The sequence below is a fragment of the Hemicordylus capensis genome, chromosome 4 (assembly GCF_027244095.1).
Source record: "Hemicordylus capensis ecotype Gifberg chromosome 4, rHemCap1.1.pri, whole genome shotgun sequence".
Taxonomy (NCBI): domain Eukaryota; kingdom Metazoa; phylum Chordata; class Lepidosauria; order Squamata; family Cordylidae; genus Hemicordylus; species Hemicordylus capensis.
Window position 1 is genome coordinate 97,643,307 of NC_069660.1, and position 144,179 is coordinate 97,787,485.

General features: G+C 43.0%; 1 long non-coding RNA gene across 1 annotated transcript; it reads right to left on the reverse strand.

Moving 5' to 3' along the window:
- Window positions 1-55,664: 55,664 nt before the first annotated feature.
- LOC128324830 (uncharacterized) lies at window positions 55,665-118,862 on the reverse strand. The gene is made up of 3 exons (XR_008307117.1): window positions 118,706-118,862; window positions 56,779-56,858; window positions 55,665-55,771 (listed from the first exon to the last, which is right to left on the reverse strand). It is a non-coding gene; the product is annotated as an uncharacterized LOC128324830 (long non-coding RNA).
- Window positions 118,863-144,179: the final 25,317 nt, after the last annotated feature.

Sequence of the window (144,179 nt, forward strand, 5' to 3'; positions counted from 1 at the left end):
CATGTTTTCCCTTCCAGACAAACAGCACCCGAACATCCCCTTCCTTCCTGCTTTCTGAGCTGTAAGCTTGCGTGAGGCTTTGCGCAATAATATCTGAAGAGGGCTTTATTCACATGTTCAACATGCATACACTTCCTATCACTATCATGCATTTAAGGGGCCTGTACCCAGGTTCACTTTTTAAATGAACACATGTACAGAACCTTCAGACAAAAACATGTACATGTGTCTGTATACCTGTAAACAATGACAATATTTCATGTCTAAATAGGGCTGAATTTTGCTCAAATTAGGGAATGGCACTGTCCAGTAATATATACCTTGTCCATGGACATCCTTACTTTGTTTCCTGTTAGACAACTTTATGGACCTCACAGCCTGGCTGTTCCTTCTATACTTTTCATTCATAATATAGGGAATTAGGGTAGTAATGCAGCCTAAAGTCTCTCCGTGCATCTGGGCTGCAAAACTGGGTACGAATTGGATGCCCTACATCTAACCCTTGCTTCATGGATATGCCCTTAAGGTCATCAGGTCAAGTTTTAGTGTATTATTTGGACATGCTCTCATCATCCTTGAATGCATCATTAGTTTCCATCAGCAGTACAAGGAAGTTCCATCTGTGTACTAGGAAAAGTTGCATTTGTGATGGCAGATGTCAACGAAGTGGGCAAACTGTAATGTCAATGGCACTTTCCGTTCTAGAAAACACTTTAGTTTCTCATTGCACTTCATAATAAGAGGAAAAATTAGCTTTTAAAAACTTGTTTAATTTTATTATTATTTTTACTTTATACTGTATTGTATCTATTTTATTAATGTAGTGAGCTGCCAGCAGTGATGTACTGGAGGGGTGGGGTATAAATATTTTGAATGAATGAATGAATACATTTTAAAAATCGGAAGAGTTCCTGGTCACAAAAAGTTAGGTTAGGCTGCCATTACATAGCTGGACCAATGTTCTGTGATGTCATTGATGGGCTTGGGCCCACAATTGCAACAGAGGAAAGTTCTTGCCGAAGGTAGAACAGGGGTGTGCAAACTGGCTCGACGTTCAACAGGTTTGATGTTGAGCTGTTTCGGTTCAACGGTCCGGGGTTGAACCAAACCACACCCAGACTGAACTGGAAAAAAAATCCACAACCCCACCCTGGACTGGACTGAACCGGGGGTGGGGGTCAAGGGGGTGCCAGACCAAACTGGTCCAGTCAGGTCCGGACTCGAACCGGGGGTGGGGGTTCGAGGCAGTGCCAGACTGAACTGGTCCAGTCAAGTCCGGACTCGAACTGAAACCAGGCCAGCCAGTTCTGTGCACATCCCTTAAGTAGAATAAATAAGTTGACCATTTGATATTTACATGACAAGAAAAAGATTGTGCTTTGTCCACACATTTCATAATATGGTAGTGCAGCTCTGGTGGCAGTTCACTGCCAGATTGTCAAATACAGCTGGTATGAGAGAACATTTCAAATAAAGTAAAATAAATTTGCACCAGGCAGAGACTGCCTTAAAAATTATGACCTGTTTTGTTGCAAGCAGCCAGCTACTCAAAGAAGCCTGCTTTTATGATGCTGCCCAAAGAGTACTTTCAGGTGGATCTGCCTTGGTGTGGTAACATGAAACCTCTTCATGTGGTTGATCACTCCAGATGAATCGTTTGTTATGTGAAGGTGGCTACCACGTGGGGCAATTTTAAGTAGTGATACACCAAATGTTTCATCCTTGAATACAGTGAGCTTTTGAGGGATGTGAAAGGTTCCTCTTTTTGCAGCTGTCACAGCTTTGGCACAATCTTTCCTTCTTTTTGTTACGAATTCACTCTCAGCCACCACAGGAACCCAGCCAAATCAGGGATCATGTAGTGAATGTGATTTGGCTATTATGGTGGCATCAGAAGGGCAAATGAAGAACTAGTGTTGTAGACCCTCAGCACGGGGCTGGAGAGGGAATGCATTTCCACATTGCTGAGGCAACCAGCGTGACACTTACTGTCTTGGCTCACACAGTGGTTCCACTGCCCACCTCCATAGCACAGAAAAAGAGGGAGCATCAGCCTGGTTGCTCTGACAACATGTAGAAATATTCCCTCCCTTGACATGCTGCACAGTACGAGCAGGCAATAAAACTGCCACCACCCAGTAAGCCAAGATGGGGAACGTTAGACCGGTTGTCTTAGCAATGAAGATGCCCCCCACAAACATCCTTGCATCTTTTCAAGACTATGGAAGGGGGACGGATTTCAGGGGGTGCAAAAACATTTGCAAAAATCAACCGTCCCCATTTCAGTTCAGCTCCACTTTAGAATGAATCCCACAAGGGATTGGTATTCAAGGTTAGGGTGGAGCTGGAGATCACATTTGGAAACCACTTGTGCTTTAATCTTGCACAGATCAGGATTTGTCTCTTTGTGAATAATGATCATGTAATTTTTGAGTTTAACCATTCAAATTCTGAGTTGAAGCATTCAAATCAAGACTAAGCAATTTCCACTTGAACACATGGCTGCAAACAAAGAGCTGGAAAGATAAGAGCTTTTGGCCCCCATGTAAGGCCAAGTTGACTTTGCTTAACATAAATACTGACACTTGCATTAATAAATTAAACACAAACACTGTTAGAAACAGGAATTTTTTTTTTTTTAAGAAAAGGATCGATTTCTAAAGGTTTGCATTACCGAACTTGGCAGAAACTCATATTCAAAGTAGAATGATGTCATCTGGTTGGACTTTTCCCACTGCAAACAGTAAATCTTGAAATCTGGAGAGATCTTTTATTTGGTTATTCATATTGTACTGCAGTAAGGGTTTACAACACATGTGCCTGGATTTATTAACATCATCTGGAAGAGAAGAGTATATTGTTTAAAAGGCAAGGACTTGAGGCTGGGGGAAGGGAGGGTTGTGCCCTGAAATTTACATCATCTATTTTTCTCCCATTACTTGCCTTGACAGTAACATGTCTATGCTGTGATTTTGGTATGGAAGCGTTTTCAGACAGCTGTTGGATTCTCTCTCCCTCTGTTTGTGGTATGACGCTTGCCGTTTTGGCTTGGGGGATGGAAGTGTAAACTCAGGCTCATGGGAATAAAGCTACAGTCCATTATAAACATCTTATTTGGGGCCAACAAAATCTATTGCACAATAGCATGCCAACCCCTTAAGACTATCTTCAGTTACAAACAGCAAGAGGATTTACTATCATGCAATTGGTAAATAGCGGACTGTTTACAGCTGTTTACATCTGGCGGACCCTTAAACTGTTGTGTTTTTATGTTTTCCCAGTTCCCAAAGGTTTCTTTTCCAATACCTAACTCATATTTACATTGCTGAGGTTTATGTTGTTTGCGGTTTGGCTTCGTTTGGTCCATGGCCGGCATCACTTGTCCAATATCCCCAGTAGGCTATTCCTTGGATTTCTTCATTGCCAAGACGCTGGCATTTCTACAGAAGACTTTCTAGAACAAGCTAACTGTCTGCTTTTAGAGAGGCAGTTTTCTTCTCATGCTTCAGTATGCTTCCCTTAGCCATTAGGAAATAAACATTTTCTCCTTGGTGAAGGTCAGACTCATGAGTCTCATTCAGTTTTATGCTGTACGAGTGTAAAGATGTCTGTACATGTGTTCATGCAAATGACTGTTCCTGAGTTCATTCTAAAAGTGAACCTGGATAAAGGCCCTTTAAATGCATGGTACAGATAGGAAGTGTACTTCTCTGCCTGTGTTCTGCATAACATGTGAATGACTGTACCTGTGTACAGATCTGTACCTGTGTACACTGTACACTCATTGACAAGCGTTGAATATAATGTGTGAATGGGTCTATGCTATCTTACATGTCTGTGCAAATTTCCAGTGTTCTAGGTTGGCTTGTTCATACAGCCCACCAATGCTTTTTAATTAATTCACAAATTATCTAGAAGTAGGGGTAAGCAGCAAGGTGGCCATATTTGCAGATGATACCAAACTCTTTTGAGTAGTGAAATCCAAAACAGATTGTGAGGAACTCTAAAAGGATCTCACCAAACTGGGTGAGTGGGTGAAAAAGTGGCAAATGTGGTTCAATGTTGGCAAGTGTAAAGTGATGCACACTGGGACAAAAAACCCCAACTTCAAGTATACGTTGATGGGATCTGAGCTGTCAGTGACTGAACAGGAGAGGGATCTTGGGGTCGTGGTGGACAGCTCGTTGAAAGTGTCGACTCAGTGTGTGGCAGCTGTGAAAAAGGCCAATTCCATGCTAGCGATCATTAGGAAGGGGGTTGAAAATAAAACTGCTAATATTATAATGCCCTTATACAAAACTATGGTGTGGCCACACCTGGAGTATTGCGTACAGTTCTGGTCACCACATCTAAAAAAAGGACACTGTAGAACTGGAAAAGGTGCAGAAGAGGGCAACCAAGATGATCAGAGGCCTAGAGCACCTTCCTTATGAGGCAAGGCTACAACACCTGCGGCTATTTAGTTTAGAAAAAAAGATGACTGCGGGGAGACATGATAGAGGTCTATAAAATCATGCATGTAGTGGAGAAAGTAGACAGAGAGAAATTTGTCTCCCTCTCACATAACACTAGAGCCAGGGGTCATCCCATGAAATTGATTGCCAGGAAATTTAGGACCAACAAACAGAGGTACAAACATCAGCTCTGAGGTCACAGAAATTCATATTGAAAAACAACTATTTGCTGCAGTTGTCCCAGTATGAAGGAGGGAAGGAGCATAAAATAACCCATCCGCCTCCTACTCCTTACCCTCAAACTTACCTCACTGTTACTAATGCACATTTCTTCTCCATGGGAAAGTAATAAGTAGGTGTGACACACTATGCTTTTATAAGCTGAGCCATGATTAATTCTTATTTCTGAGCTCCATCTTGTTTGTGCCATGGCAGCAGGTGTTATGCCAGCTGTCTGAAGCCCGAAAAGGGAGGGAAAGCATTCTGCCAGCTCAGAAGAAAGCACAGGGCCTCTTCAACAGTTACATGACATGAAAAGCACTTCAGGGAAGGATGAAGCATGAACCATGCATATAGTTTTGACACCACAACTATATGTACTTTTCATGCTTTGATGCTGTCCAAATTGACTGGCTCACACGCCAACTAGTATGTGACAATTGGTGGTATTTAATTTCTCACCATTGTAAAAAATCAGCAATCCTTTTTGCTGCAGGATCGATTAATGTCTGCAATTTAATGGATAATTATTAGTCAGATGTTATATTTAAAGTTGCCTTTTATTCAAATCAAAGATCCTTGTACTGTACTGTCCTTGGCAATGCTCATGTCCTTACACTACATAGGTGTGTTGTGGACTGCCTCTTTAAAAGCCATGCTTAACAGGTCTTGGTATGAGAAAGGCCACGTGAGAGAACTGGAGAAAGAGTTTTAGTTTTTGCAACATAGACCCACCCTGTTTATGGTAGTTAGAGATGTGCATGGAACCACAGCGGGGCGGTTCAAAGGTGGTGGGGATCTCCCTTTAAGAGTCATATCCAGAAGACCAGGGCAAAGGGGTGGCAGGGAGGTACACTGGTGCCCGATGGGCTTTTAAAAAAACTGACGCTGGTGGGGAGAAAGCGGCGGGAGGGGTAAGTGCACCCTCCCCCCGCTCTTAAAGGGAGACCCCTGCCACCTTCGAACCGGTGGAACCGGTTCTGTGCTCATCCCTAGTGGTAGTTGGCCCCTTTATGACTTTACTTAGGAGCTGAACAGTCCTAGGCCCAGATGGACTAGAAACTGGAGAAAGATTTCAGTTTTTAAAATCCAATTTATCTTTCTGCACTGGACCTTTCCAGTGAGTTTCTAGCAATAAATATTTGAGTTATTGGAAGGGATCTGTGAGCAGCTTTTCTATATCTGATAGGTGAGATACAAGCTGATTGCATCCTAATTGAAGCTGTTTAGACTGAGACTATTGATCTGTCTAGTCCAGTACAGTCTACTCTAGGGGCTCTCCATGTTCTCAAGCAAATGTCTCTCCTGATCTACTACCCAAAATCCACTAACTGGAGATTCCTGGGATTGAAGCTGGAACCTTCTACATGCAAAGTGTCTTCTCTGCCACTGAACTTTGCCCCCCTCCCCACCCATGGAATAGCTTTCTGTATTGGAATGTTGTAATTTTGAAGCAGATCTTAGTTCCTAAATTACTTTTTCTCCACTAACAAATGGTGTTCTTACTACCTGGCATCTTTAGCATTAAATTGATCATTTCCATACCTGCACTGTCTGCAACTTACAAAAAAAAGATCACCATTAAATTCAAGATCAGCAACTGCCAGCAAATAACTTCCAAAATATTGTACCTGCTTTGCCAAGAAGAACATGCTTCCAATTCACATCAGCCTTGCACTCAGATCTAAATGTGTAAGTCATTATCAGCTGGTATTTCAGGCTTTGAATTTAAATATATCCCAAAGGAAGTGTATAACAAATATTTCATATCAGCCACATAAATCAGGAGACAGGTACTCTATCGTTCCTTGCCCTTTGTTATGAGTATATATGCAGTTCTATGAGTATATATGCAGTTCTCTGACAATACTTTTATTACTTCCACAAAACTCTGTTACTGGAATTTTCAGCTTGCTGTTTACCAAGTTTACAGCTTCAACAGTAATCAGAGATAAACAATTGCAAAACGGTCCTGAAGGAAGCAGATTGGTAATTCCTGGGATTCAAGCTGGAACCTTCTGCATGCCAAGCATCTTCTCTGCCACTGAGCTCTGCTCCCCCATGTGGAACTGCATTCCATATAGGAATTTTGTAATTTTGAAACAGCTCTGAGTTCCTAAATTATTTGTTCTCCTCAAGCAATACCGCACAACTTTATGTGCGCATTGCAACAGCACTGTTGCACTAAACACAAGAATTGTGCAAACACTTGCACGATTCTTTCATTTAGCCCCCGCTTCTCTCCTCCTTGAAATTCATCTTTTTAAGCCTCTGGCTTAACTCCTCTATCTTCATCCCCAACTGCAGCTAAATCTGACCTGCATATATGCCTGCATTTGCTCACGCTCGTCCTTTGCTAGCCTTTCCTCTCTCTGTCACCCCTTTCTCTAGTGCCTTCTCCACTGCCAAAAGTTAGATGTTAAGTTTGTTGAGGGCAACAAATGTTTGCATAATTAAAGTGCCATGTATGTCTCTAAGAAGCCACACTGATCTTTATGTTGTTTTTCCTTCAAGAGTAGTTACTATACAAGGCCTCTCCCCCTGTTCCTGCACCAGTGTAGGGCATATAGCCCTTGCAAGGTTACTGGCCAACATCCTGACCAATGCTACATATGTACAGCCATATGAAGCTGTTACGTCCCTTCCCGGACCCAAGGAATTCCACGTGCCAAGGAACTTCTATGGACCACCAAGAGCCTCAGAGATTGCCCAGGGCTAGGGCTCCATCCGTTTGCCATAGCTTGTTATCTTCACAAGCATCTGCTAGATGTTCCTGCCCCAGCTCCAGCCTTTGTTTGTTTTACTTATATATATATATATATATATATATATATATATATATATATATATATATATACACACCGCCCTTCCAAAAATGGCTCAAGGCGGTTTACATCAAAATAAAAATAATTAAAATCAATTAAAAATTGAAGTCAAAACTAAATCAATTAAACAATTAAAATCATTTAAACATTAACATCATTAACATTAAAATCATTTAAAACCAACATTAAAAATTAAAAACCATAAATCTAATTAAAAGCCTGGGTGAATAAACGTGTCTTCAGTGACTTTTTAAAAATTGCCAGAGATGAGGAGGCTCTTATTTCAACAGGGAGCACATTTCAAAGTCCAGGGGCAGCAACAGAGAAGGACCTTTCCTGAGTAGCCGCCAAACCTCTCCAGACGATCTTAACAGGCGGTGGGGCTCATGGTGAAGAAGACGTTCTCTTAAATACCCAGGTTCTAAGCTGTTGAAGGCTTTATATCACAGGGCTCTTGCTCTACGGAGCCCTCTTTTCGGTCTGGCCCTTCATCACTGGCCAGCTGGTCCCTATATAGCCCCTGGCACTCAAGACAGTTTTTGCGAGCAGCCAAGGTCTCAGACTGAAATCTTGCAGGAATTCGCCAGGCCCTTGCGAGACCATCGCTGAGTCTTTCGAGATCTCAGCGACAGCTGGGCCGATCTCCCCATCTCCCTGCAGGGGTCAGTTACAGAGGGCTCGGGCAGGTGTCTTGCCGGCGCCATACTGCATTGAGACAAGCTGGGTAGTTGGGGATTCCCCCGCCCAGGTGTCAGCACCCCAGCCCTCCATTTCCAGGTAGTGGGTTCCCCCACAGAAGCCCATGTGCAACAGTTACATTTCTATTTTTTCATCATGGGCACTTGCACATGGGGTGGGAGTGGCGGGGTCAGATCTCCTTTTCCTCCTGGAAAGGCTCTGTGCAACCAGAAAATATGTTTCTGTGGATGGTGCAACCATATATTTCTGAAGGGAACATAGGAAGCTTCCTTATACTGAGTCAGACCATTAGTCCATCTAGCTCAGTATTGTCTACACAGATTGGCAGCAGCTTCACCAAGGTTGCAGGCAGGAGTCTCTCGCCAACCTCTCTGGAGTTGCCAGGGAAGGAATCTGGGACCTTCTGCATGCAAGCATGCAGGTGATCTTCCCAGAGCAGCCCATCCCCTAAGGGAAATCTCTTACAGTGCTCATACATGTAGACTCCCATTCAAATGCAAACCAGGATAGACTCAGTTTAGCAAAGGGAACAATTCATGCTTTCTACCACAAGACCAGCTCTCCTTGATTCGTATAACAAGCCAACCAAGAAGCAAGGAGATTGCAAGCCAATTGAAAGCCAGTGCCAAAACCAGTAAGCAAGGAAAAAAGCACACCTCTAAAATGGTGCTCAGAACACTCAAAGCGTTTTGACTCGGAATGAGGTTGTTCCATTCTGAGCTAAAAACAGCCTTCATTTGAAGGGTGTTCTGTTTTGAGCTTGAAATTCCCAAAACGGCCCATTTTAAGTTGGAATGTTTTGAGCTCGAAAAGTTCTGAACATCCCTGCTGTCAATGGCTACTAATATTTATTTGTTTGTTTACCACCCCCAACTTTCATCTCTGGCAAAAATCTTGATGGTGATATGCTGCCTCCATGTTCAAGAGCAGTATGTCTCAGTCTGAATACTACTGGCAGGGGAGCAATGGCATTAGAGGACACATGCTTTTATCTGCTGCTTGTGGACTTCAGAGAGGTATCGTGTTGGCCACTGTGGAAAACAGGATACTGGACTACAGTTTGCAGAGGTGCTATTTCCAAGGTGGTTCCAGTCAGGCAGTTGTCTTTGCTGGAAAGCTGGTTTTTCTTTCAATAAACAACAGCAGTGACTCCCTTGCTTTCACAGCAGGGAGTCATTAGTGCAGTCCGTTATCTAAGAGTGAGTTGATCATTTCTTTGAACTGAATCATGGCTGCACCTTTAATTTGATTTTGCATTGCAAATTGCAGTTTTACAGTTAGAGAGCTAGGTGTTGTTCCTGGCAAGGGTTAGTTTGAATAATTTGTAGTGTTTATAAATGCACATGGACAATAAGCAACAAACCCTTTATTAAGACCAACCACAGCAACCAGTGTTCAAAATGTTTTGAGGCAGGTATTATTTTACTGTTGGTGTGAATTTTGTGTTAATGGCAGAACCCAACTACCTATTTTTTAAATCTATGTTGGTGTGTGTTTACATAAAATTCCTGTTCTGAGCCTCTTCTGACTCTAAGGAAATTATACATTATATTTCTATACCAATAAATCAAATTTATTTTAGCTTTTCCCTCCCAACAAGATTGATATTTGAGCCATTGGAAATCACGGTCCTTGTGCCTGTTTTCATAATGTCTGAAGTAAAAAAAAGAAGAAGAAGGATGTTTTATAACTGCTTCCCTCATACAAACAAACAAAACTTAAGTATGTTTAACATAAGATTTATTCAGCAAGAACTCCATTTTTCTCCTAATCCTTTCCCTCCCTTTTTCTTTCCGACTCCAGCCCCCACACTCTCTACAGGATCTCCACTGGGACAAACTTCTCAACAACACAACATAAAAGATTATTAGATCGAATGCAACAGAGTGCCATTGAGCATGTGCTGTGTCTTTCCCCTCACTATTACTGCTTTCAGACGTCATGCCAAACCACAGGTCCAATAGATGCGTGGTTCTACCCCACAATCCCCACTCTCCCTTCTGTATTCAGACGAAATAGAGAGCTCCCTCTCTGCAGTCATGTTGACTGCAGAGTGGGGAGGAACTGACTGCTGGGGCTTCCTTCTTTAATGAAGGACAGCCCTGGCAGCCAATGGCATCTGGAGTGAGGGAGGAACTTCCCCCCTCAGCTCCAGTTCCATGAGGGCAAAACTGCAGTTCCAGTATTCAGATGTAATGCTGGCAATGCAGAAATGGAGTTTACTATGGCGAAACTCCACTCTGAACCAAAGGTTCAGATTGAAGTTCAGAGAGGGAAATTGTGGGTCCTTTCCCACCATAAATTCTAGTTCCCTGCATTTGGGCATATGGCTGAGGAAACCAGAGGTGAAAGGACCTCCAGTTTCCTGTCACGTCAGAATTCAGCACATTAATAGGAACCAGCCCCCATACGGCTTGGATTTCCCATCCATTAATATATTGCTGACTGCAAATGGAGCATGAGTTTGGCACAGAGCCCCCACAAGCTTCTGTAAATGGTGGGGGGCATTTGGGGGTGTTGCAAGAGGGGGGCACCTCTACCAGACAGGGCTGTAGAGAGGGGAGAGTGGGGTAGTGTTCAATACACTGGCGGCCTCCCGTCTCCCCACATCACACTCTCCCAGTAGTGGCACACATGCTCATGCACGCGTACCACACTCATACAGCTCCATACATCTTCCCTCTATCAGTTGGGCTCCTGGTCAATTGAAAGAGAAGGCGCAGAGCCCAGCCGGACACTGAAGCTGATGGCTGGTAGTGAGTGGGCCATGTACGTGCCCATGAATTGCTGACCACACAAATGGCCTGCATGCATGTGCAGAGGCTAGGTGAGTGATAAAGCTGTGAGTGCCAAACAACTGCCACACAGGATGCCAGGTGGGGCACTGCTGCTCATGGCGGCTTGCATGTGCCGGTTGTATAACAAGTAATGACTTTATTAAAGTACCTCTCACTGCCTGCCACCACCAGTGCCACCCTCGCCAGCCACCTCTGCATGGAGCCATTTGCTAATAACATTTTAAAAAGTCTAGTAATATTCTTCCGCACGAAGGATTTTTGGTTTTTTCCACATAAATAGAGATTCCAGAGATTGTTGACTCAGGATCTGTTTACACAATCTGTTATCCTAAGTCTTATTCCATGTAGTCACTGAATAAATGAATAACTGGCCACTCAGGACACAGTTCTACATGTTATTAACAATTAATGGCTGTTCCATTCCTATATTTTCCCCAAGGCCACTTTCTATCTTTGCATTCCCATGGCCTTTGAAATTTCCTGAGCTCTCTCATTAGAACTTTCCTTTTTCCTTATAGATGCATCATGCCTCAAAACATTTCAACCAGCTTTGTCCTCCTCATGGAAAAGAAATGCTGCCCTGACTTATTTTTAATCCATTATGCCAGTAAATAACAAGATGTGGACAAATCTGGTGAATAAAATCTTCCGTAACGGACTGCGAATGAAGCGTTGACATGCACATCTTGGCAGCTTCTACCCTTCTGCTGAAAAAGACGTTCAACACGATTGAAGGCTATACTCTCTCTCGTTTACACTGGCATGGCATCTTGGGCTCAAAATCTCAGAAGATATGGTATTTGACAGTGTGGAAAACTGTTGGCTATTTTGCAATATAGAGAGAGCTAAATCTTTGGCAGAGTTATAAGCAGCAAAACAAGAAAAGAACAAAAAAACATTCTCCGAGAAGCTCTGTTGTTTTTCTACATTTGGTTTTGTAGAAGTATGCTAAAAAAAAAAAATAGAAGAAGGATGCTACAAAGGCATTTTGTTTTTGTACAGTTTTTGTATGCTTGGTTAAGATTCGGGTATGTGTGCTTGTTTACATGGAGGAGTCTTTTGCTGGCTGCTAAATCCTTAGAAATGTCTTTTTAAAAAATTAACCTTGATTCCTGCATAGCAGAATGCTAAAGGGAGGAGAACTATTATAATATTATTATAAATTTATGATTATAAGAGCATCAGGGATGAGGCTATAGCTCAGTGTCAGAGCATCTGCTTTGCCTGCAGCAGGGGCGTAGCAAGGTTGGAGTGGGCCCAGAGACAATATTTTAAAATGCGCCCTCCCCATCAATGAAGCTCAGCTCACGAAGTAAAGAAATCTTAAATGAGGCTGAATAGTGGTAACAAAAAGCATATATATACACACACACACACACACACACACACACACACACACACCCATGTGCCACAATAGAACATCATCCTACATTATTTTTTTTAAGGTTTGGTAAATTGTGGACGATGCAAGTCATTGAATGGTACTAGAGAAAGAATTGCTGTTCTGGTAGCTCCAGGTCTTAACAGTCACATCAATTTCGGAGGATGAATACAACTGAAAGAAGCCTGGATGGGTATGCGGCTGGGGGAGTCAGTCATGGGATGACTGTTAATGTGGCCAAATTTTGTTTTACTCTATGTAAGCTCCGTAAAGCCTGCATTACTTAATCAAATATTTTGTAAAATGTAAAGATTAACTGGTCTATGACCATAATAAACTTTATCTATCTATCATGAGTCACAACTTGAACGTGATCCAATCCCCTAAGAGGAATTACTGGACACTTCCCTAGTAGACTCTGCAATAAACGTGGAATCCAGTTTGGCCCAAATACAAGAGATTTCTAGGGGGGGTGTCATTAAAAATGTCACAGAGAATGATCAAAGCTTCCAAATTCAAGTTCAAGGGGGAGGGTGAATGTACTAGCCCTCTCACAACCCTAGAAAATTCTGCTGGACGTGAACTTGTGGAAGTTGTAATCTGTCGCATTCATGTCGAGTCTTCCTCTACTTGCGCTCCAGTCATCTACCTTGCCTCTTAAGCTCCCATAATTCTTTCGAATACCACGGTACTAATTTTGAAGGAGGTCTAAGAGGACACTTAGGAACTATCATGTCTACCATTTTCACCAGAGGATCGAAAGAATCATTGGCAGAGCCAGCTCGAAACCCTTCCAAGGCTTCTTGGAATCCTATTGGATCCAATAACCTTTCAGAGGTAGGTTCTGGCTGCAAGTCCTACCAGATGGTGATCTGTCCATGACAATGGGGAAATAATTGGAGTCCCCATCCATGGAACACTAACCTGATCAGAGCAAAAGATCAAATCGAATATGTGGCTAGCATCATGCATCGGTCTAGAAACCACTTGGTATAGGCCTATAGTTGTCATGGCCACCATGAACTCCTGAGCCTCTCTGGACAACAGTCCCAAAGTGAATACTGAAGTCCCCCACTACCAGCAGTCTGGGTGACTCTAGCACCAACTGCGCAACCAAGTCTGTCAGCTCAGTTAGGGACTCTGTTGGGCAGTGGGGTGACCAACAGTCTATCTATGGTCTCTAGGCTTAGGTACACACGTTCAGTATAGGCCAGTTCCCTGACAGGGATCTTGGTAAGGGAGATGGTATTCTTATAGACCACAGCCTGCACACTACCTCCCTGCCCACATCATCTCACCTGCTCCACCACAGAGTATCCCACCAAGAGCTGGGACCAGACTAGAACACTATCTTCTCCCAACCAGGTCTCTGTAATGCATAACAGTTCTGTAACATTTCTGTTACTTTGGGTGATTTTTTTTTTTTAAGCAAACACAATTGTACTTAAGTAAAAAAAATTAACTGGAGAAGTCCTTGGATGTCTTATGGATGACTTGAGAACAAAGTAACACTTTTAATTCTGACAGTATGCTAAACATGAAATTTTAAGTTCTCAATTTCCCATTAATATTGCACCACTGGCCCATAACTAACATTTCTGCTGTCAGCAGCTTTCAATTCATACTTAGTCAAAATACAGCTTTATTTAATGAAAAGACTGTGCCCTTGAAGATGAACATGGTAGCAATATTGTTATTGACTACTAGTGACCTGTGCTTTCAATTGATAATCTTAGCCACACACCACAAACTTATCTTAGTAGTGGCTCCTGTTTTAGCTATGGCAGCCATATAACTAGTCAAAACTTTTCTGGCAACCTTCTATTTCATTCTTATTTTATTCTCCATGGCATACATCTATTTCCACCAGATGGAATTAGGTAATTGCACCACAATATCACTCCAGTCCCCTGAAAAACCTGTGAGACAGTCTGAGACCAACGTAACTTATTTTGCAAGGTCGAACCTGTTCTGCAGAAGCTGTAGGTACAAGAGGTGGACATTTTTCACATTCAGAGAGGGAAGACACAGCAGATTTTAAAATGACAAAAAGTACAAGAAATGCAGGGTGGGTTACTTTTGTTGTAAGCCAAATGTAATAGATGCTGTATCTACTTAATGATGTAACAAACATATGTTGATTGCCTCCATGTTAACATATTGAGTCAATGCAAACATCCATGTGTCAACATACCTACCTAGGAGATATTTAAACGGTCTCTCTTTAACTTTCAGTACATCATTGCTGACAAGTGTGACATTTACTATCCCCTTGTGAAAACAACTTTGTTAAACCATTGGTTCACAAGATAAAGTGCTGTGATGCATCCTGTTCTTTCTTCTAAGTGCTGAAGATCTAGAAAGAACTGTTTGAGTAGCAATGGGCAATCAGACCACTGGAGAGAGCAGTGCCTTTGATACACATCAACAATGAGCCGGTTCAGACAATTCTGATTGACTGGCTCCACTTCCACATGAGTAAGGATGTGAGTGCAACATGAATGTCCACATCCCTCTTCCATCCCATCATCTAAGTGTGTGTGTGGAGTTCATCTGAGATTAATAGGCCCCATTTGGACACACCGCCACTTTGGTCATAGCGCCAAAGTGCAATTAGACAGAACTGTGGTTCATCTCTGAACCTTAGAATCATGCCACAGATGATTGAACAGCTGCAGTTTTGTTATCTCCAGCTGTTGGCCTCTTCCTAGTCCAACTGGGCTCCATTCCAGCAATCCCTGTTCCACTCACATCACCAGACTGTAGTCATGGCATCAGTGCATCAGTCACCCAGCAACTATTGGCTACGATGTGAGAGGGAGCATGCTCAGCGTGATCGTGATCCTGTCTTCTTAACATTGATTGCCTGCCCTTGGCAGGGAAAAGACATATTAACTCTTTCCTGCCACCCCTTTACGAGTGACTTTCCAGAATTCCTAAGCTACACAGCCATGCATATGCACGATTAGTGATACCCCGGGATGGCAAGGGGCTTTTCTAGATGGGAAGGGGGTCTTGGGGGATTAAATGTAAAAGACTGACTGAGAAATGAGAAGGAGGGGGTAGTGGGTGGGTGAGTGGAAGAAGGAATGGTTCAGTAGAGTTTACGCTGTGACACAGCCGTGCAGCAGTTTCCGGAGTTTAAGGAGGATCTTATGCAAAGTAATTGTAGCGGATGATTCTGGGACCTGTTACCTGGCTGGGAAAGCAGTGCCTGGTGAAGCTAGGTGAGCTCTTTGGTCAGGAGGATTAATCTGAATTCTGCACACCCTAGTTTAAGGAGCAGGAGGGCTCGATGGAATTAGTGCATACTTCCTGGATTTGAAATCCTCAGCAGGGATTGCAGTGGAAACCCATACCCAACCATTGGCAAGGAGCCTACAACCAGCAAGTGGAATCTCCCTAGGTGGGATCCACTTGCAACATTACTGCACATAGGTTCCAATCTGGATGGTTCGACAGACTCAAGTTAAATATCCAGAAAAATGGTTTTTCACAAGGATGCCTGTGTACCCCTTGTGGGGGTCCTCTTTTAATCTCCCTGGGGAAAGACAAACTGTCATTCCCAGTTGGGGAGGAAGGGACTTGGGGGGCCCTCCCTCCCCCGGGAAGAGAGGATTGGGCCCATTTCTTCCCAGCTATACTGGTGAATGGTAGACTTGACCTGGGGATCCTGCCCCTGCCTGTTGGGGACTCCTTTTCGAACATCTATTCATTGTTGGAATAATGGCGGCGGCGGGGTGTGTGTGTGTCCTCAATTCCCAGAAGGGAAGAGGATTAAGGGAATGGAGCACCTTCCCAGGGTGATGGGATTGCAAAAAAGGTCTCATATTTTGAATCTTGGGAGCCTAAGTAAAGTGCAGCGGTCCTGAGAATCTTGAGGATGACTTCAGAAGATTGCAGCCCAGTTCAAAGGTGGAGTTATCTTCTTTATGGAAAGGTTATCTTGGCAGTAATGGATTCTACTGCATTATTCTGGATTATTTAATAAAAACAGGGGTAGGCTGTACCTTGAGAAAGATACGACAAAGATTGCCATTTACAATGGATACCAGACAAAGCAGTAATTTGTTACCTGTGCATGTGCACTTTCAACATGCATATCACGTTCAACCATGCTAGACACCTCATGTACTGATGTCCAGTCAGACCATACATGCCATTCCTTCCATAGAATGGGTTCACAAACAGCTGCCCCAGATCAGGTGTGAGGTCCATGAAAGGGTTCCTGGCAGGTGTGCTTCTTCATCTTCTTTCTGTAGAAGCTTTCACATTTGTTTTGATAGGAATTCTAAACAGAGGTCTTCCATGCAAGGCACCTGACCAAGGGGTGCGTTGGAGGGTGCCCAAGCAGACCAAGCATCAGTCACTTGAAGCACCAGCAATCCCCAAAACCAACCCGCCTTGTGAATAGATTGGGACAAGGCAATATCAACCTCTTTGCATGGGCAACAGATGCATTCCTTTTTTCTTTGATGCTCACTTCTATGAAAACATTTTTGCAGCCTTTTGCAAAGAAATATATATAATCACAGAAAAGGGGGAGCATGTTTTGCAAGGACAAAAATATTCATCCAGTGAGTTGCTCCAAAATTATCACACCAGTATTATTTTTTTTAAAAAACTACACCAAAAAATACCTTTAACTCCTGTAATGGAAACTATGATTTAGGGATATGCTGAAATGCTATTTGGCTGTCCTATGTGTGGAAGCTCACTTTAAAACCGAGGACTTTCACAGCCCCTTTAAAGCAAAGAAGAGTAGGTCCGTATCTGCTCCTCCTCTGCTCGCTATTGCCGCCATCCTGGTGCTCCCCACCCCACAGCTATACCCGTGCACCAGCAGGGCGCCTCCCAGCTACCCCTACATGGTGCCGGCATGCACATGGCTACCGTACATGCACAGAGGGAGAGAGGGAGCGGCCCCGCCAGTGCGCGGGCATAGCTGGGGAAAGCACCAAGATGGCGGCAATGGTGACAAGTGGAGGAGGAGCAGGTACAGACCTGCTCTCCTCCATTTTAAAGGGGTTGTATAAGCCCTCCATTTTAAAGGGAGGTGCCCGCTATTTGGACAGCCAAATTGCATTTTGGCACATCCCTACTATGATTCTTCAAGTTTTGGGGAAATGTTGGCCTTCTGCAGTGTACACTTTTGTTCTCAGTGATGATATTTGCTGTGATTTACATCATTTCTGAGTATTATCTTCATGATTATTTTGTCATTACTCAATGGTTGCATGAGTCATTACTCAATGGTTGCATGTGGAAGCCACATGTCTTTCTTTAAAGATAGCATGGGAGCCATTCAGTTGCCTTGGGAATCCTGACATTTGTACCCTCAACTTCTGTTACAGAGAATCAAGTTTTCTCTGCACCCAACCTGAAAAATGCTGGGGAAATGCAATCTCCCCTCTTGCCCACCCTAATGCTAGCAATTCCATTGCAAAACATGAACTGTGTTTACCTCTGTCATGCGTGGCTATTGAAGTTAATGGGATTTAAACAGCTGTTTGTACCATCACCAAAATAAACTCCCTGTGATGGTTGAAGCCTGAAGGATGTGACCCCCTTCAGATGAAAATGGCCAGGGACAGACAGGCATAGTGTACTGACAAAAGCAATTTGCAATGCTGGAAAAACTTTTCACACGCTTTTTTAATGCTAAGGTTAGAGTACCAGTATGATGTATCAGGGAGTTCCAGAAAAAAGATGTCATCCACTTTTATAACTGGACTCCTTTCTACCAAGAGAAAAAAACAACTAGAAGAAGAAAGTTGTCATCCTTAGAGCCATATTGTGCATTTAGGACAAACCATGGTGGGGAATCTGAATAAGATCCTGCTACAATTCCATTAGAAACACATGGCAAATCTGTTTTGAAATCTGTACCCAACAACCTTTGAACACAAGAAGAGAGTAAATGCAGTGCATGGATACAGTAAATGGATGAGCTCAGAATGAGAAATAGCGGCCTATGGTTTCTCATTTGGAACCCTGCCATGGGAAGTCAGGAAAGGAAATAAATCAGTGATTAGTAACTTTGCTCCGGATCACTTGCCTGGACTTTTTGCATAATAGTCATTTGAGTGATTGTCAAGGTTTAGGGAATCACTGTATCAGTGGTAACAGTGGAAGCAGGGAGCCAGAACCCTACAATGGAGACTATTGAGAAGCTTAAGTGCATAGCCTCAAAGGAGAGACTGTGTGCAGCACAGGGAATCCTCAGTGTGCTGCAGCTGCAAATATATTGTCTCATTCCAAAAACCTGGGGAGAATTATAGAGAAGTTAAGTCCCCTTTTAAATGAAGCCACTTCCTGTAGGAAACACCCTTAGCTCCATGACTTTGCAGGACCCCATCAATGATATAATCAGAGGATAATGTTATTTTTGTTTTCCTTTTCCACAGCCGTTACTTTCTATATCCATTGCCAAGCTCATCCTTTTGCTGTAGCTTCTCTGTTTTGCCTTTAGGTAGCACCAAGAGTTAACTTTTAGAACAGAATATCTCGGGGCTGAAGCTTGCCTTTTAAACTTTAATATATGGTCTGGAAATGTATGCCCTAATCTTGGATTTGCTGAAGATGTAGGATTGATTGATTGATTGATTAAGCGCTGTCACATTGGTGTCGACTCTAAGCGACCACATAGATAGAGTCTCCAGGATGATCTATCTTCAACTTGGCCTTTAAGGTCTCTCAAGAGTACATTCATTGCTGTCGTAATAGAGTCCATCCACCTTGCTGCTGGTCGTCCTCTTCTCTTCCCTTCAACTTTTCCCAGCATTATGGACTTCTCAAGGGAGATGGGTCTTTGCATAATGTGTCCAAAGTGTGATACTTTGAGCCTGGTCATTTGTGCCTCGAGTGAAAATTCTGGATAGATTTGTTCTATGATCCATTTGTTTGTTTTTCTAGCTGTCCATGGTATCTTCAAAAGTATTCTCCAGCACCAAAGTTCAAAAGCGTCAATGCTTTTTCTATCTTGCTTCTTCGAAGTCCAGCTTTCACATCCATAGAGTGTCACAGGAAAAACCATTGTCCAAACGATTCTAATCTTTGTAGGGGTAGAAATTTCATGGCATCTAAATATCCTTTCCAAGGCCTTCATTGCAACCCTACCAAGTGCTAGTCTGTGGCGTATTTCTTGACTGCTGGATCTTTTACTGTTGATGGTCGATCCTAAAAGGCAGAAACTATTCACCACTTCAATGTCTTCATTGTCAATTCTGAGACTGGTTGCTGTACCCATTGCCATTAGTTTAGTCTTCTTTACATTTAGTTGTAGTCCCATTTTTTCACTGTGCTCCTTGACTTTTATTACTAGAGCTTTCAGGTCATCTGCATTCTCAGCTATTAGAGTGGTGTCATCAGTGTAGCGCAGGTTATTGATGTTGCTTCTAGGGATGTGCGAACCGGTTCGAATTCGAACCGGAGTGGTTTGGAGGTTCGGATTCGAACCGAAGCAGCCATCAGGTTCGAGCTGCAGGTTCGAATTTGAACCGAACCAGGGGGTGGTTCAATTCAAACTGGTTTGGAAACCCAAAAATTGGTAGGATGGTCGCTGGCACACAGGGTACCTGTCACCCAAACCCTAAAGCAATCGGACACTCGTACGATTTTTTAATGAATTTTTGGAAATTATTTTTATTTTTTTCTCATAGGGTATAAGGGGACTTGAACCACTCCATTATACCTTATTGTGGAGCACCCATGGATGCCAACAACCACCCAAACTCTGAAGCAATAGGACAGTCCTACGATTTTTAATGAATATTTGAAATATTTTTAATTATTTTTCTCATAGAGTATAATGGGACCCAAACCAGTCCATATCCCCTATTGTGGAGCACCTAGGGGCACAAAAGCAGGTTGGGTGGTAGACAGACAGGGATGCCTACCACCCCCAAAACCCCAAGGCAATTGGACACTCCTCTGATTATTGGTAAATTGTTAAAGTATTTTTGAATTCCTCATAGAGAATAATTAGGATTGCAGCAAATGTATAGCTCTACATCGGGGGGGAAAGGGGTGTCGTAGAGTGGAGTGTGGTGGGTGGTAGTTCCTAGGGTGGGCAAGGAAGCTATCAGAATTATTTGAAAGGAATTGGGCAAAGGGATTATTTTTAAGTGATTTTTGAAGTTTACGCGTCTTTAAGGTTTTTCTCCATAAAGAAGCATGGAGGTGCCAGCAAATGTATAGCTTCACGTTGGGGGCAAAGGGGTGGCCTAGAGCAGTGTGGGGTTGTTGGTAGTGCCAGGTAGGGGCAAGGAAGCTACCTGAATTTTTTCAAAGGATTTGGGCAGAGGGCTGATTTTTGGTGAATTGTTGAAGTTTACGCGTCTTTAAGGTTTTTTCTCATAAGCTATAATGGAGCTTTCAGCAGCCCCATAAGTGCACTTGGGGGGTGCTGGGGTGGCCCAGAGCAAGTGGTGGTGAATGGCACATAGGGTGCCAACCACCCCCATGGGTTGCTAACCCATGGCGTAAAGGGTTCTGTTGTTTCTGAGGTGTTCTGAGTGTGGATTCTTTGATAGCAAATGAGATTGAGTGGATTCATGGTGTCTCATTGAAAATCTCATTTGCTATCATAGAATCCACACTCATAATGCCTCAGAAACAACAGAACCCTGTACGCCATGGGTTAGCAACCCATGCGGGTGGGTGGTTGGCACCCTATGTGCCATACACCACCACTCGCTCTGGGCCACCCCAGCACCCCCCAAGTGCACTTATGGGGCTGCTGAAAGCTCCATTATAGCTTATGAGGAAAAACCTTAAAGACACGTAAACTTCAACAATTCACCAAAAATCATCCCTTTGCCCAATTCCTTTCAAATAATTCTGATAGCTTCCTTGCCCACCCTAGGAACTACCACCCACCACACTCCGCTCTATGACACCCCTTTCCCCCCTGACGTGAAGCTATACATTTGCTGCAATCCTCATTATTCTCTATGAGGAATTCAAAAATACTTTAACAATTCACCAATAATCAGAGGAGTGTCCAATTGCCTTGGGGGTTTTTGGGTGGTAGGCACCCATGTCTGTCTACTATCCACCCCGCTTTTGTGCCCCTAGGTGCTCCACAATAGGGGATATGGACTGGTTTGGGTCCCATTATACTCTATGAGAAAAATAATTAAAAATATTTCAAATATTCATTAAAAATCGTAGGACTGTCCTATTGCTTCAGGGTTTGGGTGGTTGTTGGCACCCATGGGTGCTCCACAATAAGGTATAATGGCCTGGTTCAAGTCCCATTATACCCTATGAGAAAAAAATAAAAATAATTTCCAAAAATTCATAAAAAAAATCGTACGAGTGTCCGATTGCTTTGGGGTTTGGGTGACAGGTACCCCTGGGTGCCAGCTACCATCCTACCAATTTTGGGGTGTCTGAACCGGTCCCAACTGGTTTTAACTGGTTCAAACTCGAACCGAACCAGGGGGTGGTTCGAACAAAACCAAAACTGAACCACCCCCTCCTGGTTCGAACCCAGTTCGAATCTGAACCGGTGAACCTGTTTTGTGCACATCCCTTGTTGCTTCCTCCAACTTTAAGGATGGCCATATGGAAAAGAGAACAGGTCTCCTGTGCCCTTAAGATATGCATTGAAGAGAGAATTTGACAAGGTGTGGCTTGCCATGCAGGGGGAAGAAAAGCTACTCCTACTGAAATTCCCTCTTCTGTGCATCTCTTAAAGGTACAGGAGACCTCTCATACAGTAACTCAAGACAGCCTCCTTGTAGCCCCAGCTCAGTCTTCCATCTTCTCTTGTTTTGCTCATCAATAAGGAAAGTAGAAGAAAGGTATTACAAACCAAGCCCTTTGAAAGCATGGGCATACAAGGGTAAAAGACACATACTTGGGTTAACCCCAGTAGCCCTTACAAATTTAGAAGGCTTTCTGAGTCAGAAACCTCACCACAAGAATTGCCATGGGTGGGCTGCTGGAATTGTGGGCTGCTGGAAGAAGTGTGAAATTATGGATGTGGCCCCTGGACAGAATTGGAGAAACCACAAGGGATGTCACATATGCTTGTTCCAGGCTGAGAATAGCCAGGAGGAAATAAGAGAAGGGGAGTGGGTAAGAGAAGGGAGGGCCTACCCTTGAGCCATATTCCTCAGAAGTGCTCACCCAGAGCCAGCTCATGCTGTTGAATTTCTCTATACAGATATGTGTACAGTCATGCAGAGAAGTGTTCATGTGAACCAGAAGTCACAAATGGTAAGCCAGCAGCCAACTCTGTGATAACAGCAGGGTTTCCCCCAGCAGTTAGTAACCATAGCGACAGCTGCTGACTCATTACATGTACTGTGCAGGCACTGCTTTTGTATGTGTCCGAATCTCTGATTTGCTGCATGAACTCCAACATCTACACCACTGTGCAGCTCTCCAATGAATAATTCAAATACGACAATATGGCAGATATTTATATACCGCTTTTCAACAAAAGTTCCCAAAGCAGTCTACGTAGATATAAACAAACAAACTAATAAACAAACAAAGGCTCCTTGTCCCCAAAGGGCTCACAATCTAAAAAAGAAAAGTTGGACAGACACAGCAACAGCCACTGGAGGGATGCTGTGCTGGGGATGGAGAGGGCCAGTTGCTCTCCCCCTGATTAATAAGGAAAATCACCACTTTTAAAAGGTGCCTCTTTTAAAAGGTGTCTCTCTCAACATGCCACACTGAGATCTCCTACAATGTGCAACTAAGTTTGTTTGCCTCTACAATGTGTGGCTAGGTTTGTTTTCTCAGCTGCTCTGTAGCTTTTTGGTTTGCAGGCACATGTGCTTGCTGCATATGGGACAATCCATTGTGATCTGTGTAGGGTAATCTATGGGAGGCTGGTGTAGGGACTGTCTTAGGGCCTCACAGCAGAGAGTTGGATAGAAAGAGGCCTGCTGACTTAGGAGAGGCTGGCCAAATGACTTGTTTACCATCCATTTGCTATGCCTATAAAAATAAAGTTGCCACTTTCTTTGCATTCTAAGGGTTCTCCTGTGCTAGGGATCTTGTAGACACATTTTTGGCATGGACCATGTCTTGTACTTCCTGTGCTTGTAAATTGCTTTGGCACAGGCAAAGTTGCAGAGTGGAGCTTCCATTTTGCTACTAATTTCTTCTATCAAGTCTTAAGTAAAGCACTTCAAGCCTGTTTCCAAAGGATTGCCAGTTTCTGCCAGTTTCGGAGTCCAGGGGTTGCAACAAAAGTGATATGGGCCACAGGGAAGGTGTTTACCCATGTAACCACTCCACACATGTTCTATTTCATTTAAAGGTGTGTACCATATATATGTCCATTTTCATATTTTGTAAAGACACCAATGGTGCACCCACCTTGGTGGCCAATTGCTGGCATGCTAATGCTGCATATGGATGGTCTGACAGACATGGTATGAGCATTTAAGCAGGACAGGATGAGGTGATGTGGGCCATAAGTGGATACATGGACACTTATGGCCCACAACACCTCTGCCTTGCCCCTCAAACACATACTACAGTAAGGAAAAGTTTCTTGTAAAATACCAACATTTTGTGGGTTAGTTGACTGAGGACATAGAACATTTCTGTAAACAGCTGCTTTTAATCCCACCCCCGCATCTATTTGAATGTTTCTAAAATGCATCATGGTCTCTGTAGTCTCTAGAGTGTCCAGTTTTTAAGACTTGAGATTGTTAGTGGGGGCGTGGGGAATCTAATGTCAAGCAAGGGAATGCTGGTTCCATGCCAGAACAGAAGCAGCAGCAGTTTCATTGGGAGGTGAGTGGCTCCACCAAAAGCTCTTCTTTCCATAGCTCGCAGGAAGTTTCTCTTCTTTTCATTCCCAGATGAACCCCAGAATAGGTAGCCTCTTTCCGTAGAATGTTGTCTATCAATAATTCAAGACAACACTCTTGTGTCCTGAACTTGTTCCCTTGCCATGATAGAAGGGTTGCCAAAAATAAATAACAGAAATGCTTATCTTTCACAAAGTCCTCATATTCCCTCCAAATTATTAAAGAGGGTGATAGTAAAGTCTGAAAGTCTTTACCTGCGGCCAGGTTGGTCTCTGGGACATCTAGGAGAGACCATATTACTCCTGTGTTGAAAGAACTACACTCCTTGACGATAAGTTTCCGGGCAAAATACAAGGTGCTGGTTATTACCTATAAAGCCCTAAACAGTTTAAGCCCAGGGTATTTAAGAGAACGCCTTCTTTGCCATGAGCCCCATCGCCCATTAAGATCATCTGGAGAGGTTCGTCTGCAGTTGCCACCTGCTTGTCTGGTGGCTACTCAGGGATGGGCCTTCTCCATTGCTGCCCCTGGGCTTTGGAATGCATTCCCTGCTGAAATAACAGCCTCCCCATCTCTGGCAATTTTTAAAAAGGCACTGAAGACATATTTATTTACCCTGGCTCTTAATTAGATTTATAGTTTTAATACTTTTAATGTTGGGTTTTAACTGATTTTAATGTTAAGGATTTTAATGTTGAAATGATTTTAATTGTAAACCACTCAGAGACACGGGTTTTGGGCGGAATAGAAATATGTTCAATAAAAAAAATTAAATAAATAAAGTCATTTCATTAGACTGGCAGCATCTATAGTTAGGAGTATCCAAGAGAAACTATGGGCGGTGGGGTGGGGGGGGATAGCCCTGCACTACATCTTATGTTTTTAATTGGTTCTGTGTCTTTAAGAACTTCACAACAGGCAGAAATCAAAGTTGTTTTCCCAGTCACTTTGGTTTGTCATGCTGGGCAAACCAAATGGTATCTTATACTGCTCTTCAAAGCACAGAGCCCTGTCCATAAAAATGGTGGCAATCCAGGCCAAACAAGTACCTCATTCTTTGCATGCCTGTCCTATAACATAGATTGATTGACTGATTTCTGAGTCTTACCCAGTTAGTAAGTGCTACTGCTGCTGCACACAAGTTAATAGAAGAGACAGGCTGATTTTGCAGAACCAGCTGGAAACTGGATGAAGTGTAGTCCTTGGGAGATATTTTAATGTTTGGGGATTTTATGTGGTATATTCTTAACTGTAGCATCTATTTGCAGTGTTTATTCTTATCCTCATCTCCAAATATTTGTACCAGTAACAAAGGAATAGATTGAGTATTAAGAAGAAATTCACTCTCAGCCTGGACACAGGACTATGGCATTGTGAGCGAGACTCCTGGCTGCTTCATTTTGCATGCAGTGTGTTTGCACATTTTCATCTCTGAAGCAGTTATAGGTCTGTTCCACTGTGTGTATACATGGCAGAGTATGCAACTGGCAACAATATAGGGATTTGCTAAATAAACATACACACACACAATTTGTTTCGGTTTTGGTTTCATTGCTTTGTTTGGTGGCGTCATTTGTTTTGTTGACTCATTTCAACAATTTGCTTCATTTCGTGCCCAGTTTGGGTGGTTGCTTCATTTCAGCTTTGATTCGTGTTTGAATGGTTTCCCATTTGAAGGGCAAATTTCAATTCACTCTAAGTTTCTTTCAGAATCAGATGGAATTTGCCTGTTACGTTTTCATCAAAACCGGCGATGGAGTTTTTGTTCCAGGGGCAATTGGTAATTTTACAAAATTTTGTGGTCAGTTTGTATGAAATTCACTGGAACATAAAGATACTCCTAGGTAGCATTCCTGAAAAAAGGCTGGGGGGAAATGAACAGACATTCAAGAGTTATTTTTTTAAACAAAGGCTGAGTTTATTATTGGTTTGCCTCCTCTGCTTAGTTTGCACCAAAGTTCCAGGAAATACAGAACTGTCTCTAGAAATGTCCTCTGCAAAAATTCAAAAGAATGGTGCAGGGGTTCCCAACAGAATCCTTATTGAATGTGAATGTGTGATGCTTCTGCTAACTTAACCCTTTGTTCCCTGAGCAAAGAAGCACCTATTAAAATGATGACTCACTTGTAGTGATGTGCCAAAATGTGATTTGGTGTCTGAATCACCAGCACCTCCCTTCAAGAGCTTGCACAGTCCCTTTAAAGAAGAGGAGAGCAGTCTGTACCTGCTCCTCTTCTGCTCACCACCATTGCCACCATCCCGGTGCTATGCCTGTACACCAGCATGGTGTCTCGGCATGCTCAGAGACCATGTGCATGCCAGCACCATGCAGGGGCAGCAGGGAGATGCCTCACTGGTGCACAGGCATATCTGGCGGACAGTGTGGGGGTGGCAGCAATGGCGGCGAGTGGAGGAGGAGTATATAACTATTATATATAACTATTATTTGTAGTAGTTCTGGATACTGAATTTTAAATGTTGAGTCAATCACATGGTCCCTCACCTATCGTCCCCCTAACTTCTTGAAAGCCACCTTTCATAAGGAAAGGTAGCTGTTTTCACGATGATGAATAGGGTAGGAGATGTCTCCTACTTTTCTTTGGGAGCTATGCATGCTTTCATTTTCTACTCATCTGTGAGTTAAAAGCAAGGTTGGGGGGTGGGCAAGGAAGTGCCTGTCTGTGAGGTTTGCGTTTGGTCAGAGGACTCTGTCCTACACATTAGCTTTACCCAACTTTTGAATGAGGAAGGAGGAAAAGCCCTCCAACCAAACATGAGCCTTGCAGATCACCACTTTATCCTCCTCTGACCTCCTTGCTTTTAACTCACACAGGAGCAGAAAATGGGAGCATGCACAATTCCTGAACTAGAGTAGGAGGTATTTCCTACTCTATTCATCATCGTGAGAACAGCCCTTCTGTGTAGTTAGAGACAGACTGATTGACAGACAGACAACTAAAAAGGGGGTGAAGCCAAATAAATCAGCCAGACAGCTCAGAACCACCTTGGATGGCTTTTCTCATTTCAGAATGCTTCAGAGGGCACCTGCTTCATTTAGTGGTCCTTCTGAAGCATGTAAGTGGCTCTGATATGGAGTGATGAGTTTTGGAGTGTGATTTATTCAACAAATGCATACCCCTACTATTGCATGTGCATACAATGAAATAGATACAGGTTGCCACTTTAGAAAGATTCTTAGTCTGTCATATGTGAAGCGGACTTCATGTGCTCGTAATCAGTTTTAACAAAAATGGTTTCCTAGGGTCAACTACTGGAACACTATCATAGTGATACTTGACAATTGACAGAAGGGTCAAAGACGGGAACTGTGTAATAAGGAAATCACCAACAAAAAGCATGGATTTGGGCACATACTCTACAATGTAAGAGGGGAACTCTCCATTACATGTAGTTCTGGAGACTTTCTCCTTTTATACGACATAACCACCAAGGCTGCAGGTTGAATGGAAAACCAGCAGAGGAGAAGAGGGGCTTGTTAACCCTTTTACGTACTGCAAATTGCTTTCCTTGAGAGGTTTGTAGTCTCAGAAAGATATGGATAGGACACCCATGGCGAGTTTGGTCCCTACATAAGTGCTGTTGATATCTGTCTTTTTTGGTACAACTCACAATTTTGTTGATGATTGACGATGCTGAATCTGTTCCCAGTTACATTACCATGGCTTCAATATTGCTATTTCCTTTCTTTATCTTGCCTTAGGCACTGTCTAAACAAGCCCAGATATCAAGATGTCCTAGACTGAAACTCAACACAATAATAAAAGAGCAACATTATATTATTTGCACAGCGGCTGTTAAGGTTGTTGTATCCTCGCCCTCTCCATGCTGCAGGCATGTATTGCATGATGGGGAAAGGCAAATGAAGAGTGGAGGCTATTAGAACACATTTCTAGCATGCTACAAAGTTTATTAAAGGAAAGAAAAATTCAGCATTGGTAAAAGCAGCTCAAAAACACAGAACAAAAGGTGTGGATACTTTTAAAGTGTGGTTGATAAACACCAATTTTAACTTATTTCCTTCAGATGGTAAACTCATTTACATCATTACAATTATTAAGGACATTACATTAAATAATAATTGTGCAAAGAGCTTGATCCCCCCCCCCCTTTAGGGTGCCCTTATTGTTCCAGCGGACATTAAATTCTTTATCACTAAGGTATACCCTCAGATTCTCTATGGTGCACACCTTGGGCTTTATGGCAACTTTACTCCTTTGGAAATAATCCAGACAAAGTTTCTAAGAGTTATTCTCCATGCTGTTACTAATGCTGCTCTCCGGAGAGAGGCTGGGGTTACCACGTCAAAGCTGAAGATTTGGCTGTGTATAATCAAATTTTGGTTAAACCTGGTATTTTTTCCTACTGGCCTTGCCCCCTAGTATTAGCTGATAGCTTTACATCCAAATCGAAAACAGCATTAAAAACAAAGTTGCATCATCTTGGTACATCCCAGGAAGAACTTATAGGGCAGGGATTCAATCAGGCTATTCAATTTATTAAACAACGAGCTCTAGATATAGAGCTGCAAGAGGAATCTGCACGCATGACAAGAGGGTTATATATAGACCCTCAAGGTTTTAATCTTAAACCCGCCGATTATTTAGATAACATTCTAGTATCTAAATTTAGGAGAGCATTAACCCTGGCCCACCTCAATGTACTTCCTACCGCGGTCTTGGAGGGAAAATACAAGTGGGTACCTTATGTGGTGCACCTTTGTCCCTGTCTTGCAGGTGAAATAGAGACCACTGCTCATGTAATCCTTTATTGTGAATTTTATAGGGATAGTCGTTCTAAGTTTATTTTACCTTTACTAAAGAATTGTCCGGGCCACACCGATCTTTTTTACTTGGAGTATCTGCTGTCCAATTTTAAACTTGGGATGACTGTTAATGTGGCCAAATTTTGTTTTACTGTATGTAAGCTTCGTAAAGCCTGCATTACCTAATCAAATATTTTGTAAAATGTAAAGATTAACTGGTCTATGACCGTAATAAACTTTATCTGTCTTTCCCCCTTTATCAATTCTAAGGATGAAAGAATTAGTAGCCATTAAACATTAAAGGTGGAATATCCACCTGATGCAGGATGGGTTGTGGTAAGCTGTCACGATATATACATGTTAAAATATTGCAGATTGGCATTTGCAGTACCTAAGAGTGAGGCTAAGCTATAGAAGAGAACCTCCATGAAGTAGTACAAGCCATTTAATTAATTAATTCATTAAACCATTCTGCCAGGCAACTTCATATGCTTCTTATAAGGCTCACTGTTAATGTTTCATTCAGCTCTAATTGGAACCTGATTCTGCCACCTCTAGTCCTGCAGTCCATCAGCTAATATTGCTGTGCTGTCTTTTTCTGACCCTAAAGCCACAATCTAGTAATATACTTTTATTAGGACAACCAACACTATACCAAGTTGTGAGCCACAAGATTTCAAGTTCTCTGAAACTGTTCATCAGGCTGGACTTTAAGCAATGAAAGAAGCTGGGGGTGGGTGGGTCTTACTCCATGCTCAGCCTTTTCCCTTCCCCTCCCATTTTTTGTGTCTTTATCACATGGGATGGACCACTTAAACAAAGTAGCATCTGGACTTTGTTTCGAACAAACCAAGTAGCATCTGAACTGTGGGCCAGTTCAAATGATACTCCCCTGCCCCAGAGTGATTAAAAGGGGGACACACCAAATGTGAGCCCACTGTGTTGTCTTTCACACAGACATCCTGATGCCCTCCAAGTTTGTGCCTTTATTGCATGGCGGCTGTTTGTCCAAACACCATTCTACACACACGCCAAATACTAGTTTAAACTAGTATTTAAACTAGTATTTGGAGTTTATGTAGAGTTGTCATTCGGAAAAACACCCCCCCCCCCCAAAGTGATAAAGGGATGTACTGGAAGGGCATCAGGATATCAGAAAAGATGTTGCAGTGGACATGGTAGAAGACTTCCTAAGTGTGTAACAGGATCTTCACAAATGGGTGCTCTGGGGCATTTTGGGCATCTCACCAACAGCTCACACCTCCGACAATGTGCAAGACTTTGATTACTTGGAAGAGAGAGAGAAAAAACAAATTCAATCAGGAACTCGAGGAGAGCTTCCCTAGTCAGCCTCCTCCTGCCCCCCAGCCAGGCATCATTTCTTTTCTAATCAAAAAGCAATCTTATCTCCAGATGTCGGCAGGTATGCCTCTACTATTTTATAGATGAAAATCTATACGTGCATTAATGACAAGCCATACATAGATACAGCTATTACATTTGCCAAAAGACTGACCTGTTTAAGTGGAATCTTCAAAACAAAAAACAAAAATAAAAATCTCAAATTACGACGCTGTAAAAAATGCACATTTTTATCTGGAAAGCAAATTCTCCTATTTAGATGCTGTTCAGTGTGTGTGTGTACTTCATTGCAATATCTGACCTGAAAATGTTATAATGTTCAGTCTTTCAGCCATGTGATAGTTAGCATAGTTGTGACTAGATCTAGTTCCTAAGGGGAAAACATAGGCACGATTGTGCCAGCCAGATCGCTAAAGCTGGCAGATAGGCTCTAATACTAGGTCCAAATTCAGTGCATGCCAACAGCCTTTGCTCATGGAGGGAAATGGTTGTTACCATTTTATATGTGAACTGGTAGAATATTTCTTGGCAATAAAAAAGATGCTTGTGATACAATCTAGCAATCAGCAATCAGCCCTAGCAGTGCCTTAAATGAAATCTTTGCTTTGCATTTTAGAGCCCGGCCACTTACATCACTAAACACCATGTTAATCGGCTACTGTCACAGCAACAGTCCTGTGGCATCTTAAAAAGTAATACATCTATCATGGAATACAGTAAGTTCTTTGTGGACCAGATCCTAATCTGTCAGATGCATGAAGTTATACAGTATAAATAATATTATAATAATAATTAATAATGATGTTATTTGTTGGCCACCCCATAACAATTGTTCTCTGGGCAACTCACAAAACAATTGGATAAAACATATAATTGAAATAAAAGCATGTTCAAAACAGTAAGAAAAGCCTGCAGTAAAATACAAGTCGTAAATGAAGGTGATGTGGCAATATATATGTGTGTTGTGCATGTATGTATAAGATGCTTCCTTTCTGGTGTGTGTATGTGTGTATATCAAAATATCACAATCGTGATTATTTATTTTTGCAGAAATATTTTCCTCTAAATGAAACTGACCTGAAGAGTATGCCTTCATCTAGCTTTCTAGTGAGTGAAAATTAGTTATTGTCAATGTTGCTGTTGCTTTAGAAATCCTTAAGGAGTCTTCTGTGTCTGTCTCCCAGTGCCTCTGTGCTGCCATTGGGATCTCATTCTCAAATAACAAGGTAAATGAGCTCTTCAAAGTCCTGACTTCCCACATTTTATTTCAGCAATCTGTCATTAGGGAAAGTCAAATTTCTAAACAGACCGTCAAGCCTCACATGTGTTCCTGAAGTTTATTGGCAGTTCACAGGCCTGGACAGAAGCCGCTTGACTTAACCAGCTGCTAGGAGGAGGGGGAGGCCACTGGTTCAGGCCAATAAACAAACCTCTTTGGGATGTCAGCCTCTTCTCAGCATCCTGAGGGTTTCTTTTTTCTTTTTCTTTCCTTTCTTTCCCTTTTTTTCTTTTTTCTTTCTTTCTTTTTTTGAAGTGGGGTTTGTCCAAGTTAGCTCCGTATCAGTTTCAGATCTGGCTGAGGACAAAGCCTCTATTGTGTACATGGGTCTTTTCCCCAGTCAGGAACCCAACAGTATATATTTAGATTTGTTCTGTATGAATGTCTCATCTGTAATCATTGATTAGTTTGTTTTCCAATCATCCCTGTTTAACAAAAGCTATTTTCTCATATGTTTCCCAGCTGCTGATACACAGCAAATTTATATCTATTATTGGCACAGATCCTATAGTTATATCTATCTGGCAAGCAGGGGAGGCCATTCCATGAGGCAGGGTGAGGCAGTTGCCTCTGGCACACGTGTGGGGGTGCTACAGGGAGCAGTAAGTGCCAGACCCCACCACCAGGGGTACAATTCCACTGTCCACTACCACCATTCTTCCTTGCCTCGTTTGAATATGCTCTTCATTTTTGCTTCCTTGGTCTGGTGGGGTGTACCTCTTCTTCCCCACCCAATCTTGAACTAGGAACACCCCTGCCTGGCTTGATGGCATAGTCTGAGATGATTTGTGTGTTGCCGCCGCCTCCTCGGTATCATGGCCTGAGAATGCTGAGCACCCACCTGCAAATGGGGAGGGTCATCATATTGTCCTTCACCTCCGGGCCACCCCTGTGGGCAATTACAATAATAGCTTAGTGGGTCTAATAATACTGAGTCGGGAAACAAATTCTGATTCAATGGTGTGATTGATTCAAGCAGGTTGCTAGTGGGCTCTGTGCTGGTCCTGCAGTGCAGAGACCGGGACCAATTCTCCTGCCTTGATCACTGTTGGACAGTGCGAACTAGTCAGTGTGGATGTGTCCAGTTATAACTAGCTAGTCGTAGCTAGCAGCTCAGCACACATCCCATTCAACTGCAATAGAGTTCTCCAGATAATATGACTAGTTTTAAAATTGATTGTGCGTGCTGATTTTGGGAAGGGGGCCACAGCTCAGCAGTAGAGCAAATGCTTTGTATACATAAGGCATCACATTCTCTAGCATTTTCAGTTAATAACAAGGCTGGGGAAGATACCCCAGCCAGAGAGGACGATGGACCAATGGTCAACAGAAGATAGCTACACTTGTTTAGTAACACAGTTATCCTGTTCAGAAGACATAGTCATGTTCAGTGAACATATGGAAGAGCGGGAGGAGGATTGTGCTTGCTGGCTCTGCCATTGGCCTCAATGTGAAGAAATATGATAAATAAATAAATAATGTGTTCAGCTGAACCTCAGCACAGAGCATATGAATCTCACCATATAAATCTGTCTCTGAGGACATCAAGTGAAGTCTTTTTGTATGTTCCACCACCATCAGAAGTGCAAGGACACACTGGAGGATTTTCTCTGCCGTGGCACCCAGCTTGTAGACCTCCCTGCCAGGAGATGTTCAGTCAGCTCCTACACTGCCAGTTTTCTACAAACAAGTGGGGGGGGGGGAATTGTCTGTTCTGGCAAGCATTTATTTAGTTTGGTTTAGTTTGGCAGATACTTTCTTGTTGCTTTTGTTGTTTTGCAGCTGTTCCAGCTTTTTTCTCCACGTTGGTGTCCAACTCTATTCTCATCCCTGGGAGACTATTTCTATACTGAAGCAGATAGTCCAGGTAACATCCAATTCAATGGTGTATGCACTGGGCAAGGTGTGAGGAGAAGCTTGCCCAAAAGTTACTTTTGGTCTCCTTTTTGGTCTCCTTTTGTTCAACTCCTGCAGAACATTTGCATTTAGATTCTTTACCAGAATCAACTAATTCAGGCTTTCTCAGACTTGGGTCTCCAGATGTTGTTGGAGCTGTAGGCCAACAAGATCTGGGGTCTCAAGAATGAAAACTCCTGAACTGATGCCAACTATGAGTCCTTTCATATTCTTCACATGGGCTCATTTCAGCCTGGCAGTGTTGTGCCCTGAGAAATCTAACAATTAGCCCAATGACATCACCAAGTCCTTTGACTTCTATGAGTAGGAACTAGATCGTTTTGAAAAAATGTGGACTTGGCAATCGCCTTACAGTTATCAATCATTTTGTAGCTATCATGTCAAGGTATTGTGAAGAGGAAGGAGATTAAATATTAGAGCCAGGTATGTTAAAAGGCTTATTCTCTAAACCTTTCACAGTTTCCCTGTATTATTCCCTGTGTGCCTGATAGATTTGACAGGTTTTAAATAGTGAGTGGAGTGGGTATTTTCTCTCATTCACCACAGCGAGTGTCAGTTTCCTAGAAAATCCCAAAGAGTGAGATAAGGTGTAAGATATGCTTTGTTTCAGCCATGATTTAGTTTAGTTTAGGCCCATGTCATACTTAGGTAAGAATTTGGTGGTATCGTTTTTTGTTTTTTAATGGTGGGGGAAAGTTTCCTGAGCTACTCTTTGAAAAACCTTGACCATTTTGGGAGCAAAACTATAGACTATTTTAGTGATTCAAAAAAGATTAATATTAAAAGGACCTATTATAAACATCACCTGGAAAGTGGAGAACTTTGAGATCCTCCTGAAATATTCACATAGAATTTAATATATTTTGTTAAAGACCATTTGAGAATTGCAGGGTGGTTACTAAAAGGAATTCTACTTCGTTGCTTACATAGCTTCATATTTCTTTGGATCTCTTTAGAGATTTTGAACCCAGTAAGCAAGACTGATAGGATCTGCAATTGCTCTGAGTGAATTTTGCTGCACTGAGGGTTGTTTCTTTTAAAAAAGGAATGTGATATGTGATTTATTTTCTTTGACCCAAATATTAAGAATGGTCTATTAACAAATGCAAAAAGTTATAGAATAATTGTTAGCAACTGTATATTGCACAATGTGAAATGGAAGCACTGTTCTGTGGAAACAGCTCAGCTCCATTATGAATTTTGTTAATAACTATTAAAGTTTTTGTGGTTGATTGATTTGTTAATATTACCTATAGGATTTACAGCTTTAAAACATATAATCATGCAATAGAAAACCACATGCATACAACATAATTGTTATGTTTGCTGAGACATGTGAAAGTTAGTGCAAAAGAAACTGCAGTTATTCAAATCAAAGTCACTTAAGGCAATCTTTCCAATAGATTTTTCTGACGACACTAAGTGACACTGAAGGAATTGCAGGATGGGATACATTGACCAGTCTTTGGAATCTTGCCTCTATTCCTGTTCTTCTGAAAATGACAAAAATTTCAAGGTGAATGGTGTTCAGGCACGGGTTTCTGATGGATATGTCAAGGAATGTTCCCAGGCAAACATTCTGAAAAGGTATCTTCCTTTAACAATTATTGGAGAAAAGAAATTCATTTGATACATCCTTAAGGCTGCAATGCCATGTAAGCTTGATAGGGAGCAAATCCCACTGAATTCAGTCAGACTTTCTTCTAAGAAATCATGTTTAGGGCTGTGTGGCGCATGTTTTATAAATATATTTGATAAGTGGGTAAATGTGATTTTCATTCCAGTGCCTCAGTCTTAAGGCATTGAAAACATTTTCCCCTCCCACATAGCTTAATTGGTTTCCCCCCTTTCCATATAGGTTAATTGGCTCCCCCCTCCCCTGCATTGCTCTGAAGTATCTAACAACCAAATTGAACAAGTCACCAGAGATGCATAATAATTTCATTCTGTTTGAAGTTTTGAAAATAGCAGTGGGGGCAAGGGGAAGAGAGGACCACCGCAGGGAGAAGGGGCTTTAACCCTTGCCACTGCACCATTTTCCCCACCAACTGCTGCTTGCTTCATTAGGAAAATATGTGTGCATGTATGTTTCTCCTAATGGGGCACATCACAGCTTTGAGGGATGATCTTCACTGGAAAAAATTGTGTAAGGAAAAGGGTTAAACCTCTCCTCCCTGACACCAGTCTCAAGACAGATTGGGACCCCATGGCTATTAGTTACAAGGGTTTAAAGGGACAGATGTGAATTTATGCACCTATAGTCATATCTAGTTTGGCCTGAGATCTTCAGAGTTAGAGCCACAATGGTGGCCATAGTGAAGTTGTGCCCAATAATATTCTCTTGCAAGTAAGTCAATGAATTTTGCTCATTCTTGGAGCCTGACGGATCACCAGACTTGAGAACGGGGGGTGGGATTCTCCTAAGATAAGACTAGTTACTTACTGGCTTGGGTTTTAGGTTTTGTTGTTGTCTTCCCGTGCAACATATGACTTATCTCAGTTGACTTGCATGGAGCCATTAGGAACTTCTGCCACCTCTCAGTAGTACACTTGATTTCTGCCCCTAGGACATTGTGGTCTGGGACTGAGTAGGATGATCTTTGCAGGATTGATGATGGATGGACCTAACTTTGGAAGGATGGGAGAGCAGGGTAGCCTTTTGGTCTTTTCAAAATATATAACAACTTTTTGTGCTTTTTCAAACATACTCCTACATATTCCTATGTTTCTGTGGTCAGTTAGGTCCTTAACATTTCAATTGCCAAGAGGAATGTCAGGGCTGATTCATGTGTTCATGTTTAGTGTGATGAAGTTATCACCATTCTCCAAATTTTGATTAAGTGGTCTTGTGAAAACTCCAGCATGTGCTAAAATAATAACTTACAACTTTCTGGAAAATGTTGAGAATTTGGTTGAGCCAGGAGGACATTTTTAGAACACCCTCAAGACAATGCCATCTCAAATCTGCAGGGAAAGCTCAACATGGTGCTACTTCACAATGCCTATGTTAATCACAAAGACTATAGGTAATTATCCCATTTGAGGCTGAGCTGGGGTCTCCATTTAGATAAGGTTCCAGGAGCACACCAATCTCAGACAGCTTCAAGGGCCAGGACTCAGAACCTTGGTTAGTGCTGAACAAGATAATAGGAGCTGGATATGGCAACATTAACAGAAAGTTGCTTCAGTGGCTTCTTAAAACAGATCGTCAGCTTTCAAAGCTGCTGCTCAGGCAGAGTGACTTGTCCTCACCCTTCCCTAGGGAAGGATCTGTTTCTTAAAAGGGGCCTGCCAAGTCTGGGGAAGAGACCTGGACTTGTGGTAGCAAGCCTGAATCTCTCCCCTTGCTAAGCACCATCTGCCTTGGTTTGTATTTGGATGTGTGGCTACATGTGAGCACTATAAGATATTCCCTTTAGGACACAAGGCCATAGCTCAGTGGAAGAGCATCTGCAAACCTGCATGCAGAAGACCCCAGGTTCACTCCCTGGTATTGCCAGCTAGGGCTGGGAGAGACTCCTGCCTGAAACCTCGGAGAGCCACTACCATTCAGCACCGACAATACTGAGCTAGATGGAGCAATGGTCTGACTCAGTATAAGGCAGATTTCTATGTTCCTGTATTCCTATGTCTCATAAGTCCTGACTCCAGTGACCCTGGGGAGCCTCTGCTAATACTGGTAGGTCCTCCATGTCAGAGGATCAAGGCAGTGCTAAGGTCATGATGGAAGTACTGGTCCAGTTCTTCTGTGGGGGGGGGGTCCCAGTGGCATGGGGTCTCCCAGGGTCTGGGATAGGGGTGTGCAGAACATTCCAAGGTCAGAACATTACACCTCAAAATGGGCCATTTCAAGGGTTCCGAGCTCGGAACAGAACACCCTTAAAAGGGGGGACCAGTTCCAAGATCGGAATGGAATGACCCACTCTGAGGCATAGGACCGGGTCTCATGATCAGTGAGACCCGATTTTTCCTGGTGAGCTGGAAGAGCGGGCTAAGCCCGCTCTCCCCGCTCACGAGTGGGCAGGGAGCCCTGCGCAGCCGGATCGGCCGCCCACATGATGGCCGGCTCCATGACGGAGCCGGCGGGGGGTGGGGGGAGCAGGGGCCGTGTGGCCCCCGCAAGCCCCAGGATGCCCTGTGTGACTGTGCAGGGCATACTGGGGAGACCCTTGAGCCGGGAGGTGGCGCTGTGGCAACTCACAATTGCAAAAAGCAGGTTTGCAGGAGCGCTCGCTCCGCAAACCTGCTTTTTAGCAGGGGTTCTCGAGTGGGTTACCTGCTCGAGAACCACTGGGCTTGGCTGCGAGCCCGGTGGTTCTTACGGTCACCAAAAATCGAGCTAGCCTCTGCTAGCCCGATTTTTGCGGATTGTGAAAAATGCCCCATAATGTTCCAACCCCATTCTAAGTACTATTTTGGATTCCAAGGAAGGGAACCGACCAAGGAATGACCCCGGGCCATCCCCAAGCTCGGAATAGAATGCAAAATGCATTTCATGTACACCTTTAGTCTGGGACATAGGTTCTTTCCACCCTGTCCCATCCCCTGGATTGCTTACCTCATCTCCAATGCGGGGAAGGGTCCTGAATCTGGGATCTTGACAGCTGAGAAAGATTTCTGCCTGCAACTTTGGAGAAGTCGCTGCCTGTCTGTGAAGACAATACTGAGCTAGATAGACCAATGGTCTGACTCAGTATATGGCAGCTTCCTATGTTCCTAAAGCATTATAAAGGTTAAATATTCTGATGTTTTCCCATATAACTGATACTTTTAAAACCAAAATGGAATATTTTATCAGTTTCTACAGAAATATTTTTTAACAGATGCTAGTCAGATTTCCCTTTTGCATGCAGGAAACTTCCAAAGTAGGCAGATACTGTAGTTTCATTTTGAATATAAACCAAAGTGAGATATTTCACAGACACTACTTTAAAACTTTCTTGATGACTGTACTAAAGACATGTTTGTAGACTCCAACCGTGTGGTGAACTGAACATTACCATTCACCTTTGCTAGAATGGTTGTGGGATAACACTCCACTCACTGGTTACATGGTTAGAGCTACAAAAATGGAAAGTGGGAGTGGGGGAGAGTGGCAACCATGCAACAAATAGCCATCTGTTCCCACCCTTTATTAACCTGCCTACTAAATGAATGAATTATTACAATATTCTACAGTAGTTGAATCTATTATATGAACACATGATATTAATGTACTTTGTTTCTTGGCTCCTGGCTGATACTGAAGAATTTATTTTTACTCAAATTGTGTTTTATATTTTTATCTATTCTCATTTATGTTTAATATGGTTGGCTGACTCTGCTTGAAAGACAGTTTAAAAGACTGTAAATGAAATTAAAACAACAACAACAACAACAACAACAACAACAACCCTGAAATGCTCTGAAAAATTCAAAGCACAAGGATTCTCTATTTGTGCAGCCAATATATTTAAATTTAGCACATAATCTGGGATGAGACGGCTGTCTTTTGAGAGGATTTGCCAACATTCTATGCACCAATGCTTGATTATCCTGTTAACAGTCACTATGGCTGTAGAAAGCTTGGGACTGCTTTGGATCATATTCAGTCTGAATATCACATTGGATATCTAAATCTGACTTGAATAACTAGACATTCAAATACCTCCAAAGGGCATATGTAAAGTCCTCCCCTATCCCTCCGGAGTTTATCCATGGGAAATATTGTAACTTGTTGAAACTGATAGCAGGGAGGGAATGGGATGATTATATAAAACACTGTAGGGGTGGATTTGAAACTGATAGCTAAAGTTGGCTGATGATTTTACTTTTCGTCTTGAATCTTCTCCCCATTAAAAAATAAAAATCAAAACACTCCAAATTCAGATTTTACTTTGATTGAAGGCCCCAACACCTTTTTGCTTGAATTGTTGTTGGCACAATGCCCTCAGAAAGAACTAAAATTCAGAGGCGCTCTTACCCCTGGACTTCGGGGCTGAAGTCCAGGGCCTCCACAGCCCCTGGGGCCCCCCAAATCCTCTTTAGTCTGTCCTGGATGGTGTGGCCACCTGACTGAGCATGATGATGCTTAATTTGCAGGGGAGGGGGGCCTCCAAAAGCCTTTAGGTCCAGGGTCCTAAATTACCTAGGAGCACCTCTGCTAAAATCCCTGCTATTTTCTTCCAGTTCCACCTGAAAGCACATTTATAACTCATTTAAAACCTTATAACACTTCAAAAAAGGGTTTAAAAGTTTTACTTCAGAGAACACACTACACCTACTTGTTTGAAATGCGGCAAGTCTATTGCCCTCAGAAAGGGCTACCTTCCCTGCTGTTCTGTCCCACTGGTGCATTAAAAAAATTAATTTTAAGGCTTCCCCCCCAAAAAACTTCAGCTTTATTTTTAGGAAACCCCAGTAGCTCTTTCCTTGAGCTCTTTTCCTTGAAACGTTGCTGGTTTTATGCCAGGGCTACCACCCCTGTTTATATCCCATTCTATGAAGGAATGCAGATGTTACAGGCAGTTTAGTGATTCACCCTATTATAGCCTATGAACAAATAGTCAGATGGCCAAATATTCAGATCCAAATAACTGAATACAAACAGAAGGGGGCAATCCAAATGCGAATCAATAGTACATGCTCTGAATACTGAATCCCAAAACCAAATCAAATACTGCCAGTTTGTATACCTAACTTTGATAAAGTTCATTTTTAGAAGTGAAAGAATCCCTACCTTCGACTCTTTCATGCATTTTATTTTATTTTATTTTTATTTTCTATCTTTACATTTATATCCCGCTTTTCCTCCAAGGAACTCAGAGCAGTGAGTCACTCTTCTTTGTAGCCACGGTTTCGTCAGCCTGCTACTACCTCTGCACTATATGTTTTTAATTGAAATGGCTTCTTCACTGCTAAATCCAGGTCAATCAAGAAGCCCATGATGAAATCACAGAACCATATAGCTAAACAAATTTGTCCGTGACAGCCACCTCCGTCATGGGGAAGTGGGACAGAATGCTTCCTTGTTGCCCCAGAATGGGACAGAATGCTTCCTTGTTGTCCAGACTCCCCCAGGCCAAAGCTCCTTACATTTTTATACTGCCTTGGTGCTTTCATTACCCCCAAAAGATTTTTGCCCAGAATTGATCCCGCTTAAGTTGTGCTTAGGTATGTATGACTAATTGGGCCAACATATAGATGGGGATGCATTGTGTGATTAAAAATAAAACAGTGCTGATGGGTGACAATGATGAATGATGGTGTACAACTGAATGTGCATCTCCATCCATATTCTGCCTCAACTAATCAACTCTATGTAACTGGATTGGGGCAACAGAGTGTGGCCTGGTTGCTTCTGCAACATGGACAAATTCCCTTTGCCCTTGTCCTTTTTGAATAGTTTTACACCCTTTCACAAAAGGGTGTAAAAATCACCCAAGAGGGAGCTGTTTTGCAGAGGCAGAAATATTCATGAGATGCGCATATAGCTTGAGTTTAGCAATAAGTTCCTTCTCTATACACTTGTCTAATCAGTAAAAAGTTCCTACAATGGCATATCCTAAAGTGATGAGCACTGGCTGAAGTTATTGAGTCCCACCATGGGAATGTACAGGATTCCCAGCCATGATAGCATGAACATAACTCTAAACATCTTGTTTCAGGTTACCCATTTTCCATCTGTACATTTTTTTTCTCTGGGCCACAAAAAAGCTTGTTTTGAGACGTACATAAAAGAGAGAGCGAGGTTTGTGGGTGTTAGTTACAGCTAATAAATTTTACAGTTTGTTGGAAACCACATTAAATGGAAATGTCACTGTATAGATCAACTCTGCAACTGCTTGGTCAAAGAAGTCGTAGTGGTAGCTTATTGTGTTGTCACCTGGTTAAAAATAGGCAAAGTATTATAGTCTTTGCAAGAAAAAAAATTCCAAATGGAATATTATTTTGTGCTAAAGCCTACACAATATTGCTTTTTATGAATCTATGGACTACAAGATTTTTTTAAAAAGTAGGTCCTCATTTATGGAGAAACTCAAAGTGGTTGAATTTTATCATCACAACACATATACTAATCTGGTCTTGGAAAGTTGGATATCATAGGCAAGTGATGATATCCAACATCCAAGTGATGTCAAATGTCACCTCTTGCACTTGACCTTTCTAAGAATATAAATATAGTAATATAAGAATTCCCATGCCAGTTCAGACTAAGATCAGGCTATTCCACCATTTTTTTTCAACCACCACCAGCAGCAGCAGCCTTTGGAAGCTCACACACAGGGTATGAAGGGGAATTCTTTCCCCATCTCACAGAAGAGGCAATGCTGGCTTCTCTAAGTCTCCTGAGCCCTTGTGCTGCCATGCACTACCCATCAAAAAGGGCAGCCCTTCCATGAGGCAGGGAGAGACGGTCATCTCAGGTGCAGATCCAAGCAGGGGTGCAGAGGGAGGAAAGCATTGTCTCCTTACCACCACAGGCATCACACCAAGGACTTCCCTGCTGCCACCTCCTCACCCTACCGGGGCATGCTGCTCATTTTCCCTTCCTCCACCTGCTGGGACATGTTTCTTCTCCTTCTCCACAGCGTGAACTAGGAATGCCCCTACTGCCACTGCCAGGCTTGGTGACATACTTTGATAATGCTCATGTTCCTCCACTGCTGCCTGATCAACATGGCTTGAGAATGCTGAGCACCCACCTGCAGATGGTTGGCCACTCATAGTGTCCTTCACCTCTGTTGCTAGCACTGCTTTTCTGCCAGCTCCCAGAAGCCTCTCCGCCTATGTCTGTGCCTGCAGGTTTATGGGTCTCACTTTTGACATGCTCAGGAGCCACACAGCACCGTGAGCTCTCCGTTGTTGGCATATTGGGGAACAGTCATTCAGTAGGCAGTGGGGCAGTTACTCCTAGAATTAGCAGCTGCAAAAGAGCCAGATTGAAAGGGAGCTCTCCTCATGCCTTCCCCATGCTGGGATACCTGAGTAGACTCCAGAAGTTAAATCACAATAGTTAACTCTCTGTTCGAAGTCTCGCTGCACGATTGACTCTCCTTTGGTTTACTTCTCCTCCGATGCCTAAAATGAGTTAAAAGTCAATTATTTCAGCAGGGAAATCAGATAAGGCTCTATGAATGTGCATTCCCTCCTTATCAAAAGGCTAGAATGGGTGATAGGAACTCAGAGATATACCCATTAAAATGCTAATTAGTTTACTAGGGTTTTCGGCTGAAAAGAGTTCTCATGTTTACACTTTCAACCCTCAGTTTGTATCATCCTATTTTCCTGCAGCCAACATTTGCTATACCACTTAGTTGTGTTTCACCCTGCAGGCCAGAGTGGCACCCACAGAGCTTTATGGTTTTCTTTGGTAGAATACAGAAGGGGTTTACCATTGCTTCCTCCCGCACAGTATGAGATGATGCCTTTCAGCATCTTCCTATATTGCTTCTGCCCGATATAGGTGTTTCCCATAGTCTGCTTATTAGTCAAGCGTTTCCCTGCTGCGCCGCCACTTAGAAGGATTTGTTTAAAGAAAAGGTTACAAACAAATGTGAAAAAGCCTGCAGCTTAATTTCAGCTGTAGCTCCTGGCTGAAGAGAGAGACAAAATGGAGACTAACACTGGAAGAACCAAGAGGGGAGGAGTTCAGTACTTTTAACCATGACCCTAACCACACACACACACACACACACACACACACACCCGTGGTCACGATGAGACATTGCAGCTGAGAGCCGATGCTCACTACCACAAGACCAGCTCTTCTCCCCAAACACTGTGCATATGGAGGCCACTAACTTCAGGTAAAACTTGTGTGATGTGTAGTGTTGCATGTCTGTAACCCTCTGCCCTGGGACTGCTGTGGATTCCTAAGCAGCCACAATGCAGCTCTAAATGAGGGATTCTCCCAGGGGAGAAACTATGGTAGTGCTGCTTGCACCACCACTCATCTGGAACAGTGTTGGAGCTGCTTAGGAGTCTGCAGCAGCCCTGGGGCCAGTCATTATGGAGATGTAATTCTGTGCTTCATGTAAGCCACTAATTTCAAGAACAATCTACTCTTCCAATTCTAAGCCAGTGTCAGTGCAGGAAAAGGAGCTCTTTAAGTAAGCCTTATAGGTTTTCACCACTAGATAAAAGGATTTCAACATCTCACTAAGAATATACCCCTGAAATGTCTTACAAACAAGTCATTCTTGTCACACTTCATACAATTTATTTTCTGAGTGGTTTTTTTTGTTTGTTTTAAGGCCTTTCAAAGAAAAGGCTGTGACCTGTAGCTTGAAATAATAGTTCATTTCCAGCTCATTATATTTTCTATTCTTTTCTGCTAAGAACAAGCTCTGGAGATAAAATCCGACACGTTCTCACCATTTGTCTCTCAGGCAAAAGGAAGAAAAGGGTCAGCCAGTTTCGGAGGCTGACGCACAGGATAGAGCTCAAGCCGTCATAGTTGATAATGCTGACTTGAACCTGTCTACTACATTATGGAAATGTGGTTGCATATATTGCAACAGGCCGTTTAAGAGATCATATTTTCAATTTCATTTGTTGGTAGGGTGTGCTATCATGTATTAGTGCGGTGGTGTTGGAAGTGTTCTTCCCATGCCACTCTGGTAATGTTTGGCCAATGCCATAGCTCCATCTCATGTGAATGTCACCCTTTGGCCTAGCTGGGCAATATTCATATGGCAGTGGTGGTGGGGAGGAACTATATCATTGGCTCCCACCATGTGGTTAACTTGCATCTAAATGTTGTTGGAGTAGTGTGGGAAGATGCCAAGGAGAAATATCTCACATGCTGCTCCAGCAAAATAAGTATATGCTTAACTTTGTGCTGCGCAGAAGCTATAAATCTGGAGTAGCACATGGAGCTGATTATTTCAAATCAATAGCTGGCTTCCCCATAAGTACCCTTACTCTCCTGGCCTACTGTCTGAGGTTATCAGAGCTGGTGGTCAAGCAGGCAGTTGGGTAAAGAATAGCTCAGCCTATGCCTGAGTAGCAAGCTGTTCCAACTGAGGAGCCAAGCCAGACCTGTTTACTGCTAAAAGTAGATATAATTCCATCAAAGGTGCAACCACTCATTTTTCAACATGGCTTGTCAATGCTGCCCTGTGATGTCATCATGTCAGGCCATATGGAGTCAAATGTTGACAAAAAAAGGAAAGCTCAATTCACTTCTGACCCGAATCCCTTCCCATGTGAATGTGTGCTGATATCCCAGTCCTTCCTCAGTATCTCCATAGTTCAACATACAGGAAAAATTGCTACACTCAAGTAGTAGAATTTGTTCAGCCAGTGAGCTGGTGATGTTTTGAGCACAGACAAAACGGGAAGCATTAAATCAGACTTTTATATAGCCCCATGTATTTGATTCCTCTTCCTGACTTGCTGCTCCTTCATCATCACTGATGAATATCCAGCAAGTAATCAGAATATTGTCCAAATTTCAGTATATGTGTTGCCAAAGTAAGCACCATCAGAATATCACACCACTCTCATAGAAGTTTCATAGCCTCTTTTGTGTGCAAGTTGAATTGTACAGTTGTATCAGTCTTGATTAAAGAGGTGGCAATGAGGGTCAATGAATTGTTCTTCTCATTAGCTATCAATAGTCATTTGCAGGGGGTTGAGGAGAAGAACTGAAGAACTGCATTCCTGGATCAGGCAACAGTACATCTAGTCCAGTAGGCTATGGTAGCTAGCTGGATTCCTCTAGTCCCCTTATATCCTTAAATGTGGGCCCATGAAAACGATAGTTTCCCTCTGTTGTTTGTCCTTGGCATCAAGTATTCACAAGTCTGCTGCCCGTGAAGGAATGTGGAGAAAAAATCTGAGAAAATTCCTAGAAGTTCCTTCTTAGGAGGAGCCCTGAAATTTTCTTCACATTTCAGTTTCTTCTTGGAGGAATCATGAAACTTCTCCTCAAGATTCACTTTGGCGGAAAGTTGGTTCCAAGCAGAAACCGGAGGAGGAGGAGGAGGAACTTTATTTGTTAGCTACCCCATAACAAATTGTTCTCTGGGCGGCTTGAGAGTTCAGAGTGGGGGGTGGGGTATTAATACGCCCAGTTCTTACTTTTTCCTGGAAACAGCTATGCCAAAATGTTTGGATTAAATCTGCTGACCCAAACTTCCTGTTTCATATCAGTTTCTTCAGCACAGCACCCCTATGAACTGGGCTACATCTGTTAAAGATGAGAAACGTGAGAGTGTGCAGCTGAGCGATGGCTTTTTAAACATCTAAACTGGTAGTTTATTGCATTAATAATTAGGCAGGAGGCTCTGGACAACCTGACAAATGGAACCTCTGTTTTTCATATAACTGATGATAGTTTAGTCTTTCTATTGTGTGGTGACTGTGATGGTTAGCAGCCCCAGACCGTTTTGCTGTATTCTGTCACTGGATCTTACTTTATGCTGGCTTGCTGAAGTAAGCTGCCATAGTATCTTGATATCACAACCACATGGTTTATAGGGGGATTATGTTCCAAACAGCAAGACTTAAAAAAAAAAAAAAACTTAATTCCAAACTGAGGCATGGTTCACTGTTTGCAGAGTCTTCCACCCATTCCCACGTTTGAGCACCTTGGAAGCATGTGGGGTGGGTGCTGAGCTCACAGCTAGACTCCACTTATGTGGAATAACTGTTTGTGAGTTGGGGCCAGGCTGCCATGCCACCTGTGCAAATTGCTACAGCCGTGTCCCAGATGGAGGTGCTGGTTCTCACACATGGTGACTCTGCACGAATGCTACCTGGCTGGGAAGTCTAGCAGCCCCCACATGCTCCCAAGACGTTTGCAAGGGAGCTGCCACATGTGAAGCCGGTGTTAGAGTTTCTATTTCAGCTGCTGCTCTTTAGCCAGCTGTTAATGTTGCCTTCGAAGCCAACAATGGGATCTTATTGCATGCAGCCAGGTTAGTTGTGAAACAGGACAGCAGTTCAGTTCCCCAACATTCTGCTTCCTTCCAGACCAACCTGTTAGTTCCAGTTCATGAGGCGGAAACTGAATTGTTAGCTCTTTGTGCCACAGCCTTTATGACCAGAAACCATGCAAACACAAGCTTTAATCCAAAACCATATCCAGTATTTTTTAAAAGGTTAGAATAAATGTCTATATTTATAGTATAATGTTCTATTACAAAGTGTATACCTCATTTAGTAAAAGTGACTTCCAAGTTCCAAAGATTTCAGACAACAGAGTGCACATCATCTTCTGAAAAATGGATATGCATCTTTAAAACTTCAGGCAGCTGTGTCTATAGTTTGTTCCGATGCATATGAACCTCAGTAGCTTTATTTCAAGAGTATGTTGTATTTTCCAAAGCCGGGCAAGCAGACAATACATCACTCTCATGTTCTTTAGATCTAAACATAAAACACATTTATACTCCTCAATATACAAAATTGTTACCTCATGACAATCAACTCACACCCTGCAATGCAGTTGTGGATTCCCTCAGGGTAGGTTTAGCTGGGCCATTTGGATAGAGCAAAAAAAAAAAATCAGTTCCCCATGGCTTTTTAAACATAGGTGTGTGTGTGTGTGTGTGTGTGTGTGTGTGTGTGTGTGTAAATGCTGCAAACATGTAGGCCAGGCTCATCATGTTGGTCTTTTCTACCTAATTAGTATCCCATCAGGAGGGAGGCTGCCAATCAGCCCCACACACCACAGCCACATGGGATAGATAACGTCACAGAAGGAGCTCCCATGCAATTGTGGCTCTCTGTGTGTGTGCCTGTGTCTGTGTGTGTGTTGAGGTGGGGGATCATTTTTATCACCAGCCTTAGGGTAAAAATAATTCTTCTGCATATCGAGGCAATTACTATAAACTGGTTTATTATAAAACAAGTTACTATCTCAGGATTCTTGAAATTGTGAGATAGATAGATAGATAGATTCCAGACCTCAACTTGCAGTGCTTTACAAAGCCAAATGCTGCAGATTTTGCTAGCATGTCTCATTCTCCCTGCTTTGCTGGAACAATATCTGGAGGGTACATGATCAGGGAAAGTAAGGGAGCTCATGAGCTGCTGCCAAAGCAGACCCAAACTGCCAGAGCCTTGTAAGGCCTAACCTTCCAGACATGGGGCCAATTTGGACAATAGGCTTGAACCAGCCTGCCTAGCCTACCACAGAATTAAGGGATGTGCACAAATATATCCTGCTCCCTATTCCAGTGCACCTTCTCCTAATGGCATCCAAGCTACCCTCTCTCACGCCATCACCAAATTCAAATGTAACAGGAAACCAGAGGTCCCTTGACCTCTGGTTTCCTTGGACAAACACCCAAATTTGGGAAACTGGAGTTGAAGGCAAGAAGGAACCCACAATTTCCCTCCCTGAACTCCACTCTGAACCTTTGGTTCAGAGTAGAGTTTGAGCACCTCCAGTTCTGCAATGCCAGCATTACATCCAAACACTGGCACTGCAGTTTCAGCCCCACAAAGCTGGAGTTGAGGGAGGAATCTCCTCTCTCACTCTGGCCCGATTGGCTTTGCAGGCTGTCTGGACTGTATACATTTTAAAACACAGACTGCAGAAAGCTCTCCTACATGTGCGGTTCCATGTTACATTGGAAGGGGACCAATTTAAATACCACTAGATATCTAGATAAATACATGTAATACTTTGATTGCATGTAAGAGGGCAACTCAAATGAACCCCCTTCCATAATTAGGAGAAGGAGGAAGGCATGCCAGGAGTGGGAGCAGTTCATGCTTATTCCTAACTCTAATTATGCAGTAAATGTAGTTATGTAATTATGCAGTTCAGATAAGCAGCCCATGGATTTCCTCTTCCATTTCCGGCTTAGGTATGTTTTGGACTGGTTTTGGGGTATGCATAAAACCAGTTTGCCCAGTTCAGTTCGAGCCAGTTCAGGGGTTCTAAAGTTTGTTAATTAAACACTCGCCACTGAGTCCAGTGGCCTCAGAGGGTGCTGTTGCGGCCACGGGGGTGGGTGGGATCTCAACCGTTTCCCTCTCCCCCTGCCACCTCCCCCCTGGTCTTCTAAGGGCCATTTCAGCACATTTTCAGGTCATTCTGGCTCTTTCTCAAGCCACGCAAATGGCCAGGGCACATACATGATGATCTACAAAATGGCCACCACCACTGGAGAAGGGGCCAGAATGGTCCCAAAATGGCCCGAAATGGGCCAAAATGGCCCTAAGAAGACCAGGCGGAGGCCGGTGGGGGGAGAGGGAAATGGTGGGAAATCTCCTCTCCTGCAGCAATGGAAGCACCCCCAGAGGCCCCCCGCCCCCCTGAGGCCACCAGACTCATAGGAACATAGGAAACTGCCATATACTGAGTCAAACCATTGGTCTATCTAGCTCAGTATTGTCTTCACAGACCGGCAGCGGCTTCTCCAAGGTAGCAGGCAGGAATCTCTCTCAGCCCTATCTTGGAGATGACAGGGAGGGAACTTGAAACCTTCTACTCTTCCCAGAGCGGCTTCATCCCCTGAGGGGAATATCTTGCAGTGCTCACACATCAAGTCTCCCATTCATATGCAACCAGGGCAGACCCTGCTTAGCTATGGGGACAAGTCATGCTTGCTACCACAAGACCAGCTCTCCTCTCCACGCCAGGTGGTGAGTGTTTAAACACGTTCTTTTAAAAAAAAATTACTTTAAAATCCCCAAACCAGCCCCAAGCTGTCTCAAGCAGTTTGGAACCGTTCAATGGTGAACCGGCTTGACCTTGAGCTGGTTGGCACATCCCTAGACTAATTTGTGCAGAGGATGAGCTGAGCAGTCAGAAGATTATAAACAATTTTGCTCTAGACTAATAATTTATTTCAGGGTGTCTATGGCTGCTTGTAGTTTAATTCTGATTATTCAAACTTCTTTCATGAGGCTTAATTTTACCAAAGCTCATAAAACTCAATATTAGAGTTAGAAGGTACCCTAAGTGGATAGGAAACACACATGCATAGTCTAATCAAACTCCCATGTACGATGTCACCAGTAATTTCTGTGTCTAGTATTAATGGACTCAAACTTTTATTCCCTCCGTAAATCTCTGAAGCAGGAATTAAAATGACTTAAAACCATTTTGGCCTCTTCTGTCACTTGTAAATCATATGCTCATGACTGAATGGGCTGTGGCAGATATGCCCTTTCGCCAAACACCTTATATGCATGACACAGTTTGCTGACTTTGAGGAAGGACATATATATCTTTTAGGACCCAAGTCAATGTTGTGTTTTTACACCCATACATGTAATGTTTGACATACAATATAAATTTACTTTTACAGCTTTGGACATACCAACTACTGTATGTTCTGACTCCAAAACATATATACTATAAAAACACAGCGAAAGGTTTGTTTTCAGCAGACATTTTTCATATGGTATAAAATGCTCAAGATTCATAAAATATAAAAGCACATTGTGGCCTAAATATTTCCAGTCAACCTTTCTGTTTTGCATGCTTCACTGAAGGAAAACTTTGGATTGCTATGGGGTATCATTAAACAGGTAACTTTTCTTGACACAGAAGAATATAGATTAATGCTGCAATCTTAAGAGACTAAGTTCCATTAAAGGTAGTGAGCAAGTCCTGGAACGATTTTCAACACATGGGAAGAGAAATGGCCTAATCAGTTTTCACACTGAGTTGCTGCCAGCATCTTACCCCTTATCCATCTCTGAAAGAGGGTTAAAAACAACTAGTTAACTGGAACAAAAGCTGAACAACTGAGACTAGAATTTTATTTCAGAGACATGTTTACACCACTATGTCAGTGTGTTCCCTCTTTTTAGATACAATAAATTAAAATCACTGGCTGACTAATGCTGTGCCAACACATCAGCATTTTCCATGGTGCATTGGGTGTGGGGAGATTTTTTGACACTCTTCCTGTTCCTCTGCAGTTTCCTGTGCCTCCTGAAACTATGTCCCTGAGGGTTGGGTGACCCTCAGAAACCATTAAAAAAAATCCCCCTTCCCTGTTACACAACAGAAAACACTGGTGCATTGGTGTTGTGTTAATCTGTATGGCAATCATTGCATCGAATAAACAGAAATTGTGTAATTGTTTATTTTGTACTTTTATGTTAGGATCCAAGGATCTATTACAGATTTACCCAGAGGTTGCATCTGCATTGTTTTGGACATGACCTATAACAAACTGTTTTTACACTCTCCTCAGGTTTTTTTAATTATTTATTTATTTATTTATTTATTTATTTATTTATTTATTTATTTATTTATTTATTATTAATTCGATTTCTATACCGCTCTTCCAAAAATGGCTCAGGGCGGTTTACACAGAGTAATAATAAATAAATAAGATGGTTCCCTGTCCCCAGAGGGCTCACAATCTAAAAAGAAACATAAGATAGACACCAGCAACAGTCACTGGAAGTACTGTTCTGGGGGTGGATAGGGCCAGTTACTCTCCCCCTGCTAAATAAAGAGAATCACCACATTACAAGGTGTCTCTTTGCCAAGTTAGCAGGGGTTTAACAATTGTTGGATGATTTCTTTAGAGACAGAGAGGTTGTTCTTAAAACCAGGCAGCTGGCAGTGGGGAAGGCTGCAGAAGACTGCCATCCCTGCAGACGATCGCTGTTTGATCACCCAGACAGTCCACCATTACCCCAGTGAGTGTGGAGGTTTGGGGACCAGAACGTGTGGTCCCAGCCCCCACAAATCCCCCAAATCCCACAATGCACCACTCAAGTGAATGGTGCATTGTGGGGATTTTCCCCTACACACACACCGTGACAGGCAGGTGCCTGTCAGTGCTTCATGATCAGGGAAATGTGACTAAGGGAGTACTCATTCCCTTAACTTCATTTACGAGGCAGGCTCCTTAGGCAGGTTTGCCGCTGAGGTGCCCCGTGTCTCCTGGCAGTTCTTACAGCCTCAGAAGTTACTAAGTCATCTCTACACATTTCATCTAATTCATATCCATAGACTTAAAATTGTCAAAATTAACCAATGGCATATTTGAAGTTTTTGTATTTCTTTTGAATACTAAAAATACTAAAATGTTAAAATTGCAAAATGTTATTGTGATACTTTAGCCATCAATTGATGCTACTTAAAAAAAGAAAGAAACAATTAAAAATGAAGTTTTAATCTCTATTGCTTTTTGAGGCAGCCTTTCAGCAAAGTGCAGGTGTAGAGCTTGAGAAATAAACCTGTAGAAATAAATAGCCTTTGGTCTGGCCTCTTCAACCTTGCAAAGCAAATAGTGAGCAATGAGTGGCACTGACTGCCTGCTGAGATGAGTCCGAGAAATGTAATATGAGGCACATATATTTAAGGTGAAATAATTAGAGGTTGTCCCAAGATACATCTTTCAATATTTATACATTCATAAAGTGTGATCAAGATCTTGATTGAAAGTTGATTCTGAACTTGATTTCTCCTTCTCAATTTTCAATATGTTTCTCCTTGGAGGGAAATCGGACACTTTAAGCTCTCTTTTAGAAGAGTGAGAATGGAATTCATATTCCACAGAAGTCAAGTTGCAGTTGGGGCGTCACAAAAGGGGCTTGCCTTGCTATGCTGAACAAGAATGAAAAGACACACATGTGCCAGACTTTCTGATTATGTTAAGAGCATGAGGCTGCTGCTATTGGCTGGGATGCACAGCAGAGGGTGTGGCTTAACTAGCTGTTGTATGCATACACACCCCGTTCTTTGTCAGTGCAGCTTTCCTCCCACCCATCCCAGGCACAGAATGGGTATAGATGGTCATCCTTTTGGAGACTGAGTAGGAATCTTTCTGTTCCCCAACAGATTGGCTGATACTGAGGAATTCTTGCTCCAATCTGTTCCTTGTTAAGTTGTTTTTGGTCACAATTGGCAGATTCAATGTGGCCACGGGATGGGAGTAGGATGGAATGATTAGTGAGCACCCTTGGACTGGTTTGAGCAAAAGGGGGCGGTCAAGCTGGCCTTCGAGCTTGGCAGTGTGAAGACTATAATTGGGACTCCTTTCAGCTTTGGTGGCTTCATCAACCTCAAAGGCTGAATGGCTTGAGGGACTGAGGCGCCAACATGCCCTGACCCCTTCGGGGTTGGCAAAAAGGAGCAGAGATCCATATTGGGCTGATCTGCTGCTCTGAGCCAGGGTGGGTTGCCTTTAAAGTATGGGAGAAGGGCAAAATTCTCTGATCGCCAGCCTGTACTGTAGGCCTGCATTGTGGGGGCAGCGCTTTAGACCTGCTGCCATCATACTGTTTGATCATGTTAATAAAGTTGTGGCCCTTTCTCCCAAAAGCAGTTGTCTGCTTGTGTCCTTGGGTGTGGGGGCAATGAACCCATATTCAGGCCTTTGTTGCTTGTGTATGGCCCAGATTTTGTCTGAGTCTCACTCTGGCTTAGATTTGCTTATCAAATGAGACTTTCCCACCTCTTCTTTCTTGCTGGAGCCCCACCCCCTCCCTCCAAAACTACTCCTTCAGATCAGGGGAATCTCTGAAATGGCACTGAGTGCAGTATGGAAGGCTGCAGCAATGGAAAACAGGATTGTCAGATATTGAGGCTGTTCTCATGCGCACCCCTGGGCTAGAAAAGCCCAGCCTGGGTTAGGCTGTGTGTGAGAACTGCCAGGATTGGGCCCGATCCCAGTAGGGCAGCGCTGTATAGCCCAGCTTTTAAATCTGGCTCTTAACTGTGGTTAAGGGCTCAAGCAATCATCTGTTCTCTGGGACTACGTTCAGCCCCAATGGACACAGAGATGGTTGCCTAGAGTGCCCGTCTCCCAAGGGAATCCCCCAATGCATTGCATATATTGCACAGTGCATTTTGGGATATCTGGAGGCCAAGATGCATTGTCCTGGCCTCCAGATCTCTGCACTGCGCCACACAGCGCAGATAGTCTGGGAGTGTGGTCCGCCCTCCCAGCAAGAGTAAAGCGCTTGTGGGGGGGGGGAGGTGAGTTCAACCAGCCTCCCCCCCGCCACTTGGTTGTGTGAATGACCTCATCAGATCCCAACTCTTGTGTGTGAGGAAATGACTTCTGCTTCCACAAAAGCTCAATGCACCCAGGCTATTCTGTTTATACACATCAGGGAATGTCAGCAAATACCTCAGTGTATAACTTCCATGCATTATATCCAAGCACTGCATCTACAAGGGAGAAAAGAACATACTTTTATACACTTCTTTAAACATGGGGGTGGGATACAAAGTTCAGTTTTATCTTTAACTTCTCAAGGCTGAGCCCTGAAACAATTTTTCAGTGCCTGAGCTCAGCCCTTGAACATCTCAACCCTGAAATGACCACAAATTATTTCCACTAGCTCTTTTTGAAGTGCAAGGCTAAGTTATGAAATATGCCAGTGTGGGTAGAAATATATCTGGTGACTGTCTACTTCTTCCTGAACACTTAATGTAGGGTAAACATTCCTATGAGTATTCCTGCGGTTGAAGGACCAGTTTCATACAGCCATTTTGCAAGTGGCTGAGCATTTCCTCCTTGCCTAGGCTATACAAATATGAATATGCTCACAGCACATGGGTTATCTGAAAATTTGTTATGAGCATACAGTTTTGCATGCAACCACAAATCTTTTTAATATGTGTAGCATGGAAAACTGCAATCTAAACAAATGATAATTCTAATGGCATATTTACCCTAAGCATGAGGGAATCCAAGGAGAAAAAGGTGGCTGATCACCAATGTTCTCTGTAACAGGAATTCCCAGATGTTGTTGAATATCTTCCCATAATCTCCAGCCAAAGGCCGCTGCAGCTGGGAATAATGGGAGTTGTAGTCAACAATGTTCAGGAATCCCTGTTACAGGGAACAATGCTGATCACCCAGTCAGTTGGGTGAATTAACTCACTAGCTCTACCCACAAGATTTTATCAACATATAGTGCAAAGTTCGATGGGCAGTAGTGCTACCACCTGTGCTGTTCATGGGTCATAAACAACATCGATGCAGAGTTGTGCAAGAGCACTCTTGTGCAACTGGTGACAAATTGTGCAAATACAGTTGCACAATGGCTAGCCGTTATTTTTGATGGATGTACTGTCACACAACTCTATCTGTGCCATTTTTAAGCAGTTGTGTATGAGCACTGTGGTGCAACTCTGTTGTTGTTTCTGACCCACACAGCAGCACAGGTGGTAGCACTACCACTTGCCTAACACTGTGCTGAATGTGGGACACTAATTATGTATTGTAAGGTGTATTTGTCAGCTCATGAAGAAAATGTTGATTTTAAGAGGTGTACTTGTGATAAATTCCAGGTAATTTGGGATCTCTTCCTAGAATTTTTATTCACTGTGATAGATAATTTGTAGGAAGTAATATTGGACAATTTTGTGACTGGGTTCTTTTGTTTGTTTTTTTGGTCTTGTGTTTTTGTTTGATTGTGAAAGGGTGGAGTGTTAGGGCAGAAAAATAACCAGCATTTGTATACTATATAAATTAAGGAGAAGGAAAAGTTTTATTGTAATGTGAAATAATGGCATTTATTGTTTATCTGTCATGTTGGGTTTTTTTGCAAGACTTGTTATCCTGTCTGAATCACTGTTAATAAAAGAAAACAATTATATATGTTATTTCAGATAATTGGAAATGAGCACTGAATTTAGCCCAAGAGTTCTTTCTATTGGTAACTAATTTGAGAATCTCCATTCCTTTAGGATCCTTGATTCCTTGTCATTAGTATTTCTGCAGTAAAAATACCAATAAGGAATTCCTGAGCTGTTGACCAAACTCTGTACATACAGAAGGATATGATCATCATTAAGAGCATTTCCTCACAATGTCAAGCACTGAGTATGTCTCCTTTAATGATTTTATTAAAAAGTGTATTAAAGGCCAAAGGTTGCTTTGCTCCTTAATTTCCTGTTTGAGTGCCAAATGCAGTGTATATAAATTGCTTGGAGCACCAGACAAGTAAGCTTGCCTGTAAGATTATCTTCCCAAAGCCAAGGTTACAAATGTTTTAGTTCTGATGTTGTCTTCAGTCAACAGTCTCTAAATATCCAAACTCTCAGCAACAGAATATTATGAATTTGCTACTGATAAGAAGTCCAGCAGTAGTGCTAGAAGGTATAATTTCATTTGGACTTACGAATCTTGTTCTCTCTGAGGCATGGCTGCAGCTTCTTCCTCTGAGATGGAGGAGGGGGAAGAGGGCAAGGGTGCACTCTCAGGACAAAGGGGATGTTCCAGAGGCCCAGGGCACCCCAAGTGGGGTGGGGGGGTGTTCCTCATGTCCTGCTTCTTCAGCCAGGTCTTCAGAATCTATCTCAGGCTTGGGATCTGTTTCGGCTGGAGCAAGGTCAGGCTCGGGGTCTGTGTCAGATGAGAGGTGGTCAGGTTCAAGGTCCATCTCAGATGAGGAGGAGTCAGGCTTGGGGATCATGACATTTGCAAATCAATTACCAGGCAATTACCAGCTTAGTACCAGCAATTAATGTACCTCAGCAGGGGAGGTAGTCTTACCTTCCCTGAAAATGGCGGTTTGTTTTAAGATATGAAAGTAAGGAATATATATATATATATATATATATATATATATATATATATATGGATGAGAAAGGGGATTTCATTCATATATGTGTGTGTATATATATATATATATATATATATATATATATATATATATGAAATCAATTTTATTATTTATTAATCTGAGCCTGGGATTGGCATCAAGTCAGCTAGTTAGCTTAGTGGTTGAGAAGGAGAATTGGATATGGGTACTTTCCCCTCTGCTTTGAAGACCGTGGTATGGCCATGCTCAGATTTACACAAAGAGATTGGTACCTTACAATTCTTAAATTCTATTGTTTCCCTGTGGGTCCCCTTCATTATGAGGAAAGGTTATTAGACATCAAAGAGTATAAACACTTGAATAAATTCCTAAAAAATAAACTGAGGACCCCACTAGCTTGTGGGGGTGAGGGAGGGTAGGGTAGTTGGCACATGGCAGTTGACAGTTGGCACTGTCCAATGACAGTCAAAATGAACAGAAGAAATGAAGGTGCGTAATGATGAATCCTCATAGAGATTCATTATGAGGAAACGTTATTAGATACCAAAGAATCTAAACACTTCAAAAATAGTGACCACACATTTTGTGCCATAACTCCACAGTGTAAAAAGCTGGGATCCATGTTAGGTTTAGGGATAGGGCTGTTTCAAATCCCCATTATTCCCTATGATAGAAATATACACAATCAATAAAAATAATAAGAAAAATCAGCATGACGTCGGCAAGTAAATGAGTTAGTGGCTCTAAGATCAGATGAGCCTTACATTATATTTCACAAAGATAAGGTGGTGTTGCAAACGGATATTACCTTCAGATCCAAGATAACTTCAGAGTTCCATGTCAATGGAGACATTGTTCTTCCATCATTCTTTCAGGATCCAAAAATACCTTTAGGAAAAAAGATGTACATGCTGGATGTCAGAAGAATATTGTCATTCTATCTGTACAGAACAAAAGGGTACCACACTGATGCTCACTTATTCATTTTATATCAGGTACATAACAAAGGCAAACATGTCTCAGTGTTTATCTCACTGGATTATAGATGCCATAAACCTGGCCTATAAAGAGTAGAAATTAAATCCACTGTTAAATGTTAAAGCATATTCCACAAGGGCAATGAGCTTATTAGCTGCTTACTTGGCAGTGGTTCCTATACATGACATATGGAAGGCAGCAATTTGGTCTTGAGAAACAGCTTTTGTCAACTGTGCACTAGACATCAAATCAGCAAAAGAAGCTACGTTTAACCAAGGAGAATTGAAACAAGTTCTCCAATGACATATACACCCAATATCCAGAAAGTAAGCTGACAAGTAAGCTGACTGAGGGTAAGCTGACTAAAAGTAAGCTGACAAGTGTAGATACAACGAGAATAATGGAAAGGATAAATAGGCTGCTTACTTGTAACTGATGATCCTCGAGTGATCCTCATGTATTCACACATCCCACTGGGGGTATTGCAGAAGCTTTTGATGTATTTAATGAATATATGTATATAAGACACTAACCATGAATTATGGTGATTCTGGTTCAATTACTTTACTATTGTGTTTTCTGGAAAGGATTGCAAAGACTGTGGTCTGATGTTCAGAACAAAGATGATAGTCTTCAGGGTGGTTGCCAGGAGACTGAGGAATAATGGCATCCAACGATCGATACTAACAGACACAATGCATGTGGAAAGTGGGGTTGGAATGCTGCTTGGAGCTGCAACCATTGGTTAGAGATAAGCAACCTGTTTTCCCCATTATTAGAAATGCAGCACCCACCCCAGTGTATTCTAGCTTCATGGGGGTCATTCCATGAAATTGATTGCCAGGAAATTTAGGACCAGCAAACCAAGGTACCTTTTCACACAATGCATAATCAACTTGTGGAATTCTCTGCCACAAGATGTGATGACAGCCAGCAACCTGGATGGCTGTAAGAGGGGTTTGGATAACTTCATGGAGGAGAGGTCTATCAACAGCTACTAGTCGGAGGGCTACAGGCCACCTCCAGCCTCAGTGGCAGGATGCCTTTGAGTACCAGTTGTAGGGGAGTAACAGCAGGAGAGAGGGCATGCCCTCAACTCCTGCCTGTGGCTTCCAGCAGCATCTGGTGGGCCACTATATGAAACAGGATGCTGGACTAGATGAGCCTTGAGCTTGATCCAGCAGGGCTGTTCTTATGTTCTTATGTACCTAGGTACAATGCTTGTCTCTTCAGGCAAAGGCTGTACTTGTGACCAGCTGGGAGATGGGACTCTGGATCACATTAGGGAACGAGAAGGCATGCTCCCATCTTCCTCACCCCATGTGTTCAGGCTGGAATAGGATGCTGTATCTGTAATACAGCTATGTATGTATAAAAATGAAAGCAGAACCTAGTGGAAGTAAGCAAACTCCTAAAAATTGACATCACAGCTACTACTCCTGAATTAGACTCCCAGAGAGCTACTATTCCTACTAAAAGCTAAACCCTTGAGTTCACCTCTGAATCCTTCAAACTGCCAACTGCCTTAATTTCTCAGTCTCCCTCTCCCCCTCTCTGGCACACACATATACTATGAAGATTCCCAGACCTAGACTTCACTCCCTCACCCTGCAGGTAAATTTTCCATTTAGGAGAATATCTCCAGTCTTTAGATGGGGCTTCCCAGCCTGCCAGTCATGAAAATGCCCACCACCATGATTGTGGCGTTTGCCTCTTCAAATGCTACAGTAACTGTGAAGAGCTCAGGCAGGCAGATGACTGGTGTGTTGGATGGGACTTCAGGAGCACTTTTGGATAGTTGTACATGCACACAGCTTTTTAAAAATAACTTCTGAATAGGGCTTTGGACCATCAGCTAAGTCACTCAATAGTATTGCTCAGGAGTTACTTGAAAGGACTACTAAATTTTAGTTTAGGTAGAATGTCCGCCAGTTTATTTGTCTTTAGTTTACTATTTGTTTGTTTGTTTGTTTGTTTGTTTGTTTGATTTATATACCGCCCTTCCAAAATGGCTCAGGGCAGTTAACAATTAGAACAAACCACTAAAACAAAGAGCTAAAACAAATTAAAACAATATAACAACAATTAACAATTTAAAACATTTTAAAACAATTTAAAACAATTTAAAACAATTAAACAATTACAGTGATTAAAAGCCCCAAAACCGGGTTAGAATATTAAAACAAATTTAAAAACCCTGGAAAGCCAGGCCAAACAAATACGTTTTAAGGGCTCTCCTGAAGGCTAATAGAGAATTCAAATTGCGGATTTCCGCAGGGAGCGCATTCCACAGCCCCGGAGCAGCTATAGAGAAGGCCCGCCTCTGAGTCGCCACCAGACGAGCTGGTGGTAACTGGAGACGATGACCTTAATGTGCGGTGGGGATCACGCAGAAGAAGGCGCTCTCTAAGGTAACTTGGGCCTAAGCCATTCAGGGCTTTAAAGGTAATAACCAGCATTTTGTATTTTGCCTGGAAACGTATCGGCAGCCAGTGCAATTGTTTCAAAATAGGCGTAATATGGTCTCTCCGGGTTGCCCCAGAGACCAATCTGGCTGCCGCATTCTGAACTAATTGAAGTTTCCGAACTATGTACAAAGCCAGCCCCACGTAGAGCGCATTGCAATAGTCAAGCTGGGAGGTTACCAGCTGGTGCACCACTGTTTTGAGGTCATCCTCCTCAAGGAATGGGCGCAGCTGTTGAATCAGCCGAAGCTGATAGAAAGCACTCCTGGCCATGGCCTCCACCTGAGAAACCAGGGTGTGGCCTGGGTCCAGGAGTACTTCCAAGCTGCACACCTGCTCCTTCTGGGGGAGTGTAACCCCATCCAGCACAGGGAGATCTAACTCACCCCTCAGATTCTGAGCCCCCACAATGAGCACCTCCATCTTGCTTGGATTCAGCTTCAATTTGTTATACCTCATCCAGCCCATTACTGCCTGTAGGCAGGCATTTAGAGAGTGAGTGCCATTTCCTGAAGATGAAAAGGAGAAGTAGATTTGGGTGTCATCAGCATACTGATAACACCCAGCACCAAATCTCCTGATGACCTCACCCAGCGGTTTCATGTAGATATTAAAAAGCATTGGTGACAGAATGGAGCCCTGAGGGACTCCATATAACAACTCCTGCTTTGAGGAGCGACTGTCACCAAGCTCCACCATCTGGGATCTACCCGAGAGATAGGAACGGAACCGCTGCAAAGCAGTGCCCCCTATTCCCAACTCCTCCAGGCGACCCAGAAGGATACCATGGTCGATGGTATCGAACGCCGCCGAGAGATCCAAGAGGACCAACAGAGTCACACTCCCTCTGTCGATCTCCTGGTAAAGGTCATCCATCAGGCCAACCACGGCTGTCTCAACCCCATAGCCCATTCTAAAGCCAGTTTGAAATGGGTCTAGATAATCAGTTTCCTCCAAAACCACCTGGAGCTGGTTAGCCACCACCCTCTCAGCTACCTTGCCCAGCCAGGGGAGATTGGAGATTGGCCTATAACTATCCATCGCTGAGGGATCCAGGGTAGGCTTCTTAAGAAGAGGTCTAACTATTGCCTCCTTCAAACAGGGAGGCACCCTACCCTCCCTCAGCGATGCATTTATGATATTAACTAGGCCATTGCCAACAATCTCTCTGCTAGATCGAAGCAGCCAGGTCGGGCAAGGATCCAGAGAACAAGTGGTAGGCCGTACCGCTCCAAGCAGCTTGTCCACATCATCAGGAGTCACAGACTGAAACTAATCCAACCTAACACTGCAAGAGGGATCGCTGGATACCTCCCTCACAGACCCCGCAGAAATAGTGGAGTCCAAGTCAGCCCGAATACAGGAGATTTTATCCACAAATAACACACTAAAAGCGTCACAGCAGAGTATCTCCGGGAGCTGATTTGAGGCAGAAGGTGCAGAGATTATACTCCTCACCACCCGGGATAACTCTGCTGTACGTGAACCCGCAGACGCAATGCGTGCTGACCAGAAACACTTTTTTGTTGTGCGCACTGCCATCACATAGGTCTTCAAATGGGTTCTATGCTGCATCCTGTCAGATTCGAGCCGAGTTCTCCTCCACTTGCATTCTAGTCGCCTACCAAGCCGCTTCATCCCCCGCAACTCCTCCATGTACCAGGGGGCCATCTTAGAAGCAGGCCTGGAGGGACACTTAGGAGCAATAATATCTACTGCCCTGGTGAGTTCTCTATTCCAGGTTCCCACCAGGGCATCGAAAGAATTACTGGCTGCACCAACATCAAAACCCCCCAAGGCCTTTTGGAAACCTGCTGGATCCAGCAGCCTTTTTGGGCAGACCATTGTAATAGGTCCATCACCCCTGCAGGGGTGGGTTGTGACCATGATACCAACCTTAACCAGGTAGTGGTCTGTCCATGACAATGGGGTAACCATCAGATCCTCCACCCACGGAACACCCCCCTGATCCAAACAGAAGACCAAATCCAGTGTGTGGCCGGCAACATGAGTTGGTTCAAAGATTAATTGGGATAGGCCCATAGTTATCATGGCCACTATGAACTCCTGAGCTGCACCAGACAAGCCAGTCCCAAAGCAGATATTGAAGTCCCCCAGCACCAAAAGCCTGGGAGACTCCAACACCAACTCCGCGACCAGCTCCGTCAGCTCAGTTAGGGAGTCAGTTGGGCAGCAGGGTGAGCAGTACACCAACAGAATCCCCAATCTATCCCTAGTTCCCAGCCTCAGAAATACACACTTAATATAGGTCAACTGTCTCACAGGGGCCCTGGTAAGGGAGATAGTATTTTTATGGACCACAGCCACTCCAAACACACCCCGCCTACTTCCCCTAACCTGCTCCACAACAGAGTAACCTGGAGGGAGAAGCTGAGCCCACACTGGGCCACTCGCTTCCCCCAACCAGGTCTCAGTTATACATGCCAGGTCAGCTCCCTCATCCATGATCAAATCATGAACAATTTTGGTCTTGTTTTGAACTGACCTGGCATTACAAAGGAGCAAGGTAAGGCTCTGTGGGTAGTTGGTGCTGCTCTCCAAGGCCTGAGAGTTGTCAGAACAGTTGGAAGTAGAAATAGTTACTAGATTACTAATTTCTCTTCCCCTATAACGGCCAGCTGTTCTGCCAGCGCCAATTCTTCTATTCCCCACCACTACAGCAATAGCTGCCCCAAGGCTGCCAAGTGCACCCCCTGCATCATCCCCTTCAGGAGAGCCCAAACACATCTCCTCAACTAGGCCTGGCACAACTCAGGGCAATAAAAGCAACAAAAGATTCTAAAGTCTTCAGCATGTTGTTCACAATAGTAAACTAAAGACAAATAAAGATCCATCAATTCTAAAGTCTATCCTGGTCCTGATGGCTGGTTTCAATCCCCCCCCCCCCCCCCGGTCATATCCCTGACCAAGTCAGCTTCTTGTATTACTTCTGTAATCAGATCTCACGTGCCAATTCCACTGTTGTCTAAACTAAAGAAATTTGGCCAAGGTGTTGCAAAAAGGGACTTTTGGACTAACGTATGTCTGTCTTTTGATCCGGTAACATATATCTGCCATTTATCCTTGTGAATAATATATAATTAACCTAACCTACCTCACAGGGTTGTTGTGAGGATAAAAATAAGCATGTACACCGCTCTGAGCTCCTCAGAAGAAGAGCGGGATATAAGTGTAAAAACAAACAAATAATTGATATATTTCTTCTTTTACTTGCAGGTAAATGTTTTTAAAAGTGAGTTTAACATTTTCACAAACTGATGATTTCGAAAACTGATGAAACCCTTCCCATGTAACAAAAAATGCAAAATCCAGGTTCCAAATTTGCTGTTAGATTTTGGATTCAGCCTTGATGTGAATGTGACACTATTTTGTAATGAAATATAGGTTTTCACACCAGATTTCATGGGCCAATAGAGGGGGCAAATGGTCTCCTGATAAAGTAAAAGTAAAGTGTGCCATCAAGTCGGTGTCAACTCCTGGCGACCACAGAGCCCTGTGGGGTTTTTTTTGGTAGAATACGGGAGGGGTTTACCATTGCCTCCTCCCACGCAGTATGATATGATGCCTTTCAGCATCTTCCTTCTGATACTATTGCCCAAATCTGGATTTTAGTGAGGAAATATATCCCAAAATATTCAGCTGAAACACCTTCTGTTAGACAACCTGATCTTCTGAATGTCAACACAGATTTTGAAGGCAAAGTGTGAATGTTCAGTGCTAAATCAAATGGGTGCTACTGTCATCTAGCTTCTTGGGATACCGCCTGAGGAATAAGCAACTGTACACATGAGATCAGACCAGTCTTCTAACAAGGAATCATGAAACGGAATCCACCCCCACTTCTATTTCTGTTCTTGGATCCTCTTTGGTTCCCTCCATGGCTGTTATGTATTATGATCCTCTTAAATAAGCAGCCTGTCGTTAGCTTTTATCCCATTGCTTACTCAGCCGGACTAAAGTTGAGGCTTCTTTGTTTTCAAGACTTACATGGTGTGTAAGTGGCAGATGTTTCCCATCTTTTGACTCTTGGTGAAATAAACAAGAGCTCCGGTACCCTTCACCTTTCAACTGCTACACTACCTATTTCTAAAGTACAAAAAATGGATTCATGTTTACACAGTGCTGCTTTGAAGTGCCTTCCAGGTTTATGTCAAAAGTCCTCCTTTCTGAGCAAAGATAAGCACACGGAAAGAAGCAGCAGTGCTACTACTACTCCGTTCACCTTCCATGTTAAGCAAGAAGCAGATTCTTCCATTTAGAAAGTAAGCTGGGTAACTTGGGGTCATTCACAAAGTCTGTCATTCGTCAGCAGAGAGGGAGTAAGGCAGCAAAGTTGTGACCACTTGTGATAAGAGTTGGAGGGGCTGTTAACTGAAATAGGATGCCTGGGAGGAGGGAAATGCTACATTGGGGGGGGGGGGATGATAAATTGCTGAGGGGTATTTTTTGAGAAGTAATAGTATTCATTCCCCATTTTCCTGAATAGTGAGAAGTCCAGGATCAGAACTGAAGAATTAAGTTCCCTTTGGAGGAAAAAGCACTGAGACATATGGTGTTTGAAATATTTACTTTATTTACAAAGATATAAGCAGAACATATGGAAGCAAACGCAATATGCCATATGGTGGAATTAAGTGATAGAATGGATTATACCATTTCAGGCTGCAGGTGGGGCATACCACTTCTAATGGCCTCCGAGCACTTCTAAAAACTTAACACTTCTAAAAACTGGCCTGAAATTAGAAAAAGAGGTCACCAGGGAGAAAGGTTGGTTCTAGTACAACCCTTTGCCCGCTGTGCTAGTGTTCTGTTTGTAGGGCGTTACTAACATAGAAGAGCATTCAAAAAACGTTATCAGCAACCTGTAGTCTGAAGTGGTTCCATCTGTTCTACCACCTCAGCCTTCAATCACCAAATTCTTTTGCATGTCTAGACCACATCAAATAGGCACTCCTATAGCAGACAACAGATCTGCTGGCTCTGCATTCAATTAACTATGTGGAAACTGCAAAACTGGCTCTAAGCTGACTGCCACTTCCCTTCACTTTGAGGGGTGTTACATTCATATTTCTCCCGAGGAGAGAAATGTCCAAGCACTGCTTAGGCCTAGCTGCACACTTCTTTGTCTACAGCAGGAATTCCCCACCTAGGGTTCCCAGATGTTGCTGGACTACAACTCCCAACATTGCCAGCCACAATGGCCTTTGGGAAGGTTGGGGGCCCTGATCTACAGCCCCTTTTTGAGGCAAGGCATAAGGAGTAGATGAGGGCATGGGTCAAATGCAGGGCTGGCTTTAGGGCACCTGAAGCATAGTGCCCTGTTTGGTCACACCCCACAAAAGCTGGTTCTGGGTGGAAGAAATCCTAAAGATTTCTAGATTATCTCATTTCCTAAAAGACAAACTATACTCTCACAGCTAAGCATGTGATCTCAGACAAAAACAGATTTGGGATATTGTTGCCCCTGTGGCTATATTGTTAATACCCACAGCAATTCGCAGGTAGTAATGTGTTTCTCTTCATGCCATGAAAAGCTCCCACTGTTGATTTCTGTAGATCCGTCTGCTGGGTGAGGCACAGCAGCAGGACAGGCCTCTTTTTTTCTTGGTCTGTTGATAGCAGTGGTGAGGCAATTAGGCAAAATGGCTGGGTGCCACGCATGGCCATCAAGAGGGGAAGATAACGTCTGTCTTTGCCTTTAGGCACTAGGAAGCAGGGGTTGCTGCAGCCAGTACCATACCAAATGCACAGTTGCTGACTGGATAACCGCCTCACCACAGGCTTCTGACATCAGCAGGGGAGACTGCCTAGTAGAAAATTGTGCACTTGCACGGTGCTGGCTGTGGCACCCATTGCTCCCCCTGCTCCCTCATGCCACCTAGAGGTAAGGGTGAGAATTCCCTTTGCTTGCCACACAGCAGCAGCAGTGAAGAAAATGAGAAAATTCTCCAAAACCTTTTCCTGTGAGGAGCCCTTGAAATTCTGAGCAAATTTCAATTTCGTCCTTGGGTGAACCCTGAAAATGTTTAGATTTGGAGAGAATTTCCATTTTGGAAAAATTTCTTCCTAGAGAACTGCCTCATCCTTCACCACTGGCTAGTCATGTGGCACAAGGACTGTAGCCAGGATAGGATCAATGGGTGTACCACTTCATCTGGAGCACTGATTTGCTCTATCTACTTTTCTTTCTTTCTTTCTTTCTTAAGTTTTTACATTTATAATATGACAGCTTCCATGTTAAAAATGAGGGCTTGATTTTAGAAAACCAGCAGTCCTCATTTTTTGCAGGTTGTGGACATTTTTGTAAAGTACAGACCCCCTTCTCAGCTAAGATTCCAGCAGCAATATTTCAAGGACCACCTTTTGACCTGCTGTGACGATATGCAGTGAGTGCCCCTTGAAAGTGCACCAAACTCCACCCCTTGACTAGGGATGTGCATGAACCTGTATGGAGACCCTTTTATAGGCTCCAAACAGGTTCGAACACTGGCCGATTTGAATAGCAGGGGTGGGATAGCTTTAATGGCAGAGTGGCAGCATAGCTCCCTGCCGCCTCGTCCATTCTTTGGACCAGAAGTAGGCAGAAGTAACTCATGTACGTGTGCATGTTGGGCGCATACATGCACATGTCACACATGCGTGCAAGCTACTTTCACCTGCTTCCGGTCAGAAGAGCAGATGGGGCAGCAGGGAGGTACACTGCCATCCTGTTGGACCAGTGTTCTAGCCAGCGCTGGGGGGGGGGAAGTGGAGGGAGGAGTAAGTACACCCTCCCCCACCCTTAAAGTTATCCCAACCCTGCCGCCGAACCGGCCCCTGCTGGTTCCGTGCACATCTCTACCCCTGACTCTTCCAGCTCTGCCTACCAAAGATTTTCCCCAGCTCATTACTGCCTTCATCTTTCTTAAGTAATCTTGAAATGAAAAATCTCTCTCTCTCATTTCTTTGACTGTGAGCATGGCAGGGTGCTTAAAATGTGCGAGGCATAACTGAAGGAAATAATTTATTTCAGTAAAGTGTTCATAAAAGCTTCTGAACTTAGCAATAACTCTTCTTATTGAATGCATAAGCTTCTGATGCTACTGATTTATGGACGATAAAATACGAGACACAGAGGCTTGGCCACAAGGTTATATAGAAGTTTATGTTGGTTGTGAGGAAATCACTGATTTCTAGGCATAGAAAATAGGGACTGTCCCTGCTAAACAGGAACAATTGGAGCCTGTGGTCCCTGCTTCAGACTCTAGTATCTGGGAAAGACCCCTGTCTGAAACTCTGGAGAATTTCTGCCTGCCACTGTGGGCAATACTGAGTTAGATGGATCCATGGTCTGACTCCACATAAGTTTCATTTGTCCAGAAGCAAAATGTGCCTAGTGTCAGATTTATGAACCTGCCATAGAATGTCTGGTGTTCTGGCTTTTTGCTGACATCTATTAAATTTTGATATAAGGAAGCAAGTCTGCCTGGCTGGACACAGGTTTTATTTTCTTCAGCTCTTCTTGTTCTACCCTGTTACTGTTACTAAGCAGGCTGACAGCTGTAACTCTCAGAGACCTTATCAGTACCATTTACATTTTACAAACCCAGACAATGAATCTTCTCAGTCATTTTCAGATGGGTTGTAGGAACAGCTGCTTTGCTTATCTCTCTCTTAAACTTTCAAGCTTTCTGATATCAGTGTGTTACTCAAGTTATTTATGGTATTGCTATTTTCCAGAAAATTTATCCTCGGAAATCTGATTTTGCTGCAGTTCCCAATAAATGATTGAGCAAGTGTGTAGCAGTGGTGAGCAGTTTGCCAGGATGCATCCCAACCCCAATGGGGTTGCTTTCCACTGAACAGTTATCCTATGTAAATCATTGTCACGGGATGTTATGGAGATACTTTACACAAATGGCATTTTGATAGGACTAGTTGCCTGTAGCCAAAGATTTTTCTGGTTATTTAAAATGTGTGAAAGTCAGATTTCCTCACCTCCTAGCCACATAGACTTATCCTCTCTTCCTAGTTTTTCTTTTGCTCTTAGATTTTCTGTTCCCCATACTCTCAGCCATGATCTGCCTTTATCAGCTAGGGTCAAGGAAAGCACACATGGTGGGCCTTACTCCTTCAGGAATCCTGCCCACCTCCTTGGGCTCTACAAATTGAAAATTAGCTGACATACCATGCAACACACACCATCTGTCTTGCAACAGAGTGTTTGTGAGGCTGTGCAAGAGTGCTCTTTCACAAGTCTGCAGAATTGTGCAAATGCAGTACCACAACAGAGAGTCATTGGAAATAATTGCCCTCTGTTGTGGAAGTGTGTTTGTGCAATTCTGGGCTTTGCACAAGAGTGGTCTTCATAACAGTGGAAGTGTTCCATTACAAGGCAGTATTATGCAGTATGTCAGCCAGTATCCATAAGGACAGCACTGAAAGATATTCCCCTCAGGGGATGGAGCCACTCTGGGAAGAGCAGAAGGTTCCAAGTTCCCTCCCTGGCTTCTCCAAGATAGGGCTGAGAGAGATTCCTGCCTGCAACTTTGGAGAGGTCGCTACCAGTCTGTGTAGACAATACTGAGCTAGATAGACCAATGGTCTGACTAAGTATACGACAGCTTCCTATGTTCCTATGACAAGCAGTTATTTAAAGTGCATTTACAGGGTATGTATTAATGATGACATCCAAGTCAGAATAATATGAGTAACTTTATCTCCAAAGTATCCTGCATGTAATCACAGCAGGTCAAAAGGTGGTCCCTGAAATATTATTGCTAGAATCTAAGCTGAGAAGGGGGTCTGTACTTTGCAAAAATGTTGACAACCTGCAAAAAATATCCCCCCTTTTTGATGATTCGGATTATTTCATTCCATATCAAAGCAATTCAACCCTAGAGGACTGCATTTCATATGCTGCTCTCCTCGATCATAGAGATAAAGATAGAAATGCTATTTTTGGGTTTGGGCATATTCAATTTTAAATAATAATATTCAGGGATATGAACTGAAAGCTACCAACACAGTTTTTATTTGTCCATCATATCTTCATACTTCTCTACAATGATGTGAAGGCCAAGCAAGGTACAGTGTAGACTTTATTGATCAAAAGATGTACAGTGTATAAGTCGGGGGGGGGGTTCTTTTTAAATCTCAGATTGCTTTCTTTTTCCTACTTACTTACGAGTTTATTTGTACATTTATACAAGGGATAAAGCTTATATGCCTGTAGAGAGCATTTCTCCACAGAATAATCTTTTGCCCGTCAATCGCATTGCTGAGATGCTGCACCAATAAACAGTGAGCTACAAATTCTGTATGCCCTCCAGTAATGTGCTGAGACAACAACAAAAAATGTTACTTGTAAAATAAACATTCGTTATGATTTTTTTTAATTGCTCTCAACTACTGTAAACCGTGGAGGAACAGAGCTGCAAAGCCAGCCATTAAACTGTCTACTCTTTCCTGTTTAATCAAGGCCCCTCCTGGGTTTAGCTGCCTCAACCACTGTAGCTTAACATCCAGGAAGGAAGAAGTTTCTAAGGTAACCACCAATGGGGGCTTCAACAAAGGTGGCTCCCTGAAAGTGCTGAACTGGTGAGAGTGACAAAAAGCAGTTCATGGGATAATATACAAAAAGGCATGCACACACACACACATACACTTATGGACTGTTTTTATAATGGAACTATTCAGGCATCAAGTCCCTTTAAATAGTGGGGGTTCCCCCCCACATTGACAAATTATTTTTATCCCACCCTTTCAAGGCATAGTTTGCGTTTACCTCAGCACAGTGGGACATAAATAATAAATAGCTCTGGGCGCACCAGCCTCCCCCTTTGTATCCTGTTGCACTCTGGCTGAAGACTGTACAGTTGATATAGATGCCCACAGAAAACCTACCTAGCATGCAGTATGCTGCAAGGAGCCAAGAATGTATATTGACTGTATGATCTGCAGTCAGAGTACAATCTCAACAGAAACAATAAATGGCTGTGCCACTAAATAGATTGTAGTGCTATTTTAGTCCCCCTAACTGGGCAAAGAGGCACCTTTCAAAGTGGTGGCTTTCATATTTAGCAGAGAAAGCAGCTGTCCCTATTCAGCCCAGCACAGAGTCCCTCCAAGTGGCTGTTCCTAGTGTCTCCCTTTTTTAAGATTGTGGGTCCCTTTGGGACAGGGGACTATCTTCTCATTCCTTTTGCTGTTTGAATTGCTTTGTGAACTTTTTTTTTATAAAAGCAGTATCATCATCACCATCACTTTCCTATAGCTGAAGCTACCTTCACAGACATACAGTGCATCCAATTTCTGCAATTCACACAAAATCCCCAGCACAACCCAATAAAAAGTGGAGACTGGGTTGGTGAAGGACTGGTTCAGATGATATTTTTTCTGGCCCACATAATTAAAAGGGAGATCCTTCCAGAGTGCACCCATCATGAACATCCTGACATCCTTCCAGAGTGTTGTGTGTGTGTGTGTGTGTGTGTGTGTGTGTGAATGTGTTATTCATCAGAATGGCTGCTCTACACATGACCAAATACTAGTAATATTTCGGCATGTAGAACTGCCATGTAGAGAGGCTGGTTGGATGAATACATCCCCCCATGTGATAAAGGAACATGCTGGGACTGGGAGGATGTTGGGACATCCCTGAAAGACGTTCTGAAGGGCATGCGCTTGTTGTGTCCCTCTTTTAAATGCTATGAGCTGGGAAAGCATTGTCCACACCAGCCCAGGTTGAGAACTAAAACACAACTGGCTTGATGGGTTTCTTTACAGACCACATTCACAAAGCCTGTCCACAGCTCAATCTGAGGTGAAATATTTAATGAAAAAAGAGGACAATACTTGATGATACCTGTGGCAGTCGTGTGTGTGTGTGTGTGTGTGTACAATTTCTGGGCAAACGGGATATTGAGCACCTGGAGGCTGGGTGTGTAAGCAGATGAAGTCATGAACTCCTCCCTCACATGTTTATTTGTGTGCTGAATGATTACCTGCACAGGGTTTAAATCAGGGCTTCAATCCGCTGCACTGATGTGTTTGGGCATCAGAGTGATGCTCCATCAGTGATGGGAGCATCAGAGCAGGATACTGGATGTGTTTGCATGAAATGGAATCCAGCTTTTATGATCAGCCCAGTGCACAGGCTCCAGAAGTTTGTGGAATCTGTGGTGTGCAGATTCAGCAAACATGGGCAAAGACTGATGACTGCAAGATGGGCCAGTTGACTATGACTACATATGCATTTTCACAACAGGATTTAGTTACCAAACAGAAGATAATTACTTACAAGTTACTTACAAGAAAATAATTACTTACAGAAAATAATTACTTACAATTCTTTAATTACAATTAAATAATTACTTATTAAATAAACTGCCCTGATCCATTTTTGGAAGGGCAGTATATAAATCAAATAAACAAATAAACAACACTTTACTATTACAAAATAATTACTTACAGAAAATCATTACTTACAAGAAAATCATTACTTACAAGTAAAATAATTACAAGAGAATAATAAATTACAAATAATTACTTACAAAAAAATAATCACAAGTTTACTGAACTTTAGTAAACTTACAAGGTTCAGTAAGTTACAAAACTTACTTATGTTTTGTAAGTAGACAAAAACATGCCAACAGTGCTTTTGACTTCCCACTCACACATTTTGTATATTTAAGTATCAAACTGAGGGACAATGATAAGAGCACTCCTTGGCCTTACACATTCTTAGAGGCAATCTGGGTTCAAGTGTTGACTCAGTGGATAGCCTTGAGTAAGTCCTTTCTCAACGTCTGTTTCCCAACTATAAAGATAAATATTATAAATCTACTACACATGGAGTCAGTACTGCAAGTTGTGTGTATGTCACAAGTCCTATTAAAATAGAGGTATTGATTTAAGAACACAGAATTGTTCAAACCGAAGACAAAACTTAACAGAGATAATTACCTCAAAATGTGAAACAATGAGGCGAGTCTCATAATCAGTGAGATTCGCCTCTAGTGGGGTTGTGGGGAGAGCAGGCTAAGACCGCTATCCTCATGGACAAGCAGGAAAGCAGCGCTGGGCAGCTGGATCGGCTGCCCACACGACTGCTGGCTCCATCACAGAGCCGGCAGGGGCTGCGGGGATAGGGGGCCGTGCGGCCCCCGAAGTTCCAGGATGCCCCGCACGAGCACGTGGGGCATCCTGAACAGACTCCCAGGGTCGGGAGGCTTGTTTCAGCCTCCCGGCGGGAGTCTCCTCATGTGTTGCCGTGGCACGGAGCCACGTCGTGGCAACACATGATCACAAAGACGAGGTTAAAAGAGCACTTGCTCCATTAACCTCTGCTAAGAGGGGGGGTGGAATTAGGCGGGTTAGCTGCCGGGAGCCATGCGATTCCTGTGGTAGCACACAACCGCCCAAAAGTGAGCTAGGCTTCCTTAGCCCGCTTTTTGGCAATCATGAGAATTGCTTCATTGTTTGCTACTCTTCCTGCTTCCTAGCATAATGTTAGCTGGGGAGAATTACAAAAACTACATTATGCTATCCCATGTTCCCTAATGTTTTGTTACTAACATTCATATTAATCTTATGTACCACCACTATACTTTACTAGCCACCTAATGGCATAGTGGGGAAATGCTTGGCTAACAAGCAGAAGATTGCCGATTCGAATCCCCACTGGTACTATATTGGGCAGCAGCGATATAGGAAGATGCTGAAAGGCATCATCTCATACTGCGCAGGAGGAGGCAATGCGCTGGAAAAGGTAAACCCCTCCTGTATTCTACCAAAAGAAAACCACAGGGCTCTGTGGGCGCCAGGAGTCAAAATCGACTTGACGGCACACTTTACTTACTTTACCCCTATACTTTAGAGCACATTCTCACAACTTAGTTAATGCTTTGACTGTGGTATTGTTCACCCAACGGCAATAAAAGAACTACAGTTTCCAGGAGTCTTCTTCGACCTTGGTTAATTCATGTTGGCTTTTTAAAAATTCTGGTTTGATTAACCCATCTTGTTCACACAGTCATCAATATAGATTAGAATCAGCACTCATCTCTTAAAATGCTCTTTGGAAACATGAAATAATCTGTTTATCAACCATGTGAATATTTGACTTTCTACTGCCCATTTCACAGGATTTATGAGGTAAGAAGGAATTTGCATGCTTATTGCTACATTATGTGTTGTGTTTATGGCAGAAGGGCAAAAGAAAGCACAAGGGCAAAAGAAAGCACAAGGCAAGACCTGAAGGACAGGATGGTAACAAGGGAGAGTTGGGAACTGAATTTGGGAGGTTTCCAATTTCTGACAATGGTAGTGGGAACTGAGGTTAAGTGGACAAAGCACTGAAAGTATGGCCAGGAAGCAGAAGACTGGAGCAGGATGGGAGACATAAAGGAGGCTTAGCCCAAGTAGTATTCCCAAAAGTGTCAGGGAGCATTGTCCATTATGTCAGAAAAGGAAAGAGGATAGCACTGAGCCAAGCACAAGACAAAGTTCAGATCTGGGGCAGCAATAAAGGGCACAACAGAGAGGCTGATATATATACACTGCAAGAATTATTAGCCCTAAAATGCCATCCGCCAACACTCCTTTGCTGCTGCTCAAGATAAAAATAACAGGTCATCTGTCAGGTTGTGAGTCCATGTGGACTAAAGTCTAATTTTTAGGCTCCAGGGGCTGGTGTGGGTTCAAAGGTCACATGGCAATATCAGTCAGTGAATTAAGCTGGAGCTCATTTTCACCCAGAAACAAAGGCCATGGAGCAGAGACCTGTGCTCAGTCAAATTTATGCAGTTGGTATCTGGAGAATCTCAACGGTGAAGAGATCAGCTGAAGAGTCATGTGGAGCCCAAACACTATGTCACTGGCTGTGAGACAGAAGCCTTTTAACTGAAATTATATTTAAAAGAAAAATGTATAAGAAATATAGAGGGATAATATAGCAAGTCAGTGTGTATACAGGTGAAACTCGGAAAATTAGAATATCGTGCAAAAGTCCATTAATTTCAGTAATGCAAATTAAAAGGTGAAACTGATATATGAGACAGACGCATTACATGTAAAGCGAGATAAGTCAAGCCTTAATTTGTTATAATTGTGATGATCATGGCGTACAGCTCATGAAAACCCCAAATCCACAATCTCAGAAAATTAGAATATTACATGGAACCAAGAAGACAAGGATTGAAGAAAAGAACAATATCGGACCTCTGAAAAGTATACAGTGTACTGTGCTTGATTGGCCAGCAAACTCGCCTGACCTGACCCCATTGAGAATCTATGGGGCATTGCCAAGAGAAGGATGAGAGACATGAGACCAAACAATGCAGAATTGCTGAAGGCCGCTAATGAAGCATCCTGGTCTTCCATAATACCTCATCAGTGCCACAGGCTGATAGCATCCATGCCACGCCGCATTGAGGCAGTAATTGCTGCGAAATGGGCCCAAACCAAGTACTGAATACATATGCATGCTTATACTTTTCAGAGGTCCGATATTGTTCTTTTCTTCAATCCTTGTCTTCTTGGTTCCATGTAATATTCTAATTTTCTGAGATTGTGGATTTGGGATTTTCATGAGCTGTACGCCATGATCATCACAATTATAACAAATTAAGGCTTGACTTATCTCGCTTTGCATGTAATGCGTCTGTCTCATATATCAGTTTCACCTTTTAATTTGCATTACTGAAATTAATGGACTTTTGCACGATATTCTAATTTTCCGAGTTTCACCTGTATATACACCATGATCTGAGGGTGCACTCTACCAAGCAGAGGCATCCAAGGCTGGGATTTCCCTTAGATGACACTACAGGGTCCCACTGGTGGCAGCAAGGACGTCTGTCTGGCTCCTAGCAGGGTGTATCCTCAGCTGCTTTAACACATGGTGGGGAGCAAGAACAAGGGGTGCACGGAAAGCTTTGAGGCTTGAAGGGGTGGTGCTTACTCTACATCTCCTCCTGTCTTCATGGGAAGCTGGAAAACCAAACTCTTGCAATACCAAATGCTGCCTTTATATCTCCCTTGCCATGAAAGGGTAAGGAGGTTTTATCTGTTGGTGAGAAGACGTGCCATTCCATCTCTCTGCTGGCCACACCCTTCTTGCTGAGACAAATTCCAGTAACCAGGCTGTGCCCTATTTTTGAATAGTATCTGGCTGACTGTTGGATTGAGACTGGCCATCACTGTCTGGGCCCCTTCCAAAAAGACAACTCTCCTCTCCATCTGCCAGGTAAGAGGCACAAGAATAGCAGGGAGGGAGTCTTTGGTTGGAGCCTGTATCTGGCAGACTACACTGAGTTTCTATGACTGCTGCAAAATTCACATATAAGGATAGTTGGGGTGATCCAGGTAGGAGTTAACTTGGGACATGTAGCTTCATTCATCACACACCACACCACACCACATGCTGAATATTCTGAATCATGGGTAGGCAACCTTGGCACTCCAGCTGTAGTTGAACTACAACTCCCATCACCCCCCACCATAATTTATTGTAGTTGGAGATGAGGGGAGCTGTAGTTCAACAGCTGGAGTGCTGAAGTTGCCTACCCCTGTTCTGGATTGTTCGAAGCCACTTTGAATATGATGTGCAACATGGAAATGCAACTAGTGCAAATATAAAGATTATGCAGGTAGGCTGCTGTCTATGTTTTAAAAAATTGCTTTATTGGTTGGAGGACTCAAGGGAACTGTGGAGAAGGGGGAAAGGGAAGGATTGGGCAGGGTGCTGAAGCAGGAAAGAAGTTCAAAGTTGTTTATACTTACAGTATGTGTTCATCTATTGCAGGCTTCCTCAAACTGCGGCCCTCCAGATGTTGCTGGACTACAACTCCCAGCATCCCTAGCCACAATTTATTGTGGCTGGATATGCTGGGAGTTGTAGTTCAGCAACATCTGGAGGGCCGCAGTTTGGGGAAGCCTGATCTATTGTCATAGCACTCCTCTGGTATCTTCATTGCCAATGCAGCTGATGGTGTGACTAAGGAGCAGGGAGATGGGCTGGGGGAATGTATGCTATTTCTCTATTTTTAGACAATCCAAAGTCAGCAGCTACTCAGTCCCCAGTGCTAATTGAAGAATGCAAACCCTTGTAAGTCAAAGAACAGAAGTAAAAGTGAAAACATGGCGGTCCCTATAGGGAAACAGACATTCTTGTCTCTTCATCCCAGAAGCCCTGTGTGTAGTCTAGCACAGTGATATTCACTAATTTTGTGGTGGGGACCACTGCCAATCTCCCTCCACTGCACACCTCCCTCCGACACCAGCACATGCCTCCCCTGCCATCTGTTATGAGTCTGTGCTTGGCCTAGTGCCTCCCCACCACCCACCACCATGGCACGCAACCCAGAAGTGAGGGGGGAGGGTATGTGCTGAAGGTTCTTACCTTTCTGTCTTCCCTGCCACCTCTACTACTGCTCCTGCAGGCTGCCGACACTTGGAGAAGGCTCAGCAGAAGGTACTGGGGAAGGCACGTGCCCCATTGGTGGGGGCGGGGCAGGGGGAGAGGCAAGTCAGGGGCCACCAGCAATGTCTGTGAAGGCTGCCAGTGGGCCATGGGCTGTGCAATAAGGAACACTGGTCTAGCACCTAGAGAGGCTGAACAGCATGAGTCTGCTTAAGTTACTCATCCTGTACTCCATCTTAAGAATCGTATAAGTTGCAAAATTTCAGAGCTGTTACACCACCCACCCCTTGTTGCTTTGCTTGACTGATTAAGAGTCTGATTAAGAGTTCTGGAGAACTAAAAAACTTACTTAAGATTTGTGGCTTCTTGGTTGGACCTAATAAAGGTACAACTTGATGGTAACTTCTGGATCACATAAGAAGGCTATTCTCACGACCGCACGGGTGGGAGGAAGGCAGGGTTTCACCTAACTTCCCCACAGAAGACCTTTGAATGTCTCTTCAGCGTGCTGCCACACACACACACACACACACACACACACACACACACATACACAATCCACACTGCATGGCACAGCATGGATCTTTGGAAGCCCAAACTCATGTTTCCAACTTCCAGGAATCCTACAATGCACCATGTGACAAATGCTCTAGGCACCTGACTCTGTGTATGATCAGACTGCATGCAGCTCGAACATACGCACAACCTCATACCTGGGGTAAAGGGCACACTCACACCCTTTAACCAAGGTAAAAGCCCTGGTACAAAACCTGGGCTTGCATGGAAGGCAATGCTGGGGCTGAGATTTATCCTGGTGCTGCACATGAGCAGCCCTACCCAAGTAGGGCTTTCCTAACCTGGGTAGGGCTGCTCATGTGCATAGCCTTAATGTGCTTCCTTGCTTTTATTTATTTATTTTTAATTTTTACATTTATATCCCGCTCATCCTCCAAGGAGCCCAGAGCAGTGTACTACATACTTAGGTTTCTCCTCACAACAACCCTGTGAAGTAGGTTAGGCTGAGAGAGAAGTGACTGGCCCAGAGTCACCCAGCAAGTATCATGGCTGAATGGGGATTTGAACTCGGGTCTCCCCAGTCTTAGTCCAGCACTCTAACCACTACACCACGCTGGCGCACGCTTTTGCTCCATTTCACTTATTGTTGCTGGAGGGAATAGAGGTATGACATGGATAAATGTGCCAGAATGTAATGGGGTGAAGTGATGCTGGTTTGGTGTCAATCCCATGTCAACTGTAACATCTAGTTCCACCCACAGTATCTTCTATATTTGCCACCCATACCTAGATGTCTGCATTAGGGCTGTGTGAAGCTTTGTAGGTCAAATTGGATCCAAATGGAATCAGCCCAATTTGGCTTGCTTCGATTCGGATTTAACTCTGTTTCTGCAATCAGAAATGTTTCCCTGTACTTACAAGGTAGGAAGGAGATAGGTCACTCTCTTTTTAGCAATAGCAATAGCACTTAGCAATAGCACTTACATTTATATACCGCTCTATAGCTGGAAGCTCTCTAAGCGGTTTACAATGATTTAGCATATTGCCCCCCAACATTCTGGGTACTCATTTTACCGACCTCGGAAGGATGGAAGGCTGAGTCAACCTTGAGCCCCTGGTCAGGATTGAACTTGTAACCTTCTGGTTACAGGGCGGCAGTTTTAACACTGCGCCACCAGGGGCTCTTTTAAACTTCATTTTAAACTTCATTTTGCTCCTAATACAAGGAGCAACAGCTGTGATTTTGAAAAAGACTCACAGCAGAGGGTCCCCCCCCCGAATCCTGGGTAAGGTGCAGGGTCTCTTGGGAATTGTAGTCTTTTCAAGGGCTGTTGCCATTGCTCTGCCATGCTCCAAGGTAAGCCTCCCACCCCTTCCTTTGCTAAAAAAAACCAAAAAACCAACACGCATACGGCAACAAAAATGGAGGAATTCATTGCAGTGTTAACAAATGAAAGATGAAATAAAACCAATGGAATGTTGAATCAAAAAAATTATTGCAGACCCCTATTCAAATGTATTTCTAGTCACTTGCCTTACCTGAAGCAAGAGTCAGCCCTTAATCATCCATACACTGGATAACAAACTCATTTGTAAAGTAACACATTTTCTCTCTTTCTAGGTAGTGTAAAGGAATGTGGTGCTAGTGCATGCAAAAATGCAGCAACAACATTTCTATGGGTGAGATAAGGGAAGAGGGAAATTTGACCACCCAAGAAACTTGCTGTGCTTAAACACATAGTAAAGGAAGGTATTTCACTGCAGATAAAACTTTACTAGCAATCTTAGCAATTCTTTTAAAATAACAGGTCTGTAACAAGTAGGTCAGAGGTGGGTTTTTGTCATGCGCTCTTAGTGCACTTTTCTTTGAACAAACATTGAGACGATCAATCATTTGGTGTTTGTGAGATATTGCTAAGGGTTTTTGACAAATGCAGGCCTTTGCGGAGGGTTGCTGGTCGCAGTGACTCTTGGGGAAACTGCCGTCATGCCTCTGGGTAATTCATGAGAGCAAGACAGGACTAACTAGAAATGCCTGAGCTAGGCAAAGCTCAGGGAAAGGGATACAAAGAAGATTTGCCAAATGCTAGGGATAGATTATAATCTGGGGGGCGGTTTTCATGGCCAGTAATTAAGATTTATGACTGATTTATACAATGCATAAGGCTGCAATCCTATGCATGCTGACTTCAACCAAATATTAAGAACAAAATCTTCCATCCCTTCTCTTTCCCAGTTCTCCTTAACCTTGCCAAAAGCCTTGGAAATTATAACATGGTGGTGAGATGCAACAAACGTTTTGGAGCAGAGATATATTTGGAGAACAGCTCAGCTCTCACTTGAGGTGAGCTTTTTGAGCCTCCCAAATCCTTTTTCAAGCTCAAATGTTGACAACTTCAATGCTTCCTCTACTTTGGACTAAGCCCCACTGAGCTCAGTGGGGTGGGCTTTCCAGAGAACATGCACAGGATTGAGTTGCACATCACCTTTCAACTACTCTAGGTACCCTAGATGATATTTTTAAAATATCATCTGATAATTTTTAAAAAGCCTTTAAAGACTCACCTGTTCACCCAGGCTTTTAACTGATACTGTTTTGATTGTTTTTAATGTTGTTTTAGAATATTGTTTAAAAAAAATTTAATTGTCATATTTTAAAATTCTTGTTTTTGTTTTTAACTAATGCTTTAATGTTGTTTTTATTTTGTTGTAAACCACCCAGAGACATGTTTTGGGCGGTATAAAAATATGTAAAATAAATAAATAAAATAAATATTCAAAGCATTAAAAGAGCCTGAAAACCAACAGAAACCACCATCTTCACAAATCAGAAGCAAAATAAAGATTAAAAAGTCAATTAAAGTAAGTTATTATAACAGTCAATACCACCAAAAATGTGGGTTGACATTATACATGAGGTATAGATCTAGAGAGATCTGCTAGAACTTAGAAGGCACTACTCCACACAGTAAAGGTAAAGTGTGCCATTGAGTCGGTGTCAGCTCCTGGCAACCACAGAGCCCTGTGGTTTTCTTTGGTAGAATACAGGACGGGGTTACCATTGCCATCTGCCATGAAGTAGGAGTTGATGCCTTTCAGCATCTTCCTATATCACTGCTGCCTGATATAGGTGTCTCCCATAGTCTGGGAAACATACCTTTGGAGATTCAAACTGGCAAGGTCTAGCGTGCTAGTCAAGTCATTTAACCTTCCTAAAAGATGGAGTCTGAGATGGGCAAACACCCCACCCCAGTCCTCCTCAAATCCGCTTGGAATGAACTGAACCCCGCCCCCAACCCCCAAAGTAGGGAAATAGCTTGGCATTCTGACAAATTATTGTTAACCGCCCAGAGATGGAAGTTTGGGGCAGTGTACAAATCAGGTAGATAGATAGATTAGAATCAAATTGCTCCTGGTGGCACTCCATATTGGGAGAACAAGGGGTTTCAATCACCCAACCATGTGAACGTCCGAACACTGTCCCTCACCCTTGGGCACCTCCCTTAAGCCAAAGGCCTCTTCTTTCTGAAGCATCCATTGCAGCCCTTACCAAGCTTGGCCTTTCTGTGGATGCTTGGAGAGGACTGGCGTCCATTTTGGAACACACATTCTGGAGTTTGGCGGAACAGAATAGATTCATTCCACTCCCTATCAAAAACTTTGGGAGTGGAACAAGCAGTTGCAGCCATCTCTGTGCAGAGCAATCTGACCTACATGACAGGTGGTCCAACCTTGTTTCAGAACAGACAACATAAGAAACTCAATAGGGAGCTCAGAGCTGTGTAACTTCACTTGAAAACTATTATGGCGAGCTTAGGCAGAGCTGCTATATTTTTATTTGGGCTTAATTCAAACTCTACCTAAGTCTTTCTATGGTCACTGGCTTTTGTAGCATTGCCTATATTGTCTTTATTTGGGTTGTTATTGCCAGGGCATCTTGCCAATATTTGATGTTGCTTTAACAAAGCATAGGTTAGGCAAGGATGCAGAAGAAAGTGAGAGCCCCCTGGGGAAATGAGAGAAAACGCAGCTTTTCAGGGTCAGTTAAGCAGGGACACAAAGCATTAATTAGCATTTTTGTTATATTATATACACCAAGCTCATATAATTTCTCTCAAATTATGTTTAATAATCTATTTTCCAGAGTAAAACTCATGTTGTTGAGTAATAAAGCAGCAGTCTGGAAGTAACTGATAGCATCTCTCAGTTGGTAGTTAATCTGCACAAGATGTGTTGGTAAAATATCTTTTAAAAACAACAACAAAATATTAACCTTTGACCATCCCCAAGCATCCTTAACCTCTTTACCTATCTAAAACTTTGACTAATGACTGAGTGGCAATTAATTATAGTGAGCAAGATACAATGCAGACAAACTGTGTTGCTGTACAGATTTTGCACATGAAGTGAGTTTCCCAGGAGCAGACCTGATAGTTAAGCTATTAAAAGCCTTGAGGCTGGGAAGGTTACATATGAGGTCAGACGTCTTTACTAAACTAGGTAGTTTCAAGTCTACAAGGGAGCCCCTTTGCTAATTAAAAGATCAAAATGAGGTGTGTTAAAACAATCATCCTAGAGTCAGTATGCTGAAGCAGAGAAACTAGAGTCACAAGTGAGTGTTAGAAGACAATGGAAATATTGTTACTTGTTCAACTATTCAGGAGAATTGAAAACCTTGTCCAATCCACATTTAATGGAATCTCTAACATTAATTATAGTTTGCCTCACAGATTGAGCCAAAGTTCTGTCCTAAAACATAGATCTTCCCTCTTTATATTGCTTTTGGCATTGAGAAAGGCTCAGTTTGAGCTACTGCTTTCCTGAACTCAGCTTCAGAACATTTTAAGTGGAATATCAGTGTATTTGTGTAGGTATAACCTGCTAGGGAAAAACAGCCTCACAGTCCCAACCAGCTTCTTTCAGGCAAGAACTAGAAGAACTTGCTTCACAGCGTATTTTGAGTGAAGATTGATGTTATCAGGTTATCAGGTAGTCTGGAATCTGAATCTGCCAGATTATGCAGTTGCTTAGATTATCATTTTTCTCAGTATGGATTTTGGTTGCAGTACTTCTGATAATGTGGAAAGTGCTCTTTTCTTTGTTCTTTGAGGAGTTCACACATGGCCCCAGTGTGCAGCTTGTACATATGGTGGGGTGCAGGAGCAAGCTTTGGGCTCATGTACCCTCCCTTTCATTGTTAATGTCTACAGATTCCTATGCATGTTGGCCCCAGTCATGCCATTCATGCACTGTGGGAAAAGTGATGTACCACACAGGCTAGTAGGGTAGGGGTTGTGTGCCCAAGATCTGCTCATTTACTTGGGCTCTGAGTCTTACCTGTATAAATGAGCAGACACTGTCCATGTCATCCATCCATCTCACCATCTGTACAGCTGACATACTGGCTAACATACTGCACAGCTAGCCACGCAGCTAAGAAGGATTCGCGCCTGCTGCTTCTGTAGTACTCACCAGTCCAGCTGCACTCCTAATGCAGGTGAGGGAGCATTGCATCACTGCTGCTATGCTCAACTCGCATTGGGAATGCTGGGAGTTGGGCTCAACAGTAGCAGTGACGCAACACTCCCATGGGACCTCCCACATCTGCACTAGGAGCAGGCACGGACTGGTGAGTACTGCGGAAGCTTCGGTACGCTGCTCACTGCACAGCATGTTAGCCACAGTTTAATCATAAATTGTTTCATTAAATTGTTTAATTGTTTTTATTCTCATGAAATTATTTGTTTTTCTTCTGTGAAACTGTTTTAACTGTTTTTACTCTGTTACACATAAGTGTAAGCAAGTAAATAAGTAAATAAGTAAAATAATTGCCTGGAAATGTTATAATGGATTCTTCCCTTGATGAAGAAATCTGTACTTGATGTTTGAGCATTTGTTCAGAGGGCAGTAAGTCATTTCTAGGCCCTGTGGCTTTCATTCTTCTGCCAGGATTAGAAATAACCAGCCGGTCTCTGATATATTATTCACTAATAACATTACTGTGCAGTTGGGATCATTTGTGATTGCATGTATTTGTCCATTTACTTTAGAGGAGTTGGACTTGGTAGGATTGCTAGCCACATCCCCTGCACCTGACGTCAGATGCGCATCTGACATCAGCCGTGCAGGGAGTGTGGTTGCATTTGCAAACAGGGCCACGTGCTCCATTTGCGAGTAAATTACAGCCAGCCCCACATTTGCAGTGGTGGTCAGGAGCACCTTTCCCTGCTTGTATAGGCTGGGAACCCAGCATTGGCTGAAGCTTCTCAAAAAGGGAGCCACACGGTCAGTCTTTACAAGCAGGGGAAGGCTCTCCTGACCACTGCTGTAAACACGGTTATCATGCTGGTTATAATGTACTCACAAACAGGGCCCGCAGCCCCATCTGCAAATGTGACCACGCCCTCTGCATGTCTGACATCAGACGCATAGATGTGGCTGGAGTGCCATGCGCGGCTCCTGGAGATCTAAAACAGACATTCATATGTGGAGTGGGGTGCATGTAGAGCACTGTGCACAATCCCACTCCCTCACTTCACTCCATGTATTGAAAGAATATCTGACTGACACCAAAGAAGACAAATCTAGATTGCCTGATTTATTTCTGAGTGTAGGAGGCAGTAAGTTTCACCTACTTCGTAGAGATGTGCCCAAATCACTTTGTCCTTTATCTTTCCAAAACAGAATGGCAATATATGAACATTTCTATGAAACTCACACAGAAATTCCTTGCTTTTTTCCTTACAAGTATGAGCAGTTTTTAACCATTGTGATTGTGCCGTCGAGTTGGTGTCAACTCCTGGCGATCACTTTCCATGTGATTTTCTTGGTAGAATACAGGAGGGGTTTACCAGTGCCTCCTCCCATGCAGTACGAAATGATGCCTTTCAGCACCTCCCTATATCACTGATGCCCAATATATGTGACCACAAATGTATTTACCAGGCACAGGCTGGGAAGCACACGGGCAGGAATTAGAACTAACAGCCTTTGGCACTCTAGGCAAGCTGCTTCCCCGCTGCACCACCACAGCTGATTATACCTTGATGGGAAAACGATTGGGGCTGGTAAAGTTGCTTCAGAGCACCGATCTAGCCCACAGGCTGCTGTTCGGCCGTTCCTATTCTAAACAATGAGGCAAGAAAACATTGTGGAAGTAAAAAGGCTGTGGCATCATTGTGCAGATTTTCTTGCACCTTAGGCTGGTGGATTATTCCCAGCAGCCGTATTAATAATTGTTACCATCACTACCTAACGATATGTTACAGAGACCCAAAAGCATGTGTGCTATTTTATAACCAACCAGACTGCACCCTGGAGCTCTGTGGGCAAACATGGATAGTGCTTCTTTCCTTTTCGGTTTCATCCTTTTTCATCTGAGCCCTTTGAATATTTCCACATAAAGTCAGCTGTTTGTGGCCATGGCTGTTGCAAACCCAGATGCCAAATGCTGTTCTGTCTCTGCCGCAGCATCTGGATCTGTGGCTTCCTCGCCTAATAGCTTTGCTGGCAGAGAGAACCAAACAGGTATAGAATTATATGGTTGTTATGAGGTTTCCTGGCTAACTTGCCTCTTCTCCTCATTGTGATATTTTTTTTAAGCATTGCTTTCCAGAAATGTCTGAATTATGGAGAAATCAGCCTAAAGGCAGTGCCAAATGGGTGTGCATTATGTTACACAGGGACTGTCCAGTCATTATTCATTAGCTGTGGCAAATGTCAATATCTTTTCCCCCTTCAGGGGCATCAATGTGCATGGTGAGGAATCCAGACATCTTTAACTCAGCTAGCATGTCATTTATGAGAGAATCACACCTTCCCAAAATTCAAACTGCAATGTTGATGGTGAAATACAATTTTCCTCCTGCATCCTTTCCCTAGGGCTTTTGTTGGCTTCTGGTGTGTTATGTTGAAGGCGGTCATAGAAGGTTAGTTCACATACTCACTAAGGATTTGGGAGCAGGTACACACACACAAAGCCGCCTACTGGCGCAGCTGGAAAGTAACTTGCCTAGGGAGCAAGAGGTTGCCGGTTTGAATCCCCACTGGTATGTTTCCCAGACTATCGGGAACACCTATATCGGGCAGCAGCGATATAGGAAGATGTTGAAAGGCATAATCTCATATTGTGTGGGAGATGGCAATGGTAACCCCCTCCTGTATTCTACCAAAGAAAACCACAGGGCTCTGTGGTCGCCAGGAGTCGACACCAACTTAACAGCACAACATTACTTACACACACACAACCTCCTAAACTTTATGTAAGGTTCTAACTAAGGCTGATACGTTCAAACACACCTGCACCTGATTCACACATTCCCTTCTCTCTTTTTTTGTAGAGAGGGCAGCCAAACTGAGCATACCCATCATGTAATTATCCCATGTCGATTTGTACATTCAGTGGGGGGACATCTGGGATTGGGATGCTGGCAACCATCAGCCTCATAAGGGGGTAAAGTGAAGCAGTTGCCTCAGGTTGGTGGTGGATTATTGGGCGATGTTGGTAGCTACAGCCTCCCACCCCTGGCTGCTGTGAACTCACCTGTCCCCGTCACTGCCTGGTTCAACAGCAGCATGCGAAGAGCTTCCGCACACTGGCTGAACTTCCTGACTAGCAAAGTGTGTGCAGAAAGAGGGACTGCAGGGTCACACCAGGAGCTCTCACATGAAGACCCCTCACTGCCCCCCATATGCACTATTTCACAAGAGCCCGTACAGCAAATAGCGCTCTTGGAAGGGCTCTACAAGACTGGAAATGTGTTGCTCAGGGAAGAGAACAGGGCAGCCTTCTCATGTGTTGCGGCTGAGCCAGGCAGCAGCAGATGGGCATGCAGATGAGGCAGAGGGTGAGGAGAGGAATCGTGGGAAGAGGCAGCATTTGGCACCCAACCATGGATGTCCAAAGGTCTTGGGCTGTCCCTGCACTGACTACCAGCCACTGCATTAGTCCCGTTGCTAGTTGTCTTGTTGCTTCTTTGCAAAAATTAAGTAAGCAAATAGAGCACATTTGGTGTCATGCTCCCCACAAAGGAACTCATTGGTAGAAAGAGGCCATGAGAGACAAGCCGGGTGCCTATTGTGCAGCTCCTTGAGTGGGTGGCAGTAATCACCTGTTTGTTCAGGTTACAATGCACATTTGTTTACTATGGCATTAACAGCTGTCATATGATGCAGACCATATAGAGTTGTGTGCATCAAAGGCAAGAAAGCACTTGCTGAACAACAAACACCACCATATGGTACTCTAATGTATGCATTTCCCAGAAAGGAACAAAGAATGTTGTGCTGATGTGCTTCCAAGCAGACATATCCAGACAACAGAGACCACTCAAGACAACAGAAAACTTTTACGATATAGGAAAAATATCCGTTACTTATTAGCCTAAGGCAATCAAAGTCATTTTGCTTGTAAATGGAGCTCTTAGAGTGAAGGCTATAGGGGTTTCACTCAAGCCATTATTTAACTCTCATGTAGTTACTTTAATCCCTTACCAAACACTGCCCTAGAAACCCGTTTACAACAGGACCTTCACTCTTGCTCTACTCGTGACATTAGGGATCTGTGTCTGGGGTGGCAACCAGCAACACAGATGTAACGGTTCCAATGAAATGAAATAGAGTCTGTAAATCACAATTTTTCTTTTAGGGACAACAGATGGGCTATAACTGAACCCAACAGCATATGTGAATAATTTAGGACAGGAGATTCCACAACAAGAACAAGTACGGGGTGCATAGTGCAGCAAATATGAATTCAGCTCTTTGAAAATAATATATCTCTATCCACTGACCTGTTGCTGACAGTGAATATTTTTCACCATTACCTGAACGGCAATGGGTTGGATGATTTACCCCCACCCCCTGTAAACTAAAGCCAGTTGAAAGAAGCTGACAACAGACAAATGATGCTCATTCCAATCTTGCCTTGTTTTGCTTAATGGTCAATTTTTCGATCATCCACATTTATCAGTGACATTACTATTAAAAACATATTTCCTACATGACTTTTTTATTTCTACAAATAGAACATGGATATAAATCTGCTCTTAAAGAACTGTTTGTGTATGGAGAGCAGGGCTGAGCACCAAAGAAAGGCTTTTGAATTCCTGGCCCTTCTAAGGGTGAGCAGCACCAAGGCTCAGCTGCCAGGGTGTGTTGCCTGTAGGTGGCCGCCAAAGCCGCCCGCCAAAGGAGGGCGGCCTTTGGTGGTAGCCTTCGGGGGTGGGACTGAGGGCTGGGGCAACTAATTGTCTTGGACTGCTGGAAGGAAGAAGTCACTTCATTGTTGCCCTAGTACTTAGGCCTGGTACAAGTATGTTCAAGTTCAAGTTTTATTTATGGTCTTAGACCAAAACAGATGTGTGTTGGGTTGAACAGAGATGGGGAGGTGGGAGACGACTCTTGGGCAGCTATACCAGTGGTGGTGGGGAACTGACGAAGGTAGGGCTTTAGTCGGCCAGCAGGCTGTTACAGGGAAGGGAATTCAGAAATTTAATTGCTGCTGCCCCTTCCAGCAGGCCTGCCATTGACCTCAGAGAGCAATGCCAACCACCCACAGAACCCCACCTTATTACTCTATAATGCCAGGTCGGTTCAAAATAAATCTGAGGTAGTCCATGACTTGATTATGGATGAAGGACCCAACTTGGTATGTATCACAGAGCCCTGGTCAGGAGAGGCTAGTGGTCTGGTTTGGACACAGCTTGTCCCAGAGGGTTACTCCATGGTGGAGCAGGTGAGAGGATGTGGGTGGGGAGATGGGGTGTCTGTGGTCTATAAGAATACATCTCCCTTACCAACATCCCTGTCAGGGATTTGGCCTATATTGAATGTACCTGGAGAGACTCTATCTACGTGGTCACTGAGAGACGACACCAACTTGACGGCACTTAATCAATCAATCAATCAATCAAGTCTAGGGACCAGGGATAGACCGGGACTTCTGCTGGTGTACCAATCACCCTGCTGCCCAGTGGAGTCCCTAACTGAGCTGACAGACCTGGTTGCTGAGTTAGCTTTGGAGTGGCCCAGGTTGCTGGTGGTGGACTTCAATATTCATTTTGGGACCAGATTGTCGGGAGCGGTTCAAGAGTTCATAGCGGCCATGACAACTGTAGGCCTATCCCAATTGGTCTCTGGAATGACTCATGATGTTGGTCACACACTCAGTTTGGTCTTTTGCTTTGATCAGGGTGGTGTTTCATGGGTGGGGACTCCTGTCATCTCTCCATTGTCATGGATGGATCACCATCTGGTTAAAGTAGAACTTACAGCCACAACCCAACTCTTCAGGGGCGAAGGACCAATTAGATTGGTCCACCCGAGGAGGTTATTAGATCCAATAGGATTCCAAGAAGGCTTGGAAGGGTTCAGGTTTGGCTCAGCTAGTGATTCTGTTGATGCTCTGGTGCAAACATGGACTAATGAACTCACTAGAGTGGTAGACACAATTGCTCCTAAGCATCCTCTCCAACCTGCTTTAAAGACAGCCCTGTGGTATTTGGATGAACTACAGGAACTAAAGCAGCGAGGTAGACAACTAGAGTGCAAGTGAAGTAAGCCTCAGCGTGAGACTAATTGGGTACAACACAGAGCACATTTGAAGATCTATGCTCTGGCAGTGCAGGCAGCAGAGAAGCTATTCTTTTCTGCCTTCATTGCTTCCACAAATTCACGTCCAGTTGACCTGTCTAGAGTTGTGAGAGGCTAGTATTTTATTTTATTTTATTTTATTTAAAATTTATTTAAATAAATTAAATAATTTTAATTATTTAAAATTTAATTTATTTAATTATGTTTTTATTTTCTCCTCCTCCAAAGACTCTAGGCAGTGAAGAATAACAATCACAATATTTTTTTAAAAAAATTAAAGGGCAAAAGCCTGGTGGAAAAGATAGGTCTTGATAAGGGACTTAAAAGCGATTAAGGAGGGGGCTGAATTAATCGGGGGGGAGGGGTGCTCCAAAGAAGAGGGGTGGCCACAGAGAAGGCCCTCCTGCGGGCCCACACACCATGCACTATACCAGGGCCCAGGACACTAAGGAGGGCCAACTGCAAAGACCTCACAGGACGGGATACAACTGGCCGAGAGAGGTGATCCCAGAGATATACAGGTGCTACGCCCATGAGGGTTTTGTAGGTGAGAAGCAGCACTTTAAATTGGACCTGGATGTGAACAGGCAATCAGTGCAGTGACCATAAAAGAGGTATAACACTATCAAATCTGCGGCCACCCATGAGGATGTGGGCCGCTGCATTCTGGACTAGTTGAAGCTTCCAAATCATTTTCAAAGGCAACCCTAGGTAGAGTGTGTTACAGTAATCCAAGCGAGAGGTTACAAAGGCATCAGTTACTGTTGCCAGGGCCTGCTGGTCAAGAAAAGGCCGTAACTGGTGAACCAGCTGAAGCTCTGGATTTTCCCCCTTCCCCCTTGAATTTGAACTTGGAACCATTGGTCAGTTGCTGTGACTTTTTAATGACTTTTTTGTGGATACAGTCTCTCAGATTCAGGCCGAGCTGGATTCCATAACTACTGCAGAGTCTACTGTGCAGGTGTCCAGCAACTCCTCTTATGGGATTAGATTGGATCATTTTCAGTTTGTGACTCCTGAGGAAGTGGACAAAGTGCTTCGGACTATGCGTCCTACAACCACTTCTCTTGACCCTTGTCCACCTTGACTTATCTCATCTGGTAATTATATTATCAGAGAGGGTCTGGTAAATATTATAAATGCTTCTCTGAGGGAGGGCAGGATGCCTCCTTGTCTTAAGGAGGCTATTATTAGACCACTTTTGAAGAAACCCATATTGGATCCCTCAGAGTCAACTAATTACAGACCAGTTTCCAATCTTCCATGGTTGGGCAAGGTGATTGAGCATTGGTGGTCTCTCAGCTCATTTGGATGATGCAGATTATCTAGATCCATTTCAAACTGACTTCCGTGTGGGCTAGGGGGTTAATACTGCCATGGTCGGCCTGATGGATATTATACAGTGGTTATACAGTGGATTGGGTGATACTTTTATACAGTTCCTACCACTCTGGTAGATTCCAGATGGTGTTGCTTGGAAACTGTTCTGCAAAGTGAGAACTAAAGTGTGGAGTCCCACAAGGCTCCATACTGTCTCCGGTGCTTTTTAACATATACATGAAATCGCTGGGAGAGATTATCAGGAGATTTGGTGCTGGGTGTTATCAATATGTTGATGACACCCAGATCTATTTCTTCATGTTAACCTCATCAGGAAATGGTATATCTTCTCTAAATGCCTGCTTGGAGGTGGTAATGGGCAGTAATGGGCTGGATGAGGGATAACAAACTGAAGTTGAATTCAAATAAGATGGAGATACTGACTGTGGGGGATCAGGACCCGAGAGAGGGCTTATTTTTATTTTATGTATTTATTACATTTGTACACCGCCCCAAACTTTCATCTCCGGGTGGTTAACAATAGTATAAAACAAGTTAAAATATATACAAAAACTTAAAACAATTGAAAAATTTAAAAATCACCACAAATTAAAACCTTAAAATTTTAAAGAACAGAAAAAGCTTGGGTGAAGAGGTGGGTTTTCAAATGCTTTCTAAAAATTGTCAGGTTTAGATCTGCCTGTTCTGGATGGGGTTACACTCTCCCTGAAAGATCAGGTACGTAGCTTGGGAGTGCTCCTGGACCCAAAGCTCTCCCTGGTTTCTCAGGTTGAGGCAGTGGCAAGGAGCGCTTTTTATCAGCTTCGGCTGATACAACAGCTACCTTCATTTCTGGAGGTAAATGACCTTAAAACAGTGGTACATATGCCGGTAACCTCCAGGATTGACTATTGTAATGCACAGTACATGGGGCTGCCATTGTATGTAGTCCAGAAACTATAATTGGTACAGAATGCAGTAGCCAGATTGATCTCTGGGACAATTCAAAGGGACCACAAAACACTGGTTTTGAGGTAACTGCACTGGCTGCCAATATGTTTCCGGGTGAAATACGAAGTGCTGGTTATTACCTATAAAGCCCTTAATGGCTTGGGTCCAGGGTATTTAAGAAAGTGCCTCCTTTGTCATGAACCCTGCTGCCTGTTACAATCTTCTAGAGAGGTCATGTTATGGTTGCCACCAGCTTGTTTGGTGGTGACTCAGGACTGGGCTGTCTCTGTGGGTGCCCCAGGGCTTTGGAACATGGTCCCTGCTGAAATAAGAGCATCTCCTTCTCTGTTTGTTTTCAGGAAGACCCTCAAGACTTACCTCTTCTCACAGGCTTTTAATTAGTATTAATTTTAATAATATGTTTTAATAATTGTTTTATGCTACTTTTTATTTCTTTTATGCTACTGTTTTAATTGTTTCAAGTATTTTAATCTGTGCTGATTTTTAAAAAATGTTTTAAATGTTGTACACTGCCTAGACATGTATATATCAGGCGGTATAAAATATGATAGATGGATGGATAGAGCAGAGAGCCCAAGGGCCATAGACAATTTCTGAGGCCTTTGAACTCTTGATAGCATTCTGGAAACTCCATCCTTAATGTTGCTTTAAACTGTGATTCTGGTCTTCACTGTTGTGATGATGAAGGACCTTGATCCCTGAAGAGCTGGTTCAGTTTGAGGGTTATGATTTCTGAATGGTAGGGTGCGGTGGTGAGGAGTGGAGAGTTTCCCCTGTAACCCTCCGTCCACATCCGGGATGGGAGGTGGTGAGCTGCATCCAGCTCCGCCCCCCTCCTCCTAAGTGATGGCCTCTCGCCTCCTTCCTGCTTGTGGTTATGTGTTGGAATTAGGGATGTGCACAGAACCTGTCTGAAGAACTGGTGGTTCTGCCAGTTCGACAGTGGGGGGTGTCTAACTTTAAGAGCAGGAAAGGGTGCGCTTACCCCTCCTGCCACTTTCCCCCTGCCAGCATCCATTTTCCCCCAAGCCCATTGGGGCAGCAGCATACCTCCCTGTCATGGCCCTTACCTCTGAGTCAGAAGAGTCAGAGGAGGAGCGGGAGGACTTGGTTGTGAGAGCAGGCTCAGCAGGAGGACTTGGCTGTGAGAAGAGATGCTGAGGCTGGAGTGGAATGGCAGAAGACAGGGGAATCTGACTGGCAGAGATGAGGGTTGAGGAGACTGGTCAGGAAGAAGCTGGAATTTCACCTGTGTTAAGAAGACGTCACAAGAGAAAGGCTCAGTGGGAGACACGCAGGTGCAAGATCTCACAGGAGAGGAAATAGAAGTGCTGAGACAGGAACGCCTGATTGGCTGCTGGTTATCTTGAGCCCTATATTAAGCAGATGCTCTTCCTGTTACAGTTAATGTCAGCAACGTTACCTACCGCAGACAGTGTTCTTCGTCCTTAGAATTATTCAACCTTTCTTGTTTAAGCCTGTCCTTGTTCTGTTCATTCCTTGCTTCTTTATTTTCAGTTATTACTCAGTTATCATAGAGAGGGGTACCTAGTTTAGTTCAAGGGACTTTAATTTTGCTTATACTAATTTTTCTTTGTGAGTCATTTTTCGCTTTTGTTCGTGCAGCTAAGCTGCTACACTTATCTCCAGACTTTCTATTTAACTCACAGAAGTAGAGCTGAAGGGATTGTAAATCCTGTTGGGTCAGCCGTGCCAACAGATTTATGACACACCCTGCCGCCCCGTTGCCCCCATTGTCCGGATATGACCGGAAGTCTTCGACATGCCTTTATGTGCACATTTGTTTATTTATTTGTTTATTTATTGTTGAATTTATATACTACACATACCAGTGCACACAGGTGCGTCAGAGACTTCTGGTCATATCTGGACAACAGGGGCAACGGGGCGGCAGGGAGGTATGCTGCCGCCACAATGGGCTTGGGGGGAAATGGACGCTGGCAGGGGGAAAGCGGCAGGAGGGGTAAGTACACCCTCCCTTGCTCTTAAAGCAGCACCCCTGCTGCCTTTGAACCTCCCTCGTGCGGTTTTGTGCACATCCCTAGTTGGAATCAGGCTGTCGGGCTAAAAGAGACTTTTCAGAATGATCCAGCAAGGTTCTTCTTCCTAGCCCCACTGCCGGACCCCTTAAAACAGCAATCTGTAGAACCTCCAGGGCAGCTTCTCCGGGCATCACTTCATGTCATCCAGGCAGATGAAGGGGAGGGACCTCCTGTCTTGCATTAGAAGGACAAGAGGGTGACGCAGGTTGCAAAACTGTCATAACCATGAGGAAGCAGAGAGGTGAGAGGCCATCACTTGTGGGGAGGGAGTGGAGCTGGAGGGTGTGGAGCTGGGCGGAGCTCGCCAGTTCCCATCCTGGATGTGGATGGAGGGTAATAGGGGAATTATCCCCTCCTCACTGCCCCACCACCGTCCCTGCAACTGCCACTGCCATGTCTCAACCCACCAGTAAACATCTTCTCCTTAAAGGGGAACTCTCCCCTCCTCACCCCCCACCCTTCCCGCAGCTAGTGCCGCCAGTGCACAGCAGTGGGGTTTTTTTTTAAGTGAGGGGGCTTTCCCCTCACCTCCACATTGTAACAGGGCCCTCCGAAGCCCTTCAGGTCCAGGCTCCCAAATGACCTGAATGCGCCACTGTGTCAGTATGGCTGATGGTACTTGGCCCCATGCATGCTGACCGCATGGGGTACCACTCCATCTGGCCCAAGCCTACAAGAAGTAGAGATGTCTAGGGCAGCAGTGTACAGTGGCAAGCTGTGGCTGGCCAGTGGCCTTGGCTTTCAAAAGAGGAACAGGTTGGGCAAGGAGTGAAGAGGGTGCAGAGTGGAGGAGAGAGCAGTTGGAAAACTCTCCGTCCTACAAAGATAATTATGGCAAGCCTCCCACTCCTTCACATTTTGTGGCAAGCTACTCACCCCTGTTCATAGCAGCCATCTCTGGTGGCAGCAGTACTCTCAAAGATGGTACTTGCAAAACAAACACAAAGGCTGCAAAGCCCTGCCCCAGAGATGCTAAGGCAGAGCCTGGTGACAGGTGTTCCCTGTAACAGGGATTCCCTGATGTTGTTGGCTACAACTCCCAGGATCCCCAACTGCAGTAGCCTTTGGCTGGGGATTATGAGTGTTGTAGTCAACATCAGGAAAGCCCTATTACAGGGAACACTATCACACTGCTGGTGACTATCCTATTTTAGAACATAAGAAGAGGCCTTGGGCTGGATTCAGCAAGGCTATCTAGTCCAGCATCTTATTTCCCACAGTGCCTCACCAGATGCCTTTGGGAAGCCTACAAACATGATATGAATGTAATATCCCTCTCCTGCTATTGCTTCTCGAAAACCTGTATTTAGGAGCATGTTGCTTCTGAATAAGAATGTCGCATATAGCCATCAAGACTAATAGCCATTTATAGATTCGCCCTCCATGAATTTGTCTAGTCCTCTTTTAATAAATATCTTATTTTTACAACACCTTAAAAAAATAATAAAGTACTTTATAGCCACTGTTTCATTTTTCCTTATAACAACTCTGCCAGACATCATTGAGTTCCCAAGCATGGGACACCTTGAAGGTATAAAAGATCTGTAAGTAGGATGAGGAAAACCAAAGCTGCCAGGACCATGTGTTCTGTTATGTTTCTGGATGCAAGCACACAGCTATGGCAGCAATTATGATACAGCTGCTCCAAGTTAGAGGATTTGGCTGCACTGAACCATAGAGATCAAAGTAGTTACAGCTGTTGCTTGGCAAAGTGGTTTTCAGGCATTACAGGTAGAGAAACCATTGATGCAACTTTAAGACTACAAAATCCATGAAGAAATGTTAAGGCCAGATCCAGGTTTGAGGGGGTTCTTGGCAAGGTCATGTCTGGTGGGGGGGGGGGGTGCTTCTTACCTGGGAAACCCCTCTCCCCTTACCAGGATGGTGAGTTTCTTGCATTCTCACTGAGCTTGGTGCTACCTGTACTGTTTCCCCACAACCACAATGCCCCAGTTCTCTCACCAGCAGAGCCCAGGGTGTCTGCCCAGAGATGCCTTATGCTGACTCTGGCCCTGGACTAAACTGAACAGTTGTCAATACAGTACTGAAGAAATGGTAGTGCAAATGAACCATTGATCAAAACTTAAATAGGAAAATGGAAACTTAAATAGGAAAATTTCTGTGGAAATCTACTCAGGACCCAGAAAGTGAAGCAGAAAATAACTTTCCATCTCCGGATTGTATACATCCCTCATTTTACAGTTTTAGTCTCACTGGTTGATATGATGTGTAATGTAACATCGGTATTATTGGCCAGTGCTGCTGAACATGTAAAAATCAGCGGGGCCCTGAAAGCACGCCTCTGGGCCATGCTTTTTACATTTATTTTTACATTTATTTTACATTTTTATAATTTTTTACATATTTTACAATTTTTACATTTACAGCAGTACTGGCCCCTCTACCCGGCAGCCCCTCAGAGTGAGGGAGATAATGAAGAAAATAGGGAGTGGTGGAAATGGGGGTCCCAGGTTCTTTGAACAAATCCGCTCAATTAAAGCTACACCCTGACTGGGCCCTGGCAGTATTGAACAGGAGTAACTACTTGTCATAAACCCATCCCACTAATCTGGAGCTATAAATCTCAGCCGCCGGAGAGTAAAACTGATAGGGGCAAAAGTCAAACAACAAAGCCAGGCAGTAAGCAGTTTCTTCAAAAGTGAGTCAGTCCAGGTCGTAATATCACCTGTCAGTCGAACAGAGTCCAAATCGTAATCCACAGAGTCCAGATGGTCCAAGGTCAAAACACAGGCACGGCAAACAGGAACACAGCCAAATATCTCAGTGAAGAACAGCGTTGATACCAGCACAGCGGCTGTGGCAAAGCCGGCTAATATAGGCTGAAACCATGTGCTGTTAATCATGGTTCCCTGACTAAGCAGCCTTGTTTGTTAGTCTAGCCTTTCTGCGTATGTGGTCCTTAATCTCCTGCTGTCTCTTTGAGCGACGACTCTCTACTGCTGAGATCGGCCGCCCTTCTTCCACAGGAGCTGCCATGACAGGCTCTAACTCTTCTCCAGCCTCCCGTGGGCTGATCCCGCTCTCCTCTGCAAGTTCTGGACCTTGCACTCCCACCTCTGCTGCCATCCCCTCTGTCTCTTCCTCCTCCTCCTCCTTGGAGTCCGTCCACATGCTCATGACACTACTTAAAACAATCTCCAATGTAAGTTCCATTGTGCAAGTGCACACACACTGTTTTCAGTGCAACTGCCCTCCTGAGCAACACAGTCATGGCTGACTTCTACGTGTGCAGCCACACTTGCCAATTGGTAATGCTAGTGTTGTGCCTTATGTCAACCACTGTCTAATAGTTAGCGGGATATGTGTACATATACAGATGTATGTGTGAGCAGTTTCATGGCTGTGGCCTGTATGCCTGCACTGTGGTTCGGTGAGCTTCTGAATGTTATGTAGGAGTAACAGGTGGATAAATGGAGAGCTACAGTATAGAATGTTGGTACTCTGAAGCAGAATAGTGGAGGCTTGAAGGATTAGGAAAATAAGTTTGGATCACCCTATGCTCTGTGTGTGTGTGTGTGTGTGTGTGTGTGTGTGTGTGTGTACGCACATACATGCATAAGTGTGCATAAAAGTATGTGCATTACTTTGTGTAGTATTGACTGAACCAAAGGGAAATGGTGATATACTTAACGTTGAAGTCATGGTTCTACAGCTCTTTAGTTCTCCACCCAAAAAGGTTTTTTTGCTTTATAATAAAATTAACATGAAATTCTCTTAATTGTTTGAATGAATGCTGTAATCTCATTTCTCTTTCCAAGAATCCCATTAGTGAAGTAGGATCATTAAATGTTTGGCAGTCTTTTCCATGCTGAAGGATATTTTGTATCCAAATATAGACATGAAATGAATCAGAAAAAATGTTGAGTATTGTTTTTTAAATGGATCAAGGTATTAAGTAGAATCACTAAATGAGCATTAATAAAGTACAATTGCAAGTGTCTGCGGTAGGAGAGAATGCAGTGAATCAGATGAGTTTTATGGCAAAAGAAATATTTTTATGTAAAAACCTAAATTCCATGAATATTGTGCTTGTGAGTTTATTAAAGTTTATCTAAATCTTGCTATGTTTATTTCCATGTCTTTGCTGTAAATGCAAAGTTTTGCCTTATCTTTCCTACCCTGTGAAGAAAAATACAACCTGGGCTTCTTAAGCTATGGATAGCAATATGAGTGTTGGGGCTGTGCCAAATATACCCACTACTAATAATGAAAATGTAGATAATGAGAAAATCTGCTAATAACACAGATGGTTATTTGGGGTACTTGTATTCTTTAATCTTGTATACACATTGGACCTGATCCAAAGCCCCACACAGACAAGGAGATTTTCAGCATGATCACATGTCGATCATTCCCCAAGAGAGAAAACAGGGAAATCCCAGCAAAAGTATCTCATGAGTATTAGAGCCAATTCATTGTGCTCACTTCTACTCAGGTATAATTATCTCTAGCTCTTAGTTATCTTAGCTAGAAGCCTGTGTGCTACTATAATCCATGAACTTGGCTAATACTTTCTGAAGATCAGCTTCTTCCATAATAAGCTTCACATGCTAACTGTAGCTAATAATAATGAATCCACATCATTCTTTATAGTTGCTATGAGTGGAGGATCCTCATAGCATTTTGCAGAACAATCTAAAAGGCATTCCTGTTTGTCAGCAGCTCCTAGTCTTTCTATCCCATTTGATTCCCCAAAGTATAATTTAATTCAGTTCTGGAGCACAGTTGAGACTGACAGTCTATGGGCTGGGTTTTTTCAGAGAAAAAACTGCTACAGTGGTGTTACCTACATTTACTTATATTATGAAATATTTTTATTCAACCATAGCAAGGAAACCACATTGGACAAATCTTGATATATGGACATATTGAATAAAATGTAGAGCTGTGCATTGAATCACAATAATAATTGGATCTGAATCGATACGGTCTGTATTGGGAGCATTTTGCATAGTATCAATTTTTTATGCAAATCAAAATTTACATGCAAATCATAGTATTGTTTTTGACGCTAAATATTGGCACTGACAGATACAGTATTTTCTGTATCACATTGGGCCGTATTGAACTCCATCTGATGGCAGGGGTGTGCACAAATGGTTTGTGCCAAACCGGTTCACCTTGAAACAGGGCCAATTCGGAGGTCTGATCGCAAACTGAGCTAGTTGTGATTGAACCAACCAGGCCCAGGTGGGGGAAACTGGATTGGCATGGTAAGGGCTGGCTGGGCAGGGGCGGTGAAAGAGGTAATAAGCTGCTTACCTGGCCAGCATGGCTGCCGATGCCACCGCTCTCCACTTGCCCTCCCTGGTGCAACCCCAAGTGCGCTCCCCCTCCTTTATCAAGCCACCATCTTGGCGGCGGCTCGGTTCTGGCCTCCACACTTCATGGAGGCCATTTGAGAGGCCTCTGTGCATGTGCGGAAGCTATGCAACTGGCCTCCGCACTTGCATGGAGGCCAGAACTGAGTCACTGCTGAGCTGGCAGCTTCGTGAAGGAGGGTGGATCATGCTTGGGGCCATGCCAGGAGGGTGAGTGGCAGTGGCAGCAGCTGTGCTGACCAGATAAGCAGCCTTTTACCTCTCTCGCTGCCCCCGCCCAGCCACTCTTTACTGTTTGGAAGGGTCCCCCACCTCACCGTATTCCCCTTTACAAGTATATTTGCCACATGAACCAGTTTGATCTAATGGACCAGACTGGCTGGTCAGTTTGACCAAACTGGTTTGGAGCAACACAGTTCGGTTCGAATTGTTTCAAAACCAAACTGTGTTTTTTGTTTGTTTGTGCACACCCCTATCTGATGATCAGATGATTGTTTACATGCTTTCCTCTGTTGCTGATGATGTCACAAAATGTATTTGTTGAATATGGTCATGTCCCATATACGGAACATGCTGGTGGGAGGGAAGAGAGCAGTGATGTAATTATCTTTGCTTCAGTGTCCCAGGCTTGCAGCTGCTCCTACCATGCTGCAATTGGTTCATTTCTCTTCCAGTCATAGTGCTTGGTGTGGTGAGGGGGGGAGACATAGAATTGTATATTACAAGGTGTCTGAGCCCAAACTCCACCCTTCTGTGAGCAACTCTTTAGAGGAACCTTGGAAAGGTACTGCTTGCTAAGGGAGGTTGCAACTGTTGACCTCAACCAAATGAGGGTAACCTAATCTGAATGTATTCAAGTCAAAAGTGTGAATGGGGGGCAGTGTTTCCTGTAACTCTTAAACCCTGGCACTGCTGCATGAAATGGGTGTGGCATCAAGCCTTCAGAAGAATCCACCATGCCTGGAAGCTTTATCCTATTAATTATTATTATTATTATTATTATTATTATTATTATTATTATTAAAATGATTTCCCACTATTTCCTAAGGGCCATTAAGGGGACACATTCCAATAGAACTGCTTGAGTAATTCTCCTCATTATTTTAGCCCTTTCTTTTGCCGTTATCAATGCCCATGTAAGCATCAGAAACACACAGGAGGGGGAAAGACAAAGATTAACTGAAATTAACTGAAATTAATGTTAAGGAAGAGAAGGTTTTGGCTATGAAATTCATTAGTGTCTGCATGGTAGAAGCTGAGTTAATTGTTCCTTGTTGCAACTGTTATGTTGTCCTCCCTCTTCTCTTCCCCGCCTACTGCTTACCTCATGAGAAAGGAATTTAAGAACCGTTGTGTAAGCAACTGAGGATGATGTATTAACTTTGAAACCTGTGTTGTTTTGTTTTAACCTATAACATCTAGTGGTTTTATTTTATCTTTGTCTTGGTGGAAGAATTGTTTAGCATTAATATGTGCATAGCATTGCCAACTTATCAACGGCTGAAAGGTGCAGCAAATTCATATACTCTATTTCCAGACTTAATTTCAGAAATATCCTAGTTGAGTCAGAATTCAGGATGAGTAGATCTCGGGGCAGAGTGAAACCATGCAACAATAAAGGAATGGAATAGGGGGAAATCTATTTATTCCCACCACATACATATCCCTGCTTCAGACTTTAGATGTGAACCACAAGTTGTGCTTCCTGTCTCACTTTTTGTAACATCTGCAGCCACTTTGACTGCACAGTTTGGCTTCTTATTTAATTCATGCCTTTGGTTTTTTATAAGTGATGTGAGCAGCATTCATTCCCAGATTTAATGTCAGTCTCAATTAAACTCATACATACATGCTCATCCTATTCAAGTACAGGTTTGCATGTGTGTTTGGGCCATAAGAGATCAGCCTCCAGCAGACAGAGCTATCATATCACTTTAGCCCTATTAATAACAAAAACAATAATAAATATCTATACATATAATTCTCTAAGGCGTGGGGGGAGAACAAAATAACTGGTTGAAGGAATAGGAAGAGAACGGCTGAAGGGACAGAGACGAAAAAAATATGGAGCAGGGAGCTGGATCATTGGTGGTGGTGGCAGGTGGGGGGAGAGACAGGGTGAACTAGGGGCACAGATGCTCTGTGCTGGGTCAGCTAGTTATTATTTTATTTTATTTTATTATTTTCACAATATAAAAGCACAAAGTTGTCAAATAAGAACAAGCACCATTTTCAATTATATCAGCTTATGTATGGGTGGTGTTTTGGGGTTTTTGGTTTTGCTTTTTAGTAAGTGAGGATGGATTTCAAATGTTCTGGTGGTTTATTATGTGTTGTTTTCAATTTGTCGATATAGTTCAAGGAAGGTATCCAATGTGGTAAAGTTATCTTTAGATTGGATAATGCTGTATATGCACCCTCATGAAACATGCACCTTACTTCTATATGAATGACTGCACACATATTCAATTTAAAAATATAGCTATATACAGCTATCTATCTATCTATCTATCTATCTATCTATCTAGTTATATTAATAGTAGGAATATTGTACCCTCAAATGCAGGGTACAGAGAGGAGGTTCACTGCAACACGTGCATTGAACATAATGTGTGAATAGCTGCAGGTGTGTACAGATCTGTATATGCATACACTATACATAGATTGTACATGAATTGAAAAAAATATGTGAGGGGCTTTTTGACACCTCAGACATGCTTCCATGGATTAAATATCAGGGCTTCAGATATCAAATTGTGCATATGTAAGTGTGAACCTACCTTCAGATAATGGTGATGTAACACCCTCCAAGCAAGCAACCTTCCACCTGAAGAGCTTCCACCTGAATCTGATGGACACTGAATGCTATCTGTATTTAAAAGTCCTTTTTATTCAAACCCTAAAATCACAATTTAGATGCTTTTCGAATTTTCAGTGCGATTAAAGTTTCTAAATAAGGCAGGTTACATTGGGCCCTGGGCAGTGTTGCTCTGTACTCCCATTCCCCCACATGCTGGACTACTGCCCCCTGTGTGCTGAGCCCCTGCATCCCCTCAGTCTACCAACCAGTGGCAGCACCTCCCCCTATCACCCTCAGATGAGAAGAACTGTTGCTGCAGGTTTGGTGGTAGCTACTCCCCCTTCCATTATGTCCAATGGGAACATCCTTCAGGCTGGGAGACATTCCCATTGGCTGATTGAGGGCTGCTGGTTGCCAGCAAGAGTAGTAGCAGCATGAATTGGTTATCTAATATGCACCACTGTTGCCACTGCAAAGATGTTGGCTATGTGGATGGGTGTGTGGATTGGCCATGTCCACAACCTGGCCCACCCTGACACTAGCATGTAAATAAAATTCCAAACCCTGAGTCTTCAAGGCAGGCAGGCAAGTTTAGTTATATTAATATAACTAATATATAGCAAGTTAATATATAGTTAATATATAAGTTAATATATAGTTAATATATAGCAAGTTTATATATTATTAGCATATCTATCTATCTATCTATCTATCTATCTATCTATCTATCTATCTATCCTTCTAACAGGGATTCCCAGATGTTATTGACTACAAATCCCAGAATCCTCTGCTGCAATGGCTTTTGTTTGGGGATTATGGGAGTTGTAGTCATCAACATCTGTTAGAGGGAACATTGGACATATCTTTTACTGGGCCATAGTCTGAAATCCTTTACTTAATCAAACTGTTACAAATGGAAAGTGGCTCAGCTAATAATTCTTATGCAAACAGTCTCAAAGAGGATACATTTTCATCCAAAGATTTAAGTCATGGGTGTTGCCTTCCTGTTTCTTGGCTGCTGTGTGTGTGTATTAGTGTTTCAGCATTAAGCAAAGATAGAGATAGGCATTCCTTAGCATACCCAGTATTTTCAACCAATATTTCAGGAAAACCATGAAAGGTTTATTTTAAAAGAAAGAAAGTCTGCTTCATGAATGCACCGTCAGCCTGTTCCGCTAAACCTTCCTTAGTTGCTACAGTTTCTCAGTTTGTGGAGCTTTAACTGCAGGTTCCTGTGACTGGCAGATATATCAGTTGCCCAGCTATTTCCACAAAAAATTTCTCAGATTCTCAGATGTCTAATGGTCCAACCGCCTTCCTGGCAGGTTTCCTGCTTCTGATGTATTTAAATAAGTTTTTGTTATTCCCCTTGATGCTTTTAGCTAAATGTTCCTCAACTCTCTTTTTGCCGCCCTTATTGTCACCTTGCATTTCTTTTGCCAGAGTTTGTGTTCCTTTCTGTTTTCTTCATTTGGACAGGCCTTTCAATTTTGGAAGGAAGTCTTCTTCCCTTTTATGGCTTCCTTGACAGTACCTGTTAGCCATTTTACAGGCATCTTCCTGGACTTAGTGGTACCTTTCCTCCTTTTGGGTATACAATCTAACTGGGCTTCTAGTATTGTGGTTTTGAGTAAACTCCATGCACTCTGGAGTGAAGTGACTCTCCTGATTTTCCCTTTCAGCTTTCTTTTCACCATACTCCTCATTTTAGAGAAGTTCCTCTTCTGAAATTCAAAATGTCTGTGTTAGACTTCCTTGGTGGTTCTCTCCCCACATGTACGCTGAATTTGATCGCACTATGGTCACTGTTCTCTAAAGGGTCAATGACACTGACATCACGCACCAGACATTATGTGGTACAGGTGTTCAGATGTCAGTCCACACATACATGTTTAAGTGTGAATGACCGTATCTGCATTCACTTTAACAGTGAACCTGGGTACAGGTAGGATATAAATAGGAAATGCTATCCTACATGTATGTAACCTAAAGCACATACAGTAGTATCTATCTATACTACTGTATGTGTGTTGAACGTAATGTGTGCATAACTACTTGTGTACAGATCTGTATGTGCATATACTGTCCACAGATTGTACGTGCACTGAACGTAACATGGGAATAGGAATTCTGTGTTGTTCCCATTAGCACATTACCAGTGTAAACATGCACATGTACGTTGATAAAATACAGAAAAAACATCCTGATGATAATTGTACATATGATTGGTCAAGATTATTTCCATGTGGTCCTCTCCCACTGTATAGGAGTGCATTGGCACATCAATAAAATACCACACAAAAAGAGTACTAATGCAATCATATTTGTCTGATGATATCAAGACTACTTTTTTCTCAGTATTTTATCAATACACATATGTGGATCAATATGGCTGAAGGGGGAAAGAAGCAAATTAATGGAAGAAATTGAATGCAGTGGTAAACTTCGCCTTCCCCCTCGATTCTGAATTTAATTTTAGAAATTCTCTTCATTAAAATGGAATTCAAGAGTAGAGGAATGCAGAGGAAAGTACAACTTCAAAACAGGAACAGAGAGAACATCCCTTAAATCAGTAGGGGTCTTTGGAAGCAATTTTGAACAAGTTCTGTGAAGGCTTCTTGACATTTTCACATTTCAACACGATCTGAAGACCGAAGAAGGCAGAGAGAGAGGGAGAGAGAGAGAAAGAAAACGCAATGCGAGCAGGTCATCTGGCAGCCAAGCAGCCTCTCCTAACAGCAGCATAAGAAAACAGAATCATTTTGCATCTGAGTATCCAAGATCAGTACCCATTAGGTGGTGATTTGGAAAAGTCAAGCAAAGCAAATAAACTGTGGTTAAAGATCACTGGAAAAATACATAGGCAGAAAAGGAGCTGAATTTTATGTTCTCAGGTGTTTGGCATCTCAGGGCCATTATCCTGAGTCAGCACTCTGTGGTTGCTACTGAGCAAAAATACTAAAGCACAGCTGGATGATATACTTATACGTCCTTGTTGTATACAACATGTCCCCAGGTTGGGTCTGCAGATGTTGCTGGACTACAACTCCGCAAATCCCCAGCCACAACATCCTTTGGCCATTGTGGCTGGGGATTATAGGAGCTATAGTCGAAAAACATTTGGATACCCAAAACGTGGGAACCCCTGTGGTATACAGTAACTCAAGGATGACACAACAGTATGCTATTTCTGCATAAGCAGTACTAAGACACAGAAATCTTTTGCCATCTTGACCAGTAGGATGTGCACTTATTAAGTCTATTCACACGAGCAGCCGAACCCAGGCTAGAACAGCCCAGCCCTCCCACCAGCACAACCTTTTAAACCCAGCCTTTAGTCGAACCTGAGGTTCATCTAACCTTGGCAGATGAGCGTAAGAACTATTGCGGCCAGATTAAAAGGCTTCCCCCCAGCCTGCCGCCATTTCTGGCAGTTAGCTAGGCGGGGGAGGCGTGGCCACTCTGAGCGTGGCGGCTGCTCTAATGCAAGCAGCCATGCTCGTGGCATGGAGCACCCTGGGGGGAGGTGGGGAAGTCCTCCTGCTCCTGGCTTCAGCCTTCGCCATGCCACCGCTTGTGTGGGTGCACAGCGAAGGCACAGACTGCTGCCGTTCGTCTGTCAGGGAAGGCAAGATCCTATCTTCCCTGCAGCCCTTGGGCGTGGGGGCTAGAGGTCGTGTGCATGACCTCATTATTATTATTTTTTTGGTCTGTTTCATTTGAACACTCTCTTGTTGTCATGGTTCTGTCCCCACCACCACCACCACCATTTTAGGACTAATTCATTGGATTCAGATTCATTTTTAAAACCTAATCCATTTTCCAGGTGTGTGTGTTTTTAAAAAGTTTTAAACTGTTATTGACTGCCACATGTGTCAGCAGCCTTCTGGCAGAAGCAATTTTTTTTACACACATTGCCCCACAGCAGTGCTGCATGCTTGGACAGTTATGGGTCAAAACATGTCAGAGGCAGCTGTCCAGTGAACTCCTGCTGCTGCTCACACAGGCAGAAGAGCAGATATAGTTAAAAATAGATTTTTTTTCCTTTCCCCCCAAGTGGATACATAGAAATGGGGGTTCAAAAAGCAGAACTCCCTGTTGATCAATTCTTGAGCTTTGTCACAAAAAGGCTTCACTAATTTTCTCTCCCTGAACACATGTACTTAATGGGCTTACTTTGTGCCAGCACTCAGACCTGGCATCTGTTTCTAATGCCATCCTGGAATATATGAAAATAGGAATGTGCCCCTGAACAAGTGCCTCCCCCACCACTGATTAAGGAGAAGAAGTCTGTACATAGGGAAAGGTTTAAAGATCAGATGCAGTTGTTTCCAGATGAATCTGATCTCTTTTTATGTGGGGGGGGGAAGCATTGGATATGTGATCTGCTGGTGGAGATCACTCTTATACCATGCCAACTGTGAGTCAGACAAGAACGGTCCACCCATGTAGGCCTAAGGAATGTTTTAGGATCACTGAGAAAAAGGGCTCCAGGGAGCAACATAGTCTACAAGAATGATGAGTTGGCCTATTGAACTTGTTACTGTCAGTCACTAAAAGTGGAGGCCCTGCAGGAACAAAAGCAGGAAGGTGGCTCTCAATGTTTTGTCTCACTACAGATATACACAAAACTTGTCAACTGAGAAAGAGAGAGAGAGAGAGAGATGTCAGAATGAAAAGCTTGAATGAAATATTCATGTGGCCAGGTCATGTGATTGTTCTCCACAGTTCCTTAGGAAATGAATCACTCCTGGAGACATTAGCTAATTTGTCAAATGGTTCAACAATGGCAATCTTAATTGTGAGCTAAAAAATAAATATTGCTTCATCTCTAAATCAGTCATATATCTTCTGGGATGTGGGATTTTATGGTGAATAAGAGTGCCTCGTTTGAAGCAAGAAAAGGGAAACAGAAAAAAATGCCCATTGACAAAATCTCATTTCTGAAATACTGGTAATGGAGTCTGTGACCTATCAAACAAGAATGCAAAGATTCCCCCAGCTCTGTTTTTACTGGCTTATTCATCATTGTGTAAATGTACACTTAAATGCTTACCTGACCACCCACCACATAAGACAGAGTATGGAAAGATATTATCAGGCATGGACATCAATAATTACGTCTCTTGGGATGACAGGCTGCAAAGATGGTTTAGCAATCCATCCTGGAGTAAACTTTTTAAGGGTTCTGGGTATATTGACATAACTTCTAGTAAAAGAATGACACATTCAGATGAGTCAAGAATGTCATTAAGTAGAAACATGAACTTATTAATTTGTTTTACCAGATGTATACAGTATATCACTTTTCAGATGAAACTCTCAAAAGCAATCACATAACATAATAAGTTGTATTCTGGGTTGATTTTGAATGAATGGAAGGCACTTTCATTCATGCAAGAAATGAATATCATGACTTTCACCCATCCACCCTTTTCTCAACAGGCACCCCACCTCCATAATACATGCATCATAACTTGGGGGTCCCTAACCCTCAGGAATGGATTTTCAGGAGCTGCAGGGGCTTGCTTTTTTTAAAAAAAAAATTAAGCTTTGCACATGTTTCTGAGTTCTTAGCAGAAAGGTGGTGAATAACTTTTGACATGAATAAAAATAAATAATTTGGGAACTACAGTATATCCCTGATTTTCTTGTGGAGCTGGCAGTGCTCCTTTTAAAACTTGTGGCCGCTTGCTGGTGTCTTTCATGTGTGCCACAGAAGTTTAGCTAAAGGGCAGAGTTGCTTTGTTGTCCAGTCATATGAGACCTCGTCTGGAGGCAAAAGTATAACAACAAACTATACTGCCAGTAGCAGTTGCAATAGATATTATTTTAACTGTTGTTAATTTCACGGAAATGAGAGATACTTTTCACGTTATACTCCAGCAAACCACCAGGAAAATAATTGCCTGTTTGCTTCTTTGCCTGATGGTGGCATTTGTGAAGTCCACATCTTTAAGCAGCAGACTACTACACATGTACCAATGCCACTTTGTATAATCTGAGTGAAAACAGACAACCATAACCTGGAAATAGGTGTCAGCAGAACTTCCAGTCATCACGATCCCTCCTTTCCACATGGTTTTAATTGCCTCTTAAAGAAAGTAAAAACAGTTATGAATAATCTAATAAGGATCAGCAAGCACCTGCAAAACTCTGCTCTCCAGCTGCACGGAATCAAATTCAAGAAGCAAAAACAGAGAGGACGGAGGAGGGCAACACATATGGGCATTTTCCACACATCATTTCAAAGCCACAGCAAAGGGAATGCATTCATGCCATTCTTGGCATTAAGGGTGCATGCCACTCTGAAAAAGTCTCTCACATGAGTGTTTGCTTAAGGAACGTACTGAATTTGCCTTCATATCAATGGTGGAGCAGAAATAGGTGCTTATTAGGAAGCATTCAACAGGCACGGGGCATTCATCTTGAAAAAACTGAGGACTGAAAGGCAAAATTGTGCAGCATTAGTTTTTTTTTTTGTTGCTCCAAATGCTTCATTATATCTGGAGCAATGTATAATACACACCATGGATCTCTGGCACAGAGTTATGATGCTACCACAGATAGTGTGTATTTATAGACATATGCTTGAGTGGTAGAAGCTCCTCATGAGAAAACAGCTGGACCATGGAAAACTAATATCCAGATTGTCAGTGGATCTATATATGGGGGCCATTCACATGACTTAGTGGGTGGGCAGCTTTGCAAACCTTGCCTTCCCCCAGCTGATCGACATGTCCTGGGTGAGAGCATGGAGCGCGCTCCCACATGATCAGCCCTGCTCCATGCAGCAGGGCAGGTTCCTCTGAGGCTGGGACTTATTATCCCAGCTCTGAGCATTCCACGGTGCACCCATCCCAGGGAATGGGCACTCTAGGTGCCTGTCTCTGTGTCAACACAAGTTGCAAGCAGCTCACACTGACACACAATCTCAGGAGCCGGGTTAAGGGCACACTTGAACCCTTAACCTTAGCTATGAGCTGGGCTTCAGTACTGTTTTTGGCACGGTAGCAAAGCAATGGGTGCTTGGCTGCTCATGAGAACAGCCTCATAATGTGGACAAACTTGTTGCCAGCGGGGGGTGGGGTGGGTTCCATTTATTTTTCATAGAACCAAAGGGGATATAACTATTACAAAATGTGTAAAATAAAAGAGACCTGTCCCTTCTCATTCAGATACTCCTCCTTGCTCCTCCAGAACTGAAACCAGCCCAGTCACCAAAATTTGCAAGAAACAGAACAATTAGTGTGTTTCTGGAATGTCTGGATTGCTTTCTAAAATCTCTGGTAGGCACATCAAAAACATCATTCTAGCAAATTGTGCTGCACATTCATTCTGTGCCAGCAAGCTTTTATTTTTGTCATGCCTAACCAGTATCACATTTTGTCATGCCTAACCAGTATCACATTTTTGTCAACCCTAACCAGTATCACATATTTTTGCAGTATCTGCAATCTTCAAAACTAATGCTTTTATGATAAACTGTCTCTTATAATATCACCAAATCCTGTCGTTTCAGTCGCTACCTAAGATGAAATGTGCATGCCCAAGAAAATTAAAGTATACATATTTTCAATAATACAAAGAATGTATGCCCTAGAATTGGGGTGGATGGGTAGGGACATATGGAAATCTTGAACTACAAGCTCCACACCCATAAGCAAAACAAAAAGAGCAGAAAGGAAGCATCACAGATTGTGAGAGGGAGGGGGCACCTGATACTCAGATGTAATTGACACATGTTTATTGACACATGTAATTGGCTAATATATTTCAAGAAAAAAATTCCCTGGGCAAAGAATCTTGGTAGTCTAGTAAACAGCTAGAACAGTTTACTCAGGATTATTTAATATTATTGTACTTTCTCTCTTTCAATTGGGTTCATTAACCTTATAGAGATATCAGCACAAAGCCAAACCTGATTGTCTTTGTCAGTTTGTGACATCATTCATTTCACTATGCGATCCTTAACTGATTGAGATCACTCATGTGACTGATTCCAAAAGAATTGCTGTCATTCTCAACTAACTTTGTTCTATGCTTAGTGATGTCATCACATCACCACATCTGATTGGCTATATAGTGCATGGGAAGATGTTGGGACACTATGTGGTTGGCTGGGATCACCTATGTGGTTAATTAAGGAATACAAAAGCAAAAACTTTTGAAAAAAGGTTTCACAGGAGTGAAAGATAGAGGAAACTATGCCAGCAAACCAGATTTGTAAAGTGAGTGTGTGAGGGTACGTATTCTCAAATATTAAAGGGTTTTCAGGAAATACTTCTCCAACCCCTCTCCAAAAGGTACTATTTCCATCCAAAAATTCAAAACAGAAGCATATTAAGTACTATTTTAAATCCTCCCTGACCTCACTCCTGCGCCCAGTCCTGTAAGACAAAACTATTCTAACTACTAGCCATTACACAACAACCCAGTCAACCTTGTTCATTCTTCCATAAAAGTAATTGTTTTATAGCTGCTTCCCTCATAAACACAAAACAATCTTATGTTTGTTTAACTAAGTTTTATTCAAAAAAACCCTCCATTTTTCTCCTTCTCCATTCTCTTCCTTTTCTTTCTGACTCGCCACCCCACCACCACCACCACACCCTCTACAGGATCCCCACTGGGACAAACTTCTAATTAACAAAACACAAAAGATTGCTAAATAGATTACAGCAGTAATATAAAATTATTATTCAGTCCATAGAAAGGAAATTATGGTTTTCCCTGATACTTTATATAACCAGGAGCAAATACATAAGATTATTTAAAAACAAACAAACAAAATTGCAGTCCTAAAGAACCTTTACTTGAGAATTTGCTTTTGGGTCATGAAAGAGAGGTTTCTGTTCTGCTGCTGTAGGTGCAGCTACATTTGTGGGTGGGCGGGGGGGAATTCATGAGAAGAAAAATGTAACACCCATGAGTTTTACCCATAAGGAGTAAAATATGTCATCTGTGTTTTCGGTGCCCTTTAGATATGTTTTCCTTCCACACAGAACCTTCAGAAATGGTTTCTTAACAAACCAGATAATCCACCCAGAGAAATGTTTGTTCCACAAAAAATATCACATAAGAAGGAGACTAGGAGGAAAAGGCAAACAGCTGTTAAAGAAGCTGATGTGTTTAGATAGTTCTGAATCACTGGTGTTCAGGACGTATTACAGGGTATGTACAAAGCACTCACGGTTTGGATTTGAAGTAGCCACATCAAAACCAGCTTCATTAAACAAGGCTGAAATATTTGAGGGGAAACACACAAAGTGTTTAAGAGATGTTAAGAGAAACATTTCTGTAGTCTTTTTTTCAAAACAAAGGTATTGGGTGATATATGCCAGCCAGGTTGTTTGGGGGAAAACATTTGCCTGTAAAAGCCTTGGAAGAAATAATCAAAGTGTGACAATCTGCTTTACACACTGCATAGTGAAGAATATGTCCATTTAAGAATCCTTTTTCCCTTACAGTAAATGAGGAATGCTATACAATATAAACGATGTTCCTTCGCCATTGCTGCTAGATTCCAGTTATCAGCAGACCTCCATCAAATGTTCTTCCATTTTCATTTTAAGTTTGAAGTAGAAATAGCCCCCCCCCCCCCATCTCTTTGTGTGAATTCATTTCCATGTGGTATCTTCCACTCTGTTTGGTGACATGATTTCGCTGGTGGTTGCTACGTTAGCACCATTTCCCTCCTGGCTGCTGCTTCGGTCTCCTTCAACAATTAGTCTCATAGGTGGTCCCAGCCAACCAGTCATCAGAGAACAGGCTGGACATGTCTATATAAAGATGTACTTGCCAGCAAATTCAGGCCACAGAGAGTAAAGGCAGTGACTGACATCCAGACTAGCAGTGCACTGGTCCAGCAATGGCTGACATCCACACTAATGCTGTGCCCATTGCAGGAAGGGGTTGGGTGATTTTTGACTATCTCCCTTTCCCTCTGAAACTGACTGTGCCTCCTGAAAATATGCCCTTGCTATTCTGGATGTCAGCCCACACTTCCTTCTTTGGGTTATCACCCTCTCTGTTAGGGATTCCACAGTGAACAGAATGACATCACTATGTCAATTAGCTAAATCGGTTTAACTACAGTATGACATCACTGAGGACAAGTAATGTCACTTGTGAGTGAAAGCAAGAGAGGGTAATGTAAGTGAATTGGCAAATATTTTTGCAAGGTGTGCTAAAAATAACTGAAAAAAGAAGGTGGTCACCACTGCTGGAAATGTTTGTCAAAAAAACCTGTGTGTCATTTTAATTCAGTCCTAGTTAGTTAGTTAGTGGTGGTCCTTAAAAATGCTGGATGATATGACTCTGGGAAACTTCATACAAGATGAACTTCCTCCATGTAGCGAATTACATCAAGTCCACATATAGTTGGAAGAAACACATGCCTATTTTGCCACATTCACACGTGGAAGGACGCCATAATAGGTAATTTAACACACACAGTAAATTTTGTACACAGTTTTCAATGTAGCAGAGTTCATCTTGTGTTCAAAGCAGCCCTTGTGATTCAGTGAACAGAGTATAGTGTAGTTTAGTCCCAAATACTCTGATGAGGAAGAATGAAGGCATGTTGCTTGTTCCCTAGAAATGGAGCCACTGGCAGGAAGGAGAGTGTGAAGCAGCTGTGAAGCATCACCAGCTGTGAAGCATCTCCTATACTGCACCCTCTACATACCCTCCAAGATGGGACCATAGCTCAGTGGTAGAGCATCTGCTATGCATTCAGATTGTCCCAGATTCAATCCCTGGCATCTCCAGGTAAAGCTGGGAAAGACTCATGCCTGAAATTTTGGAGGAGCCACTACAAGTCAGTGTAGACTGTGGACCAATGGTCTGACTTTGTAAAAGGCAACTTCCTGTGTTCATAAGAGCAGATCCACTTCTAAGGAGGTGCTGGCACTTTTCTTCCACTAAACTGCAGGCTGTAGCAATTAAATCAATGAGACTTGAAACTGCTTCACTTTGGCTGGATCATGCCCACTCTGTACAGGCACAAGTGTTGTGTGTGTTGACTTGGTGGTCAAAATCTATTCATTTGAAGTGCCACAAGCCTTATCCCCCCCCCACACACACACACACTGAGGAGCACTGGCGAGCTATGGATGGCTATGGGGGCGGAGAAGTGGCTTATGCAACCAGCCAGTCCTTGAATTTTTAAAAAACGATCCCCGCCAACAACTCCTTCTTTTCAGTTGCCTCCAAGAGACATGCAGCCAAGTCCTGCATACTCAGAAGTAAGTCATGCTGAGCTCAAGGGACTTACTCCCAAATAAGTGAGCACAGGATTGCAGCTCTAAAGGGGAGCAATATGCTTTAAAAATATGATCCTCTCCCTGTTACTTAAAACCAAAGAGCATGAGTAGCCTTAACAATTTCCAGATCACATTCCTACCTCCCCTAGTTTCTAAGCTCTCAAGAATGAGGAGGGCTTATATATTGTATTTAATCAGATGCTTTCAAAATTGTGCATTGTTAGTTGCTGCTTGTGACCTGCCACATGTACTAATACTGAAATCATAGGGGAGCAAGTGCCACCCCCACCCCAAAAAAGAGTCTCTCTGTGACTTCCAAAGCTGATTATGGTAGCATAAGGAAGCAGTTTAATGACAGGTTTAAGAGTTGCTAAGTAACTGCCTGGAGAATTATGAATATAAAGTTTGTTACAGGATGAGATTAACAGATAGTGCTTCACAGGGGGGAAAAGGTTGACTATTTCTTTTCGATGAAAAAACTACTAAAGAAAAACAGGACTTAACTAGCCCTTTGCCTTCATATTTTGCCAGAAAAGAGGAGTTTATAAGCTTATGAAAGATTTCTGAAAGCAACAGCATACCTCTGTCTACCAGACACTGTGTGGACGTAGCAACAGAGAAAGGCTCACGTTTGTGGGCTTCCCAGAGGCATCTGGCTGGCTCCTTTTTTATCCAGAGGCGTAGCTAAAATCGAGTGGATGGGTTCAAAGAACCCGGGGACCCCCAGCTTCTGAGGGGCCCCCAGCAATATCCCTCCCTATTTTCTTCATTATCTCCCTCACGACGAGGAGCCGCTACGGAGAGGAGCGAACGCCTTAGCTACACCCCTGGCAGGATCAGACCTTTGGCCTGATCCTGTAGGATTCTTCTCATCCGGCCATTGGATGAGAATGAGAAGCATCTTCATCTGGATGCTGGTTGTTGTCCAACATAAGAAAACAATCAGTGCCCAAACAAAAATACTTCTCATTCTCATCCAGTGGCCAGAGCTGTGAGAGTTGTATGTGAAAAAGCTTCTGGATTGAGTCCTATTAAACTCAGTGGGACTTACTTCCAAGTAAACATGTAGCAGTCTTTATTAGTACAGCCAATGGCCAGAATTAGTAAACATGCACAGGATCAGGCTGCACATCAGTTATCTGCCTATGTTTTTATTCTTTTCAGTCTCAAAGACTTAGGAATTGTTCTCAACTCACGTATATGACTCCATCTACGAGCATATTTATATTAATTTGTGTTGCTTACACTGAACTGAAGAAAAAACAACCTAAATTTGCATTTTTAAAAATCCAGCTGAATCCAGTAACCATGAGGGTGCTTCTTCCATGAGGCGAGGTTAGGTGGTTGCCTCAGATAACAGACTATTGTGGCACTAGAGAGGTGACAAGATACCCTTCTGCCCCCTGCTTTTTTTTTTAAGGGGGAGAAGAGTGCACATAATTGGGGACAGCATTTAGCACCCTGCCTCAGGCACATAGAGGTCTTGAGCTGCTCTGAAGATTGTTGGTCTGCCGTACTAAACCACGGTCCTTAACATAGGGCAATCCCTCAGCACTTGGCATTGCAAATCTACTGAAACAGACAAGAAGCCAGCAGAATGGAACAATCATATCATTGAGAGCTAAATGTCATATGGACATAAAAAGGGCACTTGAAAACTTTCTCTGGGCTGACAAGACATCCAGTCATAACCTCAAATACTCTGAATCACTCAGTAGCAACAATTAACTTTATAATGACCATGCTGGTACCAAGCTCTGATGCCCTGTTAATCAATTGTAAGGGAATGAATGAACTGGTGTCCCTTTCCAAGAAGCTAAGAATACATGAATTACATCATTGCTGGTTCTGTGTTAATGTGTTGGGTTAGACCCTTTTTCTTATGCCCAGAACTCTGTGCTCATAGGCATCTCCCTCTGAAGCTATGCTTAGATTTTGTGCAGTGCTCAATTATAGAGAATTGGGGTGGATTTACTTAGGCTTCAGAGTTTGGGACCAGGCTGTTAAGACCATGAAGATCCATTATTCCATTGGTGGAGTCTGGTGGATTCATGCAAATACATGTAAAAGAGATGTTTTTCTGCAGTGCTTTTTACTTCACTCAGAACATGTGTGGTTGCAGAGGCATATCTAGGGAAAATAGCGCCTAGGGCAAACACTGAAATTGCGCCCCCTGTCCAAGCATCTGACACCCATCTTTCAGATAACTTTACCATAATATCAGCTGAAAAATACAAGTCAGGCTTGTTAATCTTTTAATATTTCAAAAACGATTTTAGCAGTGGACTTAGCCAGACCAAAAAATGCTGGAAAACTACAAATTTCAGTATGCTGGGGCTCATGAAATACCCAAATACTATGTGGAGGTGTACTTGGAAAACTAAACAGAAGTGCCTGTCTAATTCTCTACTATGTATTGTAGCATCACCATTACATAAGTTTTAAAAATAAATGGAGAATTTGACTTTTCCCAGATACTCTGTAAATAATTAAAGGATATGCAGAGTAAACTGTGTCACTGCTTGGAATATATTCTAGTCTTTTAGAAAGACAGTTAAAATGAGAGAAAGAGAGCAAGAAACTCCCAGTGGGCCTTAATATTAAGGATTTCACACTGATTCAAAGACAAATTCACCATTAATAGTCATATTAGCAAGACATCACATTTAACTCACTTATCACAAGAAGCAAAGTAAGAGCAAATGAATACAAGCCTAGCTCATAAGCATCAGCTCAGTATTCACAAGCCCTGATTCTCTGTACATAGTGCCAATCTGAATATGTGTACAGTGACTTATATTATATATTATTATTTTTTTTACCTGTAGCCCCTTCGGGGGGCTTCCTAAAGGCTGGGGGGTTTGCAAAGGTTCCTCCTCCCCCCACTTGCCTCTAGGGCCTCGCAGGGACCATTTGAGCATGTGCAGTGGCCATTTTTAAAAATCTTTTTTTTAATGGCCACTGAAAACAAAATGGCCACCGCGCATGCTCAAATGGCCTCTGCAAGGCCTGGCATGACCTAGGGCCTCACAGAGGCCATTTCAGCATGCACGGTGGCCATTTTGTTTTTGGCAGCCATTTTTTTAAAAAAACATTAATTTTACAAAATGGCGCCCCCTTCAAGTGGCGCCCAGGGCACGTGCCCTGCCTGCCCTACCCCTAGATACGCCCCTGTGTGGTTGGATTGATCCTCATGAAGACCAAAGCATGTGGTGAGAGAAGGTTAACTGTTTCCCTCATGCTGTTTTCTTGCTGCCAGTTGTCCCCCTGAAGCAGTTGTTTGCCCCACCATGGCTATTCCTGCAAACAGTTGCTTTGGGGATGATTTTTGGCAGAAAAGTGACACAAGGAGAAAGAGAGGAAAACCCCACCCCTGTGAACCATGGTCCTGATCAGAATAATCTCCCCACCACCACCAATGGCTATTTGTGACCTCTGCTTAGAAATATTTCGCTTTAGCATGCATTCATATGCATATCTAGCGTGACCCTTGGTAGGTAGCATGTTTAATTGCATTACAAGTTGTTAATCATGTTGAACAACATGATGAACAACAATCATGTTGTTCCTTAGGTTGGAACAACCTGGGTATGTCTAACACGAGGAGTGGTAAATCAACCTATTCCAAAAGCACTCCTGTGGATGGACAAAGAAATAGTTCTGTGTCAATGGCCACATTGGAAACAATATTAAGAGTAAAGGTTTATTTCATTTGCTTCTATAAGACTTTACATAAAAGTCAGGGCAATTCTGCACTGCTGATGTCACTGAACCCAAGAATAATGGTACACTAGAACAAATAGGAATGGTACAAAGAAGTATCCAGTGTATATTGCTGAATGATGGCAGCCACTTTTAAAGTAAGAAAGTCAGCTCTGAATACACAAATTATACATAAGAAGAATGACCACAGAATCCCCCATCAGCAAAACAATGACATGGCATGCTCATGCAGTTCAATGAACTGTGAACAAGGGCCTAGCAAAAGGTGGGTTTTTAAAAAATTAATTCCTATGGAGAAGGCCTTGGATAGGAGTCACCATTATCATCTCAATGGCTCCATTTCTTGCCAAATATCTCCTAAACAAAAACAAGCAGGAAACCACCATTACAGATACCTACAGAGTTAGGCTGAAACAACAGACTCTCTGAGCAAAAGTGCAAGACGCAGAATGAGAGTTCATGATCTACATGTGCTCTTCACTGTGTTCTGTTTATTTATAGATTGACTCTGACGTGATCCATCAAAAGCTAGTTCATTGTGGCAGGCAGTTAAACTATGGGAAGAAACTGTGGTGTGCATCGGGTGTCAAATGTTTTGACAGGGCGACTTCAGATGGCCTTTGGTAGACTTGTGACCTTCAGGTTAGCTCCAGATTCAAGCTACAAACTGAGGATGGATAGAGAGGGTAATTCAGATAGCCTATGTGCTGATGTGGATAACTGGAAGCCACTCAGTAGTTGGCTCTTACTTTTACTGTGTAGAGTACATAGCCATGTGGAAAGTGATCGGCTGCTGTCTCTGTCCACGCAACAACTTTCAGCATTACCTGCTTCCTGAGATTACTAAGTGATGGTAGCCCTATTCACATGTTATGTTCACCATTCATACAAATGTACAGTGTACAAAGGTACAGGTCTGTACAAAGGTGCAATTATTCATACTGGCCCTATTCTGATGTTATTCACATACAACTGTTGAAAGAGGTGCGGAAGTCCCACCTCCCTGACCTGTCAATCCGCTTCCCTTATCCCTCCCCCCCCCGCTCCTGTGGCACTCATGGTTACTGTGGTCATTTGAAGAGGTGACCACTGTAAGCGTGGTGATGGGAGCACTGTGGGAGGGAGAGTGAGGGAGACTGACTGACATCTGTCCACTCAAACAGTGGCTGAATAGGGCTATTGAAGGAGTGATAAAGATGCCTTTGCTGCATGGTTGGAGGCCACAATTGACTGCTTCACCTAAATCTGCTTCACCTTAATCTAAATGCTATGTACTATGAAGATGTTAAGTGTTATTTTCGTGTGCAGTAAGCTTGGTGACGTTGTATGTTGGATGATGTGAATAGCCCATCCTGTGCTTGTGCCACTATTGTTCTATCTAGAACAACAGCTAGTAGCAGTACAAGTAGTATGAGTAGCCACAGCAGTAGTAGAAGAAGAAGAATGAGAGAAAACAGATCTGAAGGATGGAATAGAGACGGTGAGCATTGAGAATTAGAACTAGTCAGGCACTGCACAGGCAAGGAGGTCTAGCTGAGATCTGAAGCCAGACAAGGCTCCAAGACCAGGATTATGACTCAAACATGGATCGGTCAAAATGAGAGCAAGGAGACGAGCTGAAAGGTGGTATCATGTAATCATCAGGCATGGGCTTTGGGCCGTTCTAGGAGGACTATCCCCAAGGTAAATTGGCTGAATCAGCAATAGGGAGGCGTGTCATGTCCTTGCATCTTTAGTCTTCTAGTAGAAGCTGTTTATGCACTCATCTATTGGTTGCTGTTATAGCACAACATCTTATGGAGACAGTCTCAGACTGGTACACAATTATGTCTGGAGTTGATTTACAAATGGATACTTTCCCCCAGGGCTGTGTATAAGTCATAATTCTACAGGAGCACAGGAAAAGTGCAGAATGTGCTTAGTGGGAGTGGAAAAATGCAGCTTTCTGGGCATCTCAGTTTTCATTTAAAAGCAACATTTTAGCTTTTATGGCAGCAAAGAGATGCTTGAATATGGATGTAGGTGATGCCTGGGGAAATCTCGGGAGTTAGAGAGGTGGCAGCTAAAATTAACAATGGCCAGGGAAGGAGACTCTATGGCCTTGCCTCCTCTGACAGCAGGAAAACCCAAACAAATTGTTCAAACTAGCAACAGCTGCAGAATGCATTATGTGCAATAGGAAGAAATATGGTCAACAGTTTGCATAATTTCTGCAGGTTACAGAATTTATATTTTCTTGATGCAGAATCTGGGTTGCTTATACAAAGAATTTTAATGTTTCAAGTTTAGCATACACACCGCTCTGTATTTACCTGTGGCTAGTTTTTAAATCATTCAAACTTTGATATGTCCAAATTAATGCTATCAGGGGAAACAGTTTGAAGCATGTTATACATAATCCCTCCCCCCCCCCAGTCATTTAGAGGCTTGCAGCTGAAATCAGGGCTCTTGTTTTTCAGATGTGATTCTTTACAGAACAATTGATAAACCAAACCTGGAGACTTTTATACAGATGCTGTTGTATAATTCAAAGAAGTATGAGGGGGGTGGGGGATCCTTATTAGCAATAGCAATAGCACTTACATTTATACACCGCTCTATAGCTGGAGCTCTCTAAGCGGTTTACAATGATTTAGCATATTGCCCCCAACATTCTGGGTACTCATTTTACTGACCTCGGAAGGATGGAAGGCTGAGTCAACCTTGAGCCCCTGGTCAGGATCGAACTTGTAACCTTCTGGTTACAGGGTGGCAGTTTTACCACTGCGCCCCCAGGGGCTCATAATATATTAATAATATTAAAATATTATTCCTTTAAAATCAACAGCCTTTAAAATCAACAGCCCTCCTGTTTTCCTCTTTGCAGTGCAAGGCATGATGGGATTTCAACATGTTGGACTCTGACTTTATGGTGTTAAATAGCATTTGGAGTATGCAAGTAAGCTTAATGAGCTTCATTAGGCTACAGTCCCGTGCATAGCTATGGAGGCAGAAATTGATTTTGATAGCTTTTGTGAGGCTTTGCATGTAGACGGTCCCAGGTTCCAATCCTGCCACCTCTAATTTAAGAAAAATATCCTAGGAAAAAGCATTTGTTTCTAAATCAACTCCAGACATAATCAACCACTGGCTCCCCCTACAGCAGGAAGTGTTTAAGAAACTTCATCTCTGAAGCAGGCCTTGCCTCAGTATCAAGGTCTTCTTGTTCCTGGTGTGGTTACTTGTCTGCATAACCTTTTTGACCTCTGTTATATTCTTGATAGGTACTCACCGGGTCACCTCCTGATTCCTGTCTGCTCAGCTTGACCTCTGGCCTGATCCTGATCTCTAGCTATCAGCTGAATCCCTGACCCCTGACTGGTTGCCTGGTTTTCCCAGTCCCAGGTTCAAGCCTTGTGCCACTTTGTGAATGCTGCCCACAGCTCAGTCCTGACAGTGCAGCCTAGGAGAGACAGGCAGGATGTAGGCCGAACTCTAGGTTATAGCCAGGCCTAAGGTCCCCCTACTCCTTTCTAAGGCTAAACTTCATGTTGCATTAAACACATAGTTTGGCTTCTTCTGTGTGTGTGTTTTTCTAATGTAAGTAGAAAACACACAGGATGGGAAAATGGGAAAATGGCAGGGGGTGGGGGTGGGTGGGCTCCCAACATGATCACACCCCTCGCCTCTGTAGTTACTATTTATCCTGGGAGGATAATGGCGAGGCCCAGTGTGGATAGGGACCACTGGTGTGTGTGTGCAAAGAGTTAAATCCCCCCTTTAGCAAACCATGATCCCAATTGTGATCTATCCCCCCTCCCATGACATATCTCTCTCTGTCTCTCTCTGTCTCTGTCTCTGTCTCTCTCTCTCTCTCTCACACACACACACACACACGTACGTGTATATATATATACGTACATACATACACACACACATGTACGCACGCACAAGGCCAAACTGATATTAATGCAATGTGCAGTTTCACCCAATACCACAATCTCTGCTGCCTTTGGCGTTCATGTGCTGCAGGCTGGCTTCCCATGGATTGCAACATAATTGAATAGTTAATTATTGTAATAGATCCAATGAAACTGTAAACCCCATGAAAGAACCAAATATGATTGTAAATGATGTAGGATTGGGAAAACTCTGCCCAACTCTGCTCAACTCCATAATGAAAACTCTTCATTACGGATGTGAAACAGTTCTGTACGCCTTCTGTACACCTTCTGACGTAAAGTCTGTTTTGTTTAATGCAGATGTGTGCTTCATAAGCTTTGTGCCTGAGAAACAGGCTCACCACAGAGCAATGGCTGCAGCTGTAAACAGAAGTCCTTCCAAGTAATGTTGCAGTCTTAGACTATCTGCTATGTGCAAATGCCCTTAAGAGTTTTAAGTTTATATAACTATATAAATTATATAATTATAATGTATATAAACACTATATAAATTATATAAACACTAAAAATACCAGTGTACTATCAGAATTAGGTAACAAACATGGATCCCATTTTGTATCTTCTATCATCTCCAAGCTCTGTTCTACAGAATCAGGAAAGGCAACATGATGACGCCCTGTTTTTTCAGCAACTCTTGCTTAAAACAATAGGGGGGAAAACCAGGGCTATCAATTACAGCCTGATAATCCAGTCCATAACCAATTAGAAATGTCAGTCATGTTGTTAACACTCAGATTGTCATGAACTTAGCAGCAGCTTTATGTATTTTTCTAAATCCAATTTAGACTGAAAATATGTTTTATTAGCTGCAGACAAGAATATTTAAATTCAAAATATTTTTTTTAAAGTTTCATCTTTTTGAAATGGCAACTGGCCATATTCAAGCCACATGTTGGCTACTTGTTTTTTTTCTTTTTTCTTCTTACAAAAAAGAGAAAGTTGACACGTCTCAGTACAAACCTTTCTCTGTTTCTTGAGAAAACAACAATAAAACACCCCTTGCCTTTTATCCACATCTGGCTGCAGCAAAAACAGTGACCCGTAGAATTCAGAATTTCATACTTCACTGCTGCAGGCTAGCATCCAGAGGTTATTCTTGCCCATGTTTATGAAAGATCAAGCCCTGTCAGGAGAAGAAGTGCTTATTGAGAAAACACATGGAGTTTCTGTTTCTCAAAATCATGGAATTGGCAGTGATAAGAAGGTAGGGTTCCCGGCCCCCCACCCCCCGCCACACACACATATTATTGTCTTGGATGATTGTAAGACTCAGTGAGGAATTGCTATGTAGCTACATTCAAAACAAGAAAAATGGTCTAAGTTTCAAGCTATTATACTTGATACTTAGTGATATTCATGCATCTGAATATCACCAAGACAGCAAATATATGATTTGGTAGGAATTATTTGGGGCATGGTACATTCTGACAAATGTGTTAGATGGGTAACAGTTTAGTGCTTATAGCTTTAGAGGCAGGCTTGCTTTAAAGAATGGTTGTGTGTGAGTTTTTCACCACGTCTCTTTGTGATCAGGAGAGATCTCCTGTGCTTTCTGACTGAACCTGAATTAGGGATGTGAGATGCTCTTGTGTAGTTAAGACCGGGTAAATACAACGAGTGATGAACATCTCACAAGTTTTCAAAGTCTGGAAGCAGGCTGTGTGGAAAGACTTGCAGCCACATGCCTGTTCAACAGATGGTTGATCCTGCCGGCTTGGATAACACCAATCAGTTGTGAGGGAGAAGCAGGCGACTGTATTCAGTTCCTTCTAGACATGTCCAAAACTCTTGTCGATTGACTGGAACTTAGCATACAGCTTTGGGTTCTGGATGTGAGAATCCAGCCACAAAGAGCATGTGCATCATACTTTGTGCGTCAAATTACCAAGCCACAAAGGGATTTTTGCATGGATAAACCCACAAGATCAGGGTGAGAAGGCATCAGTTGACTCCCAATGATACAAATATCAGTTATTCCAAACCCCTGTTTTTTGTTCCCTCCAGCCAAAGCAGAAATCACATGTAGCACAGGAGAGTAGAGTGTTTGTTTATTGTTTTTAAAATTTTATTTATATATATCTTGATAAATAGGCTTTTACAAATAAATAAATAAATGAGCCTCAAGATTGAGCTATGTCTTAGTGGCACTGCCAGGATTAGTGTAACTGTTTACTGTATTCTACCACCAATGTACTCATAATCCAACTGGAATAGCAGCACCTTCTTCTGTGATACAAATGGGCTTCTAGCTTATTTATAGAAGCTTATATAATGGCTCTGGGTTAATTTCTAGCACACTAGAAAAATTAGACCCTTGCCTGAAAGACATGCCCTGCCTAATAGGACAGGAGTTCCCAACTTTGGGTCCCCAGATGTTATTGGACCTCAATTCCCATCATACCTCTCATCTTCACAGCTGCACTGCCAACTCTCACCCTCACCCTCTCTCTCCCCACTGTCTCTCCCCTCCAAGCACCAAACGTGTCCACTCTGGATTTAGAGAGAGCTGTCATGCAAATCTGCTTCCCCACTTCGTGCAGGCAGCAGTGGCATGCATCATCCAGCAGTGAGGGGAAGAGGGTGGCACCCATGCCAGCTGGCCTCAGAGGGGGAGCTAGCAAGGGGGCAGGGTGGTGTCAGCACTGGCTCCAGCCCAGGGTGTGGGGCTGGCAATGAACTAGCACTGGTGTGTACAGAAATTAAAGTAGGAACGTTTGTAAATTATGAATGTGTCAGTGCCACTCTTCATGCCAAGCCACGTAATTTTGAATTTTGAAAACTGAAGAGCAATTTAGAGCCAGTGGAATTCAAGAGCATCCTGAGCAATGCGTGAGCTGGGCCTGCCCAGTGCCCACCAGTCTTTCCATACCAATACGTCCAAATGAAATTCCTTCAGCCTTTTTGACTTCATTGTCTTGGTTGCCTAATGCCCATTAGCTGTTTACTGGTGAGTCCCAATTACTATTTCAAAGTAAGTGGGTAAAGTTCAGCATCCCACAAGCTCCTAGTATTTTGCTGTTCTTATTTCAACCCTCACAGAAATAAGAAACTCTTCTTATTTCAATCCTTTCATAATCCTCTCCACAGATCCTGAATTTCTGATCTATGCTATCACATCACTTTCCCCTAATCAACTGTTCAACAATTTTCTATCGTCCAAGGGCAGAAAGAATTCCATTGCAGAGCGGTTTTTCATCTACAGGGATTATATGAATGACAGTTCTGTGCACAGAGGACCCATTCTTCCCCCATAATTTGAATGTATTCCTTGGTGAGTCAAACTGGCTGCACCAAACAATGTGAGCAAGTGAGCTTCACTAATACTCCCTAGGAAATTATTCAGAGAATCCTCAATCCATTTAAAGTAGAGGGAGGCAAAAAGGGAGGGGGACTTATTCTCAGATTCTTTCTGCATTCCTGCATTACATTTGTTACTGGTCCAATTCACAAATTGCTGAGAAACTTCCTGTTTATGGTATGCAAAACAAACAAAAAATATTTGCAATGGGTCAAATTCATGTAAGATTTTATTCCCTTAAGAGAATTCTCAAACCCATAGCAGTACAAATTGGATTTTCAACTGTAAAGCTTTGAACCCTGAACTTGAATGGGTTCAGTATGTTGTATAAGTAAGGGCCAAAATAGACAAGACATGGGCATTCCATGATTGAAATTCTCAACATCTTTCTTTTTCAAAAGCTATCATAGGGATTGGACTGATTTGGATTGGGGCCACAGTATGGGGGAAGGGTTTTTAACCCTTTCCACCCATGCAACAGCCACAACTCAAACTGCCCTCACAAATCATGCTTGCAGTTGTTCCCCTCTGTGACAACTAGCACCTTCACAGGATCAGTTTAAACTGGGGAATAGGTGTAAAGAGCTAGACGTCTTCTCCCCAGATGCCTCAGCTCCAATCCAAATTGCCCTCTGGCTGCTTTATAAAAAGGATATTAGGAGTTCCAGTCATGAAACTTCCACATCAAATCTATTTTGTCCCTAATACTCACTTTTGAGCTGGAGTTTGAAACACCTAAACTTTTAAAATTCAGACTTTGACATTCTGAGCATGACATTTGAAATTTGACTTTATTCTGCTTGATCTTTACCTCCTGGATAAGAAGTTTGTATACAGGCCAAAATCATGTGTCCAGGCCTTTAATTTAAGCATAAAGGGAGCATGAGAATGTCCTTATAGGATTTTTTTAAAGTATTGCATGTTCATAGAATCATAGGGTGGATTCACACGACCCGCTGTAAGGAAGGAAGTAGGAGACATGTTGAGGGAAACATCAGGAGCTGGGAGCACATGCTCCCTATGGGTGTGATGTCTGAATTCATCCAAGTCTGGTTCCAGAGACCTCTGCCCAACATTCTTCCATAACCAACCAAATCTTGGTTACAGAAGTTAGGTAGAAGTCAGGAGAATCCCAGGCAGAGGGCAGGTCCTGCCATGAGTGTGCGCTCCCAGGTCCCAACATTTTGCGGACATGTTCCCCCCTTCCTTTCTTGTGGCAGATCATGTGCAGCCACTCATAGAATCTTAGAGTTAGAAGAGATTTCAGTGTGTGGTGGAAATGCCAAAATAAAAAGTATTTTAATATTTCTGAATATTTATAATGTAACAGTCCATAGACCCTTTGAAGGCTTAAGAAGCAGGCTGAGCAGACGATCCCCATCTCTTCCAGACAGAATGGCACTTATAATACAATTACATTTGGTTTGCATCAGTTTGACTATGATGATCAATAGATTGTGTCTCAGAAAACTGTATTCCAGAAGGTTGACCTTTTCACAGGAATTTTGTTAGAAATGACATGCAAATATTTCTCTGCTGGAAAAAAAATGAGTTCATGATTTTATTACCACTTGATTTGCTTCCTAGGAAAATTACTTATGAATTTTGTTTACGCTTTCCCAATTTTTTAATTAATAATTTTTCAGACAGAATGAACAGCTTTAACAAACATACATTAAGATAAAGAAACATAACTGATAAAAATTACATCTTTCAGCATAGTATAACCAGAATCCCTTTTAGATAAACAAAACAAACAAAAAGGACGAAACAAAAAACAAAGAAAAAGACTTTAATAACAAGCATTCTGGCCACTAGCCTCCTGCAGCAGTTTGCCCATGGAAAGAAGCTATTGGCACCAATAACTGTTTCCCTCCCAGGGCAAGTAGAAGCCAAGGGGCCCCTGATCTGGGCTGAGTGTACAGTGCAGGCAAAGGGTTAAACTCTTCTTTCCTTGATGCCACAGTCCTAATCCAGATCTCTCTCTCTCTCTCTCTCTCTCTCTCTCTCTCTCTCTCTCCCCCCACACCCCTCACACACAATTTAGAGTGATGAAACATGGAGGGCCCAACACATTTATAGTCACATCTAATTTGGACCCAGGAGACAGATTTTATTAGCATCATTTACCATTAATGTTTACCATCAACCACTAGGGATGTGCATGAACCTGTTTGGAGGTGATTTTACAGATTTGAACACTGGCCAGTTTGGAGGCTTGAAGGTGGGGAGGGACAGCTTTAAGCGTGGAGGAGGGTGCACTTATCCCTTCCTCCGCTTTTTCCTACGTGCACATGAATGAGCATGACATGCACGTGCATGCACCCAGCGTGAGCCCACACGCCCGGCACTTCTGACCAAGGAGGGGATGGGTTGGCAGGGAGGTATGCTGCCGCCCTGACGAGGTCTTTACAAACAGAGTGCCGGTGGGGGGGGGGCAGAGGGAGGGGCAAGTGCACCCTCCCCCACCCTTAAAGTTGTCCCACCCCTGCCTTCGAACCAGCCCCTTCTGGTTCTGTGCACATCCCTATCAGCCACTCGGAGGAACAAAATAAAAAAATAAAGACACACAATTCATGTGCGATTAGTGCAACTAATGACTTCCAATCAATGCAACCAAGGTTGGGGCATAAGACTTTCTCACTTCATCGCTAGGTAAGTCTCTTTGAGATTTCCCCCCAACAAAAATAGTTCCCAGAGAGGTTTACATAACAAAAGGAATGAGAACATGATTCCCTATCCCTAAAACGCTCACAACCGTATGTTCCAACCATCTCTGCTTAACAGGGGTTAAGAGGAGCCATAGCTCAGGCAGATACTTTGCATGCAAAACGTCCCAAGTTCAGTCTCTGATATTTCCAAATAGGTATTTTTGAATCCCTGAAAAATCAATAATGATGAGTAGGTGGATGAATAGTCTGACTCAGTATAAGGTTGCTTCATATGTTCATGAGACACATACCTGGGAAATCACTCTCTGTTTTGCTTCTTGGGAATATCTTATGTTTTCCACCTACTTTCTTTAAGGAAAGTAAGCTTATGAGATCACCTGGCATCGTGTGTGTGTGTGTGTGTGTGTGTGTGTGTGTGTGTGTGTGTCTGTGTATGTCCCCATATCAGTTTGGCAATGCCTGGAACAATATGAACCAAACTGGGTACAGTTGTAGGGACACATAGGGACACATCAATGGAGAAGTTTGTTATGATGTCATCCACCTCAGTTCAATATAGCAGATGCCCGAACGTTTGAGGCATAACTGGGCTAACTTATGAACCACCTAACCAATTTGAACCAAATTTGGTACAGTTGTAGTGAGAGACACATAGGGACACCTCAGTGGCATAGTCTGTAATAATGTCAACCACGCCAATTCAAGAGGCAGATGTGTGAACATTTAAAGCTAAAGTGGGCTTACCTGTGGACCACTTAACTGATTTGGACCAAATTTGGTGCAGTTGTAGCAAGGGACACAAAGAGATACCTCAACAATGTAGTTTGTGATGATGTGATCCACCCCAATTCAAGATGGCAGACACATAGATGTTTGAGGCACAAGAGGGCTTATTTGTGAATGGCCTAACTGATCTGAAGCAAATTTGGTACAGTTGTAGGGACACATAGGGACACAATGGCATAGTTTGTGATGGTGTCATCCACCCCAATTCAAGATGGTGGATGTATGAATGTTTGAGGCACAAGTAGTCTATGCTTGTGAACCACCTAACTGATTTGAACCAAATTTGCTACAGGTGTAGGAACACATAGGAACAGATCAAGGGTATAGTTTGTAATGATGTAACTCACCCCAATTCAAGATGGCAGATGCGTCAATGTTTGAGATGTAAGTGGGCTAAGTTGTGGACCACCTAAACAATCTGAACCAAATTTGGTACAGTTGTAGTGAGCGACACATAGGGACACCTCAATGGCATAGTCTGTGATAATGTCAACCACCCCAATTCAAGAGGCAGATGTGTGAACATTTAAAGCTAAAGTGGGCTATCTTGTGAGGATGATAAATATCAATTAAGATTATAGTGAAAGGAAAGTAGGCAGATTAATTCTTAGCAGAACAACTTGTATGAATATACTGACTCTGTAGCTTTCCTACCCATGGTTAGTATCCAGATCAAGTTAGTCATTACTGCCACTGAAATCAATCGGACAAGTTAATCACAGCTAACTTTAGACCCATTCATTTCAATGAGACTTAGTCATTACTTTGTCTAGATGCTATCCGTGCTTATTGTGTTATATTTTACATATTATTTTATTTTAATAAATTGAAAGAAAACAATTGTGTGAATCCCTAGATTCTTCACACCTGTTACAATGACAACAAGGAGTACAAAGAATGGAGAAAATATAGAAGGGGCACTACCTATTTTAGAAGCTATTCAAATACTGATGGATGCTCAATTCAGAATATTAAATAGTAATTTGAAAATATTTAAATATGAGATTGTGAAATCAATTGTGGAAGTAGAGGAGAAGTTTGAAAAGAAGTTATGTGAATTGGAAGGAAAATTGAGTGAAGTAGAGGAAGCTAATCAGGTCTTAGAAATGAAGACAAATAAGATATTATACAGCCATACTGTCAATATGAATAAAAGAACTGACCAGTTAGAGAAAGCCTATGAGCTACTGGAAAAAGTAACAGGATAAGAGGATGGATTAAAAATAAGGATTGATACTACTTTTAGAATAAATACTAAAGGATGGGACAGGAGAGGCAAGGCTAGAGACATACTAGTGAAATGTGCAAATAGTCTTTCCAAAGATTTAATTAATCAGGCTTTTTGGCAACAACAAAGAATAACAGTACATGAATTGGAAGTATCAGTATATTCAAATATTTCACCAGTCATTTTGAGAAAATGTAAAAATCTAAAAAAATTTAACAAACAGATTGTATAAGGAAAATATCACATATAATATCACATATAAATGGGGATTTCAATTCAGGCTAATAATTAATTACCAAGGTAGGTTGGTCACAGTAAAATCTTTAGCAGAGGCAAATCAATTTATGCAGATGTTGGACAGTCCAGAAGATGAAGAGAGAGAAGATACAAGGATAGGAAAAACAGAAAGGAAAGAGGAAAGTCAGTTAATATAGCTCCTAAAATCTACGCAGATCATACTCCTGTAAAAATAATCTGGAAGAGGAAGGCAAAAAGAATATATTTAAAAACTGGTGTTCGAATAATACTCTTCTTGATTCCCAACTAATTAAAGAAAAAATTAAAGAAGAAATATTTTGCTTTCAATCTCTTAACCTCAGACTTTGTGACAGTATGAGAAACATTTAAAGTATATGTGAGAGGTCAGATAATTTCTTAAAGTTATTATTACTATAAGCAAAGAACTCAAGAACGTACAAAACTGTTAAAAGAAATTGAAACACTACGGGGGAAACCATAAAATTAATAACATAGACAACAAAAACAAATTTGATACACTTTGAATAAACACAGAGATGTTAAGGCAGTGGCAAGAGATGTAGCTTATTCCAAACAAAAAATTTTGCATACAGGATAAGCCCGGGAAAATGCTAGCTAGAGTCTTGGCAGAAAGCAAAGATCAAAAGCCCATCCTAACTATCAGTGCTAAAGATGGAAGGAAGCTGTCACAACTGAAGATAAAGTACAAGAGTTTCAAAGTTATCATCAAAATATGTATTCTTCCTCTATCCCATCAGAAAAAAATATACAAAATATTTTTCAGAGATATCAGATACCTATGATTACAACAGAACATAGACAATGGCTTAACCTACCAATTTCTAAGGAAATTTTTTTTAAAGCCATTGAAATGTTAAAGATCAACAAATCACCTGAACTAGATGGGTCTACAGCTGAATTTTATAAAAGATTTCTAGATCAACTAGTCCCAAAATTGGAGAAATTATTTAAAGAAATTATTAGTGATTTCAGCATACCAAAAACTTGGCTGGAAGCTACAATTCTCTTGATCCTCAAACCAGATAAAGATCCACTGCAAGTCAACTCGTATAGACCTATTTCCATTTAAAATGTAGATTACAAAATACTAACTACAATTTTTTTTGAGAGGCTGTATGCTATTTTAGGAGATTACATTCATAAAGACCAGGCAGGTTTTCTTAGAGGAAGACAACTAAAAGGTAACACTGGGCAACTTTTGAACATAATAGACTGCCTCAAAAAATAAAAAGGATTCTGATGAACAAAACAGGATATTGATGAATTGAAGTACACAAGATGGAAAGATAAGGAGGTTAGCTACTTAGAAATTAAATTTCCTAAGAACACTAATGACCTAATTAAGGAAAATATAGTTCCTGTAATTAACATGTAAGTGAAACTGGGAAAGTGGAATAAATTAAATCTTTCCTGGATGGGGAGAATTGCAGCTAATAAAATGAATATTCTTCAAATTTATATGGAAAACTAAACCTGCAAGCATAAAAGCAAGTGTTAACTCAGCAGAAATTGAAAGCAGGGGTAGGGTTGGGCATTGGGAATTCTGGGTTGGGTTAAATATTACCATGCAGCTATTCTCACCGCTATGTCTGCATGGTGGAACCCATACAACTTTGAGTTGGCTTGTTATTTGGAGAAGGAAGGATAAATATTCCTTTAAAAGAATGGAACATATTGGATAAAGCAGTGTGAACTCAATATGTTAAAAGACCAAATATAGTAAGAAATTCTATAGAACTTATATGGGACAAACACAAAGCAAATCTCATTCCCCATTATTGCATCATTTTTGTATCACAAGGATTTTGCTGTGGCCAAACAGGTATCTGACTTTTCTAACTGGGAACAAGCAGACTAGGTTACATATGAAAAACTCTAGAGCAGAGAAGGATTGTTGGACTTCCTTCAGTTGAGGAAAGTAGCTTCCCAGCTAAAGGTCACTTGGTTTCAGTACTTGCAAGTACAAAATCTTTTTTAAAGAGTGGCACAGAGAACTGATTTAGGTCGCAGTAAATCCAAGATAGAATCATTATTAATATCTGGGAACATATACAAAGGGGTTCTATTTTTAAAAACCCGAATCGATTATATTAATTCTCCTGGGTGTGCCTTGGAATGTGCGTCCCAGAGCCCAGCTCATTGGCTGGGCTGTGGACAGGCCTGATTGGCTGAGGCACACCCAGGAGGATTGGTTGCTGCGGCAGCGGCAGGCCTGGCCACAAAGGCCAGAGGCAGCAATGGGCCCAGCCCAGCCCCGGAGGCAAGGCCCAGGAAGGTGGGAGAAGAAAGTTGGGGGGGGCAGAAGTGGCTGTGGGGAGGAGAGGCAGCTGGGCCTGGAAGTGGAGATTGGGGCAGAAGCAGGCGGGGAGGAGAGGTAACCGCCAGCCCCAAAGAGCGCACAGATGCTCCGTGCGGGGTCGGCTAGTATATTATTAAATGAGAGTACTAAAGAATTTATACAGATGAAAATGGGGACCAGAATGTAATGAAGCAATTCCAATAGACCAAAGGAAATATATGTGCCAATCTGAGATTTCAAAAAATGTTGCTATTAAATAAAACTGCTTTAAAATACTGCTTAGTGGTATTATACACCAATTTGGATACATTTTATGTACCAGACAGCATCAAATGGTTGCTGGAGATGCCAATCACACTGGGCAGGATTTCTTAATATATGGTGAGACTACAAGGCAGTTTTTAAAAAATGGCTAAGGGTAATACGAAGTTTATTTGAAATCACAGATTATTTGGACTGTAAACCCCAATGGATTTGGGAAGCTGGATTTAATGGATTTGAAAAGCTCAGTTAAAAAATGTAAATAGAAGGATTGTGGGCAACTGTTTGGTAGCAGCAAAACTATTGATAGCCAAATACTGGAAGTCAAATAGATTGCCAAGCATTGAGGAGTGGCATAAGAAGATATGGTGGGTTGTGCTTATGTTGGAGTGTGCTTATTTCATTAAAATAAAAAATGGGGAAGCTAAAGCTATGGCTATATTTGAAAGTGAGTGGAATAAGTTTAGAAGATTTTGGAATAATAAGTACAATCAAGAAAATGTGAGCAAAACAAGACAGTTGCTAGCATAAGGAATAATTATATGGTTACTTTAAAAATGGTTGCTTCAATTAGCCAAAAGAAAATGAAAACCAAGTAGGCTGAATAGTCCTACCCCATATGTCATCTCTCTCTTTTTCTTTTTCTGTATAGAAGCTTGGTTGGTACATTCTTTTTAAATTTCACATTGTATGCATATGTTAGGCATTGGGAGAAATATGGTCTTGTAGTATTATGAATTCTAAGATGTATTTCAAAGTATAGTTTGTCTTTCCATGGCCCCTCATATTTCACAAAGAAACATAACACAAATTAAGATTCCATACATGTGGCTGGTGTCAGGCACTGTACATAAATAAAAATTAGACACAGGTTCTGCCCTCAGGAACACAAATGGAAAGATGTGAGATGAATGAGATAAGAAGCATAAGTGCATCGGTAAGGTAGAAGAGGGGAATCAGTTTGACAATGCCAGGATAAAGATATGGGGAATGGGAGCGTGATTGTGGCCCTAAATAGAAGTTCTGGCTGCTGGAACCACCTTTCAGCCAATCACCTTTCCCCTCTGCCTTTCTCCTCTATTAGGTCACAGTGATGCTTGTTCAACAGTGTTGCTAGTTGCTGCTTAAATGCTTAAGTTAAATGCTGAATGTAAAAGTTGTGCATCATTTCTAACTGAGCCATTGGTGTAAGTGGACAGTGCAGTAGGCTATGAAGAGTGTTGTTTTTGAATAATGTATGTATTTGTTCATTTAATCTGGTTATGTGTTTTAATGTGTTGACTAGGTTTATAGGTTAGTTGATTATTAATAGCTGATAGACATATCCTCCATCAGTATGCCTAATTGCCTTTTAAAACCATTTAAGCCAGTGGCTATTGTGGGAGATGTGTCACCTTGACCAGCCATTTTTTAAACCACAGATTGGCAGTTCCTGTGGAGAATGGTTTGGCTCTGAACACTTTTCAACACAAACATAGCTAAGTCCCTATCCTTCACCCATCCCAAATGAGAAAGCTATTGCATTTTGGGCTCGCAGAAGACGGAATTCCCCCTGTGCTTTCATAGTGGTACAAATTCCACTGCTCTCCCCCACACCCACCAGTCCCAGAATTCATGTTTGTTCCCGGAATTCTTCTCCTTGCCCAGCAGCATTTTGACATTACTTCCTTGACAGGCTTCCAAATTGCTTATTTTCTGCAGGCAGTATCAATTTTGATTGGGTGGGAAATAGGTCAGATTAAGGTTGTGGTGGTAAAAAAAAGTGACTGCTTAAGACACTCTGGTTATTAACATCTTATTTTTGTCTCCACTACAATCTTATTTCCTGCAAAACTAATCTTTTTGACTGGCAAACTGTATAGCTCTTGAGATTCCAAGCAAGAAATGTTATTTAAACCCACCAGGGCAACATCATGCATTGTCCAAGCTTTCATATTTCACAGAGTTCTTCCTTGGCAGCAAGTTAAACAATACAAACAAAAATTAAAAGGTGGGAAGGATGGATCAGGCATGGTTGATAGAGGGGCCGCTGTTCTGTGATAGAACACCTGCATCGTATGCAGAAGGTCCCAGACTCAGTCCCTCAGTGTTTCCTCTAACAGGGATTCCAGATGTTGTTGACTACAACTCCCCGAATCCCCAGCCAAAGGCCACTGCAGCTGGGGATTCTGGGAGTTGTAGTGAATAGCATCTGGGAATCCTTGTTAGAGGAAACAGTCCCTGGCATCTCTAGAAAGGGCTGAAAAATTCCTGTCTGAAACCTTGGAGAGTTGCTGCCAATTAAGACAACAAGGAGCTACCAATGGTCTGACTTGGTAGAAGGCCACTTCTTCCTATGGTGCTGACCCTGGAGTGTCTTACGATGATGATGGAGACCTCATTCATCTGTGTTCTGGATTTTTTCTATGTCCTCCAACCTCCCCACCCCCATTTACTAAGGATTGGTCTTGTTTTCTGGGACATCTTACTGGTAAATCACTGCCACTGTTCTGGCTTTGGGACATACATTGTGGTTGGTGGATGCCTCTTAAAATTCTGTTAGTGCGTGCACACACACACCCCAGAATTCTTCAGTTTTCATTCCTCCTCCTATGCGTCCTAAGAAAGGAAGCTGTTATGCTCATTGTTTACTAATAATCCCTTGCTTCAGAATCCAGTATAGGACAGGCTTCTGCAAAGTTAATGAAAACAGTATGCAGCAGGTAGAGATTGGATAGTGATATGTGTAATTGGGAGCAGGGCTTAGGTAGTGAGTGATCTTCAGAGGCAGAACAGGCACAGCAAATTTACAGTATATGTCCCTATTTTCACTGGTGAAATGTTAGAGGGTACAAGATTATCACTTCTGGCAAAGATTTTTTTGAAGCATATTGGCTGACATCCTGACTCAGAAAGCACTTGTGCAATGAACAAAATTGCACTCGAACAAGAGGATCACATTGTTGCACTAAAAATGGGGATTTGGGGGATTGCATTCTTGTGCTATAGCATTATAGTGCTCCTGTGCAAAAATTCCCTTTAAAACAGATGAGGTGTGCCACAGATTGTGCAACGATGTGCAAACTCAAGCATGCTTGCAACAGCGCCACATTCCTCTTGTACACATGCACCAGACATTGCACAAGTAACTGGTGCAACAGCTTTGCATTTGCACAATGTCCTCCCGCAAGCACTTGTTAATCGGGATGTCAGTCACAGTACCAACAGACAGTAGCTGCCCAAGGTCTTCAGGAAGAAGTATTTTTTCCAGTTATAGGGACAGCCTGTCCATGAGGCAGAGTGGTTGCCTTAGGTGTGGGTGTGAGGTGGGGACGTAGGAGGTGGCAAGCACCAACTCCTTGCCACCACAGGCACCACCTCACAGGCCTCCCTGCTGCCATCATTTAACCATTACACCACACTGGCCCTATCTCTGTGTATGTTAGATAAGACAACAGTATAAGATTTTCCTCTCTCTTCCCTGCCTGCACCCCTTTCCCCGTGCCCTTCCATCTGACATCCAATTCTTTCCAAAATGTGATGGAATACAATGGATGCCTCACAATCTAGCAACAGGAAAAGAGAATAGCATCCAGTGATGCCAAAGCCACAGTGCACAGCAGAAAAAGAAAATGGCCATAGAGATGTCATTCATCCTGACTTAGGACTGGTTTGGATGAGCACCATCAATGCATGTGATAAGGTCAAGGACGCACCAAGAGTGCGGCTGCGCTGACATCACAGGAGGACATCAGAACACTCTTTGGGAGTCTCTTAAATTGCATGAGGGGAACTTTCATCTGAATCGCTGCTCTATGCACGTTAAAAGGGTTTTGGAGTGCATGTAGAGGGGTGACCAGATGAATGCCCGCTCATGCGATTAAAGGATGCCCCAAGAGCACCTCATGATGCCATCTTCCTATAACATCAGGGCAGGTGTGCTCTTGGTGCATCCCCAACCTTATTGTGTGTGCCAGGTGGCACCCATCCAAATTGGTTTAGTGAAACCCACGAAATATGCAAGAGCTTCTTCATTCATTACAACAGACAAGCAGCTCCCTATATATTCCTCTGGTTTGGAAAGTAACTCCCTTCATTAAAGTGAATGGAGTCGTTCAGATAGATAGATAGATAGATAGATAGATAGATAGATAGATAGATAGATGCATTTAAATGCTCTTCTTTGCTTAAAAACTGGCTATCCAAGACCTACAAATAGCTATGATAAAAAGAAGTGATACTAATAGGCATTTTGCTACCACATTTTCTCTGTCAGGAGTCTATACATAGAATTAGTGGCAGCAGACATCTAAGTATATGACTGTTTGGGATGCGGGTGAGGGTGGGAGAAGGAATAGTGTTAGTCATGTTACTTTCCTTCAGCTTTTCAATATTTACATAGCAGGTGTTAGAGATAACATGACCCAAGTCTCATGGGGTGGGGATTTCCATGTAAGGGGTGAGAGGGAAATACATGATTAGTGGGTGCCAGATAAACACAAAATGGTGGTGGGCATAATCAGACTTCATTTCTTTTGGCAGCAGACTACAGTCACCTAAGGAAGGCTGTTATGCGGGGATTTTCAGAGCAGAGTAGCTGAGTGGGATCAGTGCACAAGGGTCGGCGGTACACATAATTTAGGGAATCCCCAGTTTACTGCTGAAACTCCCCGGAGCTTTTGCTCCCTATTGATATCAAGCCAAGGTATTTGATGAGGAAATCCCCATGTATTTTTCTACTTCCTCTTATAACACATCATAAAGAGTTAATAAATAATCAAAAACTGTACATGTTCCAGCACCTCCCCCTTATGTGCCACTGTCTGCCTGAACTTCAGTATATATTTGCAGGCATGAACTCAAATGAGTTAGAGTCCATCCTGATGTTATGGGCAGAGAAAATAAGCATGGAGTGCCATGTGGAGTCCAGTACCGGATCTTTCGTAGCAACTCACCTAGACAACTTGCTAAATCACTGCATCACCCAAGATGCTACTTTATAGTTATAAGAATGCTGTGGAATAACATACATTGATCTGAATGGCCCTCGGGTATTATTTAAACATCTGCAACTATATCAGCAGTCTCATGGATCTTTCTTACAGAACTGGCATTCAAGACTTCCATCTGATTGGGCCTGTCCACATGGTCATGGGCCTTTAACGTTACACTAGCTCTGTGGGAAGGACCCATGGCAAAGCTAGTGTGTGAGCTCCTAGCTCTCTAGGGAAGACCCACAGTGCTAGGGTAGTGAGCTTGGATAAAAAAGAAATATGTACATAAATTGGACCCACATTGTGAGCCTGTTCTCATGAATCTATGAGTGGGCTTGAGGGCGGGCAGTGAGGAAGGCAGCAGCAGCTTACCTTCCCCGCAGACGATGTGGGTAGAGTTGCTGGATACCCAGATGACCCACTGCTGCCCCATGCACTGTGGAGGTGCGGGGGCCAGGACACATTGCCCCAGCCCCCAGAAATGCACAAAGCACTGCATGAGTGTGTGGTGCATTATGGGGATCCCCACCAGCGATGGGCAAGCATCCGCCAGTGTGTCAGCACTGACTTGAAAGCAGCCAGTGCTGAGGCAAGGTCTGGGAAACACAGCTAAGGAAGCCCCTCATTTACGAAGCTCCCTAAGCGGGTTTGCTACCGAGCTGCCACCAGGAGCCGCTTGGCTCCTGGTAGTTCTTACAAGCAGCCAGGACTGTACTTGGCGTCCTTAGCCAGTCTTGGCTGCCCGTGTGTGGGATGGGGGACCCAGCTCTCATCCCCACGGAGGTCCTTGCATAGCTTTGGGTTGTCATGCCCATTGTACCAAATCAAAATAACATCACTCCTTGCCCGCACCTCAAGAATGGCGTCTTCCGTTTTAAAAAAATATGAATACAAAGCTTTTAACAGAGCCAGTGTTCAATCTCATTAAATTAAAGTGTTCTGGTAGTGAGTGTAAAGATTGCTTAAGTGAGTCAGGGATGTGCAATATGTACCACTCCGTTGTTTCCCATCTGCTCTGAAAAAGAGCTTGCCCTCAGATCTTGACACTTCGCTTCCGGTACAGGGAAACAGACAGACCAGCCCTGTCAAAATGTGGCTGTATAATAATGTGTGACTTTCATTCACTAGACTAATTATAGAATGGCAGATGCTTTCACACCACATTGTCTCTCTTTCTGGAATAAAGCAATATCATTTCCTGCTGCTGGTGGGTGTGAAGAAAAGCACTAGCAATGTGACATTTGGACACAGGTAAGTTATGCAAAACTTTACAAGAACTGTTGTAGACTAGTAGATATAGCTATAACAATAATAATAGTAATTTGTCATAGTGATCTGCTTGGTATTTGTAATAGTTGAGAGCAGTGTGGTCCATTTTATTTGTACTGGGCTCATTTTGCTGGTCTAAGACTAAAAATAATTTTAAGAAATCCATAGGAGCAGTATGTGGGGGTGGGTATTGCCATTTTTGATGCTGTATTTGGTGTCAGATGTATGTTTATCCTAACATGTTGTTTCTCAGCTCACCTAACCTTTTTGGGGCCTCCATCATTCCTTGAATCTTTTCTCACAGAGTAAGCAATGTCCTCTCCCTGCATACAGCTGCCCCCTCTATCTCCATCCCTATTCCTTGGGATAGACCCCAATTCCAGAGCCCAATCACCCACCGTCATGCCACTGAGCAGCTCCAAGAGGTCTAGTGATCTAGAGCTCTTAGTAATGAGGGGGCTGGGTCCCCTTCTGAAACCCGAGCCACGATGGCATGTGATGCATCTGAGGCGGCCCAAGGGCCATTGGAGACTAGGTTGCTTATGCAGGACTTCAGAGGGGCAAGCGGGCAGCATGAGGCAGATACACCTGCAACCACAATTCCATCCGCACAAGCTGCAGCGCCTCTGCTGCAGGCCATGTGAGTACCAGCTGGGATAGGCTGCAGCAGGCCCCTCACCTTTTCCCCGTTCTATGCTGCACACGGGGTCAAGGTCATGCTGCCTCCGTCCTCCCTGCTTTGGGATCAAAACATTTGGCTGCTGAGCTGCTCCAGGGCCAGGGGTTCTGGCTCAGGTCCATCAGGGAGGGGGGCACCACATCAGTTGAGCCGCCCAGGTTGGGTTCAGGGAGCAGAGCAGCCCTCACGGCGCATGGGCCTGTGTCATCTTCCTGAGATGGCAGCTTCGGAAGCAAGCCTGTCTGCGCCACCCACTCTGTGGGCGAACCTGAACCATCAGCATAGGCAGCAGCCTACCCAGGGGCATTGATGGTGGCAGCAGCAGCAGGTGGAAACAGTCAGAGCCTCAGTGAAAAGTTTCCTTCAGGGCACAGCTTCAGCATCCAGCAGCCACACAGGAGCCTGTGTCTGCGCTGGTGGTCCAGGCAGAAGCATCTACCTTGATGCACTCATCATCCCAGTGTGGAACAGCTGCTCCAGCAAATGGTGCGGGCCCTCAAGCTGTGCCAGGTGTGATCAGGTGGGACCCGCAGGGCATTTTGGGAGTGTTGGGTGGGAACTATGGGCCTAACACAGCACCACCACATCAAGGGTAGATCTCTGGCAGGTCATCTGAACTTTGCCTGTTGGGTGGTTGCCCCAGGTAGGGCCTTCTCCTGCAGGTTTTATGCCCTGATGTTTGGGTGCAGCAGCCCCATCATCACCATATGTCTGCAGGAGGATCTCAAGGTTTGGCAATAGTTCCTGGGGCTCTACAATGGAGTTCCCTTCTGGAGAGAGGAAATCTCATGGGAATAGGGCCTTCAGGTGCAGTTTGACCTGGCTGGCTCCCTTGAGTTTGGCCTCTGCTGGCGAGGACGGTGATGCAGTGTTTGCTGGCCAGATGAGTGGGATCTGTGTGGGCCTAGCAAAGTCCTTCCATTCCTCGAACTCTTCTCCATAGTCATGGTGGAAAAAATCTGAGAGCCCAGATTTTCCATCAAAGCTGTTTCTTTCCAGTGTGACAACATAGTAGTGGTGCATGTAGTGAACTCTCAGTCATCTAGGTCCTGCAGGTTCAACTTTAACTTGCAAATCTCACCGACTAAATCCCGGATGCCCCATCCTGTTTTCAGTTTTGCAAGTTCAAAGAACTTGCACTGGATATGGAAAAGGAGCCAGTGCCCCTACCAACCAGCATGATGGCATTCCTGGCACCAGCCACCAGGGACTGCTACTGCAGGTACATGGGGCACTTAGCTGGGTTCCTGGGCAGGACAGATGGAATGGTATCCTTCCCCATACAGGGTACTCCAGTTCATGGTAGATATGTGGGACAGGGGCCTCCCCAGCAGGACCATTGCTGAGCAACTGGCTGCAATATCATTTTTCTCAGAGCGAGCCAGGCACACAGACCCCTACCAGGTCTTCAGAGTTAAGAGAAGGCTGACAGAATGGTCACAAACCAGGGGTAAGAAGCCTGGCAAATGGCTCCCCCTTGACCTCAGGGCACTGGAGCATGTCAGAGGTTTGTGCCTTCATCTTTGAAGGTTTAGGACAGCCAGCCTGGTAATTTTGCGGGGGGTGGGGTCTTCAGGGTCAGTGAGCTTTTCCTCAGATCTAGGTTTGAGTTCTCCAAGACTGATCGATGCAGGAGTGGGGCAGTGGTTGAGTTAAAAGGTGGGAAGGCAGGTGATCTGTGCCTGGTAGCAGCCTTGAGGAAGTACCTGGAGCAAGTGCCGAGGAACAGGCAATATTTCTTCATACATGCCAATGGCCTCCCGCTCACACCACTTCAGTTCTCTACCATTTTATGCTGGAGGCTGCTGGGTTACCATCCTGGAGCTTTGGAACACCTTCCTTCTATAACGGGGCAGCATAATTAGTGGCTGGAGGGGACCTTGAGGTTGAACACATAAAGCAAACTGGATGGTGGCACTCTGGCACATATAAGACCTATGTGAGGAGGGGCCTCTTCAGGCAAAAGGGTGCAAGGAAGCTGATTAATTGAATGTCCCTTCGTTCTTTCCTTCCCAGATTTTCTGAAGGAGGCATGGGCATCCTCCATGTGGATCATCAGGCTCAGTAAACGTGAAGGACCCAGACATGGGCTTGGCATCAGAGGTGAGAGTTCATGGGATGGGCAGAAGGGCATGGTCTGGGGGACATCCAGGGATGCCACAGAGCTGACAAAACTATGTCTCAGGGTGGTGACAGAAATGCTTCCATGACTTCACTGGCAAGAGGCCAGGGACAATGAGGCCATTGATAGAGCCTGGATCAAAGCAAACAAGGAGATTGCAAAAACCGTAGGCTGGGAAGGGGGGCAGCTCTCCCCACTGAAAGGTAAGCTCTATGTCGCTAACTTGCATATGGGCATTGTTCTGGCTCAGAGGCTTCATGGCAGGTCAGGTGCTTGGATTACCTAAACTAGGCCCCTGTCAGTGGCGGGGTAGCTGGATGGCAAAAGGTCTGAGGCAGAAAGGAAGAAAAAGAAGGGTAGAGAAGCAGGCTAGTCAGTTTCAGATCAGTGGGGCGCCTAGAGAGGTCGAGACGACCCCTCCCCCAAGGGGCAGCAGGGCTTTGTTTTGACCTCCACCACACGGCAGCCTGAGCTGTTCTAATGGCCAGGAAAGGTGGACCTGTGTCTCCTACAGCTCAAGATATGGGAATGGCAACATTGAGGGAGTTTGCTTTTCAAAGCCTTACTTGCAATGTAAACAGTTTGGGTTTTGCTTGCTGTTCCTTGAAATAAAGTTGTGGACAGGCGCTTTGTCCTCTGCAAATTTCCAAACAAGTTTGGTGTCTTGTCTCTTTTTTCCTATCTGCACAAGGTTGAGATTACTATTACAATGCCTATCATCACCATATGCCAGAGAGAGTCCCTCTTACTGGAAGCCAGGGGGCTTGTATTAGGCTTGGGAAGTGGGCCATGCCTTCTCCTGGAATAGTCCCTCAACTACATGTTTTATTCTTACTCAAAGGGTAGGATGTGTATACCCCCCCCCACCCTGTATCCATCTCCCTCAGTACAACCAGTTTACTTTCTCAATAGTTCCAATTAAATAATTCCCATTTAATTCTGTGCAAGAAAGGGAAGCAAGCTACAATGGGATTTCACTCCCCCGCCCCCCCCCCCCCTGCCCCCAGTGTCCCAACTGCAGCGGCATTTATCTTGGTTTGGTGCAATAAAAACATGCATGGCCTACCTCACCGGTCACTCTGGAAGAAGTACAGCTCTACCTCTGTGGCCAGGAGAGAAGAAAGAGGCTCCCTTGGGTAGAGGCTTGTCAAATGATATTTACTCCCAATCTGGCAAGCTCTGCACAAGTCTGTGGTTAGAAGTGTGAAGAAAAGGATCCAGTCCTCCCAACTGAAAGATTAGTGGGCCTCTGTTTATTTGTGCAGCATTATACAGTCCTTATTTCATACATACATTCATATGAACAACAACAAATATTCCAAACTGATGCCAGCTGGTTCACATAAGCATCCAGCATCCTTCCCACTTGGTGTGGATTGAAAGGAATGGAAATGCTTTCCCCCCACGGAATTGCAACCCACCCAGAAGTTCCAAATTCCTCAACTTTCCAGGGATGTGTTTTTTTAAAAAGCATTATTATTTTTCTTTCTTTCATGGACATTGTATGCTTAGCAAAAGATCTGTAAAGCAAAGGCTAAGAGGTGTGTAGAGCTCCTGCAAGTGCTTGCAATTTGCTTTGCTTTTCAATCATAAATTCTTTGCAGGCTTTCCAGATTTCAATTGTGCCTATAGTGAACACATATAGTGGGGAGCGAGATCATGGTGGCAAGTCCCACACTCCAACCTACACACACACATTCACTAGGCCAGGAATGGCCTCGCTGATGCTCTCCAGCTTTTGTTGGACAACCACTCCTATTATCCTCAGCTGCAATTTATTACAGCTGGGTATGCTGGGAGTTGTAGTCTGACAACAGCTGGAGAGCCTCAGCTTGGCCACCCCAAACAAGACTGTCCAACACCTACATATTTACAGACTGTACATATGTGGAGTTGTGTATGCAACTGGGATTCTCAGCTGTATGTGCAGAGCCAATGCACACACTATTTGTACAACATATGGGGACTTCTACAGTGCATAGGTTGGGCACATGGCTTACACCTGCAATACCACCACCACAAATTCACTGTACTTGCAACTATCATCTGAAAAGTGCTGGGAACAAGTAGATCTAATGAACAGAAAGAAACATCTGTGGCCTGTTCACTTGACCATTTGGGGGTGGGTTGGAGGGTTAGAGAACTCCTACCCCAGTAGCAGCTGATGATCAGAACCTTTGTTTGAGTCAGCAAACACAAGAAACACACAATTAAGCCAGGCAAGGTATCCATTGCTAAAATTGAATGCTGCAAGCACAGAAAGTCCACCTAGCAGTCCCTCCAGCATGCTTTGCGCTGCTAGTAGACTGGAAAGCCTCATGACATCCACAGCTGCTCTCTGATTGGCAACAAAGGAGCAGAGGAGGACCCAGCCCTGCTGAAGCTGCTCCAGCTACAGGATCATAGATTGCGCTATTTCCAGGCTTGATGGGTCCCAGTGGCTGGGTGCAAGAGTAAGTGGATCCACATGACCAGAAAAGCAAGGTGAGAGAGTTCTCTCCGCCTACCTTGGTTAAGAGCAGGGTACAAAAGCTGGGCTACCCTGCTTTGAGCAACCTGAGTTGGAGGGATTTGTGTGAGTTCACACAATCATGCAAACCAAGCAGCATGCCTCCTACCCTGATTTTGGTGATTGTGCAAACAGGCTTCTGGTTCTACAGCATACTCAGACACACCCTAAAAGCAAAATACTTCAACTGAACCCTACTTCTGAAAGCCAAGAGAACTCAAAACTCCTTGTATAACACTGAAAGGGAAAATGGCATATCACTTGCCTTCTGGCCCAGTCCAGAGAACCATCGGGGGAAATATAAGGTAAGAACTTGTGCTTCTCCTGACAAGCCTCCATATCTCCCTGCCACGCACTTTGAGAACTAATAAGTCCTAATCATACTCACCAGTCAGTTTCCTGGATTTGTAACACTTTTTCATGGGCCACATTCTACTTTATTTTTATAGAAAGGGGGATGTACTACACATTGCATAAGAAACACAGTGGAGTTTGTTACAGAGCACCATGACAGATGCCTGCTCAGTGAAGATAGCCTTATGTTTGCTTTCATATTTGGAGAGCAAGTGCTTGGCATGTGGTCCTTTTTAAAAGGGGACCTGCATGGTAGCTACCTTTTTGTGTTTGCTTATGAAGAGCAAATGACTTTTAGATGGTACACTGCAGGTATTTATTTAAGTATTGCTGAAAATAATATACATAGGCCAGTCCTCATGATCACAGCAATGTCCGCTTACTGTCAAATCCCAAATCACCAAGCTGTACTCTCTCCCACAGAATGTGGGGCTGCAAAAAACCTCCCAATCCCAGATTTGTGCTGCAACCAACACATATTGAATTGGGATCATTAATCTGAGATTGGAACTCTGTTGGTCGATTCTGGTTAAATGTTGGTTGATCGCAGCGCCAATACGGGGCTGGAAAGTTTTTTTGCAGCCCACATGGCACACTTCAGAAGTGCATGTGGCTTCGTGATCTGGGGTTTACCAGTAACTACAACTATTACAATATTTATATACCACTTTTCAACAGAAGTTTCCAAAGCGGTTTACATAGAAAACAAAGCACACATTAGAAGCACCTGTTGCTTTGATTATTAGAATCAGTCCATAGTTGGTTGAGCCCAGAATCCCAGAATACTTGATCTGGAAGGATTTGATAGAAGGTTTGGATGGCATTCTTATTTGTGGTATGATAAAACTAAAGTGCATAAAGATTTTCTTAATCACTATGTAAGAAGGAGTCTAATGCGAGTGTGGGTAAAATATAAAAAATGGCTGGAACCTAAAACTCCATTATGGGTATCCCCGACTGAAGCTTTAGCACGTAAAGAGATAAATATGCAGTATGGATGGGGTACCTATTGAGATTTGTTATGTTTTCAAGATAAGGGCTGTAAATTAAAAAATCTAACTGAAGTTCAAAATTTGGTTAGTAACTGGTTTCAGTACCATCAGCTAAACGAAATTTATAAGAAAGATCTTAAAGCTGGATTTGAGGATCAGACATCGAGATCTGAAAAGGAGTTGTGTGAAGATGATGAAAAATTAGTCTCTAAGATGTATAAGTTGTTGCTTTTGGAGGAGACAAGAGACGAAGTGGTTAAAACGACTATGATAAAATGGGCTCAAGATGTGGGTCATAATATAGAGATGGCAGCTTGGGGAAAATTATGGAAAACTGATTTAAAGTTCACTGCATGTTATACTTTAAAAGAAAATTGTTATAAGATGATGTACAGGTGGTATCTGACACCGAAAAAATTAGCATTAATGTATAAACATGTTTCAAACAAATGTTGGACATGTGGACAATGTGGAGGAACTTTCTTTCATATGTGGTGGTCATGCGGGAAGCCAAAGGCCTTTTGGGATATGATATATAATGAGCTGAAGAAAAAAATTTAAATGACATTTCCTAAGAGGCCAGAATCCTTCTTGTTGGGAGTAACTCAAGGAGAGTTCTCTAGAAGAAATTTAACTTTTTTAATGTATGCAACCACGGTGGCTAGAATAGTATATGTGCAGAAATGGAAAGATAATAAAATGCCTTCAAAAGAAGACTAGTTGATAAAAATTTTGGAATATGCAGAGATGGCAAAACTTACAACACTTACAGTATAAGGGATGAAAATTTGGAATGTTTTAAAGAAGATTGGGAACCTTTTTTACTTTACTTAAAGAACTATTTTTCTAACATGGACCTTTCAGCAGGGTTTAAAATTTAGTATCACAGCAGGTTGTGGTAGGGTAAAATCGAATTGTAAGGTGGAGTATATATGTTTTGTAATATTATAGCAATGGCTTATATGTATAGTTAACAAGAACCGCGCAGACTGGTAAGCGGGAAGTCAACATTTACTTAATTAAGTGTAACTTGATTATTAAGATATTGTAAAAATCAATAAAATTTTAAAATGGCAAAAAAAG